Below are 141,446 nucleotides of genomic sequence, written 5' to 3'. Positions count from 1 at the left end.
CTGCATTATGTGTCTATAAAGGGAACAGTCCTCCATTTGTTCTGTTCCTGTCCTGAATGTCTCTTTCCTTTTATCTCTAATGTATCTATCAGAGGAAACAGCTTGCTGCAAGACCATGTAATTGGCTGGGAATCTCTCAGCCCCACTATGGCCCCAGTCTGTCACCATTAAAGCCCCTGAATGCTTTACCCTTGAGTTATCCTAATGGAAAAATCCTCTTCCAAGGGAACTGCTAGGAGCCAATATTTGAGTTGCTTAAAAGGGGGATGGAAAGAATGTGAAGGAACAAGAGGTGCTTGAGATCCAGAAAGCCTGCATGATGCAGGAGATGTGCCTTTCAGGACTTAATCTTTCTAATGCATGATCTTGTCAATGTCCATTGTGCACACCTGTCTAAAGAGCTTTAAAATGTAGAGAAACTTCAGCATTTAATGGCCTAAATGGCTGACTGTAACAGCTGTGCTTTGTAAGCCACCCACCAGTGCATGTCATCCTTCTGAATGATTCCTGCTAATGATTTGAACATGTTAAGGATTTTACTAACGCTGTTGTTTAGAATAGAGTAGAATTAACCAGGTTGGAAAAGACCTCAGAGGTCATTGAGCCCAACCTATCACCCAACACCATCTGATCAACTCAACCATGGCACCAAGTGCCTCATCCAGGCTCTTCCTAATCACCTCCAGTGATGGTGACTCCACCACCTCCCTGGGCAGCACATCCCAATGGCCAATCTCTCTGTGAAGAATTTCTTCCTAATATCCAGCCTCAACCTCCCCTGGCACAGCTTGAGACTGTGTCCTCTTGTTCTGGTGCTGGGTGCCTGGGAGAAGAGACCAACCCCCACCTGGCTACAACCTCCCTTCAGGGAGTTGTAGACAGCAAGAAGGTCTCCCCTGAGCCTCCTCTTCTCCAGGCTAAGCAACCCCAGCTCCCTCAGCCTCTCCTCCCAGGGCTGTGCTCCAGACCCCTCCCCAGCTTTTCTGTTCCTAAGGACTAGATTCAAGACTAGTTCTATGAAAGGAGTCAGAGGGAGACAAAAGGTGTTTCAGATTGACCCTGAGAGACCCAAATTCATCCCATTTGCTTTTAGACATGGGGCTGAGGATCCTACATTAGTTTCTGTAGTTTTCATTTCCAGATCAGAGAGAGATTGAAAAACAGAGAGAAACACCAGACCCCTCTTGTTGTTGCCTATGAAGGGAGCTTAGGGAGGGGACAGTCCTCATTTGGACATCTGAAGTTGACATCAGCTTTTGAGCTTAATTAACCTTTTACTTTAAACTCTGTTTGTCAGTTATGCAACAAACATGACTTCATCATTACCTTGATCCACATTAGAACTACCCAAACCCCTCAATACAATTCTAAAGCCTATTAAAACTTCTCTGTGCACTTAGTCCCCAAGCACCCTGGTGTCTCCTCCTTTCTCACTCTTCATCTTTTGATTTTTCCCCTGGTCTCCTTCTTCACGTCCTGCCTGTACCCAGAGTGCCACTTCCTCAGCTGAGGAGACTCATTGATTCCCCATGTCCTGTGATGTGCCCTGCAGTGCTCTGGGATAATAAAACAGCAGTGTGAAGGAACAGAAAGCTGCTTGGGCTTGCAGCAAGCAAAAGGCAAAACACTCTGTGGCTTCGATCTGAAATGCAAGCAGTGTGGATCCATATTGAATTGGCCTCCAGCTGCTGAGCACAGACAGGCTGCAGGACAGCCCCAGGCTGTTTTCAAATGGAAGTGCAAACTAAATGAATCCTTGCCCAGGACACTTGGAGGCAGCTGGATGTATATTGCTTGCCTGGGGGCTTGTGAAAAGTGACATGGAACACAGTTGTCACACCCTTCCAAATATACACAGTGCCAGATGATGTGGATGTGGCTGGCTGCTGACAGTACCCTGCAGCTTCATGGCCTGTGCAGCACGACTTAGCCAGCCCCTAGAGGACACAGCCCCAAGCTGCACCAGGGGAGGTTCAGGCTGGAGGTGAGAGATTGGCCATTGGGATGTGCTGCCCAGGGAGGTGGTGGAGTCACCATCCCTGGAGGTGTTTAGGAAGAGCCTGGATGAGGCACTTGGTGCCATGGTTTAGTTGATCAGATGGTGTTGGGTGAGAGGTTGGACTTGATGATCTCCAAGGTCTCTTCCAAGCTGGTTAATTCTATTCCAACTGCATTAGAACTCCCTGAACAATTCTGCTCCTACATTCAGGGCACTGCAGGGCACCCATGAGAGATGTTAATGGTGGCAGAGAGCTCTGGTGAGCGAGGTCTGTTCTGGGGACCCTGTGAGAATGGAGACTGTGTGACTGAGCTCCAGACACTCACAAGTCAGAGGTAGTGCCTCAGAAGTAGGAATTATCTGTTAGGGGTTTTTTTCTTGTTTGTTTCAGTACTTAGTGTCTGCCCTGCCAGCTGTGACCAAAGGACAATAAAAATCCTGCTCTTGGAGTGGAGCTCTTAAAAGACAACAAAACAAAAAGCAAAGAAATCTGCAGAGCAGCATTTAGAGAAGAATTAAAATAGAGTTGACTTCCACACCTGACAGGTCTGAACATGAGCCAGCTGTGTGCCCAGGCATCCTGGCCTGCATCAGGAACAGTGTGGCCAGCAGGAGCAGGGAAGTCATCGTGCTCTGTACTCAGCACTGCTCAGCCACACCCTAAGTCCTGTGTCCAGTTCTGGGCTCCTCAGGTTAGGAAAGATGTTGAGATGCTGGAAGGTGTCCAGAGAAGGGCAACAAAGCTGGGGAGGGGTCTGGAACACAGCCCTGTGAGGAGAGGCTGAGGGAGCTGGGGTTGCTTAGCCTGGAGAAGAGGAGGCTCAGGGGAGACCTTCTTGCTCTCTCCAACTCCCTGAAGGGAGGTTGTAGCCAGGTGGGGGTTGGTCTCTTCTCCCAGGCAACCAGCACCAGAACAAGAGGACACAGTCTCAAGCTGTGCCAGGGGAGGTTCAGACTGGATGTTAGGAGAAAGTTCTTCCCAGCAAGAGAGATTGGCCATTGGGATGTGCTGCCCAGGGAGGTGGTGGAGTCACCATCACTGGAGGTGTTCAAGAAGGGCTTGGATGTGGCACTTGGAGCTGTGGTTGAGTTAGTCCTGAGGTGTTGGATGACAGGTTGGACTTGATGACCTCTGAGATCTTTTCCAACCTTATTGATTCCATGAAATATTTGTTTTTCCTTGTGTGGTGGTGAGAGAAAGTTCAGTTCTCTCCTCCCCAACCCCCCAAAGAAACCACAGCTAACTCAGTCAGAGAAGCAAAGGTATGAATAAGCTGTATTTACAAGCAGGATGAGATGCAGTGAATATATACACGACAGTATTTGCAATACATACAGAAATATACAGGGCAGAAGGTAATACAGAACAAAACTTTCCCTCCTCCAGCCAGGAGGGTCCCTCCCCCCCCACCCCCACCCCCTCTCTACCTCTACCTCCTTTTTTTCCCCCCCAAAAAAAGGGTTAGAGAGAGAGAAAAAGGTTATTATGAAGGAGGAAATTCTCAAAGCATGTGCAAGAATTAGTTTCTTATCTGTTAGTTCAAGGCTAACTCTGTCCAGCAGCTGTTGCTCAGAGAGAGGCAGAAGCAGAGAGGCTGAAAGAGACAGACAGGCAGAGCTGAGATTCCAACTCAACTAAAACTTCAAGTTGCATTCTGCCAGTGAAATTCGCTTAGAATATCTTGGTTTCATTATCTTCACCAAAACCTTCAGCCAGAGTGCTCCAGCAGCTGTCCCTTTCTTAAAGGCACAGCCTGAAACAGTCACACCTTGGAGAGAGCCTTTTAAGCTTTGTTTTTCATGCCTGAAGCCAGGTATCACGAGCAGCCCCTGGGTCCAACCCCAGCTGCTTTGCTCCCTGTCCGTAGGTGCTTTCAGAACCTCTGGGAGATGCCAGCTGCTCTGAGTCCACCCTCAAAAACCTGTCCTGGTTATTATCTTAGCACAAAAATAGCCTGAAATGGGCCTTGCACTACTTTAATGCAAAGGGAGAGTTAGGGTTGAGAGGTTTTGAATTGCCTCTTCTGAATTTCACGAGGTCTAACCCACACCTTTGTCTTGCAGGTCTGAGTACAGCCGTGTGTCCTCTACCAGCAGTGAGTATAACTCTGTCAAGTGTTTCTGAGATGGATTCACATCTTTCCCTTTCCATAGTTGCTAACACTTATTAACAACAGACCAGTGCTGGCACAGCAAAGCTCCACTTCCTTCACTTCTTTGATCTATGTTGAGCAACATTGTAGAAGGTTAAACTGATTGGATGCCTAGGACCAAATTGCAAGCTGGCTGCACTGGGTTAGGAACTGGCTGGAGGCTGAGCCCAGAGAGTGGTGGTGAATGGTGCCACAGCCAGCTGGCAGCCAGGCACCAGTGGTGTGCCCCAGGGAGCAGTGCTGGGCCCCATCCTGTTCAATATCTTCATTGATGATCTGGAAGAGGGCATTGAGTCCATCACCATAAATTTCAGATGGCACCAAGCTGGGGCAGGAGTTGATCTGCTGGAAGGTAGGAGAGCTCTGCAGAGGGACCTTGCCAGGCTGGACAGATGGGCTCTCTGCCTACACATCCTGCAGGTGAGGATCACTTCCTACTCTTAAGTCTAACATCAGCTCTAAATTAAGCTCTAAGATAATGATCTCAAAGGTCTCTTCCAGCCTGGTTAATTCTATTCTATAAGACAATAAAGCTCCCCAAGACAAACCTGCAGTCACCACCACCATTGTTGGAGCCATCCCAGAGCCAGGGGCAAGACCCAGAGCCAGGGTCAAGACCCTCACTAGCCAAGACACCACCCAGAGGAGCTCAGCCCCAGTGAGGAGCCCCAGCCAGCACCCATGGAGGATATTGGAGCAGTCATCAACCCTGGCCCTAACAACCGGGGGGCCACCAGGCCCCCCGGCCTTTTGTCACCACCACCCACACCCAGTGTGCCCCAGGGGCACTCACCAGTGAGGAGAGGAGGATCCTCAGCCCAGATGGGCTCAGCTTGGGGCTGCTGCCTCTCCTGGTGGGGATTAAATAGGAGAGTGGGTGGGGAGGGCCAAGTGGCCACACCTGGGGTGGGAGGAGACTCCAGCAGAGCCCAGGTGCTGTGGGTTTGAGGGGGGAAAGGGGGAAATGGGGCAGGGGAGGGACTTTAGGGTGTGAGGGAATGACAGGAGTAGGGGGAGTGGAAAAACACATAGAAATGGGTAGATTGAGATTGGATGTTAGGAAGAAATTCTTCCCCATGAGGGTGGTGAGAGCCTGGCACAGGTTGCCCAGGGAGGTGGTGGCAGCCTCATCCCTGGGAGTTTTTAAGGCATGGTGTTGGGTGAGAGGTTGGACTTGATGATCTCTCAGGTCTTTTCCAGCCTGCTTAATTCTGGATTCTATTCTGTATTCTCTAAATCATAAATATTGGAGCTGACATGAAGGCCAGGCAAAATGAGAACAAAATCTGCTCTAGTTAGCATCTTTCTAAGTCATTCTAGATGGTTACAATAGCCAGGTGAATATCTGCACCTTGAGTCCTGTGTCCAGCTCTGGGCCCCTCAGTTTAGGAAGGAGGTTGACTTGCTGGAAGGTGTCCAGAGAAGGGCAACAAAGCTGGGGAGGGGTCTGGAGCACAGCCCTGTGAGGAGAGGCTGAGGGAGCTGGGGTTGCTTAGCCTGGAGAAGAGGAGGCTCAGGGGAGACCTTCTTGCTCTCTACAACTACCTGAAGGGAGGTTGTAGCCAGGTGGGGGTTGGTCTCTTCTCCCAGACAAGCAGCACCAGAAGAAGAGGACACAGTCTCAAGCTGTGCCAGGGGAGGCTTAGGCTGGATGTTAGGAAGAAGTTCTTCCCAGCAAGAGAGATTGGCCATTGGAATGTGCTGCCCAGGGAGGCGGTGGAGTCACCATCCCTGGAGGTGTTTAGGAAGAGCCTGGATGAGGCACTTGGTGCCATGGTTGAGTTGATCAGATGGTGTTGGGTGACAAGTTGGACTCAATGATCTCAAAGGTCTTTTCCAACCTGATTAATTATATTCCATTCCATTCCATTCCATTCCATTCCATTCCATTCCATTCCTTTGGAACAAACTGCAGGACTTTGCAGCAGTGCAAAAGCAGACAGGAAACCCTGGCCTCCCCAAGGCAGAAGTCAGCTCTCATCAGTTGCTGTATGCTGTAAGGATCATTCTATCCATGCATTATTTCCAGTGCTTTCTCCCCCTGAGCATGTGGTAACATTTGTTGTGGGCAGCAGACTGCTTCAGCAGTTCAAAGCCCTGCCTGGTGGGGTTGGTTGTACCTTGGGTCTTAGGCAGCATCTCAGTTCTTTTCTCCTTTGCCTTTGTGTCCCACCTTTGGGTAATCAATAAAAATAAAATGCTTTTTACTGGCAGCATTCATCTAACATTTGTGGTTTGGTACAGCAAAGGAGGAGTACCAAAGTTGGCAGTTACTTCTTCAAGCAAATGCAGGAGCTGTGTGGGCTGTGGCTGTTGTCAGGGTGGCTGTCTGCCACTTGGCCTTCTCTTGGTGAGCAGAGTAAATCAGCCATGCAGACCTGCCTGCTCGATGCTGGGCTTTGAGGCATTATAGAATCATAGAATCAATAAGGTTGGAAAAGACCTCAAAGATCATCAAGGCCAACCTGTCACCCAAGACCTCATGACTACTAAACCATGGCTTCAAGTGCCACGTCCAAGCCCCTTTTGAGCACCTCCAGTGACTCCACCACCTCCCTGGGCAGCACACTCCAGTGGCCAACAACTCCCTCTGTGAAGAACTTTCTCCCCACCTCAAGCCCAAACCTCCCCTGGTGCAGCTCAAGACTGTGTCCTCTTGTAGTGCTGGTTGCCTGGGAGAAGAGACCAAATTATGGCTTTAAAAGGTTCAGCAGTGTGAGTTCAAGGAAGGGAAGTGCTAAAGTAGTGTTGACTTCTTTCTGTGTAATCCTCCCCCACCCTCCAATTGTGCTGTGTGTAGCCCCTTTGTTCTTTAGCTGGAGATGTGCTTTGTCTTGCTTAGACTGGTTTGCCCATTCATGTGCTCTTCCTTCACCTAGGAAATGTATTAAGCTTCTTGTTGCTCATATTTTCAATTACCTTTTCAGTTACAGCTTTCAATTGCCATCAGGGATCCCTAATCATGTGTGAGAGGCAATGGTGCTGGGCACTTCACCCACACAGGAGAGACGTTTACCCCAAAGTATGCAACACCACAATATAAAGCCCCCAGGTGGCACATGGCTGCAGTCAGTTGGAATGACAAAGGAATAGTTAATTAGTGGTGGTCATCACAAGAAGCAGCAGTCCCTGCACATAAACATTTTCATTACCTTCAAATTGCTCTGAGCTATGTGTCTCAGGGATGATTTTCAACCAGGGAGGAGGAGGAGGAGGAGGGGGTTGGATGGGAGCTGCTTATTTCCTCCTCTCCATAATCTTTGCATTTATGACAATGGCTCTTCAGAAAGGCTCTAACCAGCTGTGGGCATTTTGGAGCAGGACTTCTGTGATTTGTAGCAGTTGAAGTATTCCATACCTGGTCAGCTCTGGAGCTAATTTAACCAGGATGTGGCAGTGAGTGGGCTGTGCTTTTCCCGCTGACCTTTTTCAGCTAGGCAGTCAGGAGGCAGCTGCCTGGGTACATGTTTGTCCTTTTCCAGCTAAGCTGGTAAATGAAATGTAAGTCTGGCCCTGTGGGCTAGGATGCAGGCTTGTGGCAGGTTTTAGAGCTGTTGAAGTAGTAAAACTCTGTAGAGTAGAGTAGAGTAGAGTAGAGTAGAGTAGAGTAGAATAGAATAGAATAGAATAGAATAGAATAGAATAGAATAGAATAGAATAGAATAGAATAGAATAGAATAGAATAGAATAGAATTAACCAGGTTGGAAGAGACCTTGGACATCATTGAGTCCAACCTAGCACCCAACACCATCTAATCAACTAAACCATGGCACCAAGCACCCCATCCAGGCTCTTCCTCAACACCTCCAGGGATGGTGACTCCACCACCTCCCTGGGCAGCACATTCCAATGGCCAATCTCTCTTGCTGGGAAGAACTTCTTCCTAACCTCCAGCCTGAACCTCCCCTGGCACAGCTTGAGACTGTGTCCTCTTGTTCTGGTGCTGGCTGCCTGGGAGAAGAGACCAACCTCTGTCTGTCTACAACCTCCCTTCAGGTAGTTGGAGAGAGCAAGAAGGTCTCCCCTGAGCCTCCTCTTCTCCAGGCTAAGCAACCCCAGCTCCCTCAGCCTCTCCTCACAGGGCTGTGCTCCAAACCCCTCACCAACTCTGTTGCCCTTCTCTGGACACCTTCCAGCAAGTCAACCTCCTTCCTAAACTGAGGGGCCCAGAACTGGACACAGGACTCGAGGTGTGGCCTAGCCAGTGCAGTGTCCAGGGGCAGAATGACCTCCCTGCTCCTGCTGGCCACACTCTTCCTGATGCAGGCCAGGATGCCATTGGCCCTCCTGGCTGCCTGGGCACACTGCAGGCTCATGTTCAGCCTACCAGAGGAGTAAAACGTTCAGAATGATGAAATGAATTCAATCCTGGTAGTAATTTCCTCTCAGCCACGCCAGTGCTTTGCTAGCTCGGAGATAACTAATCCCTGTCTGTCGTAGGATGGGGAGGGGGAATGTCACAGCTGTGAGAACTGTGGAGCTTGTTTGAAAGAGATGCCTCAGCATTTTGATATTTTCTGTGGGATTAGCTGGCAACAGAGGAAGGCTGATAGATGTGCAGAGCTTTCATTTGCTCCTGTGACAGTTTGCCAGGGGCAAATTCAACTCTGTCATGAGAAATGGTGTCATTTCCCCCTGCCCCTTCTCAGCTGAAGCAGAAAGGCTTGTTAGCCACAGAGAGAAACCGTTTGCAACTTCTCCTGGGTTTCAGGGATGTTTCTCTTTGCTCCTTGCCTCATATTCCTGCTTCCTCTCGCTGAAACAAAGCAGGTTGCCGGTTTAGAAGTGCAGAAGCTGCATCAGGAAAGGTGCAGAAGTGTGGCAGCAGAATTACAAACAGATAGTGCAGCTCCAGACAGATTATTTGCTCTGCTGTACCTCTAACCCTGAGCTTCTAATGATGGCTTTGTGCTGTGCTTTGGTGGTCTTCCGAGGCTGGCTCTGCAGGCATGTGGCGCTGATGGGCACAGGCAGCGACAGCTGCGGAATACTAATGCTGGGGCAGGCTCCCAAAGGGCTCCACTTGAAAAGTGCTTTCCCCATTCAGCGCCTGGGCACCGTGCTGAGCAACAGGAGGGCAGCAAAGCAATGGCCAGGGATTTATTTATGTTTTAGAGTGCAGAGCAAGAAGCCAGCAGGAAGGATGGGCTCTTTGCTTCACATCGTTGTTCCCAGGCCTCTTTCAGAGCTGCAGGCATTAATATGCATAGATATCGAGCCCGTCACTTGTTGCAGGCTTTGATAGCGTTTGAGTAACAAAGGACACGAAGGGAGAAACCTTCTCTTCCAGCCTTAGAAAACAAATGACTCTGTAGCCATGGCAATCATTTCATTTCTGGCTTTATTAGATCACTGGCCTCTGAAATCTGCTTCCTTCCTGTTCGACTGTCCCATGTAAAAGACCATGAGAGGACTTTCCACCCCCTCCACCTCTGTCTTTCTCCCACACTGGATGATCTTCGAGGTCTCCTCCAACCTTATTGATTCTATGAGTCCGTTATTCTATGATTCTATTCACAGGCAATCTCTCAGAGAATTACCTCCCAGCAAGGACTGCCCCTACCTATCAGGTAGTGATAGGACTAGGGGGAATGGAATGAAGCTGGAGGTGGGGAGATTGAGGCTGGAGGTGAGGAGGAAGTTCTTCCCCAGGAGAGTGGTGAAGCCCTGGAATGGGTTGTGCAGGGAGGTGGTTGGGGCCCTGTCCCTGGAGGTGTTTAAGGCCAGGCTGGCTGAGGCTGTGGCCAGGCTGATGTAGTGTGGGGTGTCCCTGCCCATGGCAGGGGGGTTGGAACTGGATGATCCTTGTGGTCCCTTCCAACCCTGACTGATACTGTGATACTATGAAAGCCTCTTGCCAGATACTGACACAGATTGGTTGGTTTGTTTGTTTTCTTCAATTGTTTTCTTCCATTAGCCATCTGACACAGTCCCTCTCCCCATCACCCATTTCATGCAGAGACACAAGAACTCTGTGGTTATTGTGTTTGGGGCTTTTTATTTGCTTCATTTCTCTCTCTCTCCCCCAGGCAAAGTGCACTCTTGCTATCTGCTCTGTGTACCACATCTTTCTGCAGCTCCTAAGAGCAGGCTGCTTGTGTGTGTAATGGTCACCCCTGCAGAGCTGGGCAGTTGTATCTAGCTTGTCTCTGGGTCTTGCAGCTATTCAGTATTGAAAGACACCTAAAATGCACTCCTGGTAGGATACTGCTTTTCCACTAAAGCAATTCCTGATCTATCACAGGAATGCTGTTTTGATGCCAGCAAGGAGGAGGGAGAGGTTTGTGCTGATTGCCAATAGGAGGAGAAACAGCCTGTGAAACAATCCCTCTATTAAGTGTGGTCTGCAGAGTGAAAAGCTTGGGAAGCCTTTCTAAGGCTGCATGCATTTAGGCTTTGTGCCCAGTCTCGGGGTCTGGGACGTGCAGATGCTTTGGGAACGCCACAGAGGGGAAACCATTTCAGGCAAACCCACCCAGGTCACCTGGATAGAGCATTTAACTCTCCTGGCTCTCCATTGCCATGCCCCTCCAGCCAAACACAAATCACAGTTTCTCCCCTGCCCTCCAGCCAGGCGTTGCTCTGTGTTTGAGCTGTCAAAGGGCTCTGGGGGGACAAGAAGAGTTAAAGCCCCTGTGAGCATTCCCAAGGCTAACTAAGGCTTTCTTTGGTTTTCCTCTTTTCCTGCTTTTACCAATCTTCCCTAATCCTATGCAAACTTTCAAGCACTAGCAGTACAGTCTTGATGGTCTGAAGGTACAAACAGTGCAGGATGTGGAGGGCCAAGCAATCTCTTTTCCTGAAGAAGGCCCTGTTTGCCTCAAGGCTTGCTGGGTTTTTCCCAGCTGCAGCAGGTGCTTTAATAGAGGAGATTGCCTCTCCCTGCACACTGTGCCTTCCTTGTTAAAGCAGCTGCCTCCAGGACACAGAATGTGCTTAAATGGGTGGAAAACTCCAACATCAAGGTGATAAGAGTGGAACTCAGTGGTGTGACTTCCACACCCTGAGCCAGCTGGCAGAAATTAAACCAAGGTGGGATGGACTCCCTTCATCCTGGTTGTTCTGCACATTATTGGTGCCCTGTCCACCCCCACTCCACTGCTGTGTTCTTGTATTTTCTGCTTCTCAGCTGTATGAGGCAGCTCTTTTCTGTCACAGAAGCACACACTGAGTAACATCATGTGGATGCTGTCTCAGTAGAAACACTAAGTCTTATCATAGTATCAGTCAGGGTTGGAAGGGACCACAAGGATCATCTGGTTCCAACCCCCCTGCCATGGGCAGGGACACCCCACACTAGATCAGCCTGGCCAGAGGCTCGTCCAGCCTGGCCTCAAACACCTCCAGGGACCTCTCCAGCCTGTCCAGGTCCCTCTGGATGGATCCCTTCCCTCCAGCCTGTCTGCTGCACCACACAGCTTGGTGTCATCAGCAAACTTGCTGAGGGTGCACTCAGTGCCACTGTCCATGGCACCCACAGAGATGTTGAACAAGCCTGGTGCCAGGACTGGTCCCTGAGGGACTCTGCTTGTCCCTGGCCTCCACTGGGACATGGAGCCATGGACAGCCACTCTTTGGGTGCAGCCATCAAGCCAGTTCCTTATCCATCTAGTGGTCACCCATCACACCCATGTGTCATCAGCCTGGAGACCAGGATGTGGTGCGGGGCAGTGTCGAAGGCTTTGCTCAGCTCCAGGTAAATGACATCAGTTGCTCGCCCCTCAGCTATTGATGTTGTCACCTGCTCAGAGAAGGCCACCAGGTTGGTCAGGCAGGATTTGCCCTTGGTGAAGCCATGCTGACTGTTCCCAATTCTTCTGAGCCAGTAGTGACTCCAGGAGGATCTGCTCCATGATCTTTCCAGGCACAGAGGTGAGACTGACTGGCCTGGAGTTCCCTGGTTCCTCCTTCTTACCCTTTTTGCAAATGGGGGTAGTGTTTCCCCTTTTCCAGTCTGTGAGGACTGACCCAGACTGCCAGGACTTTTGAAATATAATAGAGAGGGGTTTAGCAACCTCCTCTGCCAGTTCTCTCAATGTCCTGCTTAAACTGGAATGAAGCTGGAGGTGGGGAGATTGAGGCTGGAGGTATCACAGTATCACAGTATCACAGTATCACAGTATCACTTAGGTTGGAAAGGACCTCGAGGATCATCGAGTCCAACCTGACACCGCAGACCCCATGACTAGACCATGGCACCAAGTGCCACGTCCAATCTCCCCTTGAACGCTTCCAGGGTCGATGACTCAACCACCTCCCTGGGCAACCCATTCCAATGCCGAATGACTCGCTCGGTGAAGAACTTCCTCCTCACCTCGAGTCTGAACCTCCCCTGGCGCAGCTTGAGACTGTGTCCCCTTGTTCTGGTGCTGGTTGCCTGGGAGAAGAGGCCAACTCCCTCCTGGCTACAACCACCCTTCAGGTAGTTGTAGAGGGCAATAAGGTCACCCCTGAGCCTCCTCTTCTCCAGGCTAAACAATCCCAGCTCCCTCAGCCTCTCCTCATAGGGCTTGTGTTCAAGGCCTCTCACCAGCCTTGTTGCCCTTCTCTGGACACGCTCAAGTGTCTCAATGTCCTTCTTAAACTGAGGAGCCCAGAACTGGACACAGTACTCAAGGTGCGGCCTAACCAGAGCAGAATACAGGGGCACTATGACCTCCCTGCTCCTGCTGGCCACACTATTCCTAATGCAGGCCAGAATGCTATTGGCCCTCCTGGCCACCTGAGCACACTGCTGGCTCATATTCAGGTGGCTGTCGATCAGCACACCCAGGTCCCTCTCTGTCTGGGAGCTCTCCAGCCACTCCGACCCCAGCCTATACCTCTGCATGGGATTGCCATAGCCAAAGTGCAGCACTCGGCACTTGGACTTGTTGAAAGCCATCCCATTGGACTCTGCCCATCTGTCCAGTCGGTCGAGGTCCCTCTGCAGAGCCTTTCTACCCTCTAATTGACTAACATCTGCCCCTAACTTTGTGTCATCTGCACAAAGATGAGGTGAGGAGGAAGTTCTTCCCCATGAGAGTGGTGAAGCCCTGGAATGGGTTGTGCAGGGAGGTGGTTGGGGCCCTGTCCCTGGAGGTGTTTAAGCCCAGGCTGGCTGAGGCTGTGGCCAGGCTGATGTAGTGTGGGGTGTCCCTGCCCATGGCAGGGGGTTGGAACTGGATGATCCTTGTGGTCCCTTCCACCCCTGACTGATACTATGATACTATGAAACTGAGGGGCCCAGAACTGGACACTCAAGGTGTGGCCTGACCAGTGCTGAGTCCAGGGGCACAAAGCAGTAGTTAAGAAAGTTAGTTATTCTTATCTTATCAGTTTGCACTTCAGGGTCGACATGCATGCAGTCTGGCCAAGACCAAAAGTCAGAACAGGCTGAAGCTGAAGTGAGTGAGAGAAGGAATGTTAGTGATATTTGCTGTGGTACATCTCACATCTGACCAATGAAATTTATTTAGATTTAATCTTTGCTCTCCTTTTTACACCTAAACATTCAGCTGGAGGATTCTGCAGCTGTCCTTTTCTTAAAGGCACAGCCTAATCTACCTGAAGGGAGGTTGTAGACAGGCAGAGGTTGGTCTCTTCTCCCAGGCAGCCAGCACCAGAACAAGAGGACACAGTCTCTGGCTGTGCCAGGGGAGGTTTAGGCTGGAGGTCAGGAGGAAGTTCTACACAGAGAGAGTGATTGCCCATTGGAATGTGCTGCCTGGGGAGGTGGTGGAGTCACCATCCCTGGAGGTGTTCAGGAGGAGACTTGATGGGGTGCTTGGTGCCATGGGTTAGTTGATTAGGTGGTGTTGGATGATAGGTTGGACACAATGATCTTGAAGGTCTCTTCCAACCTGGTTTGTTCTATTCTATTCTATTCTATTCTATTCTATTCTATTCTATTCTATTCTATTCTATTCTATTCTATTCTATTCCATCCTATTCTATTCTATTCTATTCTATTCTATTCTATTCTATTCTATTCTATTCTATTCTATTCCATTCCATTCCATTCCATTCCATTCCATTCCATTCCATTCCATTCCCTTCCAGCCTGTCACAACCTGAGGCTGTTTTTCTCTCTGCACTCCCAGGCGAGCTCTCTGTGGAAGGCATACAAGACCCGTTCCTCGTTAGCGTGCATATAATCACAGACCCGGGTGAATCCCAGACTCTCCAGCAAGCCATCGACAGACTGCTGGCCTGGATCCACCCAGACCTCCAGCTGTTCCGCGTGTCAGAGAGACGCGCGCCCCGGAAGCGGCGGCAGGCGGGCAGGGCCGGGGCTGCTCAGCCCGCCCTGGCCATCATTATGTTTCTCCAGGAGGAGTACGGGGAGGAGCCCATCCTGCAGCTCCATGAAACCTTCCAGCGGCCCCCTTGGCACTACCACCACACCGAGAGGGTGCAGGGGAAGTTCCTGCCTTACATGCCCTGCAGCCAGGACTTCTACACTCTGGCCCCAGAGACTCCCCTCTGGGCCATCCGCCCGGTGCACTACGGGAAGGAGATCATTCGCTTCACTGTCTACTGCAGGGGGGAGAACTTCGGCGACAGTCTGAAGTTGTACGAGTTAATACTGAAAAGGCCAGTGTGCCAGCAAAAGGCAGACTTCTGTGTATTCCCTCTCTACTCCAACATGGAAATAGACATCCAGTTTTCCCTGAAAAAGCTTCCCAAGGGCCAAGTGCCAACGCCGACGGAGTCAGCCGTGCTGGAGTTCAGAGTGAAAGATGTGGGGCAGCTTGTGCCCCTCCTGCCCAACCCCTGCAGCCCCATCAGTGAAGGCAGGTGGCAGACGGAAGACCATGATGGAAACAGGATCCTTCTGCAGGTGAGTTCGATACAGAGGGGAACAAAAACATGTTTGTTGCTTTGGAATCGAGTAGAGTGGAGTAGAGTAGAATGGAATGGAGTGGAATGGAATGGAATGGAATGGAATAGAATAGAATAGAATAGAATAGAATAGAATAGAATAGAATAGAATAGAATAGAATAGACCTGACCAGACCAGACCAGACCAGGTTGGAAGAGACCTTCAAGATCATCAAGTCCAACCTATCACCCAACACCATCTAATCAACTAAACCAAGGCACCATGGGCCTCATCCAGTCTCTTCCTAAACACCTCCAGGGATGGTGACTCCACCACCTCCCTGGGCAGCACATTCCAAGGGCCAATCTCTCTTTCTGGGAAGAATTTCTTCCTAACATCCAGCCTAAACCTCCCCTGGCACAGCTTGAGACTGTGTCCCCTTCTTCTGGTGCTGGTTGCCTGGGAGAAGAGACCAACCCCCACCTTCAGGGAGTTGTAGAGAGCAAGAAGGTCTCCCCTGAGCCTCCTCTTCTCCAGGCTAAGCAACCCCAGTTCCCTCAGCCTCTCCTCACAGGGTTGTGCTCCAAACCCCTCCCCAGCTTTGTTGCCCTTCTCTGGACTCCTTCCAGCAAGTCAACCTCCTTCCTAACCTGAGGGGCCCAGAACTGGACACAGGACTCAAGGTGTGGCCTGAGCAGTGCAGTGTCCAGGGGCAGAATGACCTCCCTGCTCCTGCTGGCCACACTCTTCCTGATGCAGGCCAGGATGCCATTGGCCCTCTTGGCTGCCTGGGCACACTGCAGGCTCATGTTCAGCCTACCATCAACCAGCACCCCCAGGTCCCTCTCTGCCTGGCTGCTCTCAGCCACTCTGACCCCAGCCTGTAGCACTGCCTGGGGTTGCTGTGGCCAATGTGCAGAACCTGGCACTTGGATGTGTTCAATTTCATGCCCTTGGGCTCTGCCCATCTGTCCAGCCTGTCCAGGCCCCTCTGCAGCATCCACCTTTTCAAGTACCAAGACTACCTTTTGGATTCTCACAGAATGCTGCTGTTATAAGTATTATTTATGCCCACAGCATTGGTAATAACTTTCACTGCTTCCCAGCTCTATGAGCCCAAACAGTCACCTCCTGGTATCTCTCAGCCAGTAAACCAGTTGGCCCTTAGTAATCACCAGGGTATTTTCATTTACTTCAGGTGGATACTGCACCTTTTTGGCAGATCACAACCACTAATTGTGCCCCAAAGTGGTAACTTAACATCCCTGTTGAGTTACAGGCGGTGTTTAATGTTTGAATACACTTCCATGATTAGGCTAACAAGATGTGACCTCTGTGTTTTCCTTGGTGTGCTCACAGGGGCTTGAATACTTGCCAGACAGATTGATCCATGTTCTTAACCCATTTTGCAAATGCAATTACCAAGGGGCTTAGATGAAGTCAGCACAACAGCAAATGAAGTTATTCATGGCCAGGATAAGTCTGGTTACTACCACAGAAGCTATTCCTTCATTTGCAAGGAGGCACTTCAAAGGTATTTTGTCCCTGCAGCTTTTCTACCTTGGAAAGTGAGCTCCAAGGCCCAGCTATATACCAGCAGAGGCAAAGGGTAAGCTTCTCTTGACTTGGTCAGAGGAAAGGCTTAAGAGCGTGCTTGCACCCTGTGGGAAGGCACCCACACTGCTTCACCAGTGCTGAGCCCAGAAGCAGGAGCTCTGGGGTGCTCTTGCCAGAGCAGTGGGAAGAATATGTGAGCAGTGTGGCTGAGAATGTACCACACACCCCTGTGCTGGATCTACTGCAGGTTTCACAGGCCTTGGCCAAATTCCTGGCTGTCTCTGGGCATAATCCCCGCAGAGGAGGCTTAAATGCTAATGCACTTGCACTCCTGGCAGTGCAGTGTGGGAAGCAGGAAAGGTTAATAACCCATGGCACTGGCTTAGCCAGGGGAGCAGGGGTGGTGAGCAGAGAGAATAAAGTGCACAGATGGCTTCTTTAAATTAGGAGACTGCATTTGGGCAGGGTGGAAAAGGAAAAACAACACAAACCAAACCACAAAGAGTTTGGCTGAATTTCCTATCCACTCTGCATGAGGAGCAACACACAGACAGGCTTGGGAGCAGCGTGGGTGACAGCAAATGAGCATCTCACCTGAGCAGTGACTCAGTGCTTAAACAATGGACTTGCTGCCATTTCACATGCTGAGGTGTACCTGAGCCACCCAGAAGATGTCTCCTGGCAGATTAGGCTGAGGACATACAGAAGGGCAGTGCCTTCCTGGAATGTCAAGCAGGCACCCTAGGAGATGCCAGCATAGGATAGGATAGGATAGGATAGGATAGGACAGGACAGGACAGGACAGGACAGGATAGGATAGGATAGGATGGGATGGGATGGGATGGGATGGGATGGGATGGGATGGGATGGGATGGGATGGGATAGGATGGGATGGGATAGGGTAGGGTCGGGTAGGGTAGAATAGAATAGAATAGAATAGAATAGAATAGAATAGAATAGAATAGAATAGACCAGGTTGCAAAAGCCCTTCAAGATCATCAAGTCCAACCTATCACCCAACACCATCTAATCAACTCAACCATAGCACCAAGTGCCTCATACAGGCTCTTCCTAAACACCTCCAGTGATGGTGACTCCACCACCTCCCAGGGCAGCACATTCCAATGGCCAATCTCTCTTGCTGGGAAGAATTTCTTCCTAACATCCAGTCTGAACCTCCCCTGGCACAGCTTGAGACTGTGTCCTCTTGTTCTGGTGCTGGGTGCCTGGGAGAAGAGACCAACCCCCTCCTGGCTACAACCTCCCTTCAGGGAGTTGGAGAGAGCAAGAAGGTCTCCCCTGAGCCTCCTCTTCTCCAGGCTAAGCAACCCCAGCTCCCTCAGCCTCTCCTCACAGGGCTGTGCTCCAGACCCCTCCCCAGCTTTGTTGCCCTTCTCTGGACACCTTCCAGCACCTCAACATCTTTCCTAAACTGAGGAGCCCAGAACTGGACACAGGACTCAAGGTGTGGCCTAACCAGTGCTGGCCAGAATACCTATGTTCAGGCACCTGATTCACTTCAGTTCACTTTTCACTTCACTTCACTTCACTTCACTTCACTTCACTTCACTTCACTTCACTTCACTTCACTTCACTTCACTTCACTTCACTTCATGCTGAAATCCCTCCCCCCTGCCATCTTCAGCACCAAGAAGTAAGCAACATCGCTAGGAAGCCAAAAGTCCCCAGAAGTCAGTGGTTTGTTAGGAATCTGTGCTAACCCTGCCAGGAGCAAGGTAATCAGATCTGGCATCGTAAAGCTTCCATGGCAGTGAGTTGTGCCAATGAACCTGTACTGTTCTAATGAGGAGGCTATTTGCTGCCTAGTCTTGCTTTACAGAGCATCCTTAAAACCAGTGCAAATGTTAACTGATCATAGTTGTCAGTTAGAGGGGTTTGTAGCTGAGTTGCTGAGTGAATCAGCCAGTGCTTCTCTCACCTGTGCCAGCCAACTGTAATCTTAGGCAACATGCTCTGTTACCTGGAGCTTTAGTTCTGAGAAGATGGCTTGTGGACCCAACCACTGAGAATTATTGACTTGCTGCTGTGCCACCTGGGAACTCAGGTCTCTGCTACCTTGGAGATACCTTGGTAGAGTGAGTGCAGAGTGGGACAGCAAAGCTGGTGCAGGGCCTGGAGAACTCAGAAGAGTGACTGAAGGAGCTGGGGCTATTTAGTTTGAGGAAGAGGAAGCTACGGGGAGACCTCATCACTCTCTACACCTACCTGAAAGGACAATGCAGAGAGGTTGGTGCTGGTCTCTTCTCACAGGTAATCAGTGATAGAACAAGAGGGAATGGCCTCAAACTGCACCAGGGTAGGTTTAGACTGGACATGAGGAAAGATTCTTTCATAGGAAGAGTGGCCAAGCATTGGAGTGTGCTGCCCAGGGAGGTGGTTGAGTCGCCAGCCCTGGGTGTGTTTAAAGGTCATTTGGATGTGGGTTTTGGAGATATGGTATGGGGGTGGACTTTGTAGAATAGGGTCAGTGGTTGGATTTTATGATCCCAGGGGTCTTTTCCAACCTGAATGACTCTATGAAATACCTCCATCACTGTATCAGTGTATGAGAGCTTGGAAGGCACCTCAAGAGCTCATCAATCCAACCCTCTAGCCAAAGCAGGATGACTTAGGGTAGTCCACACAGGAATGCACCCAGGTGGGTTTTGAAAGTCTCCAGAGAAGCAGACTCCACAACCTCCCTGTTGCAGTGCTCTGTCACCCTCACTGTTTGTCTGGGTTCTGACCTCAGTGGAGTCTTCCTGGCAGTGCTTAATAGAGCTAATGTGTGATGAGATCACTCTCTGCTTTCTTAAAAACCCCAAATAGGCTGCAAGAGCACTCAGGAATTTTGCTGTGTCAGGTGTGGACAGCCCAGGTGGATCTGTAGGTGCATTTCTGTGAGCTTTGCCCCAAGCTGTTTATGGCACTCCTGGGTATTTGTCCTGAAACTCTTCTGCAGCCCACTGTAATACACAAAGACTCCAAATCCCTCCAGGCTTCACAAAGATTTGTGCAGAGATTATAAATGAGCAGCAGATTAGCACCAGATGAAAGTATCTGTCCCAACAGAGAGCAGATCTGGTCAGTCAGTGGCTGGGGTTGTTGTGCATCTTTGTGGTGAGCTCTTTCTCCCTGGGTTTGGAACCTCAGTCAACACCAAAGTGTCAAGCCAGGTCGTGTCTTTGTCCTCTGAGGTGGCTGAGCCTCCTCTCCAGCATCTCTGCTGAGCTTGTGGTTGATGCAGGTTGTACTGGGCAGGGCTCTGCCAGGCTGCAGCGAGGTGACACACAATGCAGACAGCAAACTGTGAGAAGGCTGAAGGAAAGGGCTTAAAAAAGACAGGTATTCAGGAAGCTTAGGCAGCTGCAACTGCTTCCAAAGCCAAGGGCAGGACTGAGGGGACAGGAGAAGGCTGTTCAGCTGAGAAGAGTGGCTGTATGTGTCTCCTGCTGTCCTTGAGGTACAGAAATAGGTTTTTCTCTGTTTGGCATCCCATGACACAAAGTGCAGTGCAAGACCAATGTCTCTTGCTTGCCTCTCATGGTTTCTCCCACGAGCAGCCACACCTGGAAATCCACTCTGAACCTTGTGGGGCTGGCAGGCCTTTATTAGAATAAACCTTTATTAGAATAAACCAAACCAGGTTGGAAGATACCTTCAAGATCATCGTTTCCAACCCATCAACCAATCCAACCCACCCAAACAGCTAACCCATGGCACCAAGCACCCCAGCAAGTCTCCTCCTGAACACCTCCAGTGATGGTGACTCCACCACCTCCCCAGGCAGCCCATTCCAATGGGCAATCTCTCTCTCTGTGTAGAACTTCTTCCTAACATCCAACCTGAACCTCCCCTGGCACAGCTTGAGACTGTGTCCTCTTGTTCTGGTGCTGGCTGCCTGGGAGAAGAGACCAACCTCTGCCTGGCTACAACCTCCCTTCAGGTAGCTGTAGAGAGCAATAAGGTCACCCCTGAGCCTCCTCTTCTCCAGGCTAAGCAACCCCAGCTCCCTCAGCCTCTCCTCACAGGGCTGTGCTCCAAACCCCTCCCCAGCTTTGTTGCCCTTCTCTGGACACCTTCCAGCAAGTCAACCTCCTTCCTAACCTGAGGAGCCCAGAACTGGACACAGGACTCAAGGTGTGGCCTAACCAGTGCAGTGTGCAGGGGCACAATGACCTCCCTGCTCCTGCTGGCCACACTCTTCCTGATGCAGGCCAGGATGCCATTGGCCCTCCTGGCTGCCTGGGCACACTGCAGGCTCATGTTCAGCCTACCATCAACCAGCACCCCCAGGTCCCTCTCTGCCTGGCTGCTCTCCAGCCCCTCTGACCCCAGCCTGTAGCACTGCCTGGGGTTGCTGTGGCCAATGTGCAGCACCTGGCACTTGGATGTGTTCAATCTCCTGCCCTTGGCCTCTGCCCATCTGCCCAGCCTGTCCAGGTCCCTCTGCAGAGCCTCTCTACCCTCCAGCAGATCAACTCCTGCCCCCAGCTTGGTGTCAGCTGCAAATTTACTGCTGATGGACTCAATGCCCTCATCCAGATCATCAATGAAGATGTTAAAGAGCACAGGGCCCAGCACTGCTCCCTGGGGCACACCACTGGTGCCTGGCTGCCAGCTGGATGTGGCACCATTCACCACCACTCTCTGGGCTCAGCCTCCAGCCAGTTCCTAACCCAGCTCAGAGAGCTGCTGTCCAAGCCAGGGGCTGACAGCTTGGCCAGCAGTTTGCTATGGGGGACGGTGTCAAAGGCCTTGCTGAAGTCCAGGTAGACTCCATCCACAGCCTGCCCCACATCCACCAGGCAGTCACCTGCTCATAGAAGCCCTGTAAGGCTAAAAGGAGGAGGAGTGATTACACTAATCTGCATGCAACTCTCCATGTGCTGTGCTAGGCTGGAACAAGTGAGGACAGTCAAGAGCCTTGGCACAGGGCTAGGAGCTAGTTTTACCTGAGTTTTAATCCTGGTTAAGTCACTGAATCCTCTCTGTGATCTCTGGCAAGCTACAGAATATAGATATAGAAAAGTCTTCCTAGTCCACATAATCCAGTTCTCTACAATATAGGATTAGCCTCTAATCTTTATTCACCAGAGGTTCATCAGATGGACCTTCTGATCCCTACATGTAGTGCAGTTCAACATTCTCATGGTCAGGAAAGCCTTCAGTTATATTGCTTTAAGAAGAGAGTATTAAAGAAAGCTCCCCTATTATTTCCTCTATCTGCTCATATCATCAGGAGCAGCACTGGGAAATAGCTCTTCTAAATAACAACATAACTAAACCAGACAGGATTGAGCTAACCTGGGGGTGCTGGTTGATGGTAGGCTGAACATGAGCCTGCAGTGTGCTCAGGCAGCCAAGAGGGCCAATGGCATCCTGGCCTGCATCAGGAAGAGTGTGGCCAGCAGGAGCAGGGAGGTCATTGTGCCCTGTGCTCAGCACTGGTTAGGCCACACCTTGAGTCCTGTGTCCAGTTCTGAGCCCCTCAGTTTAGGAAGGAGGTTGACTTGCTGGAAGGTGTCCAGAGAAGGGCAACAAAGCTGGGGAGGGGTCTGGAGCACAGCCCTGTGAGGAGAGGCTGAGGGAGCTGGGGTTGCTTAGCCTGGAGAAGAGGAGGCTCAGGGGAGACCTTATTGCTCTCTCCAACTCCCTGAAGGAAGGTTGTAGCCAGGTGGGGGTTGGTCTCTTCTCCCAGGCAAGCAGCACCAGAACAAGAGGACACAGTCTCAAGCTGCACCAGGGCAGGTTCAGGCTGGATGTTAGGAAGAAATTCTTCCCAGCAAGAGAGATTGGCCATTGGGATGTGCTGCCCAGGGAGGTGGTGGAGTCCCCATCCCTGGAGGTGTTTAGGAAGAGCCCGGATGAGGCACTTGGTGCCATGGTTTAGTTGATCAGATGGTGTTGGGTGATAGGTTGGACTTGATGGTCTCAACGGTCTCTTCTAACCTGGTCTATTCTATTCTATTCTATTCTATTCTATTCTATTCTATTCTATTCTGTTCTGTTCTGTTCTGTTCTGTTCTAAACAGTTTCTCCTATAAACAGAGCTGTTCAGAAACAGGCTGTGTTCAGTGATGTTTCCTAGTCTGTTGTACTTGTCCCCTTGTCCTTGCTCATCCACTGTTACCTCCTGTCAGGCCCTCTGGGCATGACCAGGAGCTGTGAGCCCTAGCTGTGAGCAGAAGCAGGAGTAACAGCAAATACCCTGTATAAAGTGAAATGCTCTTCTTTGTCCACAGGAACATGAGAGGAGCTAGGAAAAATGCTTAAAATGCCCTACCCCTAAAAACTGATGTCTTAGCTAAAGCAAAATTACCTTGTTAGTGGAAGCATCTCCCAGGTAGGCCAAGTACTTAAAGCTGCCCAGCTGCACGAAGCAAGTTGCCCTTCCAAGTGCTCCAGTGTAGACATGCTTTTCCCTTTCTCTCTCTCTACTTTTTAATCTGTGTTTGGTGTGGTGGGTTCAAAACTGCCCCCAACATTAAATGGCCAGAGCAGCTCAGTTGGAAGCAGGAGAAGCTGCATTTACAAGCAGAACTGCAGTGAAATGCAATGAATATGTGCAAAGTAGACAGGATTTATGATATCTGCAGGTAGGTACAATGAAGAGAAGAGAATAGAACAGAATAGGAGTAGAATAGAATAGAATAGAGTAGAATAGAATAGAGTAGGATAGGATAGAGTAGGATAGGATAGGATGGGATAGGATAGGATAGGATAGGATAGGATAGGATAGGATAGGATAGGATAGGATAGGATAGAATTACCCACCCAACACCATCTAATCAATGAAACCATGGCACCAAGCACCCCATCCAGTCTCTTTCTAAACACCTCCAGTGATGGTGACTCCACCACCTCCCTGGGCAGGGAAAAGACCTCAGAGATCACCAAGTCCAACCTGTCCCCCAAGACCTCATGACTACTAAATCATGGCACCAAGTGCCACACCCAATCTCCTCTTGAACACCTCCAGGGATGGGGACTCTGGGAAGAACTTTCTCCTCACCTCCAGCCTAAACTTCCCCTGGCACAGCTTGAGACTGTGTCCTCTTGTTCTGGTGCTGGCTGCCTGGGAGAAGAGACCAACCCCCACCTGGCTACAACCTCCCTTCAGGTAGTTGTAGAGAGCAAGAAGGTGTCCCCTGAGCCTCCTCTTCTCCAGGCTAAGCAACCCCAGCTCCCTCAGCCTCTCCTCACAGGGCTGTGCTCAAGGCCTCTCCCCAACTTCGTTGCCCTTCTCTGGACACCTTCAAGTGTCTCAGTGTCCTTCCTCAACTGAGGGGCCCAGAACTGGACACAGGACTCAAGGTGTGGCCTAACCAGTGCAGTGTCCAGGGGCAGAATGACCTCCCTGCTCCTGCTGGCCACACTGTTCCTCATGCTTGAAAGAGTCCAGCACAGAGCCACAAGGACAATGAAGGGAGTGGAACATCCTCCTTACGCGGAGAGACTGAGGGAGCTGAAGGCTCCTTAGCTTAGAGAAGAGGAGACTGAGAGGTAACCTCATCAGTGATTCTAAATAGGTAAAGGGTGAGTCCCAAGAGGCTGGAGCCAGGCTCTGCTCAGAGGTGCCCAGTGACAGCACAAGGGGCAATGGTGGATGTTGAGGTGTAGGAAGTTTCACGTAAACAGGAGGAAAAATGTTTTCCCTGTGAGGGTGACAGAGCCCTGGCACAGGCTGCCCAGGGGGGGCTGGGGGGTCTCCCTCTCTGGAGATATTCAAAACCTGCCTGGATGTGTTCCTGTGTGATCTGGTGTAGGTGATCCTGCTCTGGCAGGGGGGTTGGGCTAGATGATCTTTCATGGTCCCTTCCAGCCCCTGAAATTCTGTGATTCTGTGATTAATTTCTCCATTAATTAACTTCACTCTTTATGGCACTAAGGAACAGAGCTTGTTGTATGATAAAGAAGTAGGTTATGCCCCTCATTCTATCACCACAGACCCTTCTAAACAGTCCCTCCCCAGCCTTTCTGTAGGCTGGAGGTGAGAAGGAAGTTCTACACAGAGAGAGAGATTGCCCATTGGAATGGGCTGCCTGGGGAGGTGGTGGAGTCACCATCACTGGAGGTGTTCAGGAGGAGACTTGATGGGGTGCTTGGTGCCATGGGTTAGTTGTTTAGGTGGTGTTGGGTGATAGGTTGGACACAATGACCTTGAAGGTCTCTTCCAACCTGGTCTATTCTATTCTATTCTATTCTATTCTATTCTATTCTATTCTATTCTATTCTATTCTATTCTATTCTATTCTACCGTGGCCCGTTGTGAGTCCATCAGCCTGTACGTTCATCTGCAGTGCCTAAGCGAGCTCCGATGGGCTGGCTGTCCGATGAAGCACCTCCAGCTAGGCACTCACTCTAGCTAGGCTGTCACAATGGAGCAGAACATTTTGTGCAGATGTGAAAATCCTTTTGTGCCTGGTAGAAAGCTCTGCACTGAAAAGCAGAAGATAGTTATGACAGATCTGGGTCACTAAGACAATGTGATGCGCCCCAGCGAGATGTCAGGAGCAGCAATGTACGGGCTGCTTTTAGAGACAGGGGATACAAAGGGCCTCTGAAGGTCTTTTCCAGCCTAGCTGATTCTATGATTCTATGATTCCTTTGTTGCCAGGTCTTGTCCCTTTCTGTCATGTCATGTCATACAATCTCTTGGGTAAAATAATCAAGCTCCACCTTTATCCATTACTTGTCTCAGAAGACTCTTCTGCTTCTGATGTGGTTAGAAACCTTTTGTTAGTTTGTGATTTGGGATTGTTAATAGGTAGTTCATCTGGGTTTTGCTGTTTTGGTCATTTTAGGATAGGGTAGGATAGGATGGGATGGGATAGGATAGGATAGGATAGGATAGGATAGGATAGGATAGGATAGGATAGGATAGGATAGGATAGGGTAGGATAGGATAGGATAGGATAGGATAGAATTAACCAGGTTGGAAAAGACCTCAGAGATCATCCAGTCCAACCTATCACCCAACACCATCTAATCAACTAAACCATGGCACCAAGTGCCTCATCCAGGCTCTTCCTTAACCACCTCCAGTGATGGTGACTCCACCACCTCCCTGGGCAGCACATCCCAATGGCCAATCTCTCTTTGTGGGAAGAACTTTTTCCTCCTGACATCCAGCCTAAACCCCCCCCGGTGCAGCTTGAGACTGTGTGATCTTGTTCTGGTGCTGGTTGCCTGGAAGAAGATGCATCAGCAATGCTGTGTCCAGCAGGAGTAGGGAGGGGAGTGTCCCCTTGTACTCAGCTCTGGTGAGGCCACACCTCAAGTATTGTGTCCAGTTTTGAGCTCCTCAATACAAGAGAGGTGCTGGAGCCAGTGCACAGCAGGGCAAGAAAGCTGATGAAGAGCCTGGAGAATTAATCTGATGAAGAGTGACTGAGGGAGCTGGGGATGGTTAGTTTGGAACAGAGGAGGCTGAGGGGAGACCTCATTGCTCTCTACAACCACCTGAAAGGACATCATGGAGGGCCTTGTGCCAGTCTCTTCTCACAGGTAATCAGAAATAGAGCAAGAGGGAACAGCCTCCAGCTGTGACTGGGTAGGTTTAGACTGGACATTAGGAAAAGACTTCACAGAAAGAGTGGTCAGGCACTGGAATGTGCTGCCCAGAGAGGTGGTGGAGTCACCAGCCCTGGGTGTCTTTAAAGGTCATTTGGATGTGGTGCTTAGGAGCATGGTTTAGTGGTGAACCTTACAGAGTAGGGTTCTGGGTTGGACTTGCTGATCCTGAGAGGCCCTTTTCCAACCTGAATGTTTCTGTGGCTCTGTAATTCCCTAGGAAGGCCACCAGGCCTCCAGCTGCTTTTGGAGAGTGCCATTGGCTCCCCATTTGTCACAGCTGCTGTCCCTGTGTAAATGTTCAACTGTCTGGCAGGTAAACAACTGAATCCTGCCCTAGGGATGAGATTCAGGTCCCAGCTCAGGTCATAACCATCAGCCTAGGTGCCTACAAGCAACTTAGGTGTTTAATGCTGTGCTTAAAGTCATCAGAAGCTAGTTAGGAGAGGAAGTGGTTTGTAGAGCACGCTGCTCAGCTAACCATATGTGACAGAGAGAATGTGAGAGTTGAAAGGAGTAGCAAATTGCCATTGAGGATGAGGTTGCTTGCTAAAGGCTTTGTAATGTCTCAGAGGACACAGCTAAAAAGCTTAACACTGTATTAAGGAAGAAATGGGAAATGATAATGGTGGCAGCATGCATCTCCATCCCTTCATTCCTGTTCTTCAGCTGTCCACTACAGCAGCAGTGGTGGAAGGCAGAACATGAATGAGTCTGCACAAGGCAATAGGAAGTGAGAACTTCTAGCTGGTGTAATCCAGCCCACAAGGCAGGGCTCCTCTACCATTTATTCTCCTTGTCTTCAAGGCTTCTTCTGTAAATATTTGGGGGTTTTGGCAGGGCTCTTTCTCTTTGTTATTGAAGTGAACCGTTTGCTGCAAGCATACCGAATGAGGTCTGCTTCGTAATTATTTGCAGTAACAACTCAGCAATGGAGACTCAGCAGTTGTAAGGCTGCCAGTTCTCTATTAATGTGATCTTCTTCTCTCCCTCTCCCGGCTGCAGCAAGCAGGCAGTTGGTGTAGGAAGTCTGCACAGCAGAACAAGCAACCACATCCATCTGTGTCAACAGATCCCCGCTCCGCTGCTCTGCCAGCCTTTCTTCCTCCCAGCCACCGGCCTGGCCCTCAGCAGCCAAAAGAAATAGGTCAGAACACAGTGCACCACACTAATGGCCTTGGCCATTATCTTGGTTTCTCCCAGCAGGACTTGAGGCAGGGTGATGAAGGAGATTTTGCACGCAGAGCCAGCAGTGCCTCCAGCGTCTCGTGGCCATTTCAGCGCAGCAAGTCTCTGTTCTGCCTGCCCACCGTCAGCCCCTCCTCAGCCTCAGGGGCTGTGGATTTCGGTGAGCCCTTGCAGTTTTTGAATGCTGGCTCACCTGCAGCCAGGTTAAAAACGTGGAGGTGCAGCCCCAGGCTCAATGTTGATGACTTGGAGGGTGCCCAGGAGACTGACGTCGACACAGGGATGAAGCTGTCTGCCTCAGACCTGTCTGTGGTCTCTGCATACTCTGCCCTTAATGGATTTTGCCATGATATGGAAGCCTCTCTTCCCATATGGAAGCACAGTAAGGCTGAACAGGAGGCCACTGGTGGAAGGCCTCTATCAGACATGTGCAATACCTTTGAGTCAGTGGATGGTGTGCTGCCTTCTCTTCCTCTTCCTGAATGGTCTTCCAGCTCATTGATGTCAGCATCTCTCTCCAAGCAGCCCAAACGCTCCTCGAGAGCAGCTGCTGGCTCTCTGGGTGCTCCTGGCAGTGCTTGTCCAGCATCTCCAGCTAATGAAGAGGAATTTTACATCTGAGGTCTCTTGTGTCTTACACCTTCTGGAGCAAATGTGACAGCAGTGGGCCCACCTTCAGCTCGCAGAGGATTCCTTGCTGAGGAGAGGTGATGAAACAGAGCATGCCAAACATGTGAAGGAAGCACCTGGACCCCCCAGAGATGGTTGTCCCTAAGCTACACACAGTCAAGCAGTCTGTTCTTGCAGCCTGTCCCTTTGTACTGAGGGAGATGACCAACAGAGGCTTGTCCATGGCAGTGCGAGGTGGATGGTTCCTATGACCACCCCTTAGGCTGAAGGTGGTGAAGGAAATACCTGGAGCATCAAATAATAGTCCAGTTCCCTTTGACAGAAAGCAGAGGCTCATTTGTGACATCAAACTCCTTGACCTTTCTTGAGAAATTCCCTTGAAATGAGGGAAAGTGAGAGAGGAAAGGCATCAGCTTTGCCTCCCACCAGACCAAAGGCAGCCCCAAGCACAGCAGGCCCCAGCAACCAGCCTCCAGTGGAGGCAGGCAAGACCTTTCCTGCGAGGACAGGTGTCCTTCTTACCTCACAGCTGGAAGTGCTGAGGGGAGGAGGAGATTTGCTCCTTCCCCAGGAAAGAGCAAGCTGTGCTGTCTCTCTTCCTTTGACAGCCCAGGATGCAGAAGGTGCCAGAAGGGAAACCTTACACAGCCTGTCCAGCTCTCAAAAATGGGCTCCTCCAGCTGGCAGGAAGCCATCAGGGCTGCTGGTAAAACCACTTGAGTGGTAACCCAAGGTTTGCTGCTGCTAACCCACCCAACACAGAGCTTATGCCTTGGGAATACAAAACATGGAGGACAGCCCAGCATTGCCCAGCATTGGGCCCCTCAGGTTAGGAAGGAGGTTGACTTGCTGGAACGAGTCCAGAGAAGGGCAACAAAGCTGGGGAGGGGTCTGGAGCACAGGCCTGTGAGGAGAGGCTGAGGGAGCTGGGGTTGCTTAGCCTGGAGAAGAGGAGACTCAGGGGAGACCTTCTTGCTCTCTACAACTACCTGAAGGGAGGTTGTAGACAGGCAGAGGTTGGTCTCTTCTCCCAGGCAGCCAGCACTAGAACAAGAGGACACAGTCTCAGGCTGTGCCAGGGGAGGTTCAGGCTGGAGGTCAGGAGGAAGTTCTACACAGAGAGAGTGATTGCCCATTGGGATGGGCTGCCTGGGGAGGTGGTGGAGTCCCCATCCCTGGAGGTGTTCAGGAGGAGACTTGATGGGGTGCTTGGTGCCATGGGTTAGCTGTTTGGGTGGGTTGGATTGGTTGATGGGTTGGACACCATGATCTTGAAGGTCTCTTCCAACCTGGTTTATTCTATTCTATTCTATTCTATTCTATTCTATTCTATTCTATTCTATTCTATTCTATTCTATTCTATTGTTATGTGTGGCTGCACCACTAGTCCCAAAGACAGGGCAGCTCCCTGGTTTGCATGAGGTGGCTAAGTGTCTGTTGGAAACAATCAGTTCAGAAACATATTCTTCATGTGTCCAGTGCAAGTGCACACCTGTGTGAGTAAATCACATTTCATTCTCAAATTACTCTCTCTGAGGTCAAATTTTACTGGTTTTTCAGGAGGTGATCTGTAAAAGCTCATTCTTGGTAACCTCTTTGGCTCCAATTCAAAACCAAGCTGTTAGTCTGACAGCTAAGTACCATCACCAGGACTGGAGCTGTATGCACAGCCTGCACAGAAACACAGAACCAGTAAGGTAGGAAAAGACCTCAGAGATCATCAAGTCCAACCTATCACCCAACACCTCAGGACTAACTAAACCATGGCTCCAAGTGTCACATCCAGTCCCCTCTTGAACACCTCCAGGGATGGGGACTCCACCACCTCCCTGGGCAGCACATCCCAAAGGCCAAGCTCTCTTGCTGAGAAGAACTTTCTCCTCACCTCCAGCCTAAACCTCCCCTGGCACAGCTTGAGACTGTGTCCTCTTGTTCTGGTGCTGGTTGCCTGGGAGAAGAGACCAACCCCCACCTGGCTACAACCTCCCTTCAGGGAGTTGGAGAGAGCAAGAAGGTCCCCCCTGAGCCTCCTCCTCTCCAGGCTAAGCAACCCCAGCTCCCTCAGCCTCTCCTCACAGGGCTGTGCCCCAGACCCCTCCCCAGCTTTGTTGCCCTTCTCTGGACACCTTCCAGCAACTCAACCTCCTTCCTAAACTGAGGGGCCCAGAACTGGACACAGGACTCAAGGTGTGGCCTGAGCAGTGCAGTGTCCAGGGGCAGAATGACCTCCCTGCTCCTGCTGGCCACACTCTTCCTGATGCAGGCCAGGATGCCATTGGCCCTCTTGGCTGCCTGGGCACACTGCTGGCTCATGTTCAGCCTCCTTTCAACCAGCACCCCCAGGTCCCTCTCTGCCTGGCTGCTCTCAGCCACTCTGACCCCAGCCTGTAGCACTGCCTGGGGTTGCTGTGACCAAAGTGCAGCACCTGGCACTTGGACTTGTTGAATGCCATCCTGTTGCACTCTGCCCATCTGCCCAGCCTGTCCAGGTCCCTCTGCAGAGCTCTTCAACCCTCTAACAGATCAACTCCTGCCCCCACCTTGGTGGTGTCTGCAAACTTATTAATGGTGGACTCAATCCCCTCATCCAGCTCATCAATAAAGCTATTGAATGGGATGTGGCCCAGCACTGATCCCTGGGGGACAGCACTAGTGCCTGGCTGCCAGCTGGCCATGGCTCCATTCACCACATGCATCAGGCATGGGCTGAAAAGTTACATTTTTGGCAGAGCAGCAGTGCTGATTGTGGCTCTGCTCTGGCCAGGGAGAAAACAGCCCCCTCCAAAGGTGTATGAAGAATGCTGCAGGTAACCTATGCCCTGATGAGGAAGCCCTGCCATGGTGGCACTGTGATGGATGGCAGAGCAGAAAGCATCTGTGGAGGAAAATGTTTGCTCTATTGCCAGTAGTTTTACTCAGGAGAACTGATGCTTTGCAAAGAACAATTAGGGTTTTATTACCCTAAACAAACAAACACACACACACACAAACAGCCCCCTCAAAAGCACACACATGCCCTGAGGAATAGTCACAGTAAGCAGGACAGCTCTCCTGTCCTGTTCCAGTGAAAGCAGTTTGCACTGACAATTCTGGAAGGGAGCCTGAGGGGAATTGAGCTCAGGTTTAAAGGGGGTTTGAAGGGATTCTGTTAAACCCACACTCCCAGTCCAGAAGAGACCAGAGGGACAGTGGAGAGGCAGGATGCTGCTCCTCAAGGATTTTTCTGTTGTTGTCATTTCCTCCACACAGGGAAAGAGGCATGAGGCTGCAGTCCAGGTTGTGAGATGCTATCACAGCATGTACCAGAAGCAGGCTTTGCCTTTGGTGCTAACCACAATGTGTAAATAGGAGAAGCTTTGCAAGCTCTGAGAGCACAGGAGATGATCAACCTACTCCTGCCCTCCAGACTGTTTAGGCTTATTCCAGTTGTGGGTAAATTGTTCTCTTAGGAAATGTCTGGGACCAGAAAGAGCACCAATGAAGGATGTGTCATACAATCATAGTGTCACAGTGTCAGTCAGGGTTGGAAGGGACCACAAGGATCATCCAGTTCCAACCCCCCTGCCATGGGCAGGGACACCCCACACTACATCAGCCTGGCCACAGCCTCAGCCAGCCTGGGCTTAAACACCTCCAGGGACAGGGCCCCAACCACCTCCCTGGACAACCCATTCCAGGGCTTCACCACTCTCATGGGGAAGAACTTCCTCCTCACCTCCAGCCTCAATCTCCCCACCTCCAGCTTCATTCCATTCCCCCTAGTCCTAGCACTCCCTGAGATCCTGAGCAGTCCCTCCCCAGCCTTCCTGTAGCCCCCTTCAGATCCTGGAAGGCCACAATGAGGTCACCTGGGAGCCTTCTCTTCTGCAGACTGCACAGCCCCAACTCCTTCAGTCTGTCCTCACAGGAGAGGTGCTCCAGCCCTCTGCTCATCCTCCTGGCCCTTCTCTGGACACCTTCCAGCACCTCCAGATCCCTCTTGCAATAGAGGCTCCAGAACTGGAGGCAGGACTCCAGGTGGGGTCTCCCCAGAGCTGAGCAGAGGGGGAGAATCACCTCCCGTGCCCTGCTGGCCACACTTCTCCTGCTGCAGCCCAGGCTCTGGTTGGCTTTCTGGGCTGCAAGTGCACACTGAGAGCTTCTGTTGAGCTTCTCCTCCCCCAGCACCCCCAAGTCTCTCTCCTCAGGACTGCTTTCCAGCCAGTCCCTGCCCAGCCTGGATTTGTGCCTGGGATTGCCTCCACCCAGCTGCAGGACCCTGCACTTGCTCTTGTTGAACCTCATGTGTCATGATGTGCTTCTGTTTACCTGCTCTATACTCCCTCAGAGCCCCATCAAGTCTCCTCCTGAACACCTCCAGTGATGGTGACTCCACCACCTCCCCAGGCAGCCCATTCCAATGGGCAATCACTCTCTGTAAAACTTCCTCCTAACCTCCAGCCTAAACCTCCCCTGGCACAGCTTGAGACTGTGTCCTCTTGTTCTGGTGCTGGTTGCCTGGGAGAAGAGACCAACCCCCTCCTGGCTACAGTCTCCCTTCAGGGAGTTGGAGAGAGCAAGAAGGTCACCCCTGAGTCTCCTCTTCTCCAGGCTAAGCAACCCCAGCTCCCTCAGCCTCTCCTCACAGGGCTGTGCTCCAAACCCCTCCCCAGCTTTGTTGCCCTTCTCTGGACACCTTCCAGCAGCTCAACCTCCTTCCTAAACTGAGGAGCCCAGAACTGGACACAGGACTCAGGGTGCAGCCTAACCAGTGCAGTGTCCAGGGGCAGAATGACCTCCCTGCTCAAGTGCCAGTCCTGAGGCTCATGTGTGGCATTAACCAGCAGCTCCACGAACATCTCAGCTCCAGGCTTTACCACCTTAATCCTAACAGGAAGAAAGCCAAATGAGCTTCCAAGCACTCTGAATTTATGCAGCCTCCACTGGTTCTGTCTCCAAGTATTTCTGTTCTGTTTGCTGATACTTAACTGGGAATAAAGTCCATGTTGTTGTTTACATTCATGGTGCTTGTAACCAAGTTTTGGAATGGTTGAGTGTCCCTACTGTCAGGCAAAACAGTGATGAGAGTGTACAACCCCCTTTCTGTCTGTAATAAAGCAAGTCAGACTGAAGAGTGTTTCACCAGAGGTGGACTTTCACTCATTCCTTTCCCATTGTTTGGTAAGAGACTAATCTGTTCAGAGAGCTCAGTATGCACAGGGTTCATGGCATTTGCTTATGTATCACATTGTTTTGGTTAAATTATGAACAACATAGTTTAAGAGCCTCAGGTTTTTCCTGCTCATCATTTCCAGACCAGTAATGGCTACATAGGTTTCTCTAAAACATCCATCTGTTCTGTGCCTCTTTCTTCCCAGAGAGAGAGATTGGCCATTGGAGTGTGCTGCCCAGGGGGGTGGTGGGGTCACCATCCCTGGAGGTGGTCAAGAAGAGCCTGGATGAGGCACTTGGTGCCATGGTTGAGTTGATCAGATGGTGCTGGGTGAGAGGTTGGACTCGATGATCTCAAAGGTCTTTTCCAAACTGGTTCATTCCATCCCATCCCATCCCATCCCATCCCATCCCATCCCATCCCATCCCATCCCATCCCATTCTATTCTATTCTATTCTATTCTATGTGAAAAATTGCTTCTTAATCTGGAGTCTGAATTTCCCAGGTTTGAATTTGTGATCCTTCCCTCTTGCTGTATGCCTCTGAGAAACTCTGGCTCTGTCTTATTTGTAACCCTCTTAAGTGATGGGAGATGGACATTACTCCTGAAGCCTCTCCTTGCTCATCAGGTAGAATGGAATGGAATGGAATGGAATGGAATGGAATGGAATGGAATGGAACGGAACAGAACAGAACAGAATAGAATAGAATAGAATAGAATAGAATAGAATAGAATAGAATAGAATAGAATAGAATAGGATAGAATAGAATAGAATAGAATAGACCAGACCAGGTTGGAAGAGACCTTCAAGATCATTGAGTCCAACCTATCATCCAAGACCATCTAATCAACTAACCCATGGCACCAAGCACCCTATCAAGTCTCCTAAACACCTCCAGGGATGGTGACTCCACCACCTCCCTGGGCAGCACATCCCAATGGCCAATCTCTCTTGCTGGGAAGAATTTCTTCCTAACATCTGTCCTAAACCTCCCCTGGCACAGCTTGAGACTGTGTCCTCTTGTTCTGGTGCTGGTTGCCTGGGAGAAGAGACCAACCCCCACCTGTCTACAGCCTCCCTTCAGGGAGTTGTAGAGAGCAATAAGGTCTCCCCTGATTCTCCTCCAGCTCCCTGAGCATCTCTGTGCTTCCAGCCCTTCTGAACTCTCTCCAGTTTCCCTCTGTCATGGCTGGGGAAGCCGATACTCTGCACCGCACTCTGGATGTGGTTTGAGGCATGCTGAGCAGGGGAGATGCAGATGCGCTGTGCAGCCGAAGAATGGCTTGCAGGTTTGTTCCATTTCCTTTTCTCTTCCTTTCCTAGGAATGTGACTCCTTGCTTTGGCTGAGTCCTGAGCTTCCCTTTTGACAGACCTTTGTGTACCAGCAAGGTTTAATTCTCCAGCAGTGCCAGTTCAGAGCCCATCATCATGTAGGTAAAATTAGACTTCTCTTTTTAAGGTAATTAATTTCAGAACTGGCTGTGTTGAATTTGATCTGCCTTTCTGTTGTTCCGTTGCTGGGCATTGTGAGGCTCTTCTGCAGCTTCCCCAGCCATTCATCATCTTTACTGTCTTGGATGCTTAATAACCTCAACAAACTCCCATCTGATCAGGCTCCCCCCTCCCCCTCTTTTTTGCCGGTTTAAGTCGTGCTGAACGATATAAGCTTGAGTACAAATCCCAGCATGACTCCGCTGCCAGCCTCTTTCCACTGTCAGAACTGGCTATTTATTTCTGCCTTCTGTTTCCTGCCTTTTAATCAGTCCTTTGTTCACATAACCTTACCTCTCAAACCGTCACAGCGTGGTTTCTCCGAGAGGCTTTGATCAAGGACTTTGGAGAACTGTTCTTAGCCTTGCACCTATTCGCCGGTGCTTTCCACAACGACTCCTACGTTTACGAGGTGTGATTTTCCTTTGTAAAACCAGGCTGAGTCCTCCCCAGACCAGCTCAACATCATTTCTGTTGAGGCAAGGAATTCTCTCTCCTCTGAGCCTAAGTGTCATTGGAGTCCAGAGCACTCCTCCCCGTGGCATCCTTTCCCACCTTCCAGGGCTGACTGTGGCGTAAGCTGCTAAATTTACCCCGAACCCAGCCACCCCGGGCCAAAGCCTGTGCTCAGATCGCTGCGTGACCAACTGCTACCTTGTCCTGCCCAGGGACTCAGCCTCCCTCCAGTTGTCTAGTTTCCCACTGAATGTCTTTTCATCCCTCTGGTCTCTGCAGAGGAAATGTGCCCTGAGTCCATGCCCTGTGTGAGAGGAGAGTCATGATTAATTGCAGCCAGCACACAGGGAGTTCCACTGAGCGCTTCCTCTTCTGAAGTCAGAGTGGTAGGCAATGGTGCTGGGAACCATCCTGACAGCCTGGGCAGAGGGACAGCCAGGTTGTGAGGTACCTGGTAGGAAATATCCTCCGTGTCTGCCTGTGAGGGAGGAATCCAAATGCTCAGGGTAGAAAGCCCTGGAAGGCCTTCTGAATCCTGTGAGGTGCCTACAGGAGTAAATGGAAGGAGGACAGGGAGAAGGTGCAGGAACTGCTTCATTTGGTTGGTGGTTTTGAAACTCCTCAAGCTGTTTTCTCCAAGAGAATAGGATAGGATAGGATAGGATAGGATAGGATAGGATAGGATAGGATAGAATAGAATAGAATAGAATAGAATAGAATAGAATAGAATAGAATAGAATAGAATAGAATAGAATAGAATAGAATAGAATAGAATAGAATTAACCAGGTTGGAAAAGATCATCAAGTGCAACCTCTCACCCAACACCATCTGATCAACTCAACCATGGCACCAAGTGCCTCATCCAGGCTCTCCCTAAACACCTTCAGTGATGGTGACTCCACCACCTCCCTGGGCTGCACATCACAATGGCCAATCTCTCTCTCTGGGAAGAACTTCTTCCTAACATCTATCCTAAACCTCCCCTGGCACAGCTTGAGACTGTGTCCTCTTGTTCTGGTGCTGCTTGCCTGGGAGAAGAGACCAACCCCCACCTGGCTGCAACCTCCCTTCAGGTAGTTGTAGAGAGCAAGAAGGTCTCCCCTGAGCCTCCTCTTCTGCAGGCTAAGCAACCCCAGCTCCCTCAGCCTCTCCTCACAGGGCTGTGCTCCAGACCCCTCCCCAGCTTTGTTGCCCTTCTCTGGACACCTTCCAGCAACTCAACATCTTTCCTCAACTGAGGAGCCCAGAACTGGACACATTACCTGGTGCCCACTCTGGAACAGACTACATGAAGCCTGGACCCCTCTGTCTCCAACACCATCCCAAACTTTGCATCCTTCTGTGCTCCTGCATGCACTTTAGACATTGCACCAACCCATGAGGGTCATGCCTTGAGAACACCTCTCAGCTGGACTGCAACACAGTCCTCACTTCAAATAGAATGGAATAGACTAGACTAGACTAGACTAGACCAGGTTGGAAGAGACCTTCAAGATCATCCAGTCCAACCTATCACCCAACACCATCTGATCAACTAAACCATGGCACCAAGTGCCACATCCAGGCTCTTCCTAAACACCTCCAGGGATGGTTCTAACAACCTCCTCTGCAAGATAGACTAATTGTACCCTAAAGCTATAAGGAACCTGCAGCAATCCAGGAGGGAAGCAAAACCCTCTGTGCTATGCACGTGGGTGGGGACAAGAGTCAAACAGTGCTGGGCTGGCCCTTGGAGCTTACATCAGCTTGCTTTTATTTAGCCATTTACAGAGAGAGTGTTGCTTCAGCCTAGCCACAGACATGGCATCAGGAGTCTTAGTGAGCTTCCCAGCTGAGCAGGCACAGCCTGTCTGCTCTGGTACAGCCTTTTGCATCGAGTACAGCTCACTTTCAACTCAGTTGTCCTTTCTAATTGCTTTTCTCCTGACCATATGAGGCATAAAATGCACAACAGGTTGGTAGGTGGAGGCTGTGCATTCGGCCTGCCCAACATCAGTACAAACTGCTGGCCTTTAGCGTGCAATGAAGTGGCAATGGGAATGGGTTTAGCCAAAGCCGACCAGTCAGGAGGAGGCACACCCTGCTCCCACCTCTGTGAGTGCAGAGCGCCCGTGTTTGGTGAGAGCATCACAGCAATGCTGTGCTCTGGTTCCTCTGTGCAGCCTGCCGGGACGCCACCGGGCTGCACAAGTAGCTAGTGCCATCTCGTGGCTCTCATGCACGGCAGTGTCCGCGCCAGGAGCTGCCAGCCCACGGCAGCTGACACCCGCGGGGCAGCTGGCAGGGACCCTGCAGCTCCTGGCATGATGCCCCAGGCACCGTGTCTCGGGGGCCTGAAATATGCTTCTGCCCCCAGGGCCTGCTGAGGGCTTTGCAGGGAGCGCCCCTGAAGAGCCCGAGAGCATTCACTTCACAGGGGGGTGTAAAACCCACCCCTGCTGCAGCCGTCCCTGCCGGTGAGCCCGCCTGCCCTCGCACACCCTGTGCCCTGCATGTCCTGCCGGCTGCTGGCAGTGCCTGTGCTGGACTCCCACCCCATCACTGCTCTGCTGCCGACTCTCCCAGCAGCAAGCTGGGGAGCAGGAGAGCCCGGTGAGATGATGACCCTAAGAGCTTAGCCAGCTCGTTCCGCTGCAGCAGAGCCGCGGGCGAGGAAGCAGTCACAGCCCACCGAGCAAGCACGCCGGGCTGTGCTCAGGATGGGGATGAGCATCTGCTGGGCACAAGCCCTGGAGCAAGACACAGGAGGCTGGCTGGCTGGCACGAATTCCACTACTGACTGTGATGAACATTTTAGCCCTCCTGGTAGGGAGATAATCTGCTGAGTATGACCAAGCTCCTGCCAAGGCAATGCTGCTTGTGAGGGGAGCAGTGCCAGCGGAGGGCTCCTGCTCCTTGTGTGCAGTGGACTCAGGGCCAGAGCCTCCCAGGCCAGACCCAGCTGCAGAGTGCACAACCACCTAACACCAGTTTTACAATCCCTGCAGCCACCTTTGTGCAGCTCACACGTGCCAGATCCTGGAGAGGTTATTGGGGTTCAGCTAACTGTGACAGGGAGTGGGTGTTCTTTCCTCACATGGTTTGCCATAAGGGGGCTGTGGGTCCCACTGTTCCCCACCCTGTCTGGGGTTTTTTGCTCACAAGAAAGCAAAGCTTCAAGTAAAGCTGCCCAGGGGGGTGGTGGAGTCACCATCCTTGGGGGTGTTCAAGAGGGGATTGGATGTGGCACTTGGTGCCATGGTTTAGTCATGAGGTCTGTGCTGAGAGGTTGGACTCGATTATCTTTGAAGTCTCTTCCAACCAAAGAAGAATAGAATAGAATAGAATAGAATAGAATAGAATAGAATAGAATAGACCAGACCAGGTTGGAAGAGACCTTCAAGATCATCACATCCAACCCATCAACCAATCCAACACCACCTAAACAACTAACCCATGGCACCAAGCACCCCAGCAAGTCTCCTCCTGAACACCTCCAGGGATGGTGACTCCACCACCTCCCCAGGCAGCCCATTCCAATGGGCAATCACTCTCTCTGTGTAGAACTTCTTCCTGACCTCCAGCCTAAACCTCCCCTGGCGCAGCCTGAGACTGTGTCCTCTTGTTCTGGTGCTGGCTGCCTGGGAGAAGAGACCAACCTCTGCCTGTCTACAACCTCCCTTCAGGAAGTTGTAGAGAGCAAGAAGGTCTCCCCTGAGCCTCCTCCTCTCCAGGCTAAGCAACCCCAGCTCCCTCAGCCTCTCCTCACAGGGCTGTGCTCCAGACCCCTCCCCAGCTTTGTTGCCCTTCTCTGGACACCTTCCAGCAACTCAACCTCCTTCCTAAACTGAGGAGCCCAGAACTGGACACAGGACTCAAGGTGTGGCCTAACCAGTGCAGTGTCCAGGGGCAGAATGACCTCCCTGCTCCTGCTGGCCACACTCTTCCTGATGCAGGCCAGGATGCCATTGGCCCTCTTGGCTGCCTGGGCACACTGCAGGCTCATGTTCAGCCTACCATCAACCAGCACCCCCAGGTCCCTCTCTGCCTGGCTGCTCTCAGCCACTCTGACCCCAGCCTGTAGCACTGCATGGGGTTGTTGTGGCCAATGTGCAGCACCTGGCACTTGGATGTGTTCAATCTCCTGCCCTTGGCCTCTGCCCATCTGCCCAGCCTGGCCAGGTCCCTCTGCAGAGCCTCTTTACCCTCCAGCAGATCAACTCCTGCCCTCAGCTTGGTGTCATCGGCAAATTTACTGATGATGGACTCAATGCCCTCATCCAGATCATCAATGAAGATGTTCTTAGTGATTCTGTGATTCTGTAATTGCTCTGCTTGTTGATTTTGGCTACTGAAGATTAGCCCTTAAGTTTCTTTCCCCAGCACTTTGCTGCTTTCCTTCCTTTCAAGAGCTTATTGCTTTGTGTGGAACACAAGCCCTGTGAGGAGAGGCTGAGGGAGCTGGGGTTGCTTGGCCTGGAGAAGAGGAGGCTCAGGGGAGACCTTATTGCTCTCTACAACTACCTGAAGGGAGGTTGTAGACAGGCAGAGGTTGGTCTCTTCTCCCAGGCAGCCAGCACCAGAACAAGAGGACACAGTCTCAAGCTGTGCCAGGGGAGGTTCAGGCTGGAGGTTAGGAAGAAGTTCTACACAGAGAGAGTGATTGCCCATTGGGATGGGCTGCCTGGGGAGGTGGTGGAGTCACCATCCCTGGAGGTGTTCAGGGGGAGACTTGATGGGGTGCTTGGTGCCATGGGTTAGTTGTTTAGGTGGTGTTGGATTGGTTGATGGGTTGGACACGATGATCTTGAAGGTCCCTTCCAACCTGCTCTATTCTATGTATTGTATTCAATGTATTGTATGTTTTTCCACCACAGGGCTGAGGATGCTCACTCTTGGAGTCTGCAAAGACTGTGCAGAAAGTTAGAAGAAAGGAGTTTTGAGGCTGCCTATGGCAGCAGTAAAAACCACCACTGCCACCAACCTGGGCAAGAGATAGGGAGGCTAGAGCTGGCATTGGCATCAGGGGCATGCTGGGACAAGCCAAAGGGTAGGAAAGGAGCAGCAAGATAGGATCCAGCTGTGACTTCCTCCTTGTTTTCCATCCCCAGATGGTGCACCAGCTCTGGGCATGTGGGTCCATGCAAGACTGTGCTCTCCAAGGCTTTGGGGTGAGATACAGGGATGGTGAAGGGAAGACATCAGCCCTGAGGGCTGAGGACACTGAAGCTGCCAGGCTGCCAGAAGTGCAAGAGTACAGTGTTTTCCAGCTTTCCAAGACAACCTTTGCTCTGAGGTCTGTGGTGACAGGTTGGACTCGATGATCTTTGAGGTCTCTTGCAACCTTGGTGATGCTGTGAGCTCACAGGCTGATGTGCCTGATGTGTTTCAACCTCTTTCTCTGTAGATGGAGCACCTTTTGGTTCTTGTTGCCTGTCCCCACAAATCCTCTTCTTCCCTCTCCTTCTGTTAATTTTCCCTTTGGTCTTTTCCCCTCCTTCCAGCCAGCTCATCTCTCTCCTCCACCAAACTGATGCCCCATAAGAATCACACTCAGGACAGCCTTTACCCCTCCTTGGCCAAAACAACCCTGGAGGTGCTCCTGCACTGCCTGCTCCCAAAGCTCCCTGACACATCCCCTCTCTCATCTCTTTAGACAGGACACAAATATCTGGGGCTGAATCTGCAGCCCTGTGTTCAGAATGAAACAGGACAGGCCCCAGGCTCCTTTCCTCCTGCCCACTCTTCTCCTTAGCACCTTCCTGCCAAATCCATGGAACTGGATACCTACCTTAGCCATAGCTCATTGCAGGGTACAAAACTGCTCTCAGCACCACTAGGAGCCCTGCAGTGACACTGCAAGGATGCAGCTGCAGATGTGCCCTGCTCTTCTCTTCCCTGTTAGACACACCAGGTCGTCAGATGCTCTTCTGGTGCTTTGGTAGATGGTCCAAAGAAAACCTGAGCATTCTTTTGGAGTGACAGCTAGCTTGCAGCCTGGCACAAATGAAAAGCATGGCAAGATGGAGCAGATTTTTGCCCCAGGCCTTCTCTGCTGGTGTGTTCAGTTTGGCAGCATCCCTTGGAGAAGTGGTGAATTAATCTTATTGGAGTTGTGTACAAAAGAGTCTGGGGGTTATAAAAATAAATGGAAAACTTGGGGGGGAAAAAGGGGGTGTGAATCCATGTTGATTGTCTTGCAGCCATAAACAAGTGGCATCAGAAAAGAATGTGACGACCATATGGGCTTCCAGAAGTGTGAAATCTGCTGAAAGTGATCTGAAGTCATTTAAAGAGTGGCACTGGAAACCAAAAGAAAAAGAAGGAGACTTGGGATGGAGAGATGGAAGGAGGGAGGGAGGGAGGGAGGGATGGAGGGATGGATGGATAGAGGGATGAAGGGAGGCAGGGAGGGAGGGATGGATGAAGGGAGGGATGGATGGATGGAGGGAGGGGTGGAGGGAGGGATGGAGAGATGGAGGGAGGGATGGATGGAGGCAGGGAGGGAGGGATGAAGGGAGGGATGGATGGAGGGATGGAGGGATGAAGGGAGGCAGGGAGGAATGGAGGGATGAAGGGAGGCAGGGAGGGAGGATGGATGAAGGGAGGGATGGATGGAGGGAGGGATGGAGGGAGGGAGGGATGGAGGGAGGCAGGGAGGGAGGGATAGATGAAGGGAGGGATGGATGGATGGATGGATGGATGGATGGATGGATGGATGGATGGATGGAGGGATGAAGGGAGGGAGGGAGGGAGGGAGGAAGGGAGGAAGGGAAGGAGGGAGGGATGGATGGATGGATGGATGGATGGATGGATGGATGGATGGAAAAATGGATGGATGGATGAAGGGAGGGATGGAAGGATGGATGACACAAAGGACTGAAGAAGTTCTTCCCCATGAGGGGTGGTGAGAGCCTGGCACAGGTTGCCCAGGGAGGTGGTGGAAGCCTCATCCCTGGAGGTGTTTGCAGCCAGGCTGGATGTGGCTGTGAGCAACCTGCTGTGGTGTGAGGTGTCCCTGCCCATGGCAGGGGGGTTGGAACTGGCTGATCCTCGAGGTCCCTTCCAACCCTGACAGTTCTGTGACTGCAATGTCTGACACAAGAATAACGATTCTGGGTGCATGAAAACAATGTTCTATAGAAGAAAGGTATGTACATTAAAGTTATAGAAGAGAATTCCCCCAAAGGTGATGGGAATCAGAACAGAATAGAATAGAGTAGAGTAGAGTAGAGTAGAGTAGAGTAGAGTAGAGTAGAATAGAATAGAATAGAATAGAATAGAATAGAATAGAATAGAATAGAATAGAATAGAATAGAATAGAATAGAATAGAATAGAATAGAATAGAATAGAATAGACCAAACCAGGCTGGAAAAGACCTTTGAGATCATCCAGTCCAACCTATCACCCAACACCATCAGATCAACTCAACCATGGCACCAAGTGCCTCATCAGCTCCAGTTGGTGCTTTCCCCTTTCCTTGCCACCCCAGCCCCACACAGTGCTCTCCCTGCTCTGTGTGGAAAGCTGTGTCTGCCTGTAACTCACCCACCCCAGGGGGCAGGGGACCTCCCTCCACGAAGCACATGCACCAACAGATAATCCAGATCAGTTTACCTCTGTGTACCTGGCAGCACGCTACTGTGCACTGACCAAGTATTAGAAGAGTTTGTGGTTAATTAGGGTCAGATTAATCCCTGCTGACTGCCTGTCTCTGTGTAGAAAGGGCACTAGAGGTTAGAAAGTATTAAGTACCTTAAATGTCTGCTTGCATAATGTTAAAAAATCGACTGAAGAGTCAGCCTTTGTGGCAGAAAGTGTTGGATGTGAAATGATGTGAAACCTCTGGAGACATTTACACATGCATCTTACCCCTGCACAGCAAGAGGAGCCATCAAAGAATTCCTGCAGGGAATGTTGCAGCAGTTTAGCCATGGGAAAAAAAAAACATAAACCAGCAGCATAATGGACACAAGAGAAGGAAGGAAGGAAGGAAGGAGGGAAGGAGGGAGGGGGAGTGACTTCTCAGGATCTCAGGGAGTGATAGGACTAGGGGGAATGGAATGAAGCTGGAGGTGGGGAGATTGAGGCTGGAGGTGAGGAGGAAGTTCTTCCCATGAGAGTGGTGAAGCCCTGGAATGGGTTGTGCAGGGAGGTGGTTGGGGCCCTGTCCCTGGAGTGTTTAAGGCCAGGCTGGATGAGGCTGTGGCCAGGCTGATGTAGTGTGGGGTGTCCCTGTCCATGGCAGGAGGGTTGGAACTGGATGATCCCTGTTGTCCCTTCCAACCCTGACTGATACTGTGATACTATGAGGGAAGGAAAGAAAAAGAAAGGAAGAAAAGGAAGGAAGGAAGGAAGGAAGGAAGGAAGGAAGGAAGGAAGGAAGGAAGGAAGGAAGGAAGGAAGGAAGGAAGGAAGGAAGGAAGGAAGGAAGGAAGGAAGGAAGGAAGGAAGGAAGGAAGGAAGGAAGGAAGGAAGGAAGGAAGGAAGGAAGGAAGGAAGGAAGGAAGGAAGGAAGGAAGGAAGGAAAGGAAGGAAGGAAGGAAGGAAGGAAGGAAGGAAGGAAGGAAGGAAGGAAGGAAGGAAGGAAGGAAGGAAGGAAGGAAGGAAGGAAGGAAGGAAGGAAGGAAGGAAGGAAGGAAGGAAGGAAGGAAAGGAAGGAAGGAAGGAAGGAAGGAAGGAAGGAAGGAAGGAAGGAAGGAAGGAAGGAAGGAAGGAAGGAAGGAAGGAAAGGAAGGAAGGAAGGAAGGAAGGAAGGAAGGAAGGAAGGAAGGAAGGAAGGAAGGAAGGAAGAAAGAAAAGAAAGAAAGAAAGGAAGAAAGAAAGAAAGGAAGAAACAAAGGAAGAAACAAAGGAAGAAAGAAAGAAAGAAAACAGAAAGAGAGAGAGAAAGAGAGAGAGAAAGAAGCCTTTGAGACTCTGAACTTTATTCCCAGCTTCTGAGGCTTTCGTCCAGCACATGGAGTGTAATTTTTGTAGCTGCAACAAAGCTTTTCCTGGGAGAGCAGTGTTCCTGTTAGCCCCTTTGATGAGCTTGTATTTATCAGGGAAATCTCAGAGCTAAGATCTGGATGGCTTGCTCTGTACACCCAGTCCGTGGTGCTGCCCAGGAGCCCCGCAGGAGCCTCGCAGCGCAGCCCCAGGATGTGTTCCAGTTGTTTAACCAGCTCACGACACCTAAATGTAGATCCCATTTGGCCGAGCTGCTTGGCTGTCCCTCAGCATCTAGGTGGGGTTTGGACCTGTCAAAAGAGGCAGAGTTTCTTGCTTCTCTCTGAAGCTCACGTGCAGCAGTACTGTTAAATGAGGAAGGGTCTCCAAGTTGCTTGAAAAGCTGAGCAGCTCTCTCAGGGGAGAAAATCATAGGGAGATTATTAGAGGCAAGACAGACCCAGAAAGGATCTGCAGGGCTGTGGGGACAGGTCAGAGGAGCACACGTTTTCACATCTGCCCACAGACCATTGGACCTCTGCCCTGCCTGCTTTTCTTTGCTGGGTACATTTATGTAAGTGTTAGGGACATTTATGTAATAAGAGGCCATGAGCTCCCTTTGAGGTCATCTGTCCCTGTGACTTATTCCCCATTTACAGTCACAAGCTTCCCATTGTGACATCACTTGGCAGCCACAGCAGCACCTGTGATGTCACCAAGGGGATTACAGCCTGACGTGGAGAGTAAGCTGCAAGAGCAGATCAGCTCCTAAAGAATGAAGGGTTTGTTTTGCCCTGCCAGCAGAGGAAAAGAACGAATGAGGAAGCATCCAACCCACCCTTTCTCTTCCACCTGTCATGGTGTAGCAGGGCCATTCCTACACACAGTACTGCCTGGTAGTGCAAGAGAACAAGAGGACACAGTCTCAAGCTGTGCCAGGGGAGGTTTAGGCTGGATGTTAGGATGAAGTTCTTCCCAGCAAGAGAGATTGGCCATTGGGATGTGCTGCCCAGGGAGGTGGTGGAGTCACCATCCCTGGAGGTGTTCAAGAGGGGATTGGATGTGGCACTTGGTGCCATGGTTTAGTTAGTCCTGAGGTGTTGGGTGACAGGTTGGACTTGATGATCTCTGAGGTCTTTTCCAACCTTATTGATGCTATGATTCTATGATTCTATGACTGCTTGCTGCTGCCACCAAAACCCACTGAGGCTCTGATGTGAGCTGTGGTAGTGCAAGCCTGGCAAGGGATCTGAATCAGGCTTCTCCAGAGTCAGAACCCTCACCTGCACTGCTGCTCTTTGATGCTGCTGTGCCAGCAGGGGGATGGCAAAACCCACAGAAATCTGCTTAGGAAAGAGGTGGCCACAATGGTCAGGAGAAATGCCTGACACACAGGGACTCCTGTGAACTGCATGCCCACTTCCCCACAGCTGCTGATGTGTGGGAGGAAATTCCTCCAGGGAGGAAGATTGGGGTGGGCTCAGTTGGAGAGTTTGGTTACCTTGGGTGAACTTTGGTACTGAAGTGGGTGAGAAAATGAGCAGGCTCCCAGGTGACCTCATTGTGGCCTTCCAGGATCTGAAGGGGGCTACAGGAAGGCTGGGGAGGGACTGCTCAGGATCTCAGGCAGTGCTAGGACTAGGGGGAATGGAATGAAGCTGGAGGTGGGGAGATTGAGGCTGGAGGGGAGGAGGAAGTTCTTCCCCATGAGAGTGGTGAAGCCCTGGGATGGGTTGTGCAGGGAGGTGGTTGGGGCCCTGTCCCTGGAGGTGTTTAAGGCCAGGCTGGATGAGGCTGTGGCCAGGCTGATGTAGTGTGGGGTGTCCCTGCCCATGGCAGGGGGGTTGGAACTGGATGATCCTTGTGGTCCCTTCCAACCCTGACTGATACTGTGATACTATGATACACAAATGTACACAGCCTTGCTTATCTGCCCACCTCAGGGGTACCTTACAGGATGGAGTGAGGGACAGCAGCTAAACTGTGAAAATGCAGTGAGCACAGCTGGAAGCCATGAAGGGACAGGGTGCAGATGTGCTGCTACTGCTGCCTGAGTCCAGCGGCTCTGGGGCTCGGTCAGAGGTTGCTCACTAGAATAGCATAGGATAGCATAGGATAGGATAGCATAGGATAGGATAGGATAGGATAGGATAGGATAGGATAGGATAGGATAGGATAGGATAGGATAGGATAGGATAGGATAGGATAGGATAGGAGAAGAGGAGGCTCAGGGGAGACCTTATTGCTCTCTCCAACTCCCTGAAGGGAAGTTGTAGACAGGCAGAGGTTGGTCTCTTCTCCTACGCAGCCAGCACCAGAACAAGAGGACACAGTCTCAGGCTGCACCAGGGGAGGTTCAAGCTGGAGGTCAGGAGGAAGTTCTACACAGAGAGAGAGATTGCCCATTGGAATGGGCTGCCTGGGGAGGTGGTGGAGTCACCATCCCTGGAGGTGTGCAGGAGGAGACTTGCTGGGGTGCTTGGTGCCATGGGTTAGTTGTTTAGGTGGTGTTGGATGATAGGTTGGACTTGATGATCTTGAAGGTCTCTTCCAACCTGGTCTGGTTCTGTTCTATCCTATCCTATCCTATCCTATCCTATCCTATCCTATCCTATCCTATCCTATCCTATCCTATCCTATCCTATCCTATCCTATCCTAAATAAACTTTACCTACCTGGGGGAAAATATTCTCTTGTCACTGTGGTTTGCCAGCCCTTCTGAATTCTGCCTGTTGAAAGCTGCTTCATGGGAATGGTCACCACCAGACAGGAGAGTGACCTGATTTGGCTTCTTAGCCAGCCTGCCATGTGGAAACTTGGGTCACTGCAGCAGTGTTGTGATGTTAACCTCATTTCAACCTAGTAAAAAGAGGAACTACTGTTTGCTTTGCTTTGCTTTGCTTTCCACCTCAGTTCTGCCCACCTCAGAAGGCATCAGGCAACAATTTAGACATCCCAAAGCCTGCAGCTTGAAAGCAGGAGTTGCTCACAGCACTTGCTAACTCTTGTCAGCTTACTGCCCACCTCAGGCTGGAGTTGCTGCCTCTGCCTGTCTCAAAACTGCCTCTCCACACAGTTCAGGGATCATTTACTCCAGGACTCATCCCAAAAGTTCCCCATGGTAGGTCCTGCCCCAAGCCTCGACCCCACACAGTCCTGGCATCACCAAGGGCCCCTGCATTCCTTTGGGCATCTCTGAGGGTGCAAAGCTCCAGTCCTCAGTGCCATGCTGTAAAAGCACTGCTCTGCTTTCCCACTCAAGGTGTTAGCAAAAGATGAAAATGAGGCCACAAAAGCCCATATGTGTGACTCAGAGCCACAGAGGCTGCACTGCACCAGGCAGCAAACACTGTGCACTTTGGTCTCTGCTCTGGACCCTCTGCTGCTCAGCCTGCAGCCTCAGGCACGAAGAGCAACTCCAGCTGTGAGAGCTGCCAAAAAGCCTTACCACTGCTACCAGTACTGCTTTCCACCTGGAGCTGGGCAGGAGGGTGTGAATGGAGCACTCCCCACTGCTGTGCTTGCCAGTTCTCTGCTCCCCATCTGCACTGGGCAGGATGGGAGCCAGAACCTGCTGCAACCCCTGTGCAAAAAGCAAGCCCTCTGAGCGCAGATCTGCAGCAGAGCACCTTGCCAGACTCAGTGGCTGGGGGCTGCTGCAGGATGAAGCACCTCTGTGGGGTTCTGTACCCTGTGTCCTCCCCACTTGGGCCTGGCTGGACAGGCACTGGCACTGAGGTCGTCTCTTCGTAGTATCACAGTATCACAGTATCACTCAGGGTGGGAAGGGACCACAAGGATCATCTAGTTCCAACCCCCCTGCCATGGGCAGGGACACCCCACACTACATCAGCCTGGCCACAGCCTCAGCCAGCCTGGCCTTAAACACCTCCAGGGACAGGGCCCCAACCACCTCCCTGCACAACCCATTCCAGGGCTTCACCACTCTCATGGGGAAGAACTTCCTCCTCCCCTCCAGCCTCAATCTCCCCACCTCCAGCTTCATTCCATTCCCCCTAGTCCTATCACTACCTGAGATCCTAAGCAGTCCCTCCCCAGCCTTCCTGTAGCCCCCTTCAGATCCTGGAAGGCCACAATGAGGTCACCTGGGAGCCTTCTCTTCTCCAGACTGAACAGCCCCAACTCCTTCAGTCTGTCCTCACAGGAGAGGTGCTCCAGCCCTCTGCTCATCCTCCTGGCCCTGCTCTGGACACCTTCCAGCACCTCCACATCCCTCTTGCAATAGGGGCTGCAGAACTCATGCCCTGAGGAGTGGTTTGCTGCCATGACAGTGCATGGGGTTTGGGCTTAGGTGCTACCACGGGGTCAGCTGGCTGGCTTTCCCTTTGATAGACCCCCACAGGAATTATTCACCTCCTTGGACTTCTCTCTGAAGTCAATCCTCTACAGTGGTCATCCCTTGAAGAGCCAGGTCTTGTTCTCATGCCCCAGTGGGAGGCAGAGGCAGTGCTGGCTATTGCATGGCATGTGGAGAGCAGTAAGCAAATCCACTTGACCTTGCTCAGCTGGGTGCTTTGTGCCTCTGCAGCCAGCTCCCTCCCTGCAGAATCAGCTCTGTACAGAATGGTGATGCACATTTTTCTCATCCTGAAATTCAGCAAAAGATTCTCCCTGATGGAGCAAATGTGTTGGGATCTTGCAGTGCAGGCTCTCTCCTGGAGGAAAGATGTAAGCAGGAAGGAAGCTGGCTTGGACTCAATTTCATTTCCCCAGGGTTGTATCTCTCAAAGGGAGCAAGCACACAAACCCCAGATGCAGATGGAAGGCTCAGTTCTGTGCCCATCTATGGCGGGGGAAATGTTCAGTAACCCTGCTGGCACCAGGGCTGTGCTAGAGCAAAAGGAAGGCTGCTGGAGGCTGACCTGACACAGAAAAGCAAGCAAGAGAGCTCTGAAGACAAAAACCTGTTTCTCACCTGGTGCCTTCATCTGTTTCTCTTCTGGCCTTTTTCTAGGCCAAATTCTGTGCTAGATTGTTGCATAAAGTCTGAGCAGCAGGAGCCCAGACTGGCCAGAGCCCCAAAGTAGAGCTGCTCCCCCTTTCCCCTCTGCAGCCACACCCAGACAAGGCTCAGTTTTATCAGAACACAGAAGAATAAATCAGAGGAGACCCCCAGTTTCCTGGGAGCAGCATGCTCGGGGACAAAAGGCTTCCAAAGAAACCTCCCTCTGCCCACAGTGCCCACACAGGCTGTGCCATTCCCCCTGGCTTCTCATTTCATTACTGTGACTTTGAGCTGCTCCAGAGTTGAAAGAGCTTCCTCATTTCCTCCACGAGGCCACCTCCATGGCAGCTCAGCCCTGAGTCTGTCTTCCACAGTTAAGAAGGCCTCTGTGCCCCAGAGGAGCATCCCAGCCTGCCCTCCACCAGCAGCTCCCCAGGTTATCCAGGACCCAAGTTGATGTCGATGGTTTACATTCACAGTCCTCTGGCTGAGAACAGAATCTGGGCCATGGAAACCTGAAGATGATATTCTGGAGAAGAGTTGTCTCTGGTCATCTCTCCTTCCTTCACCTGTTCCTTCTCCTCCTGCATATTTTTTCACAGCAAACTTTGAAGAGCCACCCATGATGGTCTCTGTGAGTGCTGAGCTGTAAGGGATGCTGCAGTGGAGGTGTTCAGGAGGAGACTTGGCAGGGAGCTTGGTGCCATGGGTTAGTTGATTAGGTGGTGTTGGGTGATAGGTTGGACACAATGATCTTGAAGGTCTCTTCCAACCTGGTCTATTATATTCCATTCCATTCCATTCCGTTCCATTCCATTCCATTCCGTTCCGTTCCATTCCATTCCATTCCATTCCATTCCATTCCATTCCATTCCATTCCATTCCATTCCATTCCACTCTATTCTACTCTACTCTACTCTATTCTGTTCTGTTCTATTCTATTCTATTCTATTCTATTCTATTCTATTCTATTCTATTCTATTCTATTCTATTCTATCACAACAGTCACACAGGAGGACATGGAGCATCCATACAGCAACAGCACTGGCACTCCACAGATGCAAAGAGAATCTCATCCATTGGTGAAAGTTGCTGCTTCTGTCCTCTCTTCTGCACCAGTTTTGCTCCCTGTTTGGTGGTTTGCTCACACATAGAGGAAGGTTTTTGCTGTTTTCTTCCTCAGAGTGCTGCAAATGGCACCAGAACAAGAGGACACAGTCTCAAGCTGTGCCAGGGGAGGTTTAGACTGGATGTTAGGAAGAAATTCTTCCCAGCAAGAGAGATTGGCCCTTGGAATGTGCTGCCCAGGGAGGTGGTGGAGTCACCATCACTGGAGGTGTTCAGGAGGAGACTTGATGGGGTGCTTGGTGCCATGGGTTAGTTGATTAGATGGTGTTGGGTGACAGGTTGGACTGGATGATCTCTGAGGTCTTTTCCAACCTGGTCTATCCTATTCTATTCTATTCTAGTCTAGTCTAGTCTATTCTACTCTACTCTGCTCTACTCTACTCTACTCTGCTCTACTCTATTCTATTTTCTCCAACCATCCTGGCTCTGTGCCTTGCCTCACTTCCCTCTCTGGCAGGCTAAGTGACCTCAATGTCAAGAAGCATTTCTCAGAATACTTCTGTCCCTCCCTGTCTTTGAAGCAATACCTTGCAGACCAATCAGCTGCATTCCCTTCCATATGCATTTCCAGTCAAAAATGATTGCCAGCAAACCTATCAGTGCTTTCCCCAGTGCCTTGTGGTGCACAGCTAGATAAGACCCAAGGTGGGATGTGATGCCTAAACCAGGGCACAGGCAAGTTTAAAGAGTCTAAAAATCCCCACTAAAAACCCTGGGGGTAAAAAAGAGACTGTGTGGCTCCTTCTCCACAGTGGTCTAATCCTAACCTCATTTGGTTTGCAGGCCCTGGGGCCACAAACTACCCTTGCTTGGACTGCTGAAGCTTCAGGCTCCCCAGACTCATTTGGCAAAGTTTTCTGAGTTACCCCCAACACAGCATCAGCTTCCCCTCAGCCATCCAGCTCTCAGCTTTGGATCCCAGTTTAGGGAAGAGAAAGTTAGAACTTAGGCTGCTCAGCTGAAGAGGCAGGGGAATTTTGGGTCTGGCCTGGATCAGGCTAAACATTCATAGCCTTCCCCCCTGGTACTTATAGAGTAGAGTAGAGTAGAGTAGAGTAGAGTAGAGTAGAGTAGAGTAGAGTAGAATAGAATAGAGTAGAATAGAATAGAATAGAATAGAATAGAATAGAATAGAATAGAATAGAATAGAATAGAACAGAATAGAATTAACCAGGTTGGAAAAGACCTCAGAGATCATCAAGTCCAACCTGTCACCCAACACCACCTAATCATCTAACCCATGGCACCAAGCACCCCATCAAGTCTCCTCCTAAACACCTCCAGTGATGGTGACTCCATCACCTCCCTGGGCAGCACATCCCAATGGCCAATCTCTCTTGCTGGGAAGAACTTCTTCCTCACCTCCAGCCTAAACTTCCCCTGGTGCAGCCTGAGACTGTGTCCTCTTGTTCTGGTGCTGGTTGCCTGGGAGAAGAGACCAACCTCCCCCTGGCTGCAACCTCCCTTCAGGGAGTTGTAGAGAGCAAGAAGGTCTCCCCTGAGCCTCCTCTTCTCCAGGCTAAGCAACCCCAGCTCCCTCAGCCTCTCCTCACAGGGCTGTGCTCCAGACCCCTCCCCAGCTTTGTTGCCCTTCTCTGGACACCTTCCAGCATCTCAACATCTTTCCTAACCTGAGGGGCCCAGAACTGGACACAGGACTCAAGGTGTGGCCTGAGTAATGCTGAGCACAGGGCACAATGACCTCCCTGCTCCTGCTGGCCACACTGTTCCTGATGCAGGCCAGGATGCCATTGGCCCCCTTGGCCACCTGGGCACACTGCAGGCTCATGTTCAGCCTACCATCAATCAGCACCCCAAGGTCCCTCTGCCTGGCTGCTCTCAGCCACTCTGACCCCAGCCTGTAGCACTGCCTGGGGTTGCTGTGGCCAATGTGCAGCACCTGGCACTTGGATGTGTCCAGTCTTAGTTGTTCTTAGTTGCATCAGGAATGCCTGGATGCTGTAAGGTAGCTCAGTAGACATGAAGCCAAACTCTCAAGGATCAGTGAGCTGCAGTTTCACACACATTCTGTGGACAGGTTTTGGTGCTGTCACGTGAGGAATGCCTTGAGCAGCCACGACTGCTTTCAAAGCTGCCACTACCACAGGTCTTCTGCAATCTCTTCCTCATCCAGCCTCCTCCAAGGGCAGCTCTCTGTTGCTTCTTTCCTCCTGGGAACTAAAGAGTGAACTGCAACCTTGCTGTTTGGGATGGCATTAGACAGAAAAAAAGGGAAAAGGCAAATAAAGACATCTTAATTGCATGGGATTTCTGAGCAAGGTTTCAAAGTGGGGGGGAAAAAAGTAGCTGTGTGTGCCTGGTACACAGAGAGCCCTTTCTCTTCCCCTTTGTGGCAGAGGAATCAATGGAATTCATCTAATAGAGAGAGGGGGGTGGGAAGAGAGATAGGAGATGCCTTGCTCGGTACCAGCAGGTCACAAGTTTCCTGAGGCTCAAGCAGGGCTTGCTAGGAAGCTGCTGACTCTATCTCCATGTGTACCTTTTTGTTCCTTGCCTTGGATTTGCTGGTCAGTGGCATGCTGCTTTGCCTGGCTCTCCATGGAGCTTGTAGCCTACAGGAATTTGGGCAGAGTGGTACAGACATCGCCGACAGAGACCCTGGTCCCTGACTATCCCTTTAAATGCAGTCTCATGACTTGGTCCTTGCTCCACTACCTATTAAAGAAGGAGGCAAGGCGTGCATAGACAGCTCCCACTCAGGCACCCAGGAGGACACAGAGGGGCAAGACAATTGACCAGAGCTAACTGTGAGTAAATAAGAGGCATTAGAGGTGCTCTCTAGAGCAAAGGGCACGGAGAAAGATTTGTAGGCAGTCCTGGAGTGAAAGAAGCTGCAGTGTGTTTTAGAACACTTTTGCTCCAGTGGTAGAACTCTGTGGGGGGAAAAAAAAGCTGTTCTGTCATGTTAGCCTTGTTCCTGTCAGTATGGCTCCAAGGGTCTCTTTAAGCTCACATTGACCAGTGCTTGCTTCCCCACAGCAATCCAAAGCAGTGCTATTGTCCTGCAAGCACCACAGCCTCTTGCAGTACAACAGTTGGGCTTGGTGGGGTTTATCCTACTGGAATAAATTGCATAGGAGTAATATCTAAGGGCAAATTTGAAACCAGCCTCCTGCAAGCTTGGATCTAAAGCCCAGCCTTGAGTCTCCGGTGTGTGGCCAGCAGGGCAAGGGAGGTGATCCTCCCCCTCTGCTCAGCTCTGCTGAGACCCCACCTGGAGTCCTGCCTCCAGTTCTGGAGCCCCTATTGCAAGAGGGATCTGGAGGTGCTGGAAGGTGTCCAGAGCAGGGCCAGGAGGATGATCAGAGGGCTGGAGCTGCTCTGCTATGAGGACAGACTGAAGGAGTTGGGGCTGTTCAGTCTGGAGAAGAGAAGGCTCCCAGGTGACCTCATTGTGGCCTTCCAGGATCTGAAGGGGGCTACAGGAAGGCTGGGGAGGGACTGCTCAGGATCTCAGGCAGTGACAGGACTAGGGGGAATGGAATGAAGCTGGAGGTGGGGAGATTGAGGCTGGAGGTGAGGAGGAAGTTCTTCCCCATGAGAGTGGTGAAGCCCTGGAATGGGTTGTGCAGGGAGGTGGTTGGGGCCCTGTCCCTGGAGGTGTTTAAGGCCAGGCTGGCTGAGGCTGTGGCCAGGCTGATGTAGTGTGGGGTGTCCCTGCCCATGGCAGGGGGGCTGGAGCTGGCTGATCCTTGTGGTCCCTTCCAACCCTGACTGATTCTATGATACTGTGAGACTATGAACATCTGTGCAGGCAGCTAACCTTCTAACCAAGATATTCTCTGTCTCCATGCACTGTAGTGGCCAACTGCCTCATACAGGTACAGCATGCTGGGAGATGCAGTTCTTGTTAGCCATCAGCATGTCCTCACATCCAGGGTAGACCTGGGCAAGTATTTTAGCCTTGATAATGCAGATGATGACACTGCTAGGAAGAGCAAGTGCCTCTGCCAGCTCAGCCTGTGTCTGTTTTCACTACCTGCAGGTATAGTTATCTGGTGGAGAGTGCTCCCAGCTCACCTTCATGCTGCCCATTTTCTCCTCTGTGTTCATCCTCTCTGCTTGCTGCCTGACCAAAGGAAACTGCATCTCCTATGATGAGCTGAAAGAGCTGAAGACTCAATTTGCCATCACCCTCTACCAGCACCTATCTGAAGCAGAGAACAGGAGCAATCTGGTAGTCTCTCCAGCAAGTGTGGCTATTTCTTTGGAGCTGCTGCAGTTTGGAGCTCAAGGAAATACCTTTGAGGAGCTGCAGAAGGCCTTAGGATACAACATTCATGGTAAGGTACTGCTGGAAAGAAACATTTCTTGTCTGACATATTGCAGTAGGTTCATGCCTCTCCTAAGGGCACAGCCACTGCTCACACCACACTGAACTTCTGTCTCCTCTCTCACTGCAAGGTTTACCTTTGGAGTGTTGTCTCCATCTTTGATAGCCAAGTATCAGTGGGACACAGAAAGCTCCAAGGAGTATTTGATGCACATTGCTGTTTCTCTTTTTTCCCCCTTGATCAGTGTTTACTCTTTCACTGCACCAAGACACAACTGCATCTACTACATTTCAGTTTAGGAAGGACATTGAGACACTTGAACGAGTCCAGAGAAGGGCAACAAGGCTGGGGAGGGGTCTGGAGCACAGCCCTGTGAGGAGAGGCTGAGGGAGCTGGGGTTGCTTAGCCTGGAGAAGAGAGGGGGCTCAGGGGAGACCTTCTTGCTCTCTCCAACTCCCTGAAGGGAGGTTGTAGACAGGTGGGGGTTGGTTTCTTCTCCCAGACAACCAGCACCAGAACAGGAGGACACAGTCTCAAGCTGTGCCAGGGGAGGTTTAGGCTGGAGGTGAGGAGAAAGTTCTTCACTGAGAGAGTTGTTTGTCATTGGGATGTGCTGCCCAGGGAGGTGGTGGAGTCCCCATCCCTGGAGGCGTTCAAGAGGGGATTGGATGTGGCACTTGGTGCCATGGTCTAGTCATGAGGTCTGTGGTGGCAGGTTGGACTGGATGATCTTTGAGGTCTCTTCCAACCTTGGTGATACTTGTGATCTAGAAAAGCTATTTGCATGAGCAGCAGAACTGCTCCTGATGTCCCAGAGGTTCAGTGTCCATTGTGCCCTGGCCTCACCTTTGTCCTCTGCAGGGAAGTGCCATGCAGGGGGAAGTCATTTGCTCTCTTATCCCATTAAGCAATGTTATGAAGCTGTTAGACACTGAGTTATCTTTCAGACTCTGCACCTTTTTCTTACGCTGTTACAACTGCCCAAAGAGATGAGAAGTTATTAGGAGAGGACTGGCAGAGAGAGAGAGAGACACTGACAGATGGGTGGTGCCATTGCCTCTCTCCCTGGAAGCAGGCTAAGGTGAAGACTCACTGGGAATCTGGAAGGGCTATGGGAAAGGCAGATGTCTTTAAACCCAACACTAAGTCAGCTGAATGGAAGGATGCTGTTTTCATGTTAGCTCTGGGTTGTCCTACCACCTCCCTTCATGTGCCAACAACTACTTTACATTATGGGCATAATGTTTATGGAAAGCAGATGGCTGCCTCAGCTTCAGCATTTGCAGCTTGCATTCAGGACTTCTGCACAGAGGTGACAGTGCTGTTTCTTACCATGAAACTTACCTCCAGCATGTGAAGACTAAAGATAAAGCCTACAGCAGCTTCACCTTCTCGGGCTGCAACCTGCCTTGGTCACCATTTGCTGAGCTGTAGAGCACTGAGATTCAAAACCAGCCCAGCAGGAAGAGCCAGCTGTGGCTGCTTACAAACACAGCTGCATGTGCTGACACTGGGACAGTGCATCTAGGTGAGGAGCAGCTGAGGGAATGAAGTTTTGCCTGTAAGGCTCTTGCTTCACTCTGTTAAATTCAGCAGGGTGATTTTAAACCACACAAATGCACACAGGGATTACCATACCCTGGCACCTCCAGACATCAGGGGCTCAGTTACTGAGAAAGAGGAGGCTCAGGGGAGGCCTTCTTGCCCTCTACATCTACCTGAAGGGAGGTTGTAGCCAGGTGGGGGGTGGTCTCTTCTCCCAGGCAACCAGCACCAGAACAAGAGGACACAGTCTCAAGCTGTGCCAGGGGAGGTTTAGGCTGGAGGTTAGGAAGAAGTTCTTCATAGAGAGATTGGCCACTGGAATGTGCTGCCCAGGGAGGTGGTGGAGTCACCATTGCTGGAGGTGTTTAGGAAGAGCCTGGATGGGGTGCTTGGTGCCATGGCTTAGTTGATCAGATGGTGTTGGGTGATAGGTTGGGCTCAATGACCTCTGAGGTCTTTTCCAACCTGATTGATTCTATGAAAGAACCTTAAGAATAATATTGCTCAGTGAAATTAAGACACAGATCAACAGCCCAAAACAACCCAATGAGAAGTGCAGAGATTGTCAGACCCCTGCCAGCTCTGTTGTGCTGCCTCGCTTCTCACATGGCTCATCATACCCTGCAGGCATTTCATCTCTGTTTGGGTTGTCTGTGGCACAATCCACATCAGCTTTGGCTTTCAGCACTGGTAATGCATGAATGTGAAAATAGAGTAGGATGCCTTTGGTTACAATAGCAATATTTCCAGTGATGGAGAAGGAAACTACTTCCTCAGATGGAGAGGAGAGGAGAGGAGAGGAGAGGAGAGGAGAGGAGAGGAGAGGAGAGGAGAGGTTAGGAGAGGAGAGGAGAGGAGAGGAGAGGAGAGGAGAGGTTAGGAGAGGAGAGGAGAGGAGAGGATATCTCTCTTGCTGGGAAGAACTTCTTCCTAACATCCAGCCTAAACCTCCCCTGGCACAGCTTGAGACTGTGTCCTCTTGTTCTGGTGCTGCTTGCCTGGGAGAAAAGACCAACCCCCACCTGGCTGCAACCTCCCTTCAGGGAGTTGGAGAGAGCAAGAAGGTCTCCCCTGAGCCTCCTCCTCTCCAGGCTAAGCAACCCCAGCTCCCTCAGCCTCTCCTCACAGGGCTGTGCTCCAGACCCCTCCCCAGCTTTGTTGCCCTTCTCTGGACACCTTCCAGCAACTCAACCTCCTTCCTAAACTGAGGGGCCCAGAACTGGACACAGGACTCAAGGTGTGGCCTGACCAGTGCAGCGTCCAGGGGCAGAATGACCTCCCTGCTCCTGCTGGCCACACTCTTCCTGCTGCAGGCCAGGGAGTACCCACAGTCAAGAGTGTTTCTGTTGTCATAGTGTTTTCTGCTGTCACAGTGTTCTAACTTTCAGAGGACATCAGTGTCAGCTCTGGAGTCTGGAGCTCCCGAGCCCTGGTGCAGTCTCTGCTGTCCTGAGCCCTGGTGCAGTCTCAGCTGTCCTGAGCCTTACCACAGTATCTGCAGCTTCTCCCTTCTCTCTCACTCTGCAGATCAAGGTGTGCAGGAGCTCTTGCACTCGATGTACAGAGGAGTGAGTGACTCCAGCCAAGGCACAGTGGTTCAGCTGGCATGCTCCTTCCTCATGGACACGGGGGTGCAGCTCTCACCCAGCTTCGCTGCACAAGCTGCACGCTGGGCAAACAGCAGCCTGCAGCACACCAACTTCACTGACCCCAACAGCACTGCAGCTCAGGTGCAGGAGTGGCTCACTGATAAGCTTGGAGGTAACACAGCAACACACTGTACCCTTAGCATGATGACACAACCTGCATTTAGCCAGCTATAAAGTCATGGCTTTGGCCACCACTCTGCGTTGTCCAAACCAAGGCTGGGAGCTAGGAAATGTGATTCTTGTGCTAAAGACATCTCTAACAGTACCACAGTATCACAGCATCAGTCAGGGTTGGAAGGGACCACAAGGATCAGCTAGTTCCAACCCCCCTGCCATGGGCAGGGACACCCCACACTAGATCAGCCTGGCCTAGGAAAGAGAAGGAATAGGTCTGGTTTTGCAAGCATGAGTTTGGAGGATCAAGATGGTAACCACTTGGCCTTGCTCCTGCCTGGTTTCAAGTGGCAACCCTCTGCAGCAGTTTCAGTGTTAAGGATGAGCAGCCAAATTCCCCAGGGACTGAGCTCTCTGTGTTGAATGCTTCCATGCTGCTGCGTGGAACATGCAGGGCTGTAAGCTGAGCAGTCAAACCGTGAGTTTAAAGAGTCAAACCAGAGAATGGGATGGGATGGAATGGAATGGAATGGAATGGAATGGAATGGAATGGAATGGAATGGAATGGAATGGAATGGAAGAATAGAATAGAATAGAATAGAATAGAATAGAATAGAATAGAATAGAATAGAATAGAATAGAATAGAATAGAATAGAATAGAATTAACCAGGTTGGAAGAGACCTTCGAGATCATCAAGTCCAACCTCTCACCCAACACCATCTAATCAACTCAACCATGGCACCAAGTGCCTCATCCAGGCTCTTCCTGAACACCTCCAGTGATGGTGACTCCACCACCTCCCTGGGCAGCACATCCCAATGGCCAATCTCTCCCTCCAGCCTAAACTTCCCCTGGCACAGCTTGAGACTGTGTCCTCTTGTTCTGGTGCTGCTTGCCTGGGAGAAGAGACCAACCCCCACCTGGCTACAACCTCCCTTCAGGGAGTTGTAGAGAGCAAGAAGGTCTCCCCTGAGCCTCCTCTTCTCCAGGCTAAGCAACCCCAGCTCCCTCAGCCTCTCCTCACAGGGCTGTGCTCCAGACCCCTCCCCAGCTTTGTTGCCCTTCTCTGGACACCTTCCAGTATCTCAACATCTTTCCTAAACTGAGGGGCCCAGAACTGGACACAGGACTCAAGGTGTGGCCTAACCAGTGCAGTGTACAGGGGAGGTTCAGGCTGGAGATGAGGAGAAAGTTGTTTAAAGAAAGAGAGATTGGCCATTGGAATGTGCTGCCCAGGGAGGTAGAGGAGTCACCATCCCTGGAGGTGTTCAAGAGGGGATTGGATGTGGCACTTGGTGCCATGGTTTAATTACTCATGAGGTGTTGGGTGACAGGTTGGACTTGATGATCTCTGAGGTCTTTTCCAACCTTATTGATTCTATGATTCTGTGGTCCTATGGTTCTCTGATTCTCTCCCCCCCCCCGCATCTTCTCCCCACAGACAGGGAGGTGCGCGGCATGCTGCTGGAGAGTGCCGGGTCACCGCTCAGCCAGGTTGCCTTGCTGAGCACCATGTTCTTCAAAAGCAGGTGGCAAAAGAAGTTTCCCTTCATGGACACCCAGCTGCTGCCTTTCACCACAGCAGAGGGCTCAACCCTGAAAGTGCCCACAATGCATCACACAGCTGAAGTGAACTACGGTAACAGTCCTTGCTCCAGACCTGCTCTGTTGCACATCATGGAACTGTTTGATTTGTCTCCACAGCTGCTGCACTGAGATGTGGGAAGGCTGAGAAGGAAGAATGACAGGAGAAGGGAACAACAGAGACTGGAGGGACCTTGGTGTAGAAAGTCCTTTACAGTAACAGGAGATTGTTATTCAAAGCTGCCAGATGAACATGAGCCAGCAGTGTGAGCAGGTGGCCAAGAAGGGCCAATGACATCCTGGCCTGCATCAGGAGCAGTGTGGCCAGCAGGAGCAGGGAGGTCATTCTGCCCTGTGCTCAGCACTGGTTAGGCCACACCTTGAGTCCTGTGTCCAGTTCTGGACCCCTCAATTTAAGAAGGACATTGAGACAATTGGAAGTGTCCAGAGAAGGGCAACAAGGCTGGGGAGGGGTCTGGAGCACAGCCCTGTGAGGAGAGGCTGAGGGAGCTGCGGTTGCTTAGCCTGGAGAGGAGGAGGCTCAGGGGAGACCTTCTTGCTGTCTGCAACTCCCTGAAGGGAGGTTGTAGCCAGGTGGGGGTTGGTCTCTTCTCCCAGGCAGCCAGCACCAGAACAAGAGGACACAGTCTCAGGCTGCGCCAGGGGAGGTTTAGGCTGGAGATGAGGAGAAAGTTTTTTACAGAAAGAGAGATTGGCCATTGGGATGTGCTGCCCAGGGAGGTGGTGGAGTCACCATCCCTGGAGGTGTTCAAGAGGGGATTGGATGTGGCACTTGGAGCCATGGTTTGGTTGATCAGGAGGTGTTAGGTATTGGGTGATAGGTTGGACCTGATGACCTCAAAGGTCTTCTCCAACCTGGCTAATTCTGTTCTATCTGCTCTGAAACGTGTGAACTCTCTGCAGCTGGACAGGCTTGTGAGGAAGGCTGCAATGGCAGGGATCATCCTGAGGCTGCTGATTGTCAGGTTTGACAGAGCCAGTTCAGGCTTTACCACTGGAAATGCCAGAAACACTTCAACACTCACTTGTGAGACATTAACACAGCAGAGAGGTTTGCTACAGCAAAACAGGTGCAGGAGATAACCTTCCTTCATTCTCAAAGGATAGCAGCTGCCTGCCATTGGGATTAAAACACAGAGCAAGAAAGATTAGCTGTGGCCTGCTGTTGATCCCAGCATTTACAACAGAGTTTATCCTTTTAACATGGCCACACAGAGCAAATCAGCTTGGGAACAGCTAACACTGCTCCAAGAAAATGTCAGCATTGCTATTTACATAAACCTTAGGAGCACTGCAGCTGTTTCACAGGTTCATTTTTGCAGCAGTCTGTTAACTGTCCCTGAATGCTGATGTAGCATGGGCAACTCTTAGGGGACACTCAAAAGCAGTTTGAGTTAGGAACACTAAACATTCTGACTCAGTGATCTCAAGCCTTTGATTTGGAATGGAATGGAATGGAATGGAATGGAATGGAATGGAATGGAATGGAATGGAATGGAATGGAATAGAATAGAATAGACTAGACTAGACTAGACTAGACTAGACTAGAATAGAATAGAATAGAATAGAATAGAATAGAATAGAATAGAATAGAATAGAATAGAATAGAATAGAATAGAATAGAATAGAATAGACCAGACGAGACCAGGCTGGAAGAGACCTTCAAGATCATTGTGTCCAACCCATCAACCAATCCAACACCACCTAAACAACTAACCCATGGCACCAAGCACCCCAGGAAGTCTCCTCCTAAACACCTCCAGGGATGGTGACTCCACCACCTCCCCAGGCAGCCCATTCCAATGGGCAATCACTCTCTCTGTGTAGAACTTCTTCCTAACATCCAGCCTAAACCTCCCCTGGCACAGCCTGAGACTGTGTCCTCTTGTTCTGGTGCTGGCTGCCTGGGAGAAGAGACCAACCTCTTCTTGTCTACAACCTCCCTTCAGGGAGTCTTGTCTGGTCAAAGTGATCAAGGTGCTGGGAAGTGTTTTTAAGAGTGCAGTTACTTCACCATGTTGCATGGTGGGAGGCCTAAGCTAACATTCTAATCTAGCAGGATAAGTTTGAGGCATCCTATTCCTTGGCAAATATTTAGGTATTATCATCATGAGTTCCCTGTGTTTTGTTATTTACAACCATTGACTCAAAAAGTAGGAATGGAATGGGATGGAATGGAATGGAATGGAATGGAATGGAATGGGATGGGATGGAATGGGATGGGATGGGATGGAATGGAATGGAATGGAATGGAATGGAATGGAATGGAATGGAATGGGATGGGATGGGATGGGATGGGATGGGATGGAATGTGATGGGATGGGATGGAATGGAATGGGATGGGATGGAATGGGATGGGATGGGATGGGATGGGATGGGATGGGATGGGATGGAATGGGATGGGATGGAATGGAATGGAATGGAATGGAATGAATGGGATGGGATGGGATGGGATGGAATGGAATGGAATGGAATGGAATGGAATGGAATGGAATGGAATGGAATAACGTGATTTGTGTTAAAAGCATAAGATTCAGAGTGCACTAAGATTAAGGGTGAGAAGCTTGCAAGGGAAAGCTGCACGTTTTGCAGGCTTACAGCCTGGTTAATTGGAGACAGCACATCCCAATGGCCAATCTCTCTTTCTGGGAAGAACTTCTTCCTAACCTCCAGCCTAAACCTCTCCTGGTGCAGCTTGAGACAAGTTGCAAGTGAATAACTCATCATTGCCATTACTGCAAAACATTTACCTGCTCTCTCTTCACCTAGCTGTAGTAGTTGTATCCTCAAGGGTACAGGGGAGGTTTAGGACAGATGTTAGGAAGAAGTTCTTCCCAGCAAGAGAGATTGGCCATTGGGATGTGCTGCCCAGGGAGGTGGTGGAGTCACCATCCCTGGAGGTGTTTAGGAAGAGATTGGATGGGGTGCTTGGTGCCATGGTTGAGTTGATCAGATGGTGTTGGGTGATAGGTTGGACTTGATGATCTTGAAGGTCTCTTCCAACCTGGTTAATTCTATTCTATTCTATTCTATTCTATTCTATTCTATTCTATTCTATTCTATTCTATTCTAAGACCTGTATTTCCCCACCCACAGGCCAGTTCCAGACTGCAGCTCTCAAGAATTTCAGTGTGGTCGAGCTACCTTACCTGGGAGAGAAACTCAGCATGTTCCTAGTGCTTCCCAGCCACAAAGGAACATCTTTGTCCCAGATTGAGTCTCACCTTTCTGCCAAAACCATAACCCTCTGGGCCAATAGCTTGAAGAGAACAAAGATGGACATCTTTCTTCCCAGGTAAGCAAAATGTCAGTGCTATGAGACAGCTTCCCTACTGCAGCTGTCAGAACTCTGTGTAGCAGTGCTGAGGGAAGCAATGTGTGAGGCAAAATCAAATGGGATGCTTTTGGCTCTGTTACTCATCACACCATCAGGAAGGCTCCAACACTTCCCTAAGAGATGAAGATGTGAGCTGGGGTTGCCAAAGCTTTCTGGTATGCCCCATGCTGACTTTAATCCCAAAGTATTTCAGCTAAGAGCAAGTGCAGGGTCCTGCATCTGGGTGGAGGCAATCCCAGGCAAAAATCCAGGCTGGGCAGGGACTGGCTGGAAAGCAGCCCTGAGGAGAGAGACTTGGGGGTGCTGGTGGACAAAAAGCTCAACAGGAGCTCTCAGTGTGCACTTGCAGCCCGCAAAGCCAATCAGATCCTGGGCTGCATCAGGAGAAGTGTGGCCAGCAGGGCAAGGGAGGTGATCCTCCCCCTCTGCTCAGCTCTGCTGAGACCCCACCTGGAGTCCTGCCTCCAGTTCTGGAGCCCCTATTACAAGAGGGATGTGGAGGTGCTGGAAGGTGTCCAGAGCATGGCCAGGAGGATGAGCAGAGGGCTGGAGCACCTCTCCTGTGAGGACAGACTGAAGGAGTTGGGGCTGTTCAGTCTGGAGAAGAGAAGGCTCCCAGGTGACCTCATTGTGGCCTTCCAGGATCTGCAGGGGGCTCCAGGAAGGCTGGGGAGGGACTGCTCAGGATCTCAGGGAGTGATAGGACTGGGGGGAATGGAATGAAGCTGGAGGTGGGGAGATTGAGGCTGGAGGTGAGGAGGAAGTTCTTCCCCATGAGAGTGGTGAAGCCCTGGAATGGGTTGTGCAGGGAGGTGGTTGGGGCCCCGTCCCTGGGGGTGTTTAAGGCCAGGCTGGCTGAGGCTGTGGCCAGGCTGATGTAGTGTGGGGTGTCCCTGCCCATGGCAGGGGGTTGGAACTGTCTGATCCTTGTGGTGCCTTCCAACCCTGAATGAAACTATGAAACTATGAAACCTTCTAGCCTTTAGTTAAAATTTGTTTAGGGTCCAACCATCCTTTAAGGATCTGAAGGAGAGAAATCCTCCTGGCCCTTTGCAAGGCTCCATTCTCCTCTTTGCCTGAGGAAGGATGAAGACAAAACCTTGCAAATCCCTGCAGTGGCTTTATTGCTGCATTTTGTTTACACATTTTCCAAACAACCTGGGCCCCCCTACCAGTGGGATCCAACTTGCTGAGCACAGAGCAAGTTGGAGCCATCTGTTTTCCACAGCAGTCATTTCCCATCGTTAGCAAATGCATGGATCCTAGAATCACTCCCTGTCAGCTGTTCAGTGAAACTGCAGAGCAGGAGGAATCAGTGCAGAGGAGCCTGGTGTGGCTTGTACCTGTGATGTGGATCAGCAAGGAAGGCCTTCATTCCTCAGCCCCTACAATGCATTCCTCAAGCCAGGGAAGCACTGAAAAGCCATTTGTACATTAATGTTCCTCTTCTCCAAGCTAATCTTTAGCCACTGGTCCCAGGTGACTGCAACTGGCCAGTGTGGTCTCCATCCATAAGAAAGGTCAGATGGAGGAACCTGGAAACTCCAGGCCTGGCAGCCTGAGCTCAGTGCCAGGGAAAGTGATGGAGCAGATGATCCTGGGGGCAATAACTGCGCACCTGAAGGGTGGCCAAGGGCTCAGGTCCAGCTAGCATGGATTCAGGAAGGGCAGATCCTGCCTGACCAACCTGATCTCCTTCTATGATCAGGTGACTGCCTGGTGGACATGGGAAGGCTGTGGATGTGGTCTGCCTGGACTTCAGCAAGGCCTTTGACACCATCCCCCATAGCAAACTGCTGGCTAAGCTGTCAGCTTGAGGCTTGGACCATTACACTCTGTGCTGGGTTAGGAACTGGCTGGAGGCTGAGCCCAGAGAGTGGTGGTGAATGGTGCCACAGCCAGCTGGCAGCCAGGCACCAGTGGTGTGCCCCAGGGATCAGTGCTGGGCCCTGTGCTCTTTAACATCTTCATTGATGATCTGGATGAGGGGGTAGAGTCAGTCATCAGCAAGTTTGCAGATGACACCAAGTTAGGAGCAGATGTTGGTCAGTTAGAGGGCAGAAGGGCTCTGCAGAGGGACCTCGACCGACTGGACAGATGGGCAGAGGCCAACAGGATGGCATTCAACAAGTCCAAGTGCCAGGGGCTGCACTTTGGCCACAGCAACCCCAGGCAGAGCTACAGGCTGGGGTCAGAGTGGCTGAGAGCTGCCAACCAGAGAGGGACCTGGGGGTGCTGATCGACAGCCGCCTGAACATGAGCCAGCAGTGTGCCCAGGTGGCCAAGAAGGCCAATGGCATCCTGGCCTGCATCAGGAAGAGTGTGGCCAGCAGGAGCAGGGAGGTCATAGTGCCCCTGTACACTGCTCTGGTTAGGCTGCACCTTGAGTCCTCTGTCCAGTTCTGGGCCCCTCAGTTTAGGAAGACTTGAAGGTGTCCAGAGAAGGGCAACAAAGCTGGGGAGAGGCCTTGAGCACAGCCCTGTGAGGAGAGGCTGAGGGAGCTGGGATTGTTTAGCCTGGAGAGGAGGAGGCTCAGGGGAGACCTCATTGCTCCTACCTGAAAGGTGGTTGTAGCCAGGAAGGGGTTGGTCTCTTCTCCCAGGCAAGCAGCACCAGAACAAGAGGACACAGTCTCAAGCTGTGCCAGGGGAGGTTTAGACTCGAGGTGAGGAGGAAGTTCTTCCCAGAGAGAGTGATTGCCCATTGGAATGTGCTGCCCAGGGAGGTGGTGGAGTCACCATCCCTGGAGGTGTTCAAGAGGGGATTGGATGTGGCACTTGGTGTCATGGTTTAGTCATGAGGTCTGTGGTGACAGGTTGGACTCGATGATCCTAGAGGTCATTTCCAGCCTCAGTGATACTGTGATGCTGTGACACTACTGTGACACTGTTTCAATGGGGTCCTTGCTGCGGCCCAAAAGGTTGTTGAAAAAGAGAACACTTGCAAAGATGCAGAGTTTGTGGATCATGCAGAGTGAGAGGCAGTCTGACTGCAAGAGGTGGAGGTGACCTCATCCTGAGGTGAAGATGAGCTGCTGTTCAGCAAAGCAGACTTCACCAGGGCTGCTGTTCAGCAAAGCAGACTTCACCAGGGCTGCTGTTCAGCAAAGCAGACTTCACTGGCTGGAACGCTCTGGCTTTACACAGAAATGGATGAAATGCAAAGGCCTGATTTAAATTCTACCTGCTCCACCTTTCATCTCTACAGAAGTACAAACCCTGCACTGAAACAAAGCCTATCATGTTAATTTCAGGTTCAGTGTTCACAGCCTTTTTGACCTAAGGACAGCTTTTTCTGCCTTGGGAATTAGAGATGCATTTGATCCCACTGCTGCTGATTTCAGAGGCATTTCAGGTAAGAGGCTTGGCTGAATGAAAAATGATCAGTGAGCCAACAGCTGCAGGCTTAACATTTGAATGACTCATTAGACCTGGGCCTGTGAACTGATTGTACAAGCTGTGCCAGGGGAAGTTTAGGCTGGAGGTGAGGAGAAAGTTCTTCACCGAGAGAGTTGTTGGCCATTGGAATGTGCTGCCCAGGGAGGTGGTGGAGTCACCATCCCTGGAGGTGTTCAAGAGGGGATTGGATGTGGCACTTGGTGCCACGGTCTAGTCATGAGGTCTGTGGTGACAGCTTGGACTCGATGATCTTTGAGGTCTCTTCCAACCTTAGTGAGCCTGTGAGACTGTGATGCTGTGATGCTTCTTCTTCTGTGAAACTCTATAACCCAGTTCCCATTTCTACATCTCAAGAGGAGTATTTGAGGTGTATTTGTGGTGGTGGTTGTTCATTTGGCTTTGTTTCAGTGGGACAGAGCAGGGACCAGGCACACACACCTTTGTCCAACAGCATCGAGCAGTGATGCAGTTACTGCTGCTCCAGCCAAATGCCAAGGGACTGGAATCTTGGAGTCCCCATCCCTGGAGGTGTTCAAGAGGGGATTGGAAGTGGCACTCGGTGCCATGGTCTGGTCATGAGGTCTGTGGTGACAGCTTGGACTCGATGATCCTCAAGGTCTCTTCCACCCTTGGTGATACTGTGATAGAATGGAATGGAATGGAATGGAATGGAATGGAATGGAATGGAATGGAATAGAATAGAATAGAATAGAATAGAATAGAATAGAATAGAATAGAATAGAATAGAATAGAATAGAATAGAATAGTTTATAGTTTCATAGTTTCATTCAGGGTTGGAAGGGACCACAAGGATCATCTAGTTCCAACCCCCCTGCCATGGGCAGGGACACCCCACACTAGATCAGGCTGGACAGAGCCTCATCCAGCCTGCTCTTAAACACCCCCAGGGACGGGGCCTCGACCACCTCCCTGGACAACCCATTCCAGGGTTTCACCACTCTCATGGTGAAGAACCTCCTCCTCACATCCAGCCTGAATCTCCCCACCTCCAGCTTCATTCCGTTCCCCCTAGTCCTATCACTACCTGATATCCTGAGAAGTCCTTCCCCAGCCTTCCTGTAGCCCCCTTCAGATACTGGAAGGCCACAATTAGGTCTCCTCGGAGCCTTCTCTTCTGCAGACTGTACAGCCCCAACTCCTTCAGTCTGTCCTCACAGGAGAGGTGCTCCAGCCCTCTGATCATCCTCGTGGCCCTTCTCTGGACACCTTCCAGCACCTCCACATCCCTCTTGTAATAGGGGCTCCAGAACTGGACACAGTACTCCAGGTGGGGTCTCACCAGGGCTGAGCAGAGGGGGAGGATCACCTCCCTCGACCTGCTGGCCACACTTCTCCTGCTGCAGCCCAGGATCTGATTGGCTTTGTGGGCTGCAAGTGCACATTGAGAGCTCATGTTGAGCTTTTTGTCCACCAGCACCCCCAAGTCTCTCTCCTCAGGGCTATCCTCCAGCCAGTCCCTGCCCAGCCTGTATTTGTGCCTGGGATTGCCTCGACCCAGATGCAGGACCCTGCCCTTGGTCTTATTGAACTTCATGAGGTTGGCCTGTGCCCACCTCTCCAGCCTGTCAAGGTCCCTCTGGATGGCCTCCCTTCCCTCCAGCGTGTCTGCTGCACCACACAGCTTGGTGTCATCAGCAAACCTGCTGAGGGTGCACTCAATGCCACTGTCCATGTCCCCCACAAAGATGTTGAATAAGATAGGTCCCAGGACTGATCCCTGAGGGACTCTGCTTGTCCCTGGCCTCCACTGGGACATGGAGCCATTGACAGCCACTCTTTGGGTGCGGCCATCAAGCCAGTTCCTTATCCATCTAGTGGTCACCCATCACACCCATGTGTCACCAGTTTGGAGACCAGGATGTGGTGTGGGACAGTGTCGAAGGCTTTGCTCAGGCCCAGGTAAACGACATCAGTTGCTCGCCCCTCAGCTATTAATTTTGTCACCTGCTCATAGAAGGCCACCAGGTTGGTCAGGCAGGATTTGCCCTTGGCCAAGCCATGCTGACTGTTCCCAATCACCTCTTCACTATTCTTTTGAGCCAGTAGTGACTCCAGGAGGATCTGCTCCATGATCTTTCCAGGCACAGAGGTGAGACTGACTGGCCTGGAGTTCCCTGGTTCCTCCTTCTTGCCCTTTTTGAAGATGGGGGCAATGTTTCCCCTTTTCCAGTCTGTGGGGACTTCACCAGACTGCCAGGACTTTTGAAATATAATAGAGAGGGGTTTAGCAACCTCCTCTGCCAGTTCTCTCAGCACCCGTGGGTGTAACCCGTCGGGTCCCATGGACTTGAACACTTTCAGGTTCTTCAGATGATCACGAACCTGATCTGCACTTACAATGGGCAGTTCTTCCTCCCTGTCCCTGGCTTTGACTTCCATAACATCTGGAGTGTGGCTAGAGGCCCTTGCAGTGAAGACTGAGGTAAAGAAGTTATTAAGTACCTCAGCCTTTTCCTCATCACAGGTGACCATGTCACCATTTTCTTTTCTGAGGGGGCCCACACCTTCCCTAGTCTTCTTCTTCCCATTAATATACCTGTAAAAGTTCTTAGTATTCCCTTTAATCTCCCTGGCTAGATTCAACTCAAACTCTGCTTTGGCTTTCCTAACCAGGACTCTTGCTGCTCGGGCAGCTTCCTTATCTCCCCCCTGTTCTACCTGTCCTTCCCTCCACTTCCTGTAGAGTTTCCTTTTAAGTCATAGTGTGTCCAGTAGCTCCTTGCCCATCCAGGCAGGCCTCCTAGCATTCTTACCTGCTTTTCTCTTTGTTGGTACACAGAGCTCCTGGACACAGAGGAGGTGGTCCTTGAATACTGACCAGCTGTCCTGGGTCCCTCTTCCCTCCAGGGCTTTGTCCCATGACACTTTGGCTAGCAGATCCCTGAAGCCATCAAAATCTGCATGCCTAAAGTCTAGGGTCGTGAGCTTGGAATACTTCCTCCTGATTGCCCTGAGGATGTTAAATTCAACTGCTTCATGGTCACTGCAGCCAAGGCCGTCTATGAGCCTCACATTGCTTACCAGCCCTTCCCTGTTGGTGAGAACAAGGTCCAGCATAGCACCATTTCTTGTTGGTTCCTCCACCATTTGGAGGAGGAAGTTGTCTTCTATGCAGTCCAGGAACATCCTGGATTGCTGGTGCCTTGCTGTGTTGTCCCTCCAGCAGATGTCCGGGTGGTTGAAATCACCCATGAGGACCAGGGCTTGTGACCTGGAAGCTGCTTCTATTTGCCTATGGAGGGCCTCATCTGCTTGGATCTGCTGGTCAGGTGGCCTGTAGGAGACCCCCACAGTAATATCTTCTTCCCCTGTCCTGCCTTTAATTTTGACCCATACACTCTCAACTGGCTTATCATCCCTCCCCAGTTGGAGCTCCACTGATTCCAACTGGCTATTGACATAGAGGGCAACACCTCCTCCTCTCCTTCCCTGCCTATCCTTCCTAAAGAGTTTATACCCATCTATGCCTACATCCCAGTCATGGGATTCATCCCACCAAGTTTCAGTAACAGCCACTATGTCGTGGCATCCCAGCAGCACAGTGGCCCTTAACTCATCCTGTTTGTTGCCCAAGCTGCGCGCATTCGCATAGAAGCACTTCAGCTGGGCTGGCCCTGTCCTCCTCTTGTGCCAAATCCCCTCGGTTTCCACAGAATGTCCTGGTGGATCATTCGTGGCTTGTCTCAGGGTAGCAAGTTGAGAGCCCTTACCAGCTCTCCTTCTCTCTACTGCTGGTGAGCTGCCCCTCTGTTTGTCACCAGCCAGCAGGAGACTATAAACCCCTTCCCCCTTCAAATCTAGTTTAAAGCCCTATCAATGAGCCCTGCCAATTCCTGCCCCAGGATTCTTATCCCCCTCTGGGACAAGTGTGTCCCATGAGTTGTTTTCAGCTCAGGTGCCTTGAAAACCAATCCATGATTGTGGAACCCAAAGCCCTGTCGATGGCACCAGCCCCTGAGCCATGAATTGATCTGTTGGCCCTTCCTCAGTGTGTCCTCATCCATTGCTGACGTTAGAGGGATGGCAGAGAACACGACTTGAGCCCCTGATCCCTTTAGCATTTGCCCTAAGGTTCTGAAGTCTTTCTTAATAGATTGTGAGCCTCTCATTGTTACATCGTCACTGCCCACCTGAAAGACCAGCAGTGGGTAGTAGTCCGAAGGACTCACGAGGTTGGGAATTCTATCTACAACATCTTTTACTTGGGCACCAGGGAGGCAGCTGACCGCTCTATGAAATGGGTCTGGTCTGCATATTGGGCCCTCTGTTCCCCTCAGTAGGGAGTCTCCTATGACGATGACCCTGCGAGGTTTCTTTTCTGGGTAAGTTTTGATGGCTGGCCTGAGGCAACCTGTCATTGGTGCAGCTTCTGACCTTCTTGGGTCCTCGACCTTACCAATGACCTGTTCCTCCTGCAGAGCCTCATACCTGTTCTGTAACTGCACTGGAGGCAGCGTGCTGCTCACAGGAGCAGACTTCCTTTGTTTGCATTTCTTCCGTCGGGCAGAGACCTGTTCCCAACTAACCAGGTTGGAAGAGACCTTCAAGATCATTGTGTCCAACCTATCATCCAACACCACCTAATCAACTAACCCATGGCACCAAGCACCCCATCAAGTCTCCTCCTGAACAGAATAGAATAGAATAGAATAGAATAGAATAGAATAGAATAGAATAGAATAGAATAGAATAGAATAGAATAGAATAGAATAGAATAGAATAGAATAGAATAGAATAGAATAGAATAGAATAGAATTAACCAGGTTGGAAGAGACCTTTGAGATCATCCAGTCCAACCTATCACCCAACACCATCTAATCAACTCAACCACAGCACCAAGTGCCTCATCCAGGCTCTTCCTAATCACCTCCAGCAATGGTGACTCCACCACCTCCCTGGGCAGCACATCCCAATGGCCAATCTCTCTTGCTGGGAAGAACTTCTTGCTAACCTCCAGCCTAAACCTCCCCTGGCACAGCTTGAGACTGTGTCCTACCCAACCTTTGGTGTAGTTCTGTTAGTCACTGAATTAGTTAGCTGTTAAGTATTTGAGCCAGGCTTCTGATCCTTAGATTCTGCAGGGCTGGGGTGGGGGGAAGTAAAAGCACTCTGAATGTAAGACAAGCTAAAAGCTGTCCATGATGGCAAGCAAATGTTCACCAGTAGCTATTAGTGTTACTTTTCCTGGATGTTTTGGGGGGGTTGTATGTTTTTGGTGGGTTTTTTGTTTTGCAGAGCAAGACAGCCTTTATATTTCAGAAGCTATTCACAAAGCAGAGATTGAAATAACAGAAGATGGTACCAAGGCATCAGGAGCTACAGGTAAATCAAATACACAGACTCTGCTTCTTACTTCTGCATCTTCTCCCTGCAGAAACAACTCCTAGCCTTTTAGTAAAGAAAACAAAGCAAGGCACCATTTAAATGCAGGCCTACAAGAAATCCTCACTTTTAACACACTCCTGCTTTACCTTTGCAATTGTTCATTACAAACTCTCTACATGGTTTTCTCTCAGACCAACACTGAAAGGCTCAAGTCAAAACCAGGCTTAGCAGAGCAGGGAAGATGGATTTGTACAAAGCACAAACCACTCCTGTGCCTGGGGGTGGAATCTGTTTGCTCTGATCGTAAAAGCGAAGAATTAGAAAGAAGAAAAACAGAACCACAACAGAACAACTTTACTAACCCTTGGTCTGCAGCTCCTGAACTGTTCCATGGTTTGTGTCTCTCAAGATAGAGGAGAAGGATAGGATAGGATAGGGTAGGAGAGGAAAGGGTAGGATAGGAAAGGGTAGGATAGGATAGGATAGGATAGGATAGGATAGGGTAGGGTAGGGTAGGATAGGATAGAGTAGGATAGGATAGGATAGGATAGGATAGGATAAGATAGGATAGGGTAGGGAAGGGTAGAATAGAATAGAATAGAATAGAATAGAATAGAATAGAATAGAATAGAATAGAATAGAATAGAATAGAATAGAATAGAATAGAGTAGAGTAGAGTAGAGTAGAGTAGAGTAGAATAGAATAGAATAGACCTAACCAGGTTGGAAAAGACCTTTGAGATCATCCAGTCCAACCTACCACCCAACACCATCTAATCAACTCAACCATGGCACCAACTGCCTCATCCAGGCTCTTCCTAAACACCTCCAGGGATGGTGAGTCCACTACCTCCCTGGGCAGCACATCCCAATGGCCAATCTCTCTTCCTCACATCCTGCCTAATGTATTTGATAGCACTGAAGGCAATAATAGGAAAGTTTTGTCTTCTTGAAGCTGAAGACAGACTTGTTTCTTATGTGCTTTGAAGCATGGGTGACAGGTTGGACTTGATGATCTTTGAGGTCTTTTCCAACCTTATTGATTCTATGATGATGATGATGATGATGACTTTCATGTGCAGGACTTTCTGCTAATGGATCATTTCCCTGTGAGCAGCTGGGGTTGGCTAAATGAGGAGATTCAGGATAGAACCTCAACTATGGACTGAACAGTCAACAGAAAAGTGACATATGTCAATAGAAATCCTGAGTCCTGTGTCCAGTTCTGGGCTGTTCAGTTTGGGAAAGCTGTTGAGATGCTGGAAGGTGTCCAGAGAAGGGCAACAAAGCTGGGGAGGGGTTTGGAGCACAGCCCTGTGAGGAGAGGCTGAGGGAGCTGGGGTTGCTTAGCCTGGAGAAGAGGAGGCTCAGGGGAGACCTTCTTGCTCTCTCCAACTCCCTGAAGGGAGGTTGTAGCCAGGTGGGGGTTGGTCTCTTCTCCCAGGCAAGCAGCACCAGAACAGGAGGACACAGTCTCAAGCTGTGCCAGGAGAGGTTTAGGCTGAATGTTAGGAAGAAGTTCTTCCCAGCAAGAGAGATTGGCCATGATCTCAAAGGTCTTTTCCAACCTGGTTAATTCTCTTCTCTTCTATGACTGTCATAAACCAGAGGAACTAAAATTTCTGAGCTGTGCAATACTTCTTTCCCCTCTGAGGTGGGCAGGTCCCATGAGCTTTATCAAAGAAGACCCCTGCTTTTTTTGTTTCCTTTTTGGAAGACTCAGGTGCTCCAGGGATGCCACAAGTCAGTGTGAAAGGCAATGGCAGCCCTAGATCCCTGTGTGGATGAGGTAGCCATTACTGCCACTTCCTTGCCTCTCTTGAGAAGCTGAACTTGTCCTCCAGCTCTTTTTGCATCAGCACAGCAGAAGGATGATCATTAACCACATCTCACCTTCCTACTTCCCTGGGCTGTGCTGACTGTAGATGTGCCCCACATACACATTGCAAATGGTGGTGGTGCTTGACTGCAGATCAGGGCAAGGTCTCAGTCTCTTCAGTTTCACTTCCTTGCCCTCCTTGCTTCCAGGAAGACATCCAAGACATGTAGAGAGAGAGCACTGCAGTGCATCCCATTGCTTTGCTGATGATGTCAGGCCACTCACTGCAGCTATCCCACAGTCATGATGTCAAAAGGAACCTGAGCACAGCTGATTCAGTGTAGGATTCTTCTACAGCTTTGAGTAAGACACATCCTGTCCCTGTGTGGGAGGGCAGGGAAGATCTGAAGCTAAATGAATCGATCTGCACAGCTACCAGTTTTAACTGTTATGACAAGTCCCCTCTCCACTGGGGTACTACCACATCCAGAATCCTTCTGGCAATTCCCATACAAAACAAGGGTTCAACTGGCTTCAGCTACATACCAAAGTAACCTTTAACCCATGGAATGGAATGGAATGGAATGGAATGGAATGGAATGGAATGGAATGGAATGGAATAGAATGGAATAGAATAGAATAGAATAGAATAGAATAGAATAGAATAGAATAGAATAGAATAGAATGGAATGGAATGGAATAGAGTAGAATAGACCAGGCCAGGGTGGAAGAGACCAAGATCATTGTCTCCAACCTATCATCCAACACCACCTAATCAGCTAACCCATGGCACCAAGCACCCCATCAAGTCTCCTCCTGAACACCTCCAGGGATGGTGACTCCACCACCTCCCCAGGCAGCCCATTCCAATGGGCAATCACTCTCTCTGTGTAGAACTTCCTCCTCACCTCCAGCCTAAACCTCCCCTGGTGCAGCCTGAGACTGTGTCCTCTTGTTCTGGTGCTGGCTGCCTGGGAGAAGAGACCAACCTCTGCCTGTCTACAACCTCCCTTCAGGTAGTTGTAGAGAGCAAGAAGGTCTCACCTGAGTCTCCTCTTCTCCAGGCTAAGCAACCCCAGCTCCCTCAGCCTCTCCTCACAGGGCTGTGTTCCAAGCCCCTCACCAACTCTGTTGCCCTTCTCTGGGCAACCAATTGCAACCAATGCCAAAATCTTCCCTAACTGCAGTCAGCCCAAGCTAAGCAGCTGATTTGAAAAGGTATTGCTTTGTTTGCTCACTTTAAAAGCTCTGGATGTAGTGACAGGGTGGCTTGCAAGCTGAAGCAGGCACCCTTCACTAGGAGCCCTGAAAGTCTTACTCAAAGCTCTTTCACTGGCTCTTCTTTAAATACTTAATTGAGCTCCATTGGTTCATTAGAAAAGCATCATCCAAAGGTGGGAGTTTCTGTGTTTGCTTTGCAATCCAGTCTCAGTATTGTACAGCCACAGCACAGAATATTGAAACAAGATGTGCTTTCACAACAGCTGAAACTTCCCATTTCTGAGAGAGGAGACAATCACACAGACAGGCACAAATGGAGACTGGGAGAACCTGCCTTGTTTTCAGAGCTCTGATAGAGACACTCCAGGGTGACGCAGATGTTCCTCTGCTGTCTCTCCCCTGTTTGAAACAGGGACTGACAGTTGGGCCTTGCTGATCTTTTATTTTCACCAGAGCTGCATAACCAAGGCTTAGCTAACTGGTCAGGCATGAGCATGGTATGGCTTCAGCAGGGTTAGGCCACACCTTGAGTCCTGTGTCCAGTTCTGGGCTCCTCAGTTTAGGGAAGATGCTGAGATGCTGGAAGGTGTCCAGAGAAGGGCAACAAAGCTGGGGAGGGGTCTGGAGCACAGCCCTGTGAGGAGAGGCTGAGGGAGCTGGGGTTGCTTAGCCTGGAGAAGAGGAGACTCAGGGGAGACCTTCTTGCTCTCTACAACTACCTTAAGGGAGGTTGTAGCCAGGTGGGGGTTGGTCTCTTCTCCCAGGCAAGCAGCACCAGAACAGGAGGACACAGTCTCAAGCTGTGCCAGGGGAGGTTTAGGCTGGATGCCAGGAAGAAATCCTTCCCAGCAAGAGAGATTGGTCTTTGGAATGTGCTGCCCAGGGAGGTGGTGGAGTCCCCATCCCTGGAGGTGTTTAGGAAGAGCCTGGATGAGGCACTTGGTGCCATGGTTGAGTTGATTAGATGGTGTTGGGTGAGAGGTTGGACTTGATCTCGAAGGTCCTTTCCAACCTGGTTAATTCTGTTCTATTCTAACAAAAATCCAACCCCAAACCACTCACCCCCAAAAAAGTACTTTTGAAATCCAAACCCAGATGGCCTCCAGTAGCAAAGCAGACATGAAACACCTGCATGGAGCCTCACAACACCTACCCTGCTCCTTCACTCAGGTAAGACTGTTGTGTATTCACTCAGCAGAGGTGCCAAGCCAAGGTGGCAAGCAGCAGGCCTTGAGGACGCTGTATGAGAGAGGGAGTGGAAGTGGCCACACTGCACTGATGGTTTCTTTCTTGCATTACAGCAATGGTGCTGCTGAGAAGGTCTCGGACACCTCTGTTCAAAGCAGACAGACCCTTCACATTCTTCCTGAGACAAGCTAACACAGGTACACACATCCTCTCCATTTCAACTGCAGAATGGATGTTAGGAAGAGGTTCTTCATAGTATCATAGTATCATAATATCATTCAGGGTTGGAAGGGATCACAAGGATCATCCAGTTCCAACCCCCCTGCCATGGGCAGGGACACCCCACACTACATCAGCCTGGCCACAGCCTCAGCCAGCCTGGGCTTAAACACCTCCAGGGACAGGGCCCCAACCACCTCCCTGGACAACCCATTCCAGGGCTTCACCACTCTCCTGGGGAAGAACTTCCTCCTCCCCTCCAGCCTCAATCTCCCCACCTCCAGCTTCATTCCATTCCCCCTAGTCCTAGCACTGCCTGAGATATGGAGAGATTGGCCATTGGGATGCTGCCCAGGGAGGTGGTGGAGTCACCATCCCTGGAGGTGTTTAGGAAGAGCCTGGCTGAGGCACTTGGTGCCATGGTTGAGTTGATCAGATGGTGTTGGGTGAGAGGTTGGACTGGATGATCTCAAAGGTCTCTTCCAACCTGGTCTATTCTAATCTATTCATGAATTTAAACTGTGCTACTCTTTGAACACTGAAATAATGTTAACATTGTTCTCCTTTGCAGGTTCAGTGCTCTTCATAGGAAGAGTCACAAATCCTTCACAATAAACCTGAGCCAAACACAGAGTCTTCAGCTTTCCTTTGGTGAAAGGCTGCCTTGTGTGCATTCATTACAACACTTCTGCAAGAGAGAGTCCTCCACACCCTTCTCACTTATTTCCCATACTGTTGGAATCCTAACAGCTGTCAAGGAATTGTTACCACCACAACCACAGCAAAGATAACAAACATGTGAGGAAAAACTGAATAGATTCTGCCACCTAAGTGTTTAAGAGCCTGGGCCAGCAGCTTCAGATGAGCAACATGATGGCTAAAGTCAGCCTGCCTGCTGCCAAGTCTGTAGGTCATCTGAAACAAGGAATCCCACAAGGAGGTTTCTCATGGCATTTTTCCAGCACAGCTTTATTGCCCTGTCCTGGAGGCTAAAACTCAAGAATGGACCCCAAATGGAACCTGGTGCCAGGTTTAGCTCTGACCCACCTGAGAGAGCAGGGTTACAGGCAACTAGCAAGGTGCTATGAAAATGAAATCGTTGGGAGGCTGTTTCAAACCTGACAGGACACACAGCAAGCAGAAATACCCACTCAGAGCCCTGACAAACATTAACCCCAAACCAGGTAGCTGTACAACCTTTACCAATTCTCAAGGGGAAGAAAACATACTGTGGACACTCCTGAAGAACACTGAATGAGTCTAAAAACATCCAGACAAAAATCACCTTGCAGCACCCTGACAAGAGCTGGGATACAGAGAGAATATTGGAACAGGATCCAGCAGCTGATGGCACAAACATTCCAGGCCTGTGAAGATTTTGGGTGAAGATTACCACCCACTGACTCCTAAGCAAAGCATCAGAGGGGAGCTGCTCCTCCTGAATCAAACAGAGTGTTTCAGAAGCCAGGATACTGATAGCTTCCTACAGGATACAGGATAGTGTCTGAAGGGGGCTACAGGAAGGCTGGGGAGGGACTGCTCAGGATCTCAGGGAGTGCTAGGACTAGGGGGAATGGAATGAAGCTGGAGGTGGGGAGATTGAGGCTGGAGGGGAGGAGGAAGTTCTTCCCCAGGAGAGTGGTGAAGCCCTGGAATGGGTTGTGCAGGGAGGTGGTTGGGGCCCTGTCCCTGGAGGTGTTTAAGCCCAGGCTGGCTGAGGCTGTGGCCAGGCTGATGTAGTGTGGGGTGTCCCTGCCCATGGCAGGGGGGTTGGAACTGGATGATCCTTGTGGTCCCTTCCAACCCTGACTGATACTATGATACTAACATCACAGTCTGAAGCTGCACCAGGGGAGGCTGGAGGTTAGGAAGAAGTTCTTCCCAGAGATTGGCCATTGGGATGTGCTGCCCAGGGAGGTGGTGGAGTCACCATCCCTGGAGGTGCTTAGGAAGAGCCTGGATGAGGCACTTGGTGCCATGGTTGAGTTGATCAGATGGTGTTGGGTGGTAGGTTGGTCTTGATGATCTCAAAGGTCTTTTCCAACCTCGTTAATTCTGTTCTCTCTGGCACAGATGTGACCAATAAAGCAGGTGGTATTTTGTGTTCAAGCAGCAACAGCATCTTGTCTGTTTCCTGCATTTGCAAACATGTGATAACTTCTGACAAAACCTTCGTGCACTGCTCCTCACAGGCTGCTGCCCCCTGCTTTACTGCACTGAATCCTCACAGGCTGCTGCCCCCTGCTTTACTGCACTGAATCCTCACAGGCTGCTGCCCCCTGCTTTACTGCACTGCTCCTCACAGGCTGCTGCCCCCTGCTTTACTGCACTGCTCCTCACAGGCTGCTGCCCCCTGCTTTACTGCACTGAATCCTCACAGGCTGCTGCCCCCTGCTTTACTGCACTGCTCCTCACAGGCTGCTGCCCCCTGCTTTACTGCACTGCATCCTCACAGGCTGCTGCCCCCTGCTTTACTGCACTGTATCCTCACAGGCTGCTGCCCCCTGCTTTACTGCACTGCTCCTCACAGGCTGCTGCCCCCTGCTTTACTGCACTGCTCCTCACAGGCTGCTGCCCCCTGCTTTACTGCACTGCTCCTCACAGGCTGCTGCCCCTGCTTTACTGCACTGCTCCTCACAGGCTGCTGCCCCCTGCTTTACTGCACTGAATCCTCACAGGCTGCTGCCCCCTGCTTTACTGCACTGCTCCTCACAGGCTACTGCCCCCTGCTTTACTGCACTGCATCCCCACAAACCAGGGGGGATGGTCATTGCAGGGGATGTGCACACAGGATGTGGGTTTGTTAGGCTGGTCACCAAACAATGACGTGCAAAGTATACAAGGCCACAGGGCATCATCCTACCATAGCTGTGATTCAGCATCAGCTTCTTTTCCCTCCTTCTCTGGTATCAAAAACATCCAGGGATATAAAATGTGGGGCAGGCTGTGGATGGAGTCTGCCTGGACCTCAGCAAGGTATTTGACACCGTCCCCCACAGCAAACTCCTGGCCAAGCTCTCAGCCCATGGCTTGGACAGCAGCTCTCTGAGCTGGGTTAGGAACTGGCTGGAGGCTGAGCCCAGAGAGTGGTGGTGAATGGTGCCACAGCCAGCTGCCAGCCAGGCACCAGTGGTGTGCCCCAGGGACCAGTGCTGGGCCCCATCCTGTTCAAAATCTTTACTGATGATCTGGAGAAGGGCATTGAGTCCATCATCAGTAAATTGGCTGGGGGCAGGAGTTGATCTGCTGGAGGGTAAAGAGGCTCTGCAGAGGGACCTGGACAGGCTGGGCAGATGGGCAGAGTCCAAGGGCAGGAGATTGAACACATCCAAGTGCCAGGTTCTGCACATTGGTCACAGCAACCCCAGGCAGAGCTACAGGCTGGGGTCAGAGTGGCTGAGAGCAGCCAGGCAGAGAGGGACCTGGGGGTGCTGGTTGATGGTAGGCTGAACATGAGCCTGCAGTGTGCCCAGGCAGCCAGGAGGGCCAATGGCATCCTGGCCTGCATCAGGAAGAGTGTGGCCAGCAGGAGCAGGGAGCTCATCCTGCCCCTGTCCACTGCACTGGTTAGGCCACACCTTGAGTCCTGTGTCCAGTTCTGGGCCCCTCAGTTTAGGAAGGAGGTTGAGCTGCTGGAAGGTGTCCAGAGAAGGGCAACGAAGCTGGGGAGGGGTTTGGAGCACAGCCCTGTGAGGAGAGGCTGAGGGAGCTGGGGTTGCTTAGCCTGGAGAAGAGGAGGCTCAGGGGAGACCTTCTTGCTCTCCACAACTGCCTGAAGGGAGGTTGTAGCCAGGTGGGGGTTGGTCTCTTCTCCCAGGCAACCAGCACCAGAACAAGAGGACACAGTCTCAAGCTGTGCCAGGGGAGGTTTAGGATGGAGGTTAGGAAGAAATTCTTCCCAGCAAGAGTGATTGCCCATTGGAATGTGCTGCCTGGGGAGGTGGTGGAGTCACCATCACTGGAGGTGTTCAGGAGGAGACTTGCTGGGGTGCTTGGTGCCATGGGTTAGCTGTTTAGGTGGTGTTGGGTGATAGGTTGGATTTGATGATCTTGAAGGTCTCTTAGAACCTGGTTTATTCTATTCTAAGATCTGCTCCTGCTTCTCTGCCACTGATCCTACAACACAGAAGCTGTGGAGAGGGAAGGCAGCAGGAAGCCCTCCCAGTGAGAAGTGCAGCCCATCCCACACAAGGATTAAAATAGAGCTTTTATTGATGGAATAACAAAAGTGCTTTTCTTAAATATTCTTCAAAATACATTTATACAACTTACAATAATATATCCAAAATAACTGTACATACAAAACAGGACCTTGGCTCCTGGCTGTGCTTCTGCTTCTGGATTGGAGTTTTACTGGTTTGAAAAATCACAAAGCAACTTTTTGGCAAAGCTCAACCTTGAGGAGGTGAGAGTTTGGAAGGTTGGAGTAAGAAAAATAGAACCTGAGGGCAAGGGACAGCAAAGTCCATGACAAGCAGGGAGCTCTCCACTCCCTTAAATACAAATGGGGGTGGGGTGGGGTTTTATTTTTTCACATTATAAAAATAACAGAAGGGAGGGAAAAGAAACCCAAAGCTGAGGGAGGCTCTCTCATCATTCCCCAGAGCAGCTGCTCATCCTTCCAGGTACTTGATCGTGAGAGAAGAGTGCATGTGGAAACTGGCTGGAAGGCAGGCCAGCAGCGCCCTGCCGCGGCTCTCCGGGTGCAGGGCTCCCTAGCTGCTGTGGCTCTCCGGGTGCAGGGCTCCCTAGCTGCTGTGGCTCTCCGGGTGCAGGGCTCCCTAGCTGCTGTGGATGTGGTTGACCTGGTTGGATCTGCGATGGATTTCTTCCAGGAAGCTCTCGAGCTGCTCTACCAGCATGCGCTTCTTGAACCTGCAGGGGGGAGAAGGCACAGGGAGGGAGCAGTCAGTGATGGTGCAGCACTCACAACACCTCCCATGGACCCTGACACTTCCACTACTGCTTATAGGTCTAGTGCATGATGTGGTCTCCTAAAATTCTGGTGAACTGCCAGGCTCTCCCAGTTGAGTTGCTGGAAGGTGTCCAGAGAAGGGCAACAAAGCTGGGGAGGGGTCTGGAGCACAGCCCTGGGAGGAGAGGCTGAGGGAGCTGGGGTTGCTTAGCCTGGAGAAGAGGAGGCTCAGGAGAGACCTTCTTGCTCTCCACAACTCCCTGAAGCGAGGTTGTAGCCAGGTGGGGGTTGGTCTTTTCTGCCAGGCCAGCAGCACCAGAACAAGAGGACACAGTCTCAAGCTGTGCCAGGGGAGGTTTAGGCTGGAGGTGAGGAGAAAGTTCTTCCCAGAAAGAGTAACTGGCCACTGGAATGTGCTGCCCAGGGAGGTGGTGGAGTCACCATCACTGGAGGTGCTTAGGAAGCTACTTGGTGCCATGGTTTAGTTGATCAGATGGTGTTGGTTGATAGCTTGGACTCAAAGGTCTTTTCCAACTTGGTTAATCTTACCCTATTCTAATACAGAGCTATCCTTAGCACAGTCTGTTCTGGACTATTGCTAAACATCACTCATCCCTCACACAGCCAGGGAGAAGGGAGTTGTTTGCCACTTCCCAAAGTAAAGGCCTGGAGTACAAAAATAAAGTGTATGCCAGGCAAGCTGCAAGGCTAGAGCTGGAAATAGCTTTTGGGGATTATTTGGGTGCCTGGGTGGTGAAATCCTAAGAGTGAAGTCTGTCCTGGTGGAAGAATAACCACCACACAGTGCAGATTCCCTGGCAAGCAAATGCAAATTACAGAGCTTGAGGAATGTAAGCAAGCATAGAGGTAATAATCCATACCTGGAGTCTCTGCACTTCTAGTCCACAGCAATTACAAGTGTGAGCAGCAGACCTCTGTCACCTTTGCTTACACTCCTGCCTCAATACACACAGCTGCTGGCTGCTCCCACTCATCCCTCCTCCTCCCCCTGGCATTTATGCATCTGAGAAGCCACTTCTGCCTGGTGCTTCTGCAGCCATATGCATACTCAAAGGTAAGCAGCAGTGAAAAGATGACACTTCCTCAGCTCAGTGCTGCTCTGAACTCCACACTGAGGTCAGTCACATCACCTTACTAACCCCCAGCAAGAGCCCCCAGTCACAGGCCTCCCAGTTGATGGTTTTGGGGCTCACAGAGACACAGCACATGTCCCAGTTCCCAGCACACTGACCTTTGCACAATCATGGCTTGCTTATGGGGGAACAAGGTCCCCTTCCCAACCACTCATTATCTTGTGAAACACTGCTGCTGGAGGCCCTTACCCAGGGACTTCCCAAAGCACTCCTCAGGAGCCCCACAGAAGCCCCACGCTTCAAGCAGTGCTTCCTCTCCACTCCTCCTCACTGCTTTCACAGCTGTTCCCTGCTCCTTGGAGACTTTGAACCTGGGAAGCAAGTCATTATTCATTCTCATTCCCCCTGGTAACAGCCAAATTACTCAAGCTAATAGCAATGTGCTTTACTCCAACACCATCCTCATGAAAACTGAGCAGGGACATACTCTGTGTGCAAGCAACTGGGCACTGCTGCCTTCCAGAACACCTTGGAGCCCTCCTGAAGCAGCTGTACAAGTTAAGAGCAGATCTTTCCTAGAAACTTAAAACCTGGTGGAAGGTGGAGAAGAAACACACTGACTCTGCTCACACTGCTGCTGGCACAGGAAGGCAGGCTTACAGGGGCCTGTGTCAAGCCCTTCTCTCTTCAAGCCCAGCTCTCTGAAAGGCCTTTTCAAGGCAACAGAACGAGCTCACATGAACTCAGCTAGTACTGTAATTAACAGAACTACACACTGACTTCACTTCAGCTGAGCACTGCTAGAAACAGCAGCACCCCCACTAATGTCACTTCCTTCAGTAGTTCTAGCTGCTGAGCATAAAATGTCACTGTTTGGAAGCTGATTGCATTAGTTGTTGCCAGCACTCAGACCAGGAGTGCACACTGCTCAACGTTGTGTCTAGGAACACACTTTAACCCCTGCTGTATGCATTGGTAGCTCAAAGCTCTTCATTCAGAGGTAAAACAGAAGGGAATTCTCCCCCTGAGAGGTTGGTTGATTGGGAGAATGCTGGTCAGTGGTTTTTCAGCTTTTGCTCTGGACTGTGTAGCTGAGAATAATGAATTGCCTAGTCCTAAACCATCAATAGATTGCTCTACCACAGCCAGAAGTGCTGAAGACCTCCCCCCCACTACATCAGCTCATTGCTTTTAGCTGTTCCCTAAGGAACTTTCCCTTCTGTGGCCCCCAAAGTGCAGCCACCTCTTGGGCAGGCAGGCCTCATGCTCAGTAAGGACCCATTATGAGCACTAATGCTGCCCACCCAGGCCAAGCCAAATGCATTTCACTAAGTGTCAGTCTTTGACAGACTGGAAAGAACTAAGGGGTTGAGAGGTTGGTGTGAGGTAGCTTCTCAGCCTTAATATCTTCATGACTGACTGGAAAAGAAAAGAAATCCACTATCTACCTCATCTGGATTTCTGCCTCTGAACAGTGACAGCTTCTGAGCTGTCAGAAGATGAACTGTGGGGCTGTTGGTTTCCAAAGGAAGCTAAAATGTGTGGACTGCAAGAAACTTCCTCTCCCCTCATGATCCTCCAGTGCATTAACCTCCAGAACTGAATGGGGACTGCCTTCAAATACACACTTCCGAAGTCTGTGTTCAGTCAGAGCTCCTTGGAGCAGGAAGAGACAGCTGGCATCCCAAATCTGAATTACCTTCTATGTCACTTCAAAGGTCACCCATCAGTTGACAGAACAAGACTGTCTGGGCAGCTCTGGAGAGCCTAGAGATGTTTCCTGCAGGGGGCAGGGAGCTTTGGGTAGATGCAAGAGCTTGCCTGTGAAAGGCAAGAACAGGGACTGTGCACAGCTCAGCAAGATGACCACACTGTAAAACTCTAACCTGTGAGAGGAGGGAGAGAGATTAAGATGTCCTGACACTCAAACCAATGAGAATGAAAGCTTAACAATGGAAACAGAATTGCCAACCTTTCCCCCCAGTGGCTACAGAGCACTGTGACAAAGGTGGGGAACAGTATTTGACTGTGATGCATCCAGCAGCAATACTCAAGCACTACTGCCCTGCACAGGGGAAGGATCAACTCCAGAGAGATGAGATGGACTGTGCAACAGAAGTGAGGATTACAGAGGACCTGAAGAGCACTACTTCAGAGGCACAAACACTTCCATCCCAGTAAGGGCTGCCACAGAGCTCAGGGGCAACAGTACTGTCTCCCTGTGCTGAGACAGTGAGGAAGCATGCACAGTCTCTGGGCTATGGCACAACTCTAAGCAGCAGCATAAAGACAGATGATGCAAAGGAGTAACAAACTAATCAGGGCTATAGGAGGAGCAGTGTCTCTATGCATCTACATGCTCTGCTGACAGCAGGAGGCCAGAAGGGCTGCATGAATACCCAGTGCTCAGTACACCCTCAAGGCTGAGCATGGCTTTATCCAAAAAGCACTTTCTATTTAGTCATGAAGTGTGTTTAACAAAAGCCACAGCAGAAAAGCTGACTGCTATAGAAACAGAGTCAAGAACAGCAGCAGCAACTGCTCTTTGAGGCTTCTGAAGCAAGGCTTAAATGTTTGTGATCCAAGCAGGAATTCTTAGTGCAAGACAAACACTACTGGTTCCAACCATAATTACATGATCCTCTCTCCTTTCCTCCTAATAAAGATGTAGAGGGCTAAGCAAGAAGGCTCAGTCCAAGGCTTCTGTAAAGAACATTTTCTACCTAGACTACCAACATGGGGTTGAAATCAGCCCCCCACCCTGGCGATAAATTAGCTCCCAGTTCCACAGCCCCAGGCTGGACTACAATGGCTCTGAGGGAAGTACCTCTGAAAAGCAGAGACATATCTTTATGCAGCATACCTAGACCTTAAAACTAACTTTATGCCAGGATTTTGAGCTGATGTAGAGTAACAAGTTCCAGCTCTTTCTGAAGGCCTCATGCACAGCAATGAATGCCAATTCAAACTGGCAGTGCACTCCACAGCTGAACTGTGAAACTCCAATCACCTTCTAACACTGCCTTCTCTTTCTCCACCCTTGTCCATCTGCATCTGTGGTGAGGTGGCAGCTACAGCAGCTGACATCAAGACAATCTCAGACAAAAAGGGAAGCTGGTGCAAATAACATCCTGAGGTTGATGGGTTTGTGTTTCTTTTTTCTAGGGAGGTTATTTATGAGAGCTCTCTATAATATTTACCATAAACATGGTTTAGTTGATTAGGTGCTGCTGCATGATAGGTTGGACACTATGATCTTGAAGGTCTCTTGCAGTGTGCCCAGGCAGCCAGGAGGGCCAATGGCATCCTGGCCTGCATCAGGAACAGTGTGGCCAGCAGGAGCAGGGAGGTCATTCTGCCCCTGGACACTGCCCTGGTTAGCCCACACCTCGAGTCCTGTGTCCAGTTCTGGGCTACTCAGGTTAGGAAGGAGGTTGAGTTGCTGGAACGAGTCCAGAGAAGGGCAACGAAGTTGGTGAGGGGTCTGGAGCACAGCCCTGTGAGGAGAGGCTGAGGGAGCTGGGGTTGCTTAGCCTGGAGAGGAGGAGGCTCAGGGGAGACCTTATTGCTCTCTACAACTACCTGAAGGGAGGTTGTAGACAGGCAGAGGTTGGTCTCTTCTCCCAGGCAAGCAGCACCAGAACAAGAGGACACAGTCTCAGGCTGTGCCAGGGGAGGTTCAGGCTGGAGGTCAGGAGGAAGTTCTACACAGAGAGAGTGATTGCCCATTGGAATGGGCTGCCTGGGGAGGTGGTGGAGTCCCCATCCCTGGAGGTGTTCAGGAGGAGACTTGCTGGGGTGCTTGGTGCCATGGGTTAGCTGTTCAGGTGGTGTTGGATTGGTTGATGGGTTGGACACGATCTTGAAGGTCTCTTCCAGCCTGGTCTATTCTATTCTATTGTGTGGCAGGTTAAAGAAAAGAACAAAACCAACCAAACAACCACCTGCCTGAGTGCCCAGCAGGGAAGTATGGCAGCACCTGCTGAAGTTTTCTAAGGTTAACTCCTTGCAGTTACCAACCTTGTAGCTTCTTTAATGACGTTCTGCAGAAACAGCAGCCGGGTCTGTAAGCTCCCCTGCACATGCTTCAGCAGAAAGAAGATCCTTTCATATTCTTGGAGACAAAGAGAAGAGCAAAGTCAGTTATTTCAGAAATGCCTACACAGATGTCTGTTCAGGTCTGAGTGAAATCCAGGTGAAATGCCTTAGATTTCATTCAACATCTGTAGGATTTTAGGATAGAACTAAGCAACCAGACCTGCAGCAGTGACACACTGGTAATAAACACCAACATGCAAAACCCCCAGGGGAATGCTGGAACACCTGACAAGTTAATTGTAACTGGAGAAGAGGAGGCTCAGGGGAGACCTTCCTGCTCTCTACAACTACCTGAAAGGAGGTTGTAGACAGGTGGGGGTTGGCCTCTTCTCTCAGGCAACCATGGACATAAGAGGACACAGTCTCAAGCTGTGCCAGGGGAAGTTTAGGCTGGAGGTGAGGAGAAAGCTCTTCCCAGAAAGAGAGATTGGCCATTGGGATGTGCTGCCCAGGGAGGTGGTGGAGTCACCATCCCTGGAGGTGCTCAAGAGGGGACAGAATGCAGCACTTGAAGCCATGATTTAGTAGTCATGAGGTGTTGGGTGACAGGTTGGACTTGATGATCTCTGAGGTCTTTTTCCAACCTTATCAATTCCATGACAACAAAACCCATGACTTCTATGAGTTCTGACAGGTATAACCATGCTTTAAACCCTCATCCAGTAAGTTTAATGCAGAGCTTTTAAAACACATCTTCTCAGCTTTAAATTCATTTTGCTCCAGCCTCAAGGTTCAGTATGTTTCTAACACAGTGATCTAGTAACAACTTTTTAGCCAGCTGTCAGAGCAGCCATCTGAAAGAGAGGCTTGGTACACTTACTCCTTCCTGGTTTCCGGATCTCCTTCATAATCTGTGCTCTCAGCTCTGTGTTGACCTCTCTGGAACTTCTGCAGGGCACAGTTTTTTTCCTTTTGCTGGGTGAAGACACTGGCAAGCTCTCCTCAGCACTTTGCTCTTTGCTACCTGATTCCTCATGATTTTCTAGGAACCCATCAACATTCAGGTTGTTCCCTAAATGTTCATGGCCTGCGCTGTCGGGGTGAGCTGCAGGCCGATCCAGTGAATTGAAAGGAGAGGAGAGCATGGCAAACTCTGAATCCACAGCACTTGGGAAGCCATCAGGTGAAAGGGAGTCTGTAACATGATTCTCCACCACATCATCCCCTGGAACCTCATTATTTGTTTCTGATGCTGAAAAACAAAGATTACACTTGCCAGTTCCACATTCACTGACTTCCCTCAGATGATGCAGAGTCAGTTCAGGGTTGACTTCAGTAAAAGCCATGCTCCAGCTTGGACAGTCATGCACAAGCCAGGCTTAAGAGAACATGTTCATGGATTGCAACACTGAGCACATTACTGTGTCTGCTGGCAATCAATGGCTTAAATAAAGTCACAGATATATTCTTTATATGAAAAGGGAGACCACTGCATGGATTATCAACACAAGAAAAGGCACCTGTAAAAGATGCTTCTATGCCATGCTTGGCTCTCCTCATGAAATGGAGCTGGCAGAGTTTACTACAGTGGTGAACAGGCTGTCACTCAGCACTTGGGATCCTTGCTAAGGGAAGTGCCTTCACTGCACTACAGCAAAGTTCAAATTAACTTCATGTTGTGATACTTCTGGAGCATCTGAATGCCCCAAGGAAGAACATCCTCCTACCTTTTTACAGGTCTCCTCATTTAATACAGGAAACACAGGGTTTGCATTGGGAAATTCACATGAAACACTTCTGCCTGATGGACTCCACTGAACTCTTCCCATAGCTCACCTCAGATGCACACTGCAGTGCTTCCCTTTCCAGAGTGAGCTGTAAACCTGCTGCCTTTGACAGCCACTGGGATTGCTACTTCAAGAAGCTTTCCTTGGCATAGATTAAAAAGCAAGCTCTCTGAAGATGAAGATTCCACTTACTTTTGTGAATGGGAATAGGTTTAAGAAGGTCAGGCTGTGCTTGTGTGATGGGTGTGGGTGGCCCTTTCCCTCCAATGTGGTTATTGACGATGGGAGGGGTTTGAGGTCGGCCCCTGAGCAGGGGGGACATACAGCGGCGTCTCTTGGGAATCCCTTGCATGTTTGGTTCTCCTGGTCTTTTGTGTTTATTTTGAGGTCCTGATACAAACTCATCTGCTTCATCTATCATCATTCCCTGTAATGAATGGGGAGAAAGCACAAGTTTCACACCAACCACATACTGTAAAATACCATATTGATGTTCTGATGATGTTCACCATGTAGAAGGCAGCCATGCACCACATGCCATTATGCACTGAATTCCCAAACATCAATCCTGCCTGGGCTAAATCAACATGCTTTAAGGCCCTTATCCTACAGGCTGCCAAGCAGGACAACTGATGGTGCTGCCAAATTTCTCAGTTAAACAACTCAACATATTTCAAAGTGCAGCTCTAAAGGATATTGCTTGGTCAACTCCAAGACACATGTGGACACAAGGGAGGGTACATACTCTTAATGTGACAGGAAGCCTTTTATGGGAGAATTTAGGTAAAGAAGACAGGACCAGGTATTAGCTGTAGTACAGCAACAAAAGCATTTCATCTGTAATGCAACTCAGAGCCATACTGCAGGTTTTCTGATCGAGAATACCCTTCATAGGATGCTGGTGACAGAAAACCAGCCCAGATGCCTTTTTGTAAGCAATACTTTTCCAAACCCTTGAAAGCTTCCCCAACACATTGCTCTCTGAATGGCCTAATTAGCAGCACACACACTCCCAACATCACATTCTCAAAAGAGCTCTACAGGTAAGTCACCTTTTTGTCCAGTTTGAAGGGATTGCCAAAGGTATGAAGCCTTCGGGGCTGGTCAGGGTCAAGCTCTCGGAGGGGAGAAGGTATTTGTTTAAGATACTCCTGGTAGTTTCCCATTTGTGCTATAGGTACACTGTGAACTTGATCTGCCATAACAGAAGGGTTTATTAATAAGCAGTACTGCTCACTCTGAGCATTTAGCCAACAGCCACTTCACACCTTCAGTTTTCAGTCATTAGCAAAACAGAGGCACAAGACTCACCGTTACGGCTGCCTAACTGGTATTTATAACATCATGTATTGAGTACAGGAAACCTGCTTAAATGAATCAGTACATGGGTTTGTGTGCATTAGACAAGGGAAATAAGCAGTTAATTGTCATGCATGGATATCAGCTTTCAAAGGTGTTCCATAACCTTTCAACAGGGTAGATGGCTAAAAAAAAAAAAACACTGAGAGTGGGGACAAAAGTAACTAAAACAGAACTACAAACAAGAGAGATTTCAATGAAGAGCTGTGATGCCACACTGCAGGCAGCTGTGACACCACTAGTCAGGAGTTTAGCCACCCAAACCTCAGCTCCTCAGACAAGCCTTTTCCCAAAGCAATGGTGGTTTTTCATCACCAGAATCAACAAAATCTTCAAACTGGCAAGTCCTGGCTCTACAGGCATTACTGATTTAGTTCAAGTTGCCAAGCCTTTGACCAAGCAAAATACACCCTAGCAGAAATACAGTACTCTAACATCTAGTTCTTAAGATGTTTAGCCCCCTCCCCAAAGGGCAACTTCTCTGCATTTTGCATTACATGGTCACTTGGTCACAGCTGTTAATCTGACCTAAGCAGCAGGACTAATACAACAGGAACTTTCACACCCATTGCCCTTCTCATTTCCTCCACTTCATCATCTTCTGATAAATGCCAAAAAGCAGTGCCAGAAGACACAGTAGCAAGCTGCTTCTTGTTGACCTGAAGGGCAAAGGGATCACACTGCCAGCACCCAGGGAGCAAGCTTCATTCTCCACTGCTCACAACCCACTTCTATGGAGGCACAGCACGGCATTCCGAGCAGCCCTGTGGGTTTTCTCAGATACATCGTGAAAAGGACCCAGTGACCAGAGACTCTTCTGTGAAATCCCAAGTCTCCTCCTAGAGGCTCAAGGACAGAGCAGTCACCTGCAGTCCTCTCTACCCCCATCTCTTTTTCCTTCCAACACAATGTTTAACTGAACACCACAAATAAGCAACTTGAAAAGCAGGCAGGCGAGGGGCAGCATCGGACAGCCGCTACGGCTCAGAGCTGCGGCAGCTGCAGTATCAAAGGCACGACGGGGAGAGGGAAAGATAAGCGGTTTGCTAACCTTCGTCTTGGCCCTTGAGGAACTTGCGAGTGCTCTTCAGCAAGTTAGCTCTCATGCGTGTTAACTGATCCAGAAGGTTTCTCCTGGGTATGTCATAAGCATTTCTGAAAGCCTGGGGTTTCAGATCCTGCGGTTGCAGCAAACAGAGGCGCGGTGAGTACCGCGCACGAAACGCTCTCCGGCGTTTCAATGGAGGTGTATTGAAAATAACAACATTACACACAGTGGTGCTTACCTTATTCAGCAAAGCTATTTGGAACCCAGCATACTCCTTCATATTGAGGTCTAGAGGTCTATGAGGAATTTCCCCAGTAATCCCCTGTAGCAGATGTTGAAAATCGTTCCTATGTGCCATAGACAGGTTGTGTGATCTGCTTCTGACCTTAATTCCAGCCTCTTGCGCTACCTTTTTGCCTACAGAGCCAATGACTCTATCGGACTCTATTTTGGCCTTAATTTGAAATAAATAAATAAATGAAATTGACAATATGCTCTTAAAAGGATTAGTCAGACTTATTCATTTTAAATTCCTAGCTAAGAGATTCAACAATGTGCTAACACACTATGACCACCATAACCAGGACGAGTGCTTAAGGAGTGCTCAACACATAACCGCTTAACGCTCGCTACAGTTTGCAATATAGTCAACACTCTGTGCCTAGGTCTTCTGCATAGTTCTCCTCTGCTGCCCATGGTGGTATCTAAGCACCAATATGCATGCAATGCTTTTATTTTCATCAAATGCCATAACTTGACTAGCAAATCTCCAATCTGTCTGCATGCACACAGACTGTTCCCTACAGTAACCACTGAACACTGCAACTCTCAACAGACTGATGCTCCCACAACTCTAGTTGGGATCAGTCACACAATAGTAGCAGCTTTCCCCTCCCTCCCCCCCAAAGCTCTATACAAATATTCATAACATGACTAAATAAGGAATTACATCATAATACCCAATTCTGTTAGGCTAGACAGACCTAGGCCCTGCTATCCTGTTAGATTTGTCCCAAAGTTAAACATGTTCACAAATGACAGCCCTTGGGCAGAGTACCCTGGAACAAAGAGCCAAAATGGTAAATACACCTGCCAAGGCTGCTTTTGCAGTCTCACAGGAATTTATAGACTACTCAAAATTTGAAGATCTACTAAGGATACCAAGTCTTTACTGGCAGTGCCTTTCAGAAAAGCTTGAAGTGCAATTTGCAGTGTGTATCACTACATTTTAGAAGCCTAAGGCATCTTAAGGTTGAGTGGCCAGCTCAGCACACTGAGCAATCTGCCTGTGATTGAACAGGATATACTGGAAACTTCAAGAGGTTTGCCTCCTCAAACAATAATTTATATTCATGTTTGAAGAAAAAGCTGGTCCATAAGAACTCATTAGCTAGGTTATAAGTATTTGCACTACTGCTCCTTGAAGTTTCAGGCCTACTTCATGATCTTAAGCATTACTTTATGATCTTAACAAGAAAGCTTAACATGCACAGCTCAACAAAATGAAGTGGAGGAGCAGGGTAGAAATGCTTTAGCTGCTGCAGGAGACTAGTCAAAGACACAGGCACTATCCCAAACAGTCAGTGAATTCAGGAAGTCCCTTGCCACATCTGTATCCTTATTAGAGACTCTGAATTATGCTAGTTTATGTTAACTGAACTCTTTCCACTCCTTTTCACAAGCCAAATAAAGGACACTCCCTGAGTCAAATGCACAAAGCACAAATCTCTGTGCTCTGGAAGTAGGCTAGAACATCTTTAGTACTGAAGGTAAGACAACATGTTTTCTTTTGGACAAAAGCATGTTACTGCCTGTACAAGTTCAAATGCTTCTTAAAAACACCACTCCATCTGCACCTCTGTATCTATCTTTATAGTACAGCCTATAAACTCTATATTTAACTGTTAAATTTTCTTTCAACTCAGAAAACCAACAATGCCTCTTTAGCTAATTGCATATGGGAAAGGTATTCATTTGATCTTTCTGCCCTCTTTTTCTCCAAAGCTATTCAACTTGATCATCCTGATATCAGAATTAGTTTTCACTGCTCTTTTGCTTCAACATTACCTGCTGACTCAACTTTTTGAGATATGAAATGACACTGTAACTAAGTCCATATTCCACATTGTCAGCTATAAGGTTTGGTGCTCCCATCATCCTCACAGCTTTCTTCAGAGGCTGAAACAAATCACATTGTACAGTCAGATTTAACTTGGCAAGTGCTGTATACATGCTTCAGCTAACTGTATCCATTTCAGACAGAACCCAAGGTCCTCAAAGTCAGAAAAGAAGAAAACCAAAGACTTTCAGGGCAACAGTTTTGTGTTCTTGCTTTAAAGCAATGTCCCCTGCACACAGCATCACTTGTTAACAGAGACAGCATCTCTACACACAAGTCACAGCTGATGAGATTTTCATACCATTCAGGTCTCAAGTCTCCCACAGTACTCCAGCACAACCAGTAGGTATCATCATGCATGTGCTTTAGCTATTCCTCCTATAACTAATACATATTCCACTGCAAACAGGGAACAAGCTAGAATGGTTTAAATCATAACAAAACTGGGCAAATTGAACCAGTGGGTTAACCTGCCTATTTTCCCAGCACAGATGTGAGGGAAAAGCAACACATAAAAGCCCTGGGTTGACACAGACACAAAAGTGAGATAAGAATAGACAAACATAGTACAAAATGCAGCATTACCTTTGTCTATTTCAGAAGCAGCACAGCACAAAGCAGCAGCAAGCAAAGGCAAACCAGCCAAAAGCCCAAGCCAGAAAACTACCCTCCCATCCCAGCAGAAAAGGCAACACCCAAAGAACCAGGACCCCAGGAGCAGCAACCAGAACAGGAAGCCTCCCATGTTACAATCTGAACTGCCAGCCCCATGATAGTTTAGTGGACCCAGCCAGTACTTCCAGTTTTGAAGCTGGCATGACTGCAGCACAGTGTGAAGAGCAGCAGCACAGTATGAAGAGCAGCAGCACATTCAACTCCACTCATGACACACCCCCACAGTGGAGAGATAACCAGTTAAAGACTAACCCAGAAACCTTAACACAGTAAGTCATCTTACCCCAAGATAATAGGGAGGCATTGTCTTCAAATAGCTTTCAAATGATTGCCGCCATTTCAGCGTGGGCTTTGCCTTGTGCACTTTAAACAAATCATCTGAGGGTCACAAAGAGATGCAACAAAACAAGAGGCATGACATCATTTTTCCTAACAACAGAAACTCTCAGAGAAGCTCCTCAATGCTTACACTAATGTATGGATGTTAACATGCATATGACTAAACTGAATACATGCACACGAGATCCGTGGCGCAGCCACGTGATGGAACCCAATCAATGACTTATCAAACCAAAGCAACAAATAAGGTAACAGATCAGGAAAAAAATGGCTCCTACAATAATGAAAGCAGTAAGACCAAAACATATCTGAAAGAAGGATGTTTAAGTCATCTTAAATGGTTAAGAGTGAGTTGTGAAGGTCAGTAAAACAAGTTACAAGTAAACAAGTTAGAGATGAGAAACACACCAGCATTCTACAGCTGTGTGATACCACTGGCACTAACTGCAGCAATCTCTTTAGGTGAGAGCAGTTGTTCAATTGCTTACCCCCCAAGACAACATTGACAAGTGGTATTTACCTAGCAGTGGGAGCAGGACTGGGTAATTGTAAGGCATCACAAACAAATTGACACAATTGAGCGCGGTACTTGCTTTCAAGTAACCAAAGGGGTGGCCAAGCTCACTGTACTTGGCACTGTTGCTCACATACACCTGCAAGGAAACACAGCACACTGTATGCGGAGCCCAGAGCCCCGTGCTGACACCGCACGCCCCGCTCTGCTGAGCGAGCGGCGGCCGGGGCAAGCAGGGCTCCATAAATAGCCCCCGCTCAGCACGCGCTGCACTTGCCTGCCAGCAGGTCTGAGGGGATTTTCTCTCCAGGATAAACTGGGTCAGTGGTGAGGGCTCCAGCTCGTACTTATCAAAGGGCAGTTTGTCAATGACCATGGGCTCACAGTCAGTGCAGGAAAACTTCACCACAGGATGGGATGTGCGGGGGGGCTAAAGAGAAGCAGTGCACTGTTAGCGAGCCTGCACAGCAACACAGTTCAACTGGGCTGTAGCAAATAAAGTAGCATAGGTCCTTTGAAAACACATCTATTTAAAGGAGTATAGTCAATACAGCTTCTATTCTTATTGCTAATGTGGCCTAAGCAATGAATGTTGTTAGCACAGTCTTAGAACCCGAATAGAATGAACCAGGCTGGAAGAGACCTTCTTCAAGATCACCGTGTCCAACCTATCATCCAACACCACCCAACCAACTAACCCATGGCACCAAGCACCCCAGCAAGTCTCCTCCTGAACACCTCCAGGGATGGTGACTCCACCACCTCCCCAGGCAGCCCATTCCAATGGGCAATCACTCTCTCTGTGTAGAACTTCCTCCTAACCTCCAGCCTAAACCTCCCCTGGCACAGCTTGAGACTGTGTCTTCTTGTTCTGGTGCTGGCTGCCTGGGAGAAGAGACCAACCTCTGCCTGTCTACAACCTCCCTTCAGGGAGCTGTAGAGAGCAAGAAGGTCTCCCCTGAGTCACCTCCAGGCTAAGCAACCCCAGCTCCCTCAGCCTCTCCTCACAGGGCTGTGTTCCAAGCCCCTCACCAACTTTGTTGCCCTTCTCTGGACACCTTCCAGCAAGTCAACCTCCTTCCTAAACTGAGGGGCCCAGAACTGGACACAGGACTCAAGGTGTGGCCTAAGCAGTGCAGTGTCCAGGGGCAGAATGACCTCCCTGCTCCTGCTGGCCACACTCTTCCTGATGCAGGCCAGGATGCCATTGGCCCTCTTGGCTGCCTGGGCACACTGCAGGCTCATGTTCAGCTTACCATCAACCAGCACCCCCAGGTCCCTCTCTGCCTGGCTGCTAAGGACTCTTATTCCCTAAATAAGTGTCACTTGTTTTAACTAGCACGTCTAAAACAGGATGAAAGCAAAACTCTTTGCACACACACAAAATGCTCTGCAAATGGAAGTGAATCCCAGCAGAATAGAATAGAATTAACCAGGTTGGAAAAGACATCAGAGATCAAGTCCAACCTATCACCCAGCACCATCTGATCAACTAAACCATGGCACCAAGTGCCTCAGCCAGGCTCTTCCTAAACACCTCCAGGGATGGTGACTCCACCACCTGCCTGGGCAGCACATTCCAAAGGCCAACTCAGCCTAAACTTCCCCCGGCACAGCTTGAGACTGTGTCCTCTTGTTCTGGTGCTGGGTGCCTGGGAGAAGAGCCCAACCCCCACCTGGCTACAACCTCCCTTCAGACAGTTGTTCATGCTGTTAGCACAGTCTTAAAACCTGAAGGAGTCTTATTTCCCAAATGAGTGTCACTTGTTCCACCTGGTAAGCTTGGAACAGTATGAAAGTAAAGCTCTCTGCATATACACAAAACACTTTGCACATGGAAATAGATCCCAGTAGGGGGAAAAACAAACACCCAAATCTTCCATGCTGCTCTGGGGCATGCCCATTTGAATCCCCCACAGGAGCAGGGACTGGAATTTTGCATTTGACTTCCTCCAGCACTTTTCCTTCATGGCAAATATAAGAGTTAGAAAACTCCAACTGAATTGTGACCAAGAGCAGCAGGAATTCAGAAACCCCCCAAGCTCTAGAAGAACAGACATTTTACCCAGGTGAGAGTATTTCAATTCAAGCAATTAACATGTTCAGATTGTGCTTTTCCAAGCACAGGGAAAAGGCCTTGAGTTCCAAATTCAAGTTAAAAACACGTTTGAAATCTGCTGAAAGGGAAGGCTGATTTTCTTTCTTTGGTGAGGAGACTTGGGACCTGCATTTCAGGAGAGGAATATAAACTTTTATACTTACCCTGAGCCTTCCCCAAGGCCACTAAAACATGGGAAAGAGCTCCAAAGGGAAGCCTCCCTTCTAAAGAGAGTAAGTGAAGAAGGTACCTAACAAATCTGAACTAGAGAGACACAGGGTTTCTTGAACCTACCTACAACTTCACCTTCAAAGTCATTTTTCTACATATATAAGCTCCAGCTTCTTCCTTTTAGGATGAACCACCCAAATGTTATCTGTCCACAGAGCTGGTCTTGCCTCAAGTGTCTCACAGTATCAGTCAGGGTTGGAAGGGACCACAAGGATCAGCTAGTTCCAATCCCCCTGCCATGGGCAGGGACACCCCACACTACATCAGCCTGGCCACAGCCTCATCCAGCCTGGCCTTAAACACCTCCAGGGACAGGGCCCCAACCACCTCCCTGGACAACCCATTCCAGGGCTTCACCACTCTCATGGGGAAGAACTTCCTCCTCACCTCCAGCCTGAATCTCCCCACCTCCTGCTTCATTCCTCTCCACTCTGAGGAAGGCAAACTGCCCAAGTGCACCCAAAACAGGAGGCCCACCCAATTGCAGGCAGCATGACTCTCTTCCCAGATGCCTCCAATCAGGGGTTGTGGTGGCATGTTTTTAACAACTCCTACAGCAGTTATACTGGGGGTGGGGGGGAAAAGGCTGCAAAAGACATTGGGTGTTACATCTTGCAAAGTCAAATAACCCTTGGCTGGAGAGCAGAACTATTTTTACCCCAGTGCAGAGGGAGCAGCCATTTACATGCTGATCTGCCAACATAATTAGCAGTATTTCATATGCACTTGAAGCCTTGATAGCATCATTGCCTACAGCACACAAAGTTGTTGGGACAGGACCATTTGAGACACTGCCACTATGGATCAGGTAACAGGGAGAAAGACAAAAAAAATCTAACTATGAACCCTGCAGTACAAAGAGTTACAACAAATGCTAAGGTCTGACACTGTTTTCAGGAGGAAAACAAAACCTTGGAACCACTATCAGCAAGCTTAGCTCCCCAGCATTGCACAAGAAGGCTCAGTGTGTAACAGGAACTGAGCTGCACAGGCAATATCCAGTGCCTCATGCACTTATCAGAGCTATAAATGCTCCTGAGAGCAATTGTTTCTTCCTGCCATTTGGGCAAGTCAGCCTCATGCTTTTAGCAGATTTAGTTCAACAGCTCTACTTGGCATGAGCTGCTTCAGCAATCTCAACCCAGATCTGCAGGAGCAGACAAGCTGTACCACTCCATACAGTGCATGAAAGCAGGTATGCCACAGGCAGTTGTTGGAAGCAGCTTTGTCATACCCAGCACACAATAACATTTTGGGTATTAAATGGCTTTAGAACATCCTTCACTGAATGGGATACCAGCAAGATCAAGCTTGTAAACACAGCTGAGTTTCCATGCTTGTGCTACTCCTCAGCAACCTGTATTTCAAAGGACTTTACAGAGTTTGCAAAGGAGATAAAGTTTATGAGAAGTGCAATAAGTTTGCCAGTCAGCACACTCAATAAAAATCATCCTGAAAGGCAGGGCAGTCATGCACCCTCAGGAGGTTCAGCAAGAGCAAGGGCAGGGTCCTGCAGCTGGGTGGAGGCAATCCCAGGCACAAATCCAGGCTGGGCAGGGACTGGCTGGAAAGCAGCCCTGAGGAGAGAGCCTTGGGGGTGCTGGGGGAGGAGAAGCTCACCAGGAGCTCTCAGTGTGCACTTGCAGCCCAGAAAGCCAAGCAGATCCTGGGCTGCAGCAGGAGAAGTGTGGCCAGCAGGGCAAGGGAGGTGATTCTCCCCCTCTGCTCAGCTCTGGGGAGACCCCACCTGGAGTCCTGCCTCCAGTTCTGGAGCCCCTATTGCAAGAGGGATCTGGAGGTGCTGGAAGGTGTCCAGAGCAGGGCCAGGAGGATGAGCAGAGGGCTGGAGCACCTCTCCTGTGAGGACAGACTGAAGGAGCTGGGGCTGTTCAGTCTGGAGAAGAGAAGGCTCCCAGGTGACCTCATTGTGGCCTTCCAGGATCTGCAGGGGGCTCCAGGAAGGCTGGGGAGGGACTGCTCAGGATCTCAGGCAGTGCTAGGACTAGGGGGAATGGAATGAAGCTGGAGGTGGGGAGATTGAGGCTGAAGGTGAGGAGGAAGTTCTTCCCCAGGAGAGTGGTGAAGCCCTGGAATGGGCTGTCCAGGGAGGTGGTTGGGGCCCTGTCCCTGGAGGTGTTTAAGGCCAGGCTGGATGAGGCTGTGGCCAGGCTGATCTAGTGTGGGGTGTCCCTGCCCATGGCAGGGGGGTTGGAACCAGATGATCCTTGTTGTCCCTTCCACCCCTGACTGATACTGTGATACTATGAACTGCTTTCTTTCCTCTTTAATGAGCTTTAAAGACCAGCAAAACTATTAAAACCCATTTTCTTATACTAAGAATTAGCTCTCACACCAAAAAGGCAATGTCCTATCACAATCACAGAATCACTCTGGGTGAAGACCCTTAGGATTGAGCCCAAACATTACCTAACTGTACCAGCTCTGGTGCTGAACCACATCCCTCAGCACCACACCTCTGCATCTTTGAAACCCCTCCAGGGCAGGGGATTCAGCCACCTCTGTGCAGAGCCTTTCCCAGTGTTTGAGGAGCCTTTCCGGGGAGAGGTTTCTTCCAGTATCCCATCTCTTTCTCCAGGCTAAACAACAAAATTAATTCTGTGTGTAGTACTTAACAAAACAAGGTGAGTCTCTCTGTGCCTGAGAAAATGTGAAGGCATAGCTAAACTGCACAAGAACAGAGGGAGTTACTTCCAGCTGCTAGAATGGAGACAGAACTATCACAAGAACTCACAACTGGGATAATTATTCTATCTCCTATTAGCACCATGTGCAAGGCAATAATGCTCACTAGTCTGTTATCCCAGTGTTTCCTTCTATCTGGTTTGGTGTTGGAGCAGTTCACAAAGAAACCCCACATGCATGTATCCAGACAATGAACCAGCCTGTTACAGGCAGTGCTGCTGAGTCACTGACAAGCAAAACCCCTTAGCATTGTTTGCTCATCAGTAATTCACCTGAGGTAACTCAGCCTGGGTTTATATATGCCATGCCTGCCTCAGTCACACTGCTTTCACAGCAGCTACAGTGAGCATGGACCTGATGCTATAAACCAGTGAACAGGAAAGCCTGGACTGTTCCCTCATGAGCAAAGCCTTTGCTTTAGCAAATTCCAGTACATACCAGTGTTGGAGAATTTTGATCTGGCCAGAAGGACTCAGGAACAGGCCAATGACCTATAGGAACCCCAGTTTTAGGGTTTGGCCTGACATAAATAAGTTTGTGACAGCTGTGCCAAGGTTGGGGTCCAAAGGGTCTAGATATTTCCACCTGTCCATCTAGGGAAGAAGAAGGCTTTGAGTCAGAACAGTGTTGCAAGGCAAAACAGTATTACACAACTACTGTCAAGAGTTTAAGAACTACACCCCTGGGGAAGCTCTTCCTGCACTTCTCATTTCTAAGAACAGCAGAGAGTTGTCAGTAAGCACTCCTGCAGAACCCCAGAAACCAGGAGAAACTGAACACTGAGCACTCACAGGAGCAGAGCTGAGAAAGCCAACTACCTGGAGCTCTTCATCAGTTTTTCTCCTTCCATCCTTACCACCAAATAACCTTCAATCCTCCATCCATTAAGAAGTAACAAGAAGATTGATACAAACAGAACTAATGGAATGTGCTGCCCAGGGAGGTGGTGCAGTCCCCATCCCTGGAGGTGTTCAAGAGGGGATTGGATGTGGCACTTGGTGCCATGGTTTAGTCATGAGGCCTGTGGTGACAGCTTGGACTGGATGATCTTTGAGGTCTCTTCCACCCTTGGTGGTACTGTGAGACTGCTGGACTAACTTTTTGTTCTAGCAAAGCAGGATTAAAATCCCACCAATACCTGCCAGTAGCATCCTAAGAGGGGCCTGGTTAAGCCTTGGAGAACAAGAATGAATGCTGCACAGCTAGATTTGCTGCCTGAACACAGCCATTCTACTACCTTAAGCAGAAAGGGCTAAGGGTATCAACCCAAAGTATTTCCTTACCAAGCTGTTAACATCTCCAGCTGGCTGGAAACTACTGCTTAAACCACATGAACACATTTAACTGTGCTCAACACCAGTAACTGCATTGCAGACTACCAAATGCAGAGGTTTCACACATCTTCTGGCAGCTACAGCCAGCACTTTGAAGCACAACAGCATTTCAGACACAGCAGGGCCTTTAGGTGATAATGTCTTTTGAACTGCAGTGGCTTGCCTTGTGTTTGGGCAACTATTATATTATCATAGAATCAATAAGGTTGGAAGAGACCTCAGAGATAATCAAGTCCAACCTGTCACCCAACACCTCATGACTAACTAAACCATGGCTTCAAGTGCCACATCCAGTCCCCTCTTGAACACCTCCAGGGATGGTGACTCCACCACCTCCCTGGGCAGCACATTCCAATGGCCAATCTCTCTTGCTGGGAAGAACCTCTTCCTAACCTCCAGCCTAAACCTCCCCTGGCACAGCTTGAGACTGTGTCCTCTTGTTCTGGTGCTGGCTGCCTGGGAGAAGAGACCAACCCCCACCTGGCTACAACCTCCCTTCAGGGAGTTGTAGAGAGCAAGAAGGTCTCCCCTGAGCCTCCTCTTCTCCAGGCTAAGCAACCCCAGCTCCCTCAGCCTCTCCTCACAGGGCTGTGCTCAGGATCTCTCCCCAGCCTCACTGCCCTTCTCTGGACACATTTAAGCATCTCAATGTCCTTCTTCAACTGAGGGGCCCAGAACTGGACACAGGACTCAAGGTGTGGCCTAACCAGTGCTGAGTATGAGGTTCACTTCATGCTATCACTACTCCCATGCCAGTCATATGATCCCAAGGTGTAAAGAACTCTTCAGTACCATCAATGGGTGAGGGATCTGGGCCAGCTTTCTCAAAATTGATGACCACTCCACTCTGCACTTTTTGCACCAGTGACTCCAGACACTGATTCAGCATTCTTGGAGAGCACACACAGTAGGAGCGACCTAGAATGAAAAGGTCAAGGTTAAGGGTGCTCCATGGTCATTCCAACTGGGATCATCCAAAACTGTTCACCTGCCACAGACCCATCTGTGCCCAGAGCACTGCTTTAGAGCTTCCACAGAACACTTCCTCTGTGTTCAAGCAGCAACAGTTACACACACAACTCATTGGAAACGTTTGGCTTTCAGCCCCTTCATCACTTTAACTCAAATTCTTCCTTGCATTCATGGAAAATGGGCTCCCCCTTGTGACAGACATCAACACTCAGCTGTCCACAAACTCCAAACACTGCTGGTACAGCCTACACCAGGCAGAAAGCAGAGGAATCAAATCCTTTCAGAGTTCTCCATCCCTCTGCTTGCTAGCACATCCCCTCCAAGGCTTCAGAATGATCTGTTTGGGTATGGGATGTAATCCAAAGCTTTCACAAACAAATCATACAATCAATTCCTGACTTTGATCTGGAATGGAATTCCTAAGAGATTGGGAATAGCAATTTGGATGGAGGGAAAAGTATCAGTGCTGCCAAACTCTGCATTCCACACTGCAGGAATTCTGCCTTGCCTTCTGCATGCTCTGGAGAGGAAAAAAGAAGAGAAACACACACCCCCCACACAAAACCAAACCAAACCAAACCAACAGAAAACCAGAAACAAAATGAAACCAAACCAAAACACCCCAACATAAACAAAAAAGCCCAACCAAACCAACCACCAAACCTCCCCAAGCCAACACATTTCCTTCAGTTTCAGCACCTGGTGCTCAGAGTGTGTCAGGGAGGTAGCAAAACTGAACTGCAGAATAGATTTAGTTCTTAAGACTTCTAACTGCAATACCAAGGTGCACAGAGCAAAGTTCTCTCCTCAAACTGCTGGAGAAGGCAGACTCATGCTCTTCCACAACCTGTCTGGAGTTGTGATGCCATAAGTGCCTGCCAGCCAGCTGCCTTGGAACTCTGAGTGACTGCAGACCATGTAAGAACAAACACTTATTTAACCACATACCTGATTAATGGAGCTAAACTGGGTTAATGCTCCTTTTCCCATGTGGGGACTAACAGAGGGAAGCAGGGCACTCACCTCCTGTCACTTCACACATGGGTGTGATTGCAGAGTCATCCACCGGCACCCCGCTCATCTGCTCCGACTCGGGCGCCGTAATGCCAGGCAGCCGCAGAACCAACGCAAACAGCCTCTGATCCCACCGGAAGGGCTCCTTGGTCAGCTCACTCCCAGGCAGAGGGGAATTCAGGGGCAAATGCAGCTGGAAAGCAATTTCAGCCTGTGAATATGCATCTTTTTAAAGCAGTAAAAGTCAGGTTACAGAGTGGTGACAATCCACTCTAGGTAAGCAGGCCAGCAACCTCTCTGTAGATACTCAGCTCAGGTAGATGGCCAGCAAGACACCATCTTATAATCAAGGCTGCAAACATTTCAAGGCAACACAATGCATGGAGTTGAGCTACAAAGCCAAGTGGGAACAACCCATCCTTACAACTGATTTAACCTTCAGAATCAATACAGTATTTTCAGAACTTCAGCAGTGAAAACTGTTGCCCTGCAGCTGTGCTCCTTTGGTCAGACCATTTTCGGCAGCACAGGCCCACCTTCAGCCCACCCTGCTCCTTGGGTCTCCAGGAGACAAAGCACAAGTGACTAAGAAAGTAATGTTAATGCAAGACTCAGGCAAAAAAACTGTGGATATACTGACAGAATAGAATAAACCAGCTTGGAAGAGACCTGCAAGATCATCACATCCAACGCGTCACCCAACACCACCTAATCAACTAACCCATGGCACCAAGCACCCTATCAATCTCCTCCTGAACACCTCCAGTGATGGTGACTCCACCACCTCCCCAGGCAGCACATTCCAATGGGCAATCACTCTCTCTGTGTAGAACTTCTTCCTAATCTCCACCCTAAACCTCCCCTGGCACAGCTTGAGACTGTGTCCTCTTGTTCTGGTTGCCTAGGAGAAGAGACCAACCCCCACCTGGCTACAACCTCCCTTCAGGTAGTTGTACAGAGCAAGAAGGTCTCCCCTGAGTCTCCTCTTCTCCAGGCTAAGCAACCCCAGCTCCCTCAGCCTCTCCTCACAGGGCTGTGTTCCAAGCCCCTCACCAACTTCCTTGCCCTTCTCTGGACTCGCTCCAGCAAGTCAACCTCCTTCCTAACCTGAGGGGCCCAGAACTGGACACAGGACTCAAGGTGTGGCCTAACCAGTGCAGTGTCCAGGGGCAGAATGACCTCCCTGCTCCTGCTGGCCACACTCTTCCTGATGCAGGCCAGGATGCCATTGGCCCTCCTGGCTGCCTGGGCACACTGCAGGCTCATGTTCAGCCTACCATCAACCAGCACCCCCAGAATCTGGCCAACATGCCATGTTGATCACAGAAGTGATGCTGACACTCTTCAGTGCACCAGCCCTGGGACAGGGCTGAAAATCCTAACTTGTCCTGGAGGAGATGGTAACTGTGTACACTGCATCATTTCTGTCTTCAGTCTGCAGAACCACAGCCAGCAGAGACTTACAGGAGTAGTCCTGAATGGGTAAGGCTGTATCTGCAAAATGCATATGGATTCCACAAAGGAAGAGGACAGCTGAAGGATTCAGCAAGAGCTCTGGAACAAGGTTTAAGCTTGGCTGCCTCACACTAGGGCAAAGGACAGTGTTCCCATAGTGATAAAGCTGATTTCATGGGTGAGAATGCAAAGGTTCATCTGAATGACAAAGCTTGAGGAAAGCTTGCCTGCAGGTTCCATGCTGGCTTCACAAAATCCCAGAGCTCTGTCAGCTCTCCTCTACACAAGTTTTAAAAGGACTAGCCCTGTGAGGAGAGGCTGAGGGAGCTGGGGCTGCTTAGCCTGGAGAAGAGGAGGCTCAGGGGAGACCTCCTTGCTCTCTACAGCTACCTGAAGGGAGGTTGTAGCCAGGTGGGGGTTGGACTCTTCTCCCAGGCAGCCAGCACCAGAACAAGAGGACACAGTCTCAGGCTGCACCAGGGGAGGTTCAGGCTGGAGGTTAGGAAGAAGTTCTACACAGAGAGAGTGATTGCCCATTGGGATGGGCTGCCTGGGGAGGTGGTGGAGTCACCATCCCTGGAGGTGTTCAGGAGGAGACTTGCTGGGGTGCTTGGTGCCATGGGTTAGTTGTTTAGGTGGTGTTGGATTGGTTGATGGGTTGGACACGAAGATCTTGAAGGTCTCTTCCAACCTGGTTTTTCATTATTATTATAAAAATACACTGCCTTAGTCCAGCAAACCTTTACACAGGGAGCAAAGCACTGTGGTCACAGCCAGTGGGATAGGAGCACTTCCAACACTAACTCTCCAAAGCCTCTCCAAAATCAAACCCAAAGAACAAGAGGCATTTGAAAGTGACCCAAAAGTTTTCTCCTTGAAAAGCAGCACCAGGCTTTTGCATCTCCAGAGCTGTGTCACTCTGTGAGCTCTCATTTTCACATCAGAAACTGGGAAGGATGCTCCAGCTACACCAATTGCAAGTCCAAATAGGGGACATGTTGACAAAAGCAAAGGATCACTCCTGGAACACAGAACAGCCCTTGGATGCTTTGGAAATGAAGGATGGAAGTAAAAACTGTTCCTTCCACTACAGCTATAACAAAACACCTGAAGAAAATTGGTGCTGGGTATGAAATATATCACCCTGTAGCTGCATATGGCAGGGCAGTTCAAGAAACCTGCCTTTTGTCCTGCAGGAAGGAAGAGCAGGGGTCACCTTCAGTGCCTTCAGAAGGCAGCACCTTCATAATGCCTTGAGAAATTAGCACATTTAGAATAAACTTTATTAGAATAAACCAAACCAGGTTGGAAGAGACCTTCAAGATCATCGTGTCCAACCCATCAACCAATCCAACCCACCCAAACAGCTAACCCATGGCACCAAGCACCCCGTCAAGTCTCCTTCTGAACACCTTCAATGACGGCGACTCCACCACCTCCCCGGGCAACCCGTTCCATAGCGCAATCACTCTTTCTGTATAGAACTTCTTCCTAACATCCAACCTGAACCTCCCCTGGCGCAGCTTGAGACTGTGTCCTCTTGTTCTGGTACTGGGTGCCTGGGAGAAGAGACCATCATCCGCCTGTCTACAACCTCCCTTCAGGTAGTTGTAGAGAGTGATAAGGTCACCCCTAAGTCTCCTCTTCTCCAGGCTAAGCAGCCCCAGCTCCCTCAGCCTCTCCTCATAGGGCTTGTGTTCCAAACCCCTCACCAACTTTGTTGCTCTTCTCTGGACTCGTTCCAGCAAGTCAACATCCTTCCTAAACTGAGGGGCCCAGAACTGGACACAGTACTCGAGGTGTGGCCTAACCAGTGCAGTGTACAGGGGCAGAATGACCTCCCTGCTCCTGCTGGCCACACTGTTCTTGATGCAGGCCAGGATGCCATTGGCCCTCTTGGCTGCCTGGGCACACTGCAGGCTCATGTTAAGCCTACCATCAACCAGCACCCCCAGATCCCTCTCTGCCTGGCTGCTCTCTAGCCACTCTGACCCCAGCCTGTAGCACTGCATGGGGTTGTTGTGGCCAATGTGCAGAACCCGGCATTTGGATGTGTTAAATCTCATGCCGTTGGATTCTGCCCATCTGTCCAGCCTGTCCAGGTCTCTCTGCAGAGCCTCTCTACCCTCCAGCAGATCAACTCTTGCCCCCAGCTTGGTGTCGTCAGCAAATTTACTGATGATGGACTCGATGCCCTCATCCAGATCATCAATAAAGATGTTAAAGAGCACAGGGCCCAGCACTGATCCTTGGGGCACACCACTAGTGACTGGTTGCCAGCTGGATGTGGCACCATTCACCACCACTCTCTGGGCTCGGCCCTCCAGCCAGTTCCTAACCCATCGCAGTGTGCTCCCGTCCAAGCCATGGGCTGACAGCTTGGCCAGCAGTTTGCTATGGGGGACGGTGTACTGTAAGAATGCAATACAGGAATAGAGCACTGGGAGCAATGCTAACGTATGTGAAAAGCCATGAGCCCTCTGGACAGAAACAGCAAAGTGAGAGAAACAGCAATGGGACCAACAGCTGCACTGCATGCTTCTGGCATCAGTGATATGGTGCTGAATGGTGCCACAGCCAGCCAGGCACCAGTGGGGTGCCCCAGGGAGCAGTGCTGGGCCCTGTGCTCTTTAACATCTTCATTGATGATCTGGATGGGGGGATGGAGTCAGTCATCAGCAAGTTTGCAGATGACACCAAGTTAGGAGCAGATGTTGGTCAGTTAGAGGGCGGAAGGGCTCTGCAGAGGGACCTCGACTGACTGGACAAATGGGCAGAGTCCAGCAGGATAGCATTCAACAAGTCCAAGTGCCAGGGGCTGCACTTTGGCCACAGCAACCCCAGGCAGTGCTACAGGCTGGGGTCAGAGTGGCTGAGAGCAGCCAGGCAGAGAGGAACCTGGGGGTGCTGATTGACAGCCACCTGAGTATGAGCCAGCAGTGTGCCCAGGGGGCCAAGAAGGCCAATGGCATCCTGGCCTGCATCAGGAACAGTGTGGCCAGCAGGAGCAGGGAAGTCATTGTGCCCCTGGACTCTTGCTTTGGTTAGGCCACACCTTGAGTCCTGTGTCCAGTTCTGGGCTCCTCAGTTTAGGAAGAACATTGAGACACTTGAAGGTGTCCAGAGAAGGGCAACAAGGCTGGGGAGAGGCCTTGAGCACAGCCCTGTGAGGAGAGGCTGAGGGAGCTGGGGTTGCTTAGCCTGCAGAAGAGGAGGCTCAGGGGAGACCTCATTGCCCTCTACAACTACCTGAAGGGAGGCTGTAGCCAGGTGGGGGTTGGTCTCGTCTCCCAGGCCAGCAGCACCAGAACAAGAGGACACAGTCTCAAGCTGTACCAGGGGAGGTTTAGGCTGGAGGTGAGGAGAAAGTTCTTCCCAGCAAGAGAGATTGCCCACTGGAATGTGCTGCCCAGGGAGGTGGTGGAGTCCCCATCCCTGGAGGTGTTCAAGAGGGGATTGGATGTGGCACTTGGTGCCATGGTCTGGTCATGTGGTCTGTGGTGACAGGTTGGACTCAATCCTCAAGGTCTCTTCCAGTCTTAGCAATACTGTGACATGGAAGAAGCAACCTGGACTTCTGCAGTCCCAGTGCACAAAATCACTGCAAACTGAGAGGCAAGCCATGCAAGCCTAAGCTGTGAATGAACACACTTCTGAGCAGTCCTTTATGCTCCTACTGCAGGCAGCATCCCAACACAACATTCAGTGCACATCAGTGCAAACAGAGGTCAGAGCTTACCTCTTCCTGTATCCCACTGGTAGTAGTTAATTTACTTCCATCAGTGACTGTGATGATTATTGCTGGCTCCAGGAAGAAAGGGTTTCGACCCTAAGGGGGAAAAGCAATTCCATTTACAGTGTTGTCATAAATTGTGAGCTTCTGCTCAGTCATTACACTGACACCACAGCCACCAACACAACAGGGAGGCTCAAGGTGCTTATCCTGCTGTACTGCACAGTGCTGGGGCTTTAGGGGTCTTTCTGCAGGTACCCCATGTGAAGCCAGGCACTCAGCAGATCTCTGTTCAATACATGTACACAGAAACGGGGCAGAAAGTTACTGCAGGACTTGGAGAGTGATAGACACTGCAAAACCAGCAGCTGCTCAGAGGAGCAACTGAAACCAGAGATGCTGCCAGCTCCCCCTCTCCCAAGGCTGATTTTCTGCATGATTTAATTACTGTGTGACCAGCTAAAGCATTTGCATAGCTCTTCACCATGAGGTGGTGGAACACTGGAAGAGGTTGCTCAGGGAGGTGGCTGAGGCTCCATCTCTGGAGAGATTCAAAGTGAGGCATGACAGAGCTCTGGACACCTGATCTAGTGGAGGATGGCACTGGGGGTTGGACAAACCAGATGGCCTTGGGAGGGCCCTTCCAATCCCAACCACTCTATGATTGTACCTTGTGACCACAAGCCCTGGGTTAAGAACTAACACTATGCATTAAGGAACACTGACCTGACTAGAACCAGCTACAGCCTGAGCAAAGCAGCTCAGCCACACAGGCAAGATTGCAGAAGCAAACAACCACAAGCTAAACTTTTGAATACAAACCATTTCAGACAGAAACACATGCAAGGCAAGACAGCCTGTGATCCCACCAAGATACTCAACTAGCCTCACTGTAACAAAAACCCCCTTGGTTTGCTATTGGCAGTGCCTTTCACTACTGCCAGCATGCTAGAAGCTTCTGCTCCTGAAAGAAAGGATCCAAAAGTATGGGATAGAAGAGAGAAGATAGAAAAAACCAGGTTGGAAGAGACCTTCAAGATCATCCTGTCCAACCCATCAACCAATCCAACACCACCTAAACAACTAACCCATGGCACCAAGCACCCCAGCAAGTCTCCTCCTGAACACCTCCAGGGATGGGGACTCCACCACCTCCCCAGGCAGCCCATTCCAATGGGCAATCACTCTCTCTGTCTAGAACTTCCTCCTAACCTCCAGCCTAAACCTCCCCTGGCACAGCCTGAGACTGTGTCCTCTTGTTCTGGTGCTGGCTGCCTGGGAGAAGAGACCAACCCCCACCTGTCTACAACCTCCCTTCAGGAAGTTGTAGAGAGCAAGGAGGTCTCCCCTGAGTCTCCTCTTCTCCAGGCTAAGCAGCCCCAGCCCCCTCAGCCTCTCCTCACAGGGCTGTGTTCCAAACCCCTCACCAACAGCCAGCACCAGAACAAGAGGACACAGTCTCAGGCTGCCCCAGGGGAGGTTTAGGCTGGAGGTTAGGAAGAAGTTCTACACAGAGAGAGTGATTGCCCATTGGAATGGGCTGCCTGGGGACCTGGTGGAGTCACCATCCCTGGAGGTGCTCAGGAGGAGACTTGCTGGGGTGCTTGGTGCCATGGGTTAGTTGTTTAGGTGGTGCTGGATTGGTTGATGGGTTGGATGTGATGATCTTGAAGGTCTCTTCCAACCTGGTCTATTCCATTCCAAAGAGACACTAATCCAATTACTGTCTCTTGCTGTTCCTTTAGCAATATGCTACTCAAATAAACCACTGTGAACTTACACAGCTCATAAATATCCCATTCTTCAAAGCACACAGCAACATCACTGCCTGTGAATGGACAGGGAATCATTTCAGCCCAGCCCCATGATTGCAGCCATGCAGTGAGCCAGTGAGGGCCGGAGCACACGCCACCAGCTCTCTGGCAGCCTACAGCTATGTGCTGAAACGCACTGGCAAGCAGCACAGGATGCCAAGGTGTAAAGAAAGAAGTCTGTTTACAACATACTCTGGCAACTGACTGATCACTGTGAGGTTCTGCTGCCTGCAAAAGCAAAAATAATCCAGCAGCTCATTTCAGCCTCAGCTTACCATCCCACAGGGGAAAGGGAGAGACAGAAAGTGTGGAATCCCAAGTTCTTAAGTGTGAGTAGGGAACAGATCAACCTGGCCTCACTACCAACACCTTGGGAAACACACAGGCACTGCTCACAGCTTAAGCCAGCATCATACAAGCCCAGTCTAACAAGCACACAACGACACTTCTGTTACCTGCTTCCAGACAGATCAGAACCACAGAGAGCACTGAACAAACACTCTGGAGGCTGGTAACTCGACTGCTCTGTTTAACCTGTGGCAGCTTGTGTCCCACTTTGCCAACCAGGCCACAGCACACTGAGGAGCAGCTTCAAATTCTCAAGTCTGGTTGTCCAAAAGATTTGCTTATGAAGTATTCTGAACAAGCTACACACTACTGATTTCTTATAGCTGGAAATTCAGTGGCAACTAGCTCCCCTGAGGAGTTCAGCTGACTGCCTGAGGTAGGCAAAGGGGCTCACTGGGTATCTCTTTTACTCTGAAGAGCTGCTGGAGTAATTTGAGTGTGAATTCTTGGCAGGAACAGACTTTTCCCTCTGAAGGTGCAGTGGTGAAAAAAGTACTAAGGAAGCAGCACCTAAGTTCTTAATAACTGATCATCCTGCTTGACTGCTAAGTATTATGATGAGGTACAACAGGGTTGGTTCTCTCATTCAGCCACAATTGGCAGCTCCAAGGCTATAGATGCACCAAGAAGAAGAAAAAAGGTCTCACATAACTCTGTTTAGAAGTTAACCAAAACCCAGCATGGATACCAGGGCAAGCTGGCAAGCTTGCTTGTGCCCCTTTAGCTTAGCAAGGGATTCAAAGCCTTCAAACCAACTGGTACACAACAGGCATCCTCTCTAATGGTTTGACAGCTTCAGGACCTTATTGCTCTCTACAACTACCTGAAGGGAGGTTGTAGACAGGCAGTGGTTGGTCTCTTCTCCCAGGCACCCAGCACCAGAACAAGAGGACACAGTCTCAGGCTGTGCCAGGGGAGGTTCAGGCTGGAGGTGAGGAAGAAGTTCTACACAGAGAGAGTGATTGCCCATTGGGATGGGCTGCCTGGGGAGGTGGTGGAGTCACCATCCCTGGAGGTGTTCAGGAGGAGACTTGATGGGGTGCTGGGTGCCATGGGTTAGTTGATTAGGTGGTGGTGGATGATAGGTTGGACACTGTGATCTTGAAGGTCTCTCCCAACCTGATTTATTCTATTCTAGTCTATGACCATTTGTTCCAAGTCACAAAGCAGCTCAGTTACAGTGGTTGCCATTTCTTGTCCCCAGCTGAAGCCTTTCTGTGCTCAGAACAAACACGCTGGGAGCACCACTGAGCTCTGCACCGCTCACAGCAGGTCCCAGCGAGAGGCACAGCCAGCTCACCCCAGCTTGCATGGTGCTCCGAGGCAGCCTCAGTTCAAGCCAGAAGACCATGCCATTAGCAAGAGAAAGGGCTGCCTCCTGAAGGCTATCCAAACTAATGAGTCACTGTTGTCAGAAACTACATTGAATAAGGTTTCAGCAGGATTGATCAATACACTCTCACACCTATTCCCTCCTAAGGATCCAGGCAAAGCAATTTAAGAGCAACTGCGATCTTTAGAAGTGCAAGTACTCAGCATTACCCATGCAGCAACAGAAAACTGATTGAAGCCTGCTGTTATCCCCACAGACATTTCAATATCGGCTCCAGGGGCAGCAGTCTTGGGAAAAATCAAGGAATAGCTGAGGCAAAAAAAGGACCCCAAAAAATTGCCAAGTCAGAGACTAACAATGACATGTTCAGAGTAGTATCAGTCAGGGTTGAAAGGGACCACAAGGATCAGCCAGTTCCAACCCCCCTGCCATGGGCAGGGACACCCCACACTACATCAGCCTGGCCACAGCCTCAGCCAGCCTGGCCTTAAACACCTCCAGGGATGGGCCCCAACCACCTCCCTGCACAACCCAGTCCAGGGCTTCACCACTCTCATGGGGAAGAACTTCCTCCTCCCCTCCAGCCTCAATCTCCCCACCTCCAGCTTCATTCCATTCCCCCTAGTCCTAGCACTCCCTGAGATCCTGAGAAGTCCCTCCCCAGCCTTCCTGTAGCCCCCTTCAGATCCTGGAAGGCCACAATTACAGTGTCACAGTATCACTAAGGTTGGAAGAGACCTCGAGGATCGAGTCCAACCTGTCACCACAGACCTCATGACCAGACCATGGCACCAAGTGCCACATCCAATCCCCTCTTGAACACCTCCAGGGATGGTGACTCCACCACCTCCCTGGGCAGCACATTTCAATGGTGAACAACACTCTCAGTGAAGAACTTTTTCCTCCCCTCCAGCCTAAACTTCCCCTGGCACAGCTTGAGACTGTGTCCTCTTGCTCTGGTGCTGGCTGCCTGGGAGAAGAGACCAACCCCCACCTGGCTACAACCTCCCTTCAGGGAGTTGCAGAGAGCAATGAGGTCACCCCTGAGCCTCCTCTTCTCCAGGCTAAGCAACCCCAGCTCCCTCAGCCTCTCCTCACAGGGCTGTGCTCAAGGCCTCTCCCCAGCTTTGTTGCCCTTCTGTGGGCACCTTCAAGTGTCTCAACATCTTTCCTAAACTGAGAGGCCCAGAACTGGACACAGGACTCAAGGTGTGGCCTAACCAGTGCTGAGTCCAGGGGCACAATGACTTCCCTGCTCCTGCTGGCCACACTCTTCCTGATGCAGGCCAGGATGCCATTGGCCTTCTTGGCCACCTGGGCACACTGCTGGCTCATATTCAGGTGGCTGTCGATCAGCACCCCCAGGTCCCTCTCTGCCTGGCTGCTCTCAGCCACTCTGATCCCAGCCTGTAGCTCTGCATGGGGTTGCTGTGGCCAAAGTGCAGCCCCTGGCACTTGGACTTGTTGAATGCCATCCTGTTGCACTCTGCCCATCTGTCCAGCCTGTCAAGGTCCCTCTGCAGAGCCCTTCTGCCCTCTAACTGACTAACATCTGCTCCTAACTTGGTGTCATCTGCAAACTTGCTGATGACTGACTTGACCCCCCTCCTCCAGATCATCAATGAAGATGTGAAAGAGCACAGGGCCCAGCACTGCTCCCTGGGGCACACCACTGGTGCCTGGCTGCCAGCTGGCTGTGGCACCATTCACCACCACTCTCCTCTAACACTTGCACTCCCCATCCATCACACATTCTATGATCTCAGCAGAGCCTTTGCATTTTCAGAAGCACCAAACCCAGCTGCCAGTGAATTTAGTCACCTGACCCAGTAATACAGAAGGGCACTACCAGTTCTTTCCCTTTGGTCAGGGCTTTTGGGACTTTCAAAGGTCATGACTTTCATCAAGGCTCATGAGGATCTGTGAGCAACCATTGTTCAAAAACAATAGTTCCAAAGGACATCTAAGAGTCAGACTGATGGCCAAAGTACCAGCTTTAAAGCAATTCCTTTAATAGACTGGTAACAGCTTAAATACCAAACACTGAGCTGGAGTTTCAAACTCAAACAGCTGGGCCAAATCCATCAGAGTTTTCACTCACTTAGGAACATCAGATATGCCTTAATAAAACCATTAAAGGCCTGAAACATTAATTTAACACTTACAGGAGTCTCTCCCCTTCACTGCTCAAGGCAGCACAAGATCAGTCAAGTACTCAGAGGTATTTAAGAGCTGCTCTGTGCTCTGACAGCCAGCTACAGCAGCGTGGCAGCTTCTTGCTTCTCCTGCCTGCATTTCCAGCAACTGTTTTCTAGTCTCAATATTGCTGGGGAGGGGTCTGGAGCACAGCCCTGTGAGGAGAGGCTGAGGCAGCTGGGGTTGCTTAGCCTGGAGCAGAGGAGGCTCAGGGGAGACCTTCCTGCTCTCTACAACTCCCTGAAGGGAGGTTGCAGCCAGCACCGGAACAAGAGGACACAGTCTCAAGCTGTGCCAGGGGAGGTTTAGGCTGGAGGTTAGGAAGAAGTTCTTCCCAGAGAGAGATTGGTCATTGGGATGTGCTGCCCTGGGAGGTGGTGGAGTCACCATCCCTGGAGGTGTTTAGGAAGAGCCTGGCTGAGGCACTTGGTGCCATGGTTTAGTTGATCAGATGGTGCTGGGTGATAGCTTGGACTGGATGATCCCAAGGTCTTTTCCCAGCTGGTTAATTCTATTCTATGACCCCTGCAGAAGGGATCAATACAGCTGTGAAGACCTACAGACTCAACTCTATTTCATGCATTTCCACAGTTGTTTGCCATGTCAGAGTTGACTCTGCTGGCATCAGAGTTGGTATTTCAGTTAATTCATAGTTGGCAACAGAACTCCCTCCAAGAAGTCCTTCACTTTGCAGGCACAGATGACCAGGCAGGTGTTACCTGCTGAGGGATCAGCACTCAGGAATGAATGCACTCTCCACTTCACTGGAGTACTGAATTCTTCCCTCCTGCCTGAGAAGCAGCAAAATGTCTTTGAACAGGAACTCTCCCAGATGAAGCTATGCTGCATACATAGCACCTAATTAATATGTTGCACAAGCCTACTATGAAACTCTGATCTCCCAGAACACAGGAACACACTGGGGGGTGGGGGGGAACAGCAAGAATGGCAATTGGACTCTGCCAGAACAGTTATGATACATCTGACTTCTCACAGGAGATGGTACACAAGAGCTCCAAGAGTCTGTGGCCAGACTATACAGTATGGCACCTTCAAACTAACTCATGGTGTTACCCAAGAGACTGGGCAGACAGGATAAAACCTGCTCTGAAATGTTGCTGGTTATGGTTGGTTTAGAAGAGAAATGGACCCCCCATGAACAGGAACCACTGGAGTGGCAGAGAGGTTTCTGTAATTTCAGCTTGAGGGAGAACTGAAGAACATCCTGGAATTCTGTATGGGGTTAAGATCTCTGAGAACAGAACAAACCAGACCAGGTTGGAAGAGACCTTCAAGATCATGTCCAACCTATCACCCAACACCATCTAATCAACTAACCCATGGCACCAAGCACCCCAGCAAGTCTCCTCCTGAACACCTCCAGGGATGGTGACTCCACCACCTCCCCAGGCAGCCCATTCCAATGGGCAATCACTCTCTCTGTGTAGAACTTCCTCCTAACCTCCAGCCTAAACCTCCCCTGGTGCAGCCTGAGACTGTGTCCTCTTGTTCTGGTGCTGGCTGCCTGGGAGAAGAGACCAACCTCTGCCTGGCTACAACCTCCCTTCAGGGAGCTGTAGAGAGGAAGAAGGTCTCCCCTGAGTCTCCTCTTCTGCAGGCTAAGCAACCCCAGCTCCCTCAGCCTCTCCTCACAGGGCTGTGTTCCAAACCCCTCACCAACTTTGTTGCCCTTCTCTGGACACCTTCCAGCAGCTCAACCTCCTTCCTAACCTGAGGGGCCCAGAACTGGACACAGGACTCAAGGTGTGGCCTAACCAGTGCAGTGTACAGGGGCAGAATGACCTCCCTGCTCCTGCTGGCCACACTCTTCCTGATGCAGGCCAGGATGCCATTGGCCCTCCTGGCTGCCTGGGCACACTGCAGGCTCATGTTCAGCCTACCATCAACCAGCACCTCCAGGTCCCTCTCTGCCTGGCTGCTCTCAGCCACTCTGACCCCAGCCTGTAGCACTGCCTGGGGTTGCTGTGGCCAATGTGCAGCACCTGGCACTTGGATGTGTTCAGTCTCCTGCCCTTGGCCTCTGCCCATCTCTCCAGCCTGTCAAGCCAGGCTCCACACACACAGAAGGCTGCTAACCTGCCTGCTCTGCTGTCCCTGGGATATTGATGCATTCCCTCAAAGCTGTTGATTATTCAATAAACAACACAGTTTTGCAGTGGTAGCAGTTCTGTCCTAGCAGCAGCTGATCAGATACATGTACAGCAGATAGGTTTCAAGATGACTTTCAGAAGCCTCAGAAGACAGTTCAATGAGAGCTATAGTAACCAGTGTGAATTTTAAACAGGATGCAAGTGTTTTGAAGTCTGTTGTGAAGATCAAGTCATAAAAGACATTTTAATATAAACCAGAACTCTCCCTTGCTGCCAGATTGATGGCAGAGCCCCATGGCAGAGCAGTCACAGGCTGGAGTCTTATGGAACACACAAAACTACTCCAGAAATCACACCACCATCAGTAAACAACAGGCAAGCATGCTGAAAGGGCTGCAGGACAGTGGGAGGGATCTTGCTGTGAACTCCAGTCTCCAAACATCTGCAGTACAGACATCCATTCTTTATCAAAGCACTGAAAGCTATTAGCCCTCCCTGCAGCCTCCAGGATGGGAGGACTTGTGCTCCACCTTCCCTTCATGCTAGGCAGCCACAGCCAGGTCTCAGGGACAACACAGGTAAATGAATCACCTGTTGAAGGCAATGTGAGAGAGCCCCTTACTACATCCTAAAGGAAGGAGTTCTACATCTTGAGGGGGAAAACTACTGCTCTCAGAAGTGTGGAGAATAAGAGCAGGCTTTAGAAGCCCCAAGTCCACAGCCCCAAGCTCCACAAAGATCTGTGTGTGAAACAACACATGCAAGCAGGGGGTAAAAGCAACAGAGCTCCTCAGCTGAGGCACGAGGGAAAGAGAGATGTGACAAGTTCTGAGCCCACAACCACGCACTATGAAAGTGGAAATCCTTACCACCACCAGGGACCGTTGCAAAAGGAGGCCTCAGGTGTGTTTGGCTGGTTTCACCTGCACAAAGGAGGCTCCTGTTTGATGTTTGGCCCGGAGAGGGTGAGCAGAGCACCTCACCCTCTGCACACGGGTAGCCTCCTTTTGTAACGGGCAAAGCAGCCAGCAGAGGGGGCAGGAGTGAGCAAAACCCATCCTGGCAGGAGGTGACAGCAACCAGCAGACAAAAGGCATGCTGCTGGAATGCCACCTCAACTAGGCAGGGACAGGTAAGTGCTTTGCAGGAGCTGTGTCTATCCAAAAGACCCTTAAATGACTGTATCAGGACAAATATGAAATAACCACAGAGCCTTAGTCCCCAGACCCAGTTCTGTTCCATCCAGCTGTCAGTTCATGGTTTCTGACACCAGGGACAGCACACACTCTCACTGCACTTTGCCCTTTGCTGCAGATTGCCCATCTTCTGGGAGGTTTCAGCCACGAGCATTCAGCTGTGCTGCACACACTGCCGTTTGAACTCCCTTTTTGTTCCTACAGAACAGCAATCTCTCTCAAAATATCTTATCTTTTGGGAAAAGAAAGTCTGAACACAGAGGTTTAAGAAAGTCTGTTAGAATTTATCAAGGTCTGAGCTCCTGCTTCCATTAACTCACCACACTTTCCCCCAGGGAAATGGACAATGCTGTTGGAGTGGTCATTACCTCCCCTGCACTCCTCCACACTCTGACAGTCAGAGTGTCAATAGCAGTGATTTTGCAGTAAGGACAGCTACCCAAAAAAGACATCTCCTCCATGAGCTGACATTTCCAAGCCTATACTCAGCTAGGTCCAGCTGCTCTGCCCTACAGCTTACAGCAAAGCAATTCTTCATATCCTGGACAAGCCTTTACATAAGCACACTGCAAATGCCTGAGAGTTACCACAACACCCAAGACTTGCACCCAGCACAGCTTCCTCTTTGAAACATCAATGGAGGAGCATCATAGTATCAGTCAGGGTTGGAAAGGACCACAAGGAGCATCCAGTTCCAACCCCCCTGCCATGGGCAGGGACACCCCACACTACATCAGCCTGGCCACAGCCTCAGCCAGCCTGGCCTTAAACACCTCCAGGGACAGGGCCCCAACCACCTCCCTGGACAACCCATTCCAGGGCTTCACCACTCTCATGGGGAAGAACTTCCTCCTCACCTCCAGCCTCAATCTCCCCACCTCCAGCTTCATTCCATTCCCCCTAGTCCTAGTCCTATTATAACGTTGGGTAGGTTTGGCTTCATCCTTTACCAGCACTACAGATGAGCAGCAGGTGAAAATAGTTTTGCAGATGTAGGTAGGACATGGACAGACAAGTGAAGCTTTCTGCATTACAGGTGACTGCAACAAGGGAGTGATGGATTTGAACAAAGCACACACACAAAGAAGCAGTCAGCAAAAGGGTTTCAAAATAGAACAGGTGCACCAGCAGTCTTTTTCTAAAGCTGAGTCAGAAATGAAACTGCTCAGCAAACCAACAACTCCTAAGAATGAAGGAAGCAAACAATTGTTATCTCCACAATAGAGAATGGAATAGACCAGCTTGGAAGAGACCTTCAAGATTATCATGTCCAACCCTTCAACCAATCCAACCCACCCAAACAACTAACCCATGGCACCAAGCACCCCAGCAAGTCTCCTCCTGAACACCTCCAGGGATGGTGACTCCACCACCTCCCCAGGCAGCCCATTCCAATGGCCAATCTCTCTTGCTGGGAAGAACTTCTTCCTAACCTCCAGCCTAAACTTCCCCTGGTGCAGCCTGAGACTGTGTCCTCTTGTTCTGGTGCTGGCTGCCTGGGAGAAGAGACCAACCTCTGCCTGGCTACAGCCTCCCTTCAGGGAGTTGTAGAGAGCAAGAAGGTCACCCCGAGTCTCCTCTTCTCCAGGCTAAGCAACCCCAGCTCCCTCAGCCTCTCCTCACAGGGCTGTGCTCCAGACCCCTCCCCAGCTTTGTTGCCCTTCTCTGGACTTGTTCCAGCAAGTCAACCTCCTTCCTGAACTGAGGGGCCCAGAACTGGACACAGGACTCAAGGTGTGGCCTAACCAGTGCAGTGTACAGGGGCAGAATGACCTCCCTGCTCCTGCTGGCCACACTCTTCCTGATGCAGGCCAGGATGCCATTGGCCCTCCTGGCTGCCTGGGCACACTGCAGGCTCATGTTCAGCCTACCTTCAACCAGTACCCCCAGGTCCCTCTCTGCCTGGCTGCTCTCAGCCCCTCTGACCCCAGCCTGCAGCACATATGTTCCATGTAAGGAAAGGAAATTTGAAGTTTCCAGGAAAATGAATGGGATTTTAGAAGGTTCTTGCTCCTCCTAAGCACTTCTTAAAGCAATCTTTGTTAAAAATACCCATTTGTGGCCTCAATTAACTATTTGAAGCCCCAAATATGTCATCTTACATTTGGCCTGCCCAGTCTGACAGCCCTGCAGCAAGACCTCAAAGATCCACTCAGATATTGCTTTGGTGATTAAGAACACTACAGAGACAAAGCAGCTGAATTCTGCAAGGAAAGAGAAACTGCAACCAAGGAAAGAGAAACTGCAACCTTTTCCCCCAAAATGTAGTAATAATAATGTCTGGAGAGCTACACTTAAGCATAGCTCTTGCTTGCTTTGCCTGAGCTTGCAAGTGGGCATTCTACAGGCAATGATTTCATTGCCCATGGAACATGCAAAGGAAAAGTTCCCTGTGCCTCACTCTGTCCTTACAGGTGCTCATAAATGTACACACTCTATGCTTCCCTGCCTGACACTGCATGCAGTGCCTAAAGGCTATTCAGTTGCACAGCTTCAGGCATTTTGGAAGTGCACTCAGGAAGCCTGTGCTAAGAACAAAACTAACAAAGAAAACTGAAAAAAGGAACCCAAAGCAGCCTGAAAAAAAAGCTTCAGTGCAAGAAATGACAACTCTGGAATACAAAAACCTCCTTGTGGGATAGTGCCCATGGGAAAAACAAAGGTAAGTTCATAAAGGACAATAAAAGAATGATGAACACATGCTGTGATTTACTGAGACATCACATTCAAAATCTCCAGATGTCACTGATGTCTTCATGGAATGGACTAGACTAGAATAAACCAGCTTGGAAGAGACCTTCAAGATCATGGTGTCCAACCTATCATCCAACACCACCCAACCAACTAACCCATGGCACCAAGCACCCCAGCAAGTCTCCTCCTCAACACCTCCAGGGATGGTGACTCCTCCACCTCCCCAGGCAGCCCATTCCAATGGGCAATCACTCTCTCTGTGTAGAACTTCCTCCTAACCTCCAGCCTAAACCTCCCCTGGCACAGCCTGAGACTGTGTCCTCTTGTTCTGGTGCTGGTTGCCTGGGAGAAGAAATCAACTCCCACCTGGCTACAACCTCCCTTCAGGGAGTTGTAGAGGGCAATGAGGTCTCCCCTGAGCCTCCTCTTCTCCAGGCTAAGCAACCCCAGCTCCCTCAGCCACTCCTCACAGGGCTGTGTTCCAAGCCCCTCACCAACTTTGTTGCCCTTTTCTGGACACCTTCCAGCAACTCAACCTCCTTCCTAACCTGAGGGGCCCAGAACTGGACACAGGACTCAAGGTGTGGCCTAACCAGTGCAGTGTACAGGGGCAGAATGACCTCCCTGCTCCTGCTGGCCACACTCTTCCTGATGCAGGCCAGGATGCCATTGGCCCTCCTGGCTGCCTGGGCACACTGCAGGCTCATGTTCAGCCTACCATCAACCAGCACCCCCAGGTCCCTCTCTGCCTGGCTGCTCTCAGCCACTCTGACCCCAGCCTGTAGCACTGCCTGGGGTTGCTGTGGCCAATGTGCAGAACCTGGCACTTGGATGTGTTCAATCTCCTGCCCTTGGACTCTGCCCATCTCTCCAGCCTGTCCAGGTCCCTCTGCAGAGGAATACAAAGAAAGAATGGAACAGAATGCTGGAAAAGACCTTTGAGATCGAGTCCAGCCTATCACCCAACACCATCTAATCAACTAAACCATGGCCTCCAACATTACCAACTCAAGAGACTCCAAAATATCAGCTTAGTATAAATGTTTGTCCTGTTTCTTTCATCTAATAACAGATTTAACTGAATTCTAAATAACATATAAGTGATAACTTCTTGACTAAATTCTATGTGCTCCACTTCAGATTAGCTCCTTGGTAAGCAAGTTCTTGAATCTTGCACAATTATGTGGTTCTCTTGAGAGGGGAAAAAAAAACAACCACAAACACAACACAAACAAGAAACTCCACACCAAAACAAACCAACCAAAAGCAATCAACCAAACATTGAGCCAGAAAGCCCTTCCCTCTTCCCCAGGTAATGAGAACAGTGAAGATGCACCTTATCAGTTTGCTACAGATCAGTAAGACAATCACCTCTGGAATCACATGAAGTTGGCTATCAAGCAACCAATCCTGCTGGTTTCCAAAGTTAATTAACTGAATATAGTAACTGTAAGCTGTCAAAAACAGCTTGTGTTTGAGCTTTTCTACACCTAAAAAACAGAACAAAGGAAAGCCAGGGCACCACTGAAATAAGCACTCACACCAAACCTGACTTCAAAGAGCCAGCCCCTAGGAACTTGGCTTTAAGGATGATTTTGGTCATGTTTCCTAAAAATACTTCTGAGTGTTGTATGCCCAAAATAAGTGACCTTGTCAAGCTTTGGGCAAGCTGGTAATTACTGCAGCCTTTCTGCTTCACAGCAATGGCTTCACCTAGCTGCTCCTGCCTCAGTCAGTGCAACCGACAGTGCTAAGCCAGGCCGCTGGCTTACAGAGTCTCACAGCTGCCAGGACACTGCGGAGGAAAACACACCAAAAACCAACCCCAGACAAACACACACACCCCTACAATGGGAAAAGTCAAAGAGGGCTGTGTACAAAACCATTCCCATCTTTTTTGGGGGGCTATGAACCCAGAGTGCTGACAAACAGACTGCAAGCAGCTAGTGTGGGGTGTCCCTGCCCATGGCAGGGGGGTTGGAAATAGATGTTCCTTGTGGTCCCTTCCCACCCTGACTGATACTATGGTACTGTGATGATACTGACTGATGGACACAGGGCAATTCTTAACAACTGCCCCCAAACTCCCCCACAACTCCCTCCTGAGCTTTACCACCAGAACAGCAGCAACTTGGCTCTTTTAAAACAGATTCTTAACTATGTGGTCCACAGTCCAGCTTGTTAAGGATGTGAACCAAACATTCCTTGTACTGCATGAAGTCATACTGACAGCTTGAAGCAAGTTTGGCACAACTGTGAGCACATGAGCAGCTGTACATTCAGAAGGAGGGCAAGCAGCTACACTGGGTATCATAGGATCAGTCAGGGTTGGAAGGGACCACAAGGATATAATAATAAACCAGGTTGGAGGAGACCTTCAAGATCATCGTGTCCAACCCATCAACCACAAGGATCATCCAGTTCCAACCCCCCTGCCATGGGCAGGGACACCCCACACTACATCAGCCTGGCCACAGCCTCAGCCAGCCTGGCCTTAAACACCTCCAGGGACAGGGCCCCAACCACCTCCCTGGACAACCCACTCCAGGGCTTCACCACTCTCAAGGGGAAGAACTTCCTCCCCACCTCCAGCCTGCTTCTCCCCACCTCCAGCTTCATTCCATTCCCCCTAGTCCTATCACTCCCTGATGTATGTCTTACATAGAGAAGTATACAGAGAAGTCAGCATTATCAGATCTAAAGTCCAAAGGGAGGGACAGAGGTGGGAGATGGCCACTTCTCACTCATATCACGAGTTCTGAGCACCACAAAAGAATATCAGGGCTCTAAATTGATCCCAGTGACAAGTATTCCAGGTTTGTCCAGTGGAGCCTTTTGACTGAAGGAACATGGACAAAATGCACAGGGTATTCAAGCAATGGATCTTCAAACAGCATCACTGGACAGAATGAGATGAACACCCTGCTCTCCACAAGCAGCAGCAGCTGGATAGAGATAAAAAGAATATTCAACATTAAAGGCAATGGGAATGGTCACACTGAGCAGGTAACAGATGTCATTACTGGGGTAACTGCTTCCTGGCCAAACCAACAACAAGACATTAAACATTATCTGCAGTATGTGTGTCTGCAAGTCACTGTCAAAATTCCACACTGCAGACCTCACCTGCAGCACACATCCTGCTAGGCAGGGCTTCTAAAAGACTCCAAATGTTAAAGCAATGGAAGTAAGTTAGACATCATCAACACATTTATCTGCTATGCTAATTACCTACCACCACAGTGATCCAAGATCCACACTCACCACCCACATCAGAACAACTACAGCAGGATCAGATTTTGACAGATCCTCTTGCCCTCTCATAAAGACCAGAAGTCTTTTCTACCCAGTGTCCTAACCACAGCCATTCAAGGCTCCTGACTACAGCAAGTTCTTACCTGTTTTAATTCAGCTGGAGGCACTAACCTAGCTTCCCCACTGGAAAAAAAATGTAGGCTTAAACCTATAGTGGACTGTAAATTTGTGTAAGGTAGGGCACATCAATTCAGTGAGCCAGAGAGTCTCTCCCTATAATGAAAACAAGAGGTGCTCAGGTAACAGGCACTCCATTCCTCAGTCATGTAAAACTGACATTGCCTCAGCAATGTAACTTGGGGAAATCTAGTCCATCATAGGGCAACTTTATGGTAGCAGAGTGGTTAAACACACCATAACAAACAGGAAATCCTATCTGCTGTCAATACTTGGGGCTGTTCAGTCTGGAGAGGAGAAGGCTCCCAGGTGACCTCATTGTGGCCTTCCAGGATCTGAAGGGGGCTACAGGAAGGCTGGGGAGGGACTGCTCAGGATCTCAGGCAGTGCTAGGACTAGGGGGAATGGAATGAAGCTGGAGGTGGGGAGATTGAGGCTGGAGGTGAGGAGGAAGTTCTTCCCCATGAGAGTGGTGAAGCCCTGGAATGGGTTGTGCAGGGAGGTGGTTGAGGCCCTGTCCCTGGAGGTGTTTAAGCCCAGGCTGGCTGAGGCTGTGGCCAGGCTGATGTAGTGTGGGGTGTCCCTGCCCATGGCAGGGGGGTTGGAACTAGATGATCCTTGTGGTCCCTTCCAACCCTGACTGATACTGTAATACTTAGAATTCTAACTAAAAGGTATGCAGATGCATAGCAAATACCCCATGAACACACTGCATCCTTGGCAGACATCACAGCAATACACCACAGGACCATCAGAAAGATGCTATGGCTCACAGGCTGGTCCACTTACTAAAACAATCAAACCTGTTTTTATCACAGAGGAAATTTGTTTGCCAAGTGGACATTTAACAGGAGTTGTGCCTTAGCTAGGAACTAACTCCCATAAATGAGATGAAATACCAACCCCCTGCACACACAGGTGAGAACACCCTGAAAGAAGGGCCAGATGAAGCACTGCTGAGAGGGAGGCACACTGAAGTTCCTGGAGTGGGAGATGCAGATAAATGAGTATTCCATGAATCAGAAGACTCACTACATTGTTCAAGGTACAGAATGGGCAGGAAAAAAGCAGCAGCAATGGCAATGCAATCACAATGACCTGAGCTTCAGCCATACTCAAATAACAGACCTCCCAAGCTTCAGATGGGTCTGCAGGAGGCATTCAAGACTGAATGTAACCATTCTGTAAGAGAGGTGAAAACAAGCTTAAAGCAAATAGATGTTCACAGAGAGAAAACCCACAACAATTTGTTCTTCACACCTAACTACACTCCTGGTGCTTTAGCCATACCTCTTTGCTCTGCCTCCCGATGGGCTGTAATGAAGTGCAAGTGCTTTCCCAAATACACAGGGGTACTTCAGCACAGGCACCTTGAAGCACCCAAAGAAGACAGCTACCATATCCAAGGAGCCTGTAATGACTTGAGGCAGTTTCAGATAGAAAGCCAAGCCAAGAGACAAAATTTGGATACTCCTAGCTCTCCTCAAATATTCTCCAATAACTTTTTAGAACAGAATAGACTAAACCAGGTTGGAAGAGACCTTCAAGATCATTGTGTCCAACCCATCAACCAATCCAAGCCACCTAAACAACTAACCCATGGCACCATTTTAGTAAATTCAATACCAACCAGAGACATAGTATCACAGTATCAGTCAGGGTTGGAAGGGACCACAAGGATCATCCAGTTCCAACCCCCCTGCCATGGGCAGGGACACCCCACACTACATCAGCCTGGCCACAGCCTCAGCCAGCCTGGCCTTAAACACCTCCAGGGACAGGGCCCCAACCACCTCCCTGCACAACCCAGTCCAGGGCTTCACCACTCTCCTGGGGAAGAACTTCCTCCTCACCTCCAGCCTCAATCTCCCCACCTCCAGCTTCATTCCATTCCCCCTAGTCCTATCACTGCCTGAGATCCTGAGCAGTCCTTCCCCAGCCTTCCTGTAGGCCCCCTTCAGATACTGGCAGGCCATCCATCTCTACTATCTGCTTAAGCTTTGCAACATGAATGTACTCACCTGACCCTTAATAAAAATCAAAGCCACAGTGAACACATCCTGGCAGTGCTCCCTCCACATCCAATGTGCTGAGCTACTGAGCATGTCAGGATTCCAAGTGGTCAATGGCTATTTGCTATTCGGAACAGAAGGAAGCATCTCGCTTCTGCCAGTGAAACAGATTGAGGAGATCATTTTCATCAGAACAAATGAAGGACTTGGTGCAAGCCTGTTTCAGCTTATAAACTCTCTAAAAATAAAGGGAATTAGAACTAGACACAGAATCTTAAGAGCACTTAAGTTTGGTGTGAACACTGAGACTGACAGTGAGCTCTGGGAACACTGAAAACGGTGCCTTCCCACCTCAGAACACCAAAGCCCACTGGCAACACTATCTGCTGCAGCTCTCATTAAAGGATACTATAAAACAAACTGGGAAGTTAGAAACATCATGAGCAGGCAAGATGGCATGTTTAAAGATTACAGCCTAGAAAGTATAAATTGGAAGCAATATGCTTAATTTCAGCAAGTAGGAGGTGAGAAAGATTGACTTTCACAAGCACTGCACACACAGATCTTTGACATTAATAGGCACACAGGTTCAGATTAAAACCACAGAGAACAGGCAACTCTAAATCCTTTCACACATCCACTTCTGTGATTACTGTGCCTCAGCCTGCTATAGAATAGACCAGGTTGGAAGAGACCTTCAAGATCATTGTGTCCAACCTATCACCCAATACCACCTAATCAACTAACCCATGGCACCAAGCACCCCAGCAAGTCTCCTCCTGAACACCTCCAGGGATGGTGACTCCACCACCTCCCCAGTGGGCTATCACTCTCTGTGTAAAACTTCCTCCTGACCTCCAGCCTGAACCTTCTTCCCTGGCACAGCCTGAGACTGTGTCCTCTTGTTCTGGTGCTGGCTGCCTGGGAGAAGAGACCAACCTCTGCCTGGCTACAACCTCCTTTCAGGTAGTTGTAGAGAGCAAGAAGGTCTCCCCTGAGCCTCCTCTTCTCCAGGCTAAGCAACCCCAGCTCCCTCAGCCTCTCCTCACAGGGCTGTGCTCCAAGCCCCTCACCAACTTCGTTGCCTTTCTCTGGACACCTTCTCTGGACAGCAACTCAACCTCCTTCCTAAACTGAGGAGCCCAGGACTGGACACGGGACTCAAGGTGTGGCCTAACCAGTGCAGTGTCCAGGGGCACAATGACCTCCCTGCTCCTGCTGGCCACACTCTTCCTGATGCAGGCCAGGATGCCATTGGCTCTCCTGGCTGCCTGGGCACACTGCAGGCTCATGTTCAGCCTACCATCAACCAGCACCCCCAGGTCCCTCTCTGCCTGGCTGCTCTCAGCCACTCTGACCCCAGCCTGTAGCACTGCATGGGGTTGCTGTGGCCAATGTGCAGAACCTGGCACTTGGATGTGTTCAATCTCCTGCCCTTGGCCTCTGCCCATCTCTCCAGCCTGTTGAGGTCTCTCTCTATGCTGTTTTCTGCTGCCTGAAATTGTCCCATGTGGGTTTTTTTTGGGAAATGGTAAAAAGAAAGACTGGGAGAGTTGCCCTGGAGGTGCAAACCTCTGCTTTCTCCAAGAGGAGAAGCAAGTGGCCTGTGCAATGGTGCCAGCATGACAAAGCAGGAAATGCTAACCTAAGCTTTGGCTCCAGATTTGGAGAGACTCTCAACACTGGTCATTTCAGTAACCTCAAAGCCAGGACAGAAGTCATGCTCAAAGGACTACAGTTTATGCAAGCAAGGAAATCCAGTAAGGCTCCTCAGAAACCCACTGGAAAACAAAGCTGCAAGACAACATAAAGCCAAACCAGAATGCAAACAGCATGCTGAACACAATGCTAAGGGGCAGCATTTCATCTGATTGTTGGGCTGGCTCTTTTTTTAAGCAGATCCCTGACACAGATAAGCACAGAAGCAAGAAGTCAGTCTACAATATGTGACTTCAAATCAATACTGTTGTGTGGCTACAAGCACAGACTTAAAGAATAGAACAGAATTAACCAGCTTGGAAAAGACCTTTGAGGTCATCAAGTCCAACCTATCAGCCAGCACCATCTGATTAACTAACCCATGGCACCAAGTGCCTCATCCAGGCTCTTCCTAAACGCCTCCAGGGATGGTGACTCCACCACCTCCCTGGGCAGCACATTCCCATGGCCAATCTCTCTTGCTGGGAAGAACTTCTTCCTAACATCCAGCCTAAACCTCCCCTGGCACAGCCTGAGACTGTGTCCTCTTGTTATGGTGCTGGCTGCCTGGGAGAAGAGACCAACCCCCACCTGGCTACAACCTCCCTTCAGGGAGTTGTAGATGGCAATAAGGTCTCCTCTGAGCTGCTTCTTCTCCAGGCTAAGCAACCCCAGCTCCCTCAGCCTCTCCTCACAGGGCTGTGCTCCAGACCCCTCCCCAGCCTTGTTGCCCTTCTCTGGATATGTTCAAGTGTCTCAATGTCCTTCTTAAATTGAGAGGCCCAGAACTGGACACAGGACTCAAGGTGTGGCCTAACCAGTGCAGTGTACAGGGGCAGAATGACCTCCCTGCTCCTGCTGGCCACACTCTTCCTGATGCAGGCCAGGATGCCATTGGCCTTCCTGGCCACCTGAATAGAACAGAACAGAACTTCTCTCTCAATATGCCTTTTGCATGTATTGAAAAATACTGTAGTGATTGAGGCCACTATGGCCAAACATGCTGATCCCCACAGATCAGTGCTGAGTTCTGCCATGTGAACACACCAGAGATACTGCTGTTGTACTTACAAATGGGTCTGCCCGTATACTCAGAGGGAACTACAAAGCAGCAGTTAACTCCAGATGATCACACATGGGCTGAATAAAACCCTTGGGGAGGGAAGGAATAACCTGTGGAGTTTAAAAGCTATGTGGCACAACTTCCAGCTTGCAGGTGAGGAATAGGTCCTGCCAGCCATCAGCATGTTTGTAAATCCACAAAACATTCTCAACCAGCTGAATTCCAGTTGGATTCTAGTTTGCCTCCGAAGTTTGTACATGTGAGATGCACTGCAGAAAGAAAGGCTTTTACCAAGGCCACACACAGCACTGTAAGTCATCAGGAGAGTTTCAGGTTTAGTGCTTGTCTCAATGCAGAGCACCTTATTCATTGCTGTGAATGAAAAATACCAAGTCCACTTGGATTGGAGCAACATTACAGCTGACTCTGTTTCAAAACAACTCAGCATGTGCTTTTGTTGCACCAAATTTGTTTGCAAGTCCAACTCCCCTCTAATCCAGTTTTGCCATAGCAGTAATAATTCTGATGCTGAACACCACATGCAAGACACTCCAGTGAGATAAAAGAGCTCATAAAAAGCTTCTGTTATGGCAAAGAATTGTTTCTAGCTGCAATATTAAAATACAATTTCACCCTGAATAAATGTTCAGGGAAAAAATACCTTGATAGATCAGATCAACCCCTTTGAAATTCACCCAGATAAGGACATTTTATCCTCTCAAACCTCCTTCTATGCAATACTGCTGAAAAAAAAACAGTAGAGAGACTTTCATTACTCAAATAACAACAGGCAGGGTGAAACACAAGGTATGAGAGAATCAGAGCTCAGCAATTTCAAACATCCACCAGATGCAAGTTTTATCATAGCATCAGTCAGGGTTGGAAGGGACCACAAGGATCATCCAGTTCCAACCCCCTACCAGGGGCAGGGACACCCCACACTACATCAGCCTGGCCACAGCCTCAGCCAGCCTGGCCTTAAACACCTACAGGGACAGGGCCCCAACCACCTCCCTGGACAACCCATTCCAGGGCTTCACCACTCTCATGGGGAAGAACCTCCTCCTCACCTCCAGTTTTGGCAGGGCTGTGTTGCTCCTCTGCACATGGAGTGTCAAAACACCACTGATACTTATTATACCAACCCTAGAGTCAGGGCTCAGTCCTAGAAACTCCACTACCAACCACAAATAGCTGAAGTACATAGATTGTTCATCCACTTGTTTTCATTGTACACTATTGTAACAGCAACTCCATTTCTCCTGTTTTGTGTTCCCACACAAACATCTATCAGTATTTAGCCCTTCAATCAACTACAAGAATCTGGACATCTGCCTCACTTGACACTGTTCCATTAAACTGTGACTACACATGGACTGCTGGATTAGCCTTAGCCATAATATTTAAGGGAGTACTACAAGAGGCCATAAAAGCTGCTAGTACAAGGCTTGGGATCTCATACTACCTGAAACAATGGAGAAGCTGAATGGGGGGAAATGTTACAAAGAGAATGAGCTAAGCACAGACTGGGCTAAGGAAGCCTGGTTTGTGTGCTATGACATTGAGCCATTACTGAACTTCTTGAGCTCAAATCACTTTCTTCCTGAAGACATCCAAGTCCTGCATTTTTCCCTAAGCTTTCCATAAAGATGCAGGAGGTGAAGGGGACAGCTATTTTTAGTCAAAGCAAAAAGCTGACACCCTGTTGGAAGGCTCATTCCTCTGCTATCGTGACCAGCACAAAGCACAAGGCAGCAGGAAAAAATACAACTGTGATTGGGCTAAAGCAATACAATACAGCAACTATCAATCTGAAAGTGATATAAGAATTAAAGGAATAGTCACCTTAGAAGGTGTACTTTTCCAACTCTTTTGTGGCTGACAATGCCCTTCACAACAATGTGACTCTAACCACCCTAGATAAGGCAAAGGGTTTACACAAAGCCATGCAATAGGACTAACATCAACAGCTTTCCAGGATCTTGGCAATCTGAATGAACTGACAGAGACCCTTTGAGATCTGAATGTGTGCAACTGTGGTCAGCTGAGACAGCTGTACACTTGGTAACTCAATCTTCATGCACAACTGAGTCAGGACTTCCCCACTGAAAAGGTAACATGAGAAACACTCAGATTAAAAACCCCAACATTGATACTGCAAGAAAATAGGAAGCAGGACATTCTCCTCCACTTCAGAATCACTCTTGTTCTGGAGGTCAGCTGATGGGGAGAACCCTGGTCTACTTTGAAAGGAATCAAGTAGAGTGAGTCAGACTGCCATTTAAACAAGCAGTCCATACTCAGCAGAGGGACAAGACATCCTGCCTTTGGATGACACCACCAGACAACCCCATCCAGCTTGTGTCACGTGCTGCTGTTTGCACATCCCATAAAAACCTGCTGGACAGCTCAGACACTTGAAGCAAATTTGATCTTGGAAACCATCTTAGAAGCTTATCAATACACCAAAACAGCAAGTGTGATAGAGAATAGAATAGGAATAGACCAGACCAGACTGGAAGAGACCTTTGAGATCATCATGTCCAACCCATCAACCAATTCAACACCACCTAAACAACTAACCCATGGCACCAAGCACCCCAGCAAGCCTCCTCCTGAACACCTCCAGTGATGGTGACTCCACCACCTCCCCAGGCAGCCCATTCCAAAGGGCAATCACTCTCTCTGTGTAGAACTTCCTCCTAACCTCCAGCCTAAACCTCCAGATGTTAAGCCAGAGAGATTTTTTTCCCCAGCAAAAAGCTCAGGTAATAAACCTAAACTCTGCCTGAAGTGTGGTGTTGCATGAAGTGATCTACAGGCTGCAGTTTGGGAGAATTCTCTGTTGCTCCCACTCTGGGATAATCACTCTTCTAACATGTGTCTGTCAGATTTTAGTTAAGTATTCAGATATTTGATGATCTCAATATCTGCAACTGCTCTTAAGAAGTGAATCAGCACTTCATGTCCTGAGTGAGAACTCTGTCAAATGCAACTGAGCATTACAATCACTTTTATTACCCTGGGTTTGGACATTTCTCATACCATGTGCATTTGAATACCCATTTACCTTGGGAGCAGCCAGGAATGACAGGAACCTGAGAGGATATGACAGAGTACTGGAAGGCCAGTGTGTAGCTGAGGAAAGTTAACTGCCCTGGATCTCATCCTGTGAGTGCTGAAAGACCATTTAAGTGCTCCAGAATTTGATCTAATTTATGAAAAAAACACTGCTTTGATTAGCAGAGCCAAAATGGGAACTTGTGACTTCAGCAGCAGATGACCTGGCACTTGCAATACATTAATCTATTTTTGCAGACACTACAGAGAGTAAGAATTTGTCTGTAGTCACCTGACTGCCTATGTGAGCACCTCTTCAACCACCAGCTCCACATGTGGAACCAAGCAAAGAGCAAAAGCAAGGTGAGTTCAAGCCCAGATAGACTTGCAACCAGGTAAGGTTGGAGCAAAAGCAATGGCTGCCTAGATACCAAGAGCAACTTTATGCACAAACCTCTGATTCAAAACAGCCAGGACAAGCCAGCTGTCTGCTTGAGTGAGTAGCTGAGCACCACTGGTTTACTTAGAGCAAGTTTTTTGACATAGATTTCATTGGAGTGCTAGAACCAGCAGCAATGGGAAAGAGCAAGTATTTGACATGTGCACCTAAGCCAGGAAGTGTTCAGAAGAGCTTCATAGTCTCACAGTATCATTCAGGGTTGGAAGGGACCACAAGGATCATCCAGTTCCAACCCCCCTGCCATGGGCAGGGACACCCCACACTAGATCAGCCTGGCCAGAGCCTCATCCAACCTGGGCTTAAACACTCCCAGGGACGGGGCTCATAGAGCTCACATAACTAAACCTCAGAAAATGGGAGGGGTTAGCACACAGATGTATAAGAGGACAGCAGATGGTAACAGGGGGGGGAAAAAATTACCATGTGCAAAGCCAGCACTTCTTTCCACCAACAAGTTTCACCACTACACTGGCATTTTCTAAGTGTTCAGCCTCACTTGGTCACCTAGTGGCAAGGCCACACAATGCAACATGAGACATTTCCTTCCCAAACCAACATGGCATGGCATCACACACTCTGCTTAGACTGGAAAGGGGAGAGGGAGAAAGAGAACTTATTTCCACAGCCACCATCCCCTGCTAAATACGAAGAGCAGTAACTAACCCTCAGATCACAGAGGGAGCAGAGAGTGAAGTTAGCACATCCTATGTGAAAACACAGTATGCTGTGCTTAACATTCATATCCTTCACATGAAACAAACCCAGGGCTTGATCCAGTGTCAGAAAGAACTGGGCATGCTTCCTAGGCACAGGTTAAACCTGGAGTTTGTCTGTTAGAAACTCATACCAACGGGCAAGAGAATGCTGGCCCATGGCCACAGAAAGAGTCCTGCTTTAAAGGGAGAGCTGCACTACAGGCATTAGAAAAGCACAGCTTCTCAAGACTGTGATGTAACCAGCAGGCTTATAAAAATGCAGGTAAGCTGAGAAAAGTTGCAGCAAACTCATGGGCAAGAAAGGGTTTGGGCAAAGTTGTGCTCCACTTGGTACTTTGGAACATGCAGAGTCATTGGGAATATGGCTCATCCCCTGCATGGTTCTATAGCACTCTAGAGAGACCAAAGTCAAGCTCTCAGGACCCCCACCAGGCTCACCAGTTACAGGTCTGAAACAGAGACTTGATACACAAAAGACAAAGTTGAACTGAGAAGGTCACCTTGGGGGCTACATGAGGAGAGGAAAACTGAGGAGTAACTGAAGTGTGGGGTTGGTTCTTAAAAAGGCAAAGTTTGGCACCAAACTACAGTCAGTGACTGCACCTCTTCTTCTGAAGCCCCAACATGGAGTATCACATGGAGGTGCACACTTTGGACACTTTAGCCTCTGGGAAGTTTGTGGTTTATGATTTTTCCACCTCTTAATAGTCAACCTACCTGCCCATAGTTGTCTATGCCAGTTACTAATCTATTTAAGTTTAATAAATCAAAAGCTGTCCTTAGGGACTGGCCAAGAGTCGTAAGTCCTTCAGCCTGAAGGTTTTTCAGCTCATTCATAAACGTTGCATGGTTTTCCTTCCAGCCAGCCTGAAAAGAGAGATGTGAGAAGACTTATTCCCCATGTCTGTGCTTTGCTATCCTGCTAAATGAGGAAGTGCATTCCTTGGTGCATGCAGCTCACTAGAAATGCTAACAGGACACCACGTTGAGTTACTCCTATTTAGTGTCATCTCATAAACCCTGCAAAGATGTACTTCCCTCAAACCTTGGAGCTCCCAATCTGGCAGACTAGGGTTTTGTCAGCTGTTCCACAGGACGCATTTCGGTGAAATCACCGATGCACAAACCTCGCAGCTATTTACACTGCTCTCCCACAGCCCTTTCTGGATGAAAGCCGACTGCACCGCGAAGCGACCTCCGCCAGGTTCACGGTCTTGTGTCATGTGGACCCACCGTGGTACGTGTCCACCCCCCGTGCCGGCGGGGGCGAGGGAGAAGCCGTTTCCTTCCGACTACAGCCGGTCCTTCCCCCGTTCGCCCCTTCCGAGCTGAACTCTCCTTGGAGTTGCTGTCACTTCTCCCAAGTTAAATAAATATCCCCCACAGTTCATTGCTGCTCACACTCCCCGCACAGGGAACAGCGTCGGCCATGTTGATGCCAGCGCCGCCGCCACAGCCCCCGAGCGCCGAGCTGCCCCGCACCGCCGGCAGCCGGGGCGAGGCGGGCGGGGGGGCGGCCGCCAGCGGCGGCGCGGAGGGGCCGGAAGGAGGCCGGGGGGAGGGGGGGGGGGCGGCAGGAGGAGGGGTCGAGCGGGGGTTACCTTGATAGCGTAGGGAGGCTCCTCGAAAGTGACCAGCATGTACCTGTCTCCCCTGCTGGCCGGGTCCCGGGCTCGGAGCTGCAGCGCGGGGGACAAAGCGGAGAGTGAGCCAAGCGCTGGCGGTGCCGCCGGAGCCGGCTCGGCTCGGCCCGGCCCGGCCCTGCCCTCCCTGCCCGCACACACACACACACACACACACGCACGCACTGCCTCCCGCCCGCGCCCCGCGCCCCCGGCCCCGCAGCCCCCCGCGCCCTGCCTCCCCCTCCCCTGCCCTCCCCGCGCAGCCACTCTCGCTCTCTCTCGCCTCCTCTCGCAAGGCAGAGCCGGTACCTTCATGAAAGTCTCTACAGCGCCTTTGGCTATGTCCAGATAGGTGGTGCCCAGATGGGTGCGCTGGTTCATGGAGGCGGACGTGTCTATCAGGAAGAGTAAGATGGGCATAGTGCGGAGGGGCCGGCGGCCGGGCGGCTACATGGACAGCGGGCGGGGGGCTGAGGGGAGAACCGCGGAGGGGGTCGGAGGGAAGGGTAGGGGAAGAAGAGGGACGGCAGAGGAGTAAGTGGCTGTGAGTGCTCTGCACGGGGAAGGGCGCCTCCCCGCTGCCCCTCTGCCGAGGCGGGGGGGAAGGGGGGGCAGCCCTGCCTGCCCTGCCCTCCTTTGTGTGAGGGGCCTGCTCTAGCCCAACACAGGCTGGTTTATGAGGGAGAGGCGGATAGGGCTGCGCTGCTGGCTAACCTTCCCCCCCCACACCACCTTCCTCCTCCACCGCCGCCCGCCCTCCCCTCCCCCTGTTGATGTTACTCAGAAGTTTCAGGCGGAACAGCCGCAGCCCCGCCACCCCAGCACTTTCTCGCTCTGACTGAGGCGCTTCCTCGCTCGCCGCCCGCTTTTAAGGCAGCCTGGGCAGGTCGGGGCCCTCCTCCGAAGGACACGTCCCCGCCCCACGTGACCACCTCTCAGCCTCACCATAGGGCTCTCGGCAAGCCCTTCATTAGCATATTCAAATCGCGGGGGGGGCAGCGGGGGAGCGGCCGAAGTCGTGGAGGGAGAGGGCGGCGGGGGAGAGGTTCTGCTGCGCAGGCGCAGTGGCGCGGATTCGGGGCTGGGCCGAGGGACGCGGGCAGGGCTGCGTCGGTTCGAGCCCAGCCGGCTTGCCTTGGGCTGCTCTTCCGACGGTCGTTCACGGGGGGCTGAAATGAGGAGCGGTAGAGGGAGAACGCGGCAGCGGCAGGCCCGGCGCCACCAGCGCTTTCGCCGGGCTATTTGGAGAGCCCTGCGGTGCCGCCTCCTGCGGGGGCAGTGCCCGGCCCGACCCGACCCGCCCCTCGGCGCCGCGGTGGCCTTGGGCGGGAGGCGGCCGCTGGGGAAGGGTGGCGAGGGAGGGCCCGGGGGCGGCGGGCTGCGACTCTGACACTGGTGGTTAGTCCCTGGCGCTGGTGCTTAGTCTCTGGCGCTGGTGGTTAGTCCCCGCCGGCAGCGGGCGGTGAGTCCCGGGGGGCAGGGGGCAGGCAGTGGCTCCCCCCTCTGGCAGGCAGCGGCTCCCGTCGCGGCTCCTGTCGCGGCTCCCGTCGCGGCTCCCCGGGAGGCTGCGGGGAGGTCCTCCGAGGCGCTGGGCCGGGCCGCGGAGAGCCCCCCTTGCCCAGGCGGATCCTCTCCTTTCCCCTGCAGGAAAAGACCCCTGTTGAGACGGGCTTTACACAGCCTCGGATGGTCGAGGCAACCCCAGGCACAAATCCAGGCTGGGCAGGGACTGGCTGGAAAGCAGCCCTGAGGAGAGAGCCTTGGGGGTGCTGGGGGAGGAGAAGCTCACCAGGAGCTCTCAGTGTGCACTTGCAGCCCAGAAAGCCAACCAGAGCCTGGGCTGCAGCAGGAGAAGTGTGGCCAGCAGGGCAAGGGAGGTGATTCTCCCCCTCTGCTCAGCTCTGGGGAGACCCCACCTGGAGTCCTGCCTCCAGTTCTGGAGCCCCTATTGCAAGAGGGATGTGGAGGTGCTGGAAGGTGTCCAGAGCAGGGCCAGGAGGATGAGCAGAGGGCTGGAGCACCTCTCCTGTGAGGACAGACTGAAGGAGTTGGGGCTGTTCAGTCTGGAGAAGAGAAGGCTCCCAGGTGACCTCATTGTGGCCTTCCAGGATCTGCAGGGGGCTCCAGGAAGGCTGGGGAGGGACTGCTCAGGATCTCAGGCAGTGCTAGGACTAGGGGGAATGGAATGAAGCTGGAGGTGGGGAGATTGAGGCTGGAGGGGAGGAGGAAGTTCTTCCCCATGAGAGTGGTGAAGCCCTGGACTGGGTTGTCCAGGGAGGTGGTTGGGGCCCTGTCCCTGGAGGTGTTTAAGCCCAGGCTGGATGAGGCTGTGGCCAGGCTGATGTAGTGTGGGGTGTCCCTGCCCATGGCAGGGGGGTTGGAACTGGATGATCCGTGTGGTCCCTTCCAACCCTGACTGATACTGTGATGCTATGATGTCAGTGTAGCCCTCTAAGCTTAGCAGGGGCAGCCAGGGACCCCGAGGTCAGCCGGGAGCAGGGTGCCCTCTGCCCAAGGGAACTTGGTCCTTCAGCCGTCTGTCGCCTCCAGGAGGGTTGAGATGTGGAAAACAGTACTGCTTGAATGGTGAATTCCCAGAGACAGGACCTGGCTTTCCACTCGATCCTCAGGATAAAAACCAATCATTTTAAACCACTGGGTAGCCTTGCTGTGACCTCTCCCCTTATGCACAGACACACATTGACACCCGTGTCTCTCTGATCCAGGCTGAGGAGCTACTTCAGAGACCTCATGGAATTGTCTGGAGTGTTAATGGTAAAGTTCTCAGTTGTTACTTAGTACTTTGGGGTTTGGTTTGGTTTTTACATCAGCAATTGAGTCTCTGTCCTTTCTGCTGATGTAGCTCTGAAGCAGTAACTCCAGAGCCATTTCTCAGTGTAATCTGTTCAGGGGATTGCTCTGCTTCCTATCTGTTATTTTATTTCCCCCCCATCCAGCTGATGTGCTCCCACAGCCACTGTACTGGAAGGTATGAAGCTGCTGTGCTCCTGCCTTCTCCCAGAATCAAACTGGCCACGTCCTCGTTTGAATCTTCCAGGCAAGGTTTCTCTTTGGTTAGGCCAGCCCTGCTTTGGCCTCTGTTCAGGTTGGTTTGTTTGGCTGGGCTTGCTTTTAAGACTAATGGCAGATTGGCATCTTAATTTCTAGGAAGAGAGGAGGATAAAATCATTTTTCCATTGCAAATTGGTCTGCATTCTGATGCCTGTCAGCAGCTTGTTTAGGCTTTCCTGTCAGGGCTGTGTCTATGGCTTGTGCTGTTCTTGCCATGCACTGGGGTGGAGTCAGGGACACTTGCCTTGCAGCCCAATTTGCCATTCAAAGCCATTAAGGAATCTCCAATCTCAAGGACACTCTGAGAGCTGGGAAGGAATCTTTGAGGTTGATGCAGACCAACACACAGCAACTGCTTTTCTTTGGAAGCAACATCTCAGAGTATCACTTAGTGTGGCTCTTGCTGGTGGTAGTGAGAGTGGCCAGCCTTGTGTACATCACAGTCTCACAGTATCACCAAGGTTGGAAGAGACCTCGAGGACCATCGAGTCCAACCTGGCACCACAGACCTCATGACTAGACCATGGCACCAAGTGCCACATCCAATCCCCTCTTGAACACCTCCAGGGGTGGGGACTCCACCACCTCCCTGGGCAGCACATCCCAATGGCGAATGACTCTCTCAGTGAAGAACTTTCTCCTCACCTCCAGCCTAAACCTCCCCTGGCGCAGCTTGAGACTGTGTCCTCTTGTTCTGGTGCTGGTTGCTAGAGAGAAGAGACCAACCCCTTCCTGGCTACAACCTCCTTTCAGGTAGTTGTAGAGAGCAATGAGGTCTCCCCTGAGCCTCCTCCACTCAGCCCTGATGATGATGACTGATAGAGGAGTCCCTCAGACAAAACCTGTACAGGGTCCCAGTGGGGTTTATACAAGCCAAACCACTTTGCTGTATGCACTTGGTTGTTGCTATTACCTTTGAAACCATTTGGAGCACTCAGTTGTACCTGTTCCTGCACATCTTCCCTTAGGTCCATGTTAGATCCCCTGCAGGGCAGAATCCAGGCTGGGGGTGCGTCGCCTTTGGTAGAGCACCAGCACTGTCTGCTGGGAGCAGGCCAATTTGATTCATACTGAGGAGGATTCTTTGGAAGATGGATCATCAGCCCAAGCCTCTTGTGCATCAGCCTCTTGATGTGAGAGTCATAATGGCTAGCACTGCCAGCAGAGTCACATTTCTGAATCTGGGAGATTCACAGCGAAGGAACAAAACCCACTGATGGTAGTGCTCATTACTGGCAGAGCTGACACAGCTGAGCAGGGAGAGAGCTTGGGGCTGGCACTGAAAACAGGCTGAAAACCCTCTTTGGTTTCAGGCTTTTCTAGACAGTGGGCAAAGCTATACCACAGGAGTTCCACAAGAGCGAGGGCAGGGTCCTGCAGCTGGGTGGAGGCAATCCCAGGCACAAATCCAGGCTGGGCAGGGACTGGCTGGAAAGCAGCCCTGAGGAGAGAGACTTGGGGGTGCTGGGGGAGGAGAAGCTCACCAGGAGCTCTCAGTGTGCACTTGCAGCCCACAAAGCCAATCAGAGCCTGGGCTGCAGCAGGAGAAGTGTGGCCAGCAGGGCAAGGGAGGTGATTCTCCCCCTCTGCTCAGCTCTGCTGAGACCCCACCTGGAGTCCTGCCTCCAGTTCTGGAGCCCCTATTGCAAGAGGGATGTGGAGGTGCTGGAAGGTGTCCAGAGAAGGGCCAGGAGGATGAGCAGAGGGCTGGAGCACCTCTGCTGTGAGGACAGACTGAAGGAGTTGGGGCTGTTCAGTCTGGAGAAGAGAAGGCTCCCAGGTGACCTCATTGTGGCCTTCCAGGATCTGCAGGGGGCTACAGGAAGGCTGGGGAGGGACTGCTCAGGATCTCAGGCAGTGATAGGACTAGGGGGAATGGAATGAAGCTGGAGGTGGGGAGATTGAGGCTGGAGGGGAGGAGGAAGTTCTTCCCCATGAGAGTGGTGAAGCCCTGGAATGGGTTGTGCAGGGAGGTGGTTGGGGCCCTGTCCCTGGAGGTGTTTAAGCCCAGGCTGGCTGAGGCTGTGGCCAGGCTGATCTAGTGTGGGGTGTCCCTGCCCATGGCAGGGGGTTGGAACTAGATGATCCTTGTGGTCCCTTCCCACCCTGACTGATTCTATGACACTATGAGTACCCTATATGAGCTAGTTCTGCCTTTTAGCCTAAATCTAGATGAATGATTTCAGCATGGTCTGTCCGGAGGAATATTTGGAATGGAATGGAATGGACCAGAAAATACCTCTGAGATCATCAAGTCCAACCTATCACCCGGCACCATCTGATCAACTAAACCATGGCACCAAGCACCCCATCAGGTCTCTTCTTTAACACCTCCAGTGACAGCGACTCCACCAGCTCCCTTCTTGCTGTCCCGATGATGCAAAAGTTTCCAGCTGCTTTCATACAGCTTTTGTTTGTTATTTGTTGTGTATCCAGGAGGAGGCATGCCTGTGGATGTGTGTGTAAGAATACCAACCTTCTGATCTTCAGATGGATGTTGTCTACTTGGTTACAAATAAGATCATGTTAAAGATGCAAATTTCACTTTACATTTGAATGCTGAGCAGTGAACTGAAATGGAAATACAAGTATGAATGGAATGGAATGGAATGGAATAGAATAGAATAGAATAGAATAGACCAGACCAGACCAGACCAGGTTGGAAAAGACCTTTTGAGATCATCTACCTTAAAAAACTGAAACCAATGGAAAGTGCTGTTGGTGTCCTTTGCTGTTACTGTGCTTTTTCCTTAAATACCTTCACCCAGCCAATATTTTTGAGTGTGTTGTGTCACCACATCGTGTTAGTCTTATTTTGTTCTAAACTGCAGGCTTGAAAGGCACATCATTCATAGTATCATTCATAGTATCATTCAGGGGTGGAAGGGACCACAAGGATCATCTAGTTCCAACCCCCCTGCCATGGGCAGGGACACCCCACACTACATCAGCCTGGCCACAGCCTCAGCCAGCCTGGGCTTAAACACCTCCAGGGACAGGGCCCAAACCACCTCCCTGGACAACCCATTCCAGGGCTTCACCACTCTCATGGGGAAGAACTTCCTCCTCACCTCCAGCCTCAATCTCCCCACCTCCAGCTTCATTCCATTCCCCCTAGTCCTAGCACTGCCTGAGATCCTGAGCAGTCCCTCCCCAGCCTTCCTGGAGCCCCCTTCAGATCCTGGAAGGCCACAATGAGGTCACCTGGGAGCCTTCTCTTCTCCAGACTGAACAGCCCCAACTTCTTCAGTCTGTCCTCACAGGAGAGGTGCTCCAGCCCTCTGCTCATCCTCCTGGCCCTTCTCTGGACACCTTCCAGCACCTCCACATCCCTCTTGCAATAGGGGCTCCAGAACTGGAGGCAGGACTCCAGGTGGGGTCTCACCAGGGCTGATGCTAAAGGCCTTCAAACAGGTCTGAGAATTATAATCAGCAATGAAATTATTTTCTTTAATGACTGGCTTGCTTCTTCTCACCACAGGATTGTTTCACAGAGGATATCTCAAGATCTTACTCAGTCCAGGGTAAAATTTTCAGAGTTTCCTCTGGAATATCATAGAATCATAGAATCAATAAGGTTGGAAGAGACCTCAGAGATCATCAAGTCCAACCTAGCACCCAACACCTCCTGACTAACTAAACCATGGCTCCAAGTGCCACATCCAATCCCCTCTTGATCACCTCCAGGGATGGGGACTCCACCACCTCCCTGGGCAGCACATAGAATAGAATAGAATAAACCAGGTTGGAAGAGGCCTTCAAGATCATCATGTCCAACCCATCAACCAATCCAACCCACCTAACCAACTAACCCATGGCACCAAGCACCCCATCAAGTCTCCTCCTGAACACCTCCAGGGATGGTGACTCCACCACCTCCCCAGGCAGCCCATTCCAATGGGCAATCACTCTCTCTGTATAGAACTTCTTCCTAACCTCCAGCCTAAACCTCCCCTGGCACAGCCTGAGACTGTGTCCTCTTGTTCAGGTATATTTCAAGATCTTACTCAGTCCAGGGCTTAACTACATAGGTAAAATTTTCAGAGTTTCCTCTGGAGTATCATAGAATCATAGCATCAATAAGGTTGGGAAAGACCTTAGAGATCATCAAGTCCAACCTGTCACCCAACACCTCCTGACTGCTAAACCATGGCTCCAAGGGCCACATCCAATCCCCTCTTGAACAGCTCCAGGGATGGTGACCCCACCACCTCCCTGGGCAGCACATCTCATAGCCTTGAAGAGTTTCACCATCAAGCTCCTTTTCCCTGCTCCAATGCCTTACATCTCCCATTGGCTAAGTTTATGCTACTGCTTGTCATGAAAGTTTATATTTCTACCAAGCCTTCTGAGTTTCAGTTTATTGTCTTTGCATGGATGTGGCCTATTGCTTTTAGTCTCCCTCTAGGCAAGTGCTGTGCATTCAGCTGCCTTGCTTTTCTCCATCAATAAAGTGCCATGTTTCACTCCTCTTCCCTGCACACTGCAGCTGGTTCTGTGGTGGGGGCTGTTTGTCATGTTTCAGTGCAGTGGGGCTGGACCCTGTTTTGCTGAAACTGTTACCAAAAGCAGCTCATTCAACATTCCAACTCAAGCAGCTTAAGGAAATGTGTGGAACTCGTCCTAGAGTGAGCAGCGCCCGTGAAGGCTGGGACCAGACATGCTGTAAGCCCAGGCACTTGTCAGGAAGCTGACATGAAGGTAACTGCATCTCAAGGTTGGTTGTTTCCTATATTCCAGGACTCAGCCTGCGGTTGCCTGCTTTTCTAAACTGTCCTTTCAAAGTGTCTAGCACCTTCCAGAAGCCTGCACTTGGGCTTTGCCTGCAGGAGCACCCAGTGAAGCTGCAGCCCTTTGCAGAACGATGAGCTCTGAACGACGGCGTTGCGTCCCGGCGCCTGCTGGCCCGTCTTCAAAGGCAGCCTGCTTTTCCTGGCCGAGCCGTTGGGAAGCCCGGAGAGCAGCCTCTGAGCCTTCCTGGGGATTTTCGTATTCCCCACCATCCTTCCAGCCGTCCAAACCCCTTGCAGTTTCCTGGCCCGGGAGCTAGAGCCACAGTGAAGGGCAGAGTAGCGTCCAGGGGAGGAGCAGCTCAGGAGGGAGTGCAAGGGACGGGCTGTTACAGGGGATTGATAGGCTTTGTTCTCTAGCTGTGCAGACCAAAGGTAGGTGCTGGGAGACTGAGCTCAGGGACAGTTTTGAGGCACTTAGGTCACTCTAAAGGCAGCTTTGATAGAAGTGCACAGCAGGATTATGCTCAGAGGAAACACTCCTCTCTTAGGGGAGCAGCTGTGCCGTGGCAGCAGCAGTCAGCCAGTTACTCACACAGCATCACACAGTGCTAGGGGTTAGGAGGGACCTCTGGAGATCGTGGAGACCAACCCCTCTGCCAAAGCAGGATCACCTAGGGCAGGCCTCACAGGAGCACATCCAG

General features: G+C 50.5%; 3 protein-coding genes across 10 annotated transcripts in view; 2 read left to right on the top strand and 1 right to left on the bottom strand.

Moving 5' to 3' along the window:
• Positions 1-41,159, top strand: part of FAM124A (family with sequence similarity 124 member A) — a 50,435-nt gene extending 9,276 nt beyond the window's left edge. The window contains exons 2-4 of one of the 5 annotated variants that reach the window (XM_068165253.1): positions 4,064-4,095; positions 14,236-14,975; positions 40,102-41,159. In XM_068165253.1, coding sequence (XP_068021354.1) covers positions 4,064-4,095; positions 14,236-14,975; positions 40,102-40,314 — 985 coding nt within the window. In that variant the 3' untranslated portion in view covers positions 40,315-41,159. Of the gene's footprint in view, positions 1-4,063; positions 4,096-14,235; positions 14,976-27,095; positions 28,769-29,468; positions 29,690-34,385; positions 34,666-40,101 lie in introns of those variants that run through there. The other 4 variants (XM_068165255.1, XM_068165254.1, XM_068165252.1 and 1 more) reach the window with 4 other exon arrangements.
• Positions 41,160-46,688: 5,529 nt separating this feature from the next.
• SERPINE3 (serpin family E member 3) lies at positions 46,689-77,378 on the top strand. Its single transcript, XM_068165268.1, has 9 exons — positions 46,689-47,043; positions 54,023-54,320; positions 57,384-57,617; positions 59,063-59,260; positions 62,323-62,521; positions 65,818-65,918; positions 71,219-71,305; positions 75,649-75,732; positions 76,326-77,378. The coding sequence occupies exons 2-9, from the start codon at positions 54,062-54,064 to the stop codon at positions 76,367-76,369; spliced, it is 1,206 nt and encodes a 401-aa protein (XP_068021369.1). The 5' UTR covers positions 46,689-47,043; positions 54,023-54,061; the 3' UTR covers positions 76,370-77,378.
• A 2,570-nt stretch (positions 77,379-79,948) lies between these two features.
• INTS6 (integrator complex subunit 6) lies at positions 79,949-133,693 on the bottom strand. Of its 4 annotated transcripts, XM_068165305.1 has the most exons (18): positions 133,250-133,691; positions 132,917-132,994; positions 132,033-132,182; positions 107,189-107,278; positions 102,004-102,187; positions 100,801-100,926; positions 99,113-99,267; positions 93,920-94,072; positions 93,649-93,781; positions 93,073-93,167; positions 92,063-92,173; positions 90,234-90,449; positions 89,999-90,125; positions 88,641-88,783; positions 87,781-88,015; positions 86,682-87,053; positions 85,784-85,877; positions 79,949-80,629 (listed from the first exon to the last, which is right to left on the bottom strand). In XM_068165305.1, exons 1-18 carry the CDS (start codon positions 133,358-133,360, stop codon positions 80,536-80,538), a joined length of 2,667 nt encoding a protein of 888 aa, XP_068021406.1. In that variant the 5' UTR covers positions 133,361-133,691; the 3' UTR covers positions 79,949-80,535. The 4 variants fall into 4 exon arrangements, with proteins under 4 accessions (XP_068021406.1, XP_068021408.1, XP_068021405.1 ...); XM_068165307.1 differs by having other exon boundaries at positions 89,999-90,317; positions 133,250-133,693; XM_068165304.1 differs by having other exon boundaries at positions 89,999-90,449; positions 133,250-133,692.
• Positions 133,694-141,446: the final 7,753 nt, after the last annotated feature.

Source organism: Melanerpes formicivorus, unplaced genomic scaffold, assembly GCF_026170545.1.
Source record: "Melanerpes formicivorus ecotype bairdi unplaced genomic scaffold, bMelFor1.0.p_v2 SCAF_87, whole genome shotgun sequence".
NCBI classification, from domain to species: domain Eukaryota; kingdom Metazoa; phylum Chordata; class Aves; order Piciformes; family Picidae; genus Melanerpes; species Melanerpes formicivorus.
This window is presented reverse-complemented; position numbering and strand designations above follow the sequence as displayed.

Excerpts from the sequence above, each read along its gene's own strand:
- SERPINE3 (XM_068165268.1), top strand. The coding sequence starts at position 54,062 with ATGCTGCCCATTTTCTCCTCTGTGTTCATCCTCTCTGCTTGCTGCCTG. Across the intron at positions 57,618-59,062 it reads GCTCACTGATAAGCTTGGAG|ACAGGGAGGTGCGCGGCATG; the intron begins GTAACACAGCAA and ends TTCTCCCCACAG. Across the intron at positions 75,733-76,325 it reads CCTGAGACAAGCTAACACAG|GTTCAGTGCTCTTCATAGGA; the intron begins GTACACACATCC and ends TCTCCTTTGCAG.
- INTS6 (XM_068165304.1), bottom strand. The coding sequence starts at position 133,360 with ATGCCCATCTTACTCTTCCTGATAGACACGTCCGCCTCCATGAACCAG. Across the intron at positions 93,782-93,919 it reads CCCCTCAGACCTGCTGGCAG|GTGTATGTGAGCAACAGTGC; the intron begins GCAAGTGCAGCG and ends GTTTCCTTGCAG. Across the intron at positions 88,016-88,640 it reads CCTTCAAACTGGACAAAAAG|GGAATGATGATAGATGAAGC; the intron begins GTGACTTACCTG and ends CATTCATTACAG.